We start from the raw sequence: 144,179 nt of genomic DNA on the forward strand, positions 1-144,179 counted from the left end.
CGGGGCCCTAACCGCAAAAAACCACCTTACCCCCTCTGCTCTCCCCCCCCCCAAAAAAAAAGAATATGAGGAAACAAAACAAAAATATACCAACCACGTTTCAAAACTCTAATTGATAACTGTTTAATACGCAGAAACATCTAATTAGTTAAACATTAATACTTGTTATTTTTCACTAAAAATGCTCGTCTGAACAATTTGTAAATGAGGCTTATCAATATATTGTTCTAATCTCTTCAATTCATTTGAAGTTGTTTCGAATGACATTCGGATAAGCCGAGCTCGCCAGTAATTTTTTTGGGCCCTTTTGCGAATTAAATTAGGAAGAAGAGCCTTTCGTTTGACAAGAAAGGACCGCAAGGGTGAAAGTACGCCTTAGCTCAGAACAGCGCGTATAGATGGCAGCACCACATTTCCGTAAGGTCACTTCCTCAATTTAGATTCATATCTGAAGGGGAAGGAAATTTTCTCTGGATCCGAAATTTTCTCTAGATCCCTGAAGCCATGATACTGCCTAGAGACTGACCATAAGACTTTAGATTCCAAAGATTTTTACAAGCGCGAATGTTCTCGGTGAGTTTTGGCCCAGACATCTACGCCTACGCCTTTGACGAAATTCGCGGGTAAAAAAAAAACAGACTGGATAGACAACTATGTCTATCATTCTAAATTGAATATCATTGTCGAGTTTCCAAAACGATAAAATATACATCTTAAAACCTATGTTCAGCAAATTACACTATCAAAAAGGCTATAAATTGTCAGTCTCAGTTGTCAAAAATATAATAGCCTTCTGAAAATAGCCTTTGTTACGTCACCCAATTCTTAAAAATGTCAAATGAGAGTGAAATAAAGAAAACAGAGATTCTGGGAAACTGAGAAGTAATATTCTTATTTAACTCGTCTGTTGAAATGTATTTTGTTTTCCTATTGAAACATTTTCTGTCAGCTGAATATTATAGCAATTTCGCAGGCGAGATTTCTAATAAATGCAGCATTACACAGAAATGAAAAAAAGAAGAAAAAAAAAGTTGACGAATTTCATTGCTTTCTCCAAATAGTTGATCAAGTTTATCCATGGTATTCGATAATTACAACTCGTCCTTTATGGTTTTTAAATGTTGAACTGAACTGAAATGTTGGAGCAACTTACAGAAAGTTATTTAAACTAAGGCCGTGGAGTTGGAGTCATAATACTTTTTTAGAGTCGGAAAAATTTGTTTAACTACGACTCCTGTTACATAAAAATTAGATCTTATAGGTTAAAAAAAAATGAATTCGTTTATCTAATGAAAATTATTTATTTCCAAATTGTGCTACATAGATGAGAAAACGGAGGCCTTTCATTTGAGTCATTGCCCTGTATTCAATGCTGGATCTCGTTGGTAGAAATATTAGGAGGCTAGATACAAATTCGACTCTACGGTCTATAACCGTAGACTGACTTTTTTTAGTTATTCATTGTTATTTTGTTATTGCTTTTTTCTGTTTTTCCTTTGTTTTGTATACAGTTATTTTGCAATCGGCTAGTGAAAATAAATAAATAAGAATTCGTATGTAAACAAAATATAACTTAAACGGACATTGTGACATTTATATAAATTATAACTTACATCAAATTTACTTAATCGCATTTGGACGTTTTTGAATCTAGATTATATAAAACTGAAAAAAATGAACATAAATTTTAAAAGCAAACTTATTTATCTCTGTTGAAAAAAATATTTAAAAAGAGGTTCAAGTCGAAGACGAGTGCTCAAAAATTTCGGAGTCGAAAATTTCAACTACCGATTCCGGACTATTAAATATTCCCGACAAATTACGGTATATAAAGTACAAGTGCATCATTCTTAAAATTCATTTAATTTTTAAATCCATTTTATACGGTAAAATATTTTGCCATAATTTTTGCACTAATATTTATTTAATTAGAGTGATTCAGTGATTTTACGGTTATTATTAATGTAAAAATTGTGGCATATCAGATTTTTTTTTGTTTCGTAATATATTTTTAAAAAAATGAATTTTACGTCGATAAGTACTAGCACCCTCTAAGCCGGTACTTTTTACTGTCGAATCCAATAATTGACTAATAAATGATTAACTTTGACACGTCACGCATTACTGGAATGTAGGTATCTAAATTTTTACTTGTGAAGTATAAGTGACAGAAACAAAAAAAAACTTAATACGCTTAGTTTTTCGATGTGATATTTCTATGTTTTCACGTGATTTCATTTACTGCTTCGTTTATTTTTATAGTTTCCATGTATTATGACGTTTTATTTTTCTGTGTTTCCACTTGTTACTTTCCTTATTTTCATATGTTTTCACGATGTTGAGGAATTTTTTTAAATTTAAAATTGCATATGGGAGAGTGGGGTCAATTGTAACATTTTTTACTTAACTATTTTTAACTAATAAAAAATCCAATATATTATTAGTATTAATTGACTGACGAGTAAAGTAGACTATCCTCTACTAGAAAAAAAATAATAAATACCTCATTTTAAATGTTATTATATTAGTTATTAACAATTTTTGACAATCGTGCACTTGTGAAAATTGTTCCCACTTACGGGGTCAATTGCAACAGTTCATAAATTCAACTAAAGCATAGTTAATTATACATATTATCATAGTTGTGATACATTTTTTTATTCATCAAAATAGTAGTGATATTTTAGGAGTAAAAATAATAATGAGCAGACACCTAAAGGGTTAAACTTTTAACTTTAAGGGGTTAAAAATTTGAATTTATGCTGAGAAAGATGATAAATAAAATAATGCACATGCAGCATAATAAAAGGATATAGGAAACTATTGGTGGTTCTTAAAGAGTTAAGTAATGGTTTGTAAACATAAGATTATTTATTTTTAGCTGTTACAATCGTCCCTTTACTTATTGTTACAATCGTCCCCAAGACGCCACTTCAGCTTCATTTGTTAAAAACAATGCTAGTTAATTAAAAAAACTAATCTTTTTCTTTTTGAAATGTTAATTAAGGTGTCCACTTACATATTCGGTTAATAATTNCTTATTTGTTATATACCATTTTAATAACAGAACTATATCTGATTCCTCAATTTAACTCTTTCAAAAGTACATAAAAATGGTTGCCAGCAGGGGTGTACATGTAGATTTATTAAATTGTGCGTCACCTAGGATTACACCTTTTGCGCCACCTAGAAACCAAATCTAGAGCCCGACACTCGAAATTTTTGCTCTGTTACAATCGTACCCTGTTACAATTGATCCCACTCTCCCCTACTGATCTTTAAATGAATATTTCAGTAAATTCATAGAACAAAATAAAAATAAATTTTTTACCTTAAGTAGGCAAATAGCTGAATTTAAAGTTTCATTTAACACTATAATGACGAATGAACTAGAAATTGTATATTCAACTGTTTCAAATGCAACGTAATATTTCGGATCAAATTACGTTGGATCATCCATAAAATCCATTTTACTATAAAATGTGCCGGTACTTTTTACCGTCATTTGATCCGAATTTTTTTACAGTGTACTATTGAGAACCTTTTCATTTTTTTCCACTTATATTTTTACAGTTTACATACAAATTTATTCCTTTTGGCTTTTGAAAAACATAGAAACTAATGAAAATGAAAACCGAATTATTTCCGTGTTAATTATGAAAATTTATTTAAAAAAATCTTCGACTAGCTCAACTTTAAGAGAACGAAGGAGGATGTAAAAAAGGATAAAGAATAATATTCTATGTTTACATAGAATATTCATGGCCTGATTTAAAATTTAAATCAGGGAAAAAATGAGTTCAGGTAATACCAAAGTACACAAAAAAGTTTCAAAAGCTGAAAAGATTTTTTTTCCTTCAAGATATTAAAATGTAAACGAATTATGGCAGGATTACTTCCCTATTGCGTAATCCTGACATAATTTGTGTGCATTCGGTTATTTTGAAACTTTGTTTACTATGAGATAACTTGAACTCCCTTTTTTTAACATTTTAAATTTTAAATCACTAATGTTTGTAGAATCCGTTCATTAACGTGTGTGTTATTCAAAATATGTATGAGTGTTCATCAAAATTTAAAATAATTGTAACGAAGATAATTTTTTTGTTATTACTAATGCCACTTGCCAATACTAGCAAGCTTTCTATGGGATTCCAAACAATTTTTAAGGCAAAGGGTGCGGTTTTTGTTTTTCAGTGGCGCCATCTATGAACAAGAATACGATTTCACCCACACACACGTCGCAGCCCACGTCACACACTTACAGGGAGGACCTATTCTTACATCTATTCATTCAAGTACAAATCGTAATTTTGACTTGAACCAAAGAACGATCAATCTCCAACTCAGAACTCCCGGAGGTTATTGATTTGTTATGGAAACTTGGAGGTCTTTGTGACCCCGNTGATACAATTGACCCCACTCTCCCCTACTGATCTTTAAATGAATATTTCAGTAAATTTATAGAACGAAATAAAAATAAATTTTTTACCTTAGGTAGGCAAATAGCTAAATATAAAGTTTCTCTTAACACTATAATGACGGATGTCACACTATAAAAAATATTCCGGATCAAATTACTTTGGATCATCCATAAAATCCATTTTACTATAAAATGTGGCGGTACTTTTTACCGTCATTTGATCCGGATTTTTTTACAGTGTACTATTTAGAACCTTTTCATTTCTTTTCGCTTATATTTTTACAGTTTACATTCAAATTGATTCCTTTTGGCTTTTGTAAAACATAGAAACTCATGAAAATGAAAACCGAATTATTTCCGTGTTAATTATGAAGATTTATTTAAAAAAAATCTTCGACTAGCTCAACTTTAAGAGAACGAAGGAGGATATAAAAAAGGATAAAGAATAATATTCTATGTATACATAGAATATTCATAGCCTGATTTAAAATTTGAATCAGGGAAAAAATGAGTTCAGGTAATACCAAAGTGAACAAAAAAGTTTCAAAAGCTGAAAAGAATATTTTTTTTCTTCAAGATATTAAAATGTAAACGAATTATGGCAGGATTACCTCCCTATTGCGTAATCCTGACATAATTTTGAAACTTTACATTTGAAACTTTGTTTACTATGAAAACTTGAACTCCCTTTTTTCTACATTTTAAATTTCAAATCACTAACGTTTGTAGAATTCGTTCATTAACGTGTGTGTTATTCAAAATATATATGTGTGTTCATCAAAATATAAAATAATATTAAGGAAGATAATTTTTTTGTTATTACTAATGCCACTTGCCAATACTAGCAAGCTTGCTATGGGATTCCAAACAATTTTTAAGGCATAGGGTGAGGTTTTTGTTTCTTAGTGGCGCCATCTATGGGCAAGAATACGATTTCAGCCACACACATGTCACAGTCCGTTTATACGGAGGACCCATTCATACATCCATTCATTCATCTACAGATCGTAATTTTGACCTGAACCAGAGAATGATCAATCTATAATTCAGTACCCCCAGAGGTATGGATTTGTTATGGGAACTTAGAGGACTTTGTAAGACCGAAAGATTTAACGTGCACCAGTACACGAAAGTTCTTTGGCTGGCGTGATCCGAGCTCACGAAAATGAGCTCAGCATCCTACCAACCAGGCTATTCCGGCTATTTCATTTATTTATTTATTTTCTAGCTTGCGTAAATGATTCTGAGCTATTTTTGAAAAATCTGATAAAGCATTTCATGAATGAGTCTGTATTTTTTTTTTTTTTTTTAAAGAAAAGAAACTTGAGATTACAATAATAGATATCAACAGAACTAATGCTTAGAAACATATGCTTATCAATCACATTGACACATGTAAACATGTTTATTTATGCCTTTTGTGCATTGATAAGAAATATATTCTGACTTCAACATGTCACCGTTAAAGGTGTTGCACGATTTTACCTGTTTCTACTTTTGAATGGACGTCACGCAAATACTTGATCTTATCTCCAATCTGTTTTACGTCAGAATTAAAAAATCAGTGTTCATCTATGTGATGCAGTTTCGGTGTTGTGTTCTATCGTGAAGGTATTGTTTGTTTAGGTGATAAGATGGTCACAATCAAGATAAAGGGATCACGATTTAGAAGTTTAGACAAGTTTCGAGACTTTTATACATTGATGTCTACAGCGCTTTGTTATGAAAAAATATACCTTTTAATCTAAATCAGTGTTACTTCAATTAGGCCGTCACAGTAATACTTAAAATAATTAAAAATTTGAGACTGATTAACAAATAATGTTATTAGAATTTTTTTTTTTTTGTATTTATCACTTATATAGTTTCGTGATTTAAAATTTTAATATCAAAGTATTGATGATTTTTCACTTGAAACTTTTTTAATAGTCAACCTACTCTCTCAACTCTCTCAGTGGCGCGACAGAGGGCCCATAGAGGGCCAAGGCCTACTGTGCCCATCACAGTTTAGTCAACCTACAGGGGTTGGAAAAAATAATTGAAACACTTCTAGACTAATATATTTTTTCCCATTTCTCCAAAAATAAAAATAAAATCATTTTATAACTTCAGAAGTTTTTAGATCATGTGATTTCTCATACACATCAATGAAGTTTAAAGCCTTTAGAGATTTGAGGAACCGAGAATAAATTACGAACGGAAAATAATATTTTTGAACACCCTGTACCAAAAAATCATCGCAAAAGATTTGCAACTTGTGACGGTTATTTTGGTTATTATTTCGTCACAACATTTCGTCAGCTTAGCTTAAATATTTATGAAAATATAGACATTTTTATAAAGAAAACTCATTTGTTTTGTCTTACGTTTTTCTTGCTTTAACTTTAAAAATATTCATAAAATTAAACAAAATGTTTGGTGCAATTTAAAAATAATTACAAAATTATTGTTTTAAAATTTGAAAAAATGTCTTGTGAAACTGCGCAAGATATGAGTAATGAGTTGAAATAATTCATCTAAACTGCGCATGCGCAGAAAAATTTATATATATTTTTTTTCTTCATAATTTTGCAGCGAATTCTATTGGGCAACTAATAAAAAGAGACCGATTTGAACATCTTAAAAATTTAAAAAGTTTCACGCAATTTTCTTTCTAAGTTTTCGATTTATTAAAAATGACGCAAGCACAATTGGGAATCATCCCCCATAAAAGTATATTTTCTTTCGTCTGTTTTCTTTCCTCATTACATCTCATATTAGTGCATGAGCCTTTATTGTAAGGTCTTATCATTTGTTATTATATTCTGTCATATTATGCAAAATAATGTTTGTGGAAAACCCCTTATCAGTTTGAGCTTACTTTTAAAAAATTCTAAAATAGAAAATTGCTTGAAAATTTTTAAATTTTTAAGATATTCTAGTCGGAATTTTTATTAGTTACAAATTACTGTTCACTACAAAATTATGAAAAAAAGTTAAATTTTTTCCGCGCATACGCATTATAAAAGAACTACGTTAAAAACTTATATATTACACACTTTTAAACGAAATTTTTTTCAAATTTTAAAGCAAAAATTTTGTAATTAATTTTAAATTGCTCCAAAAATTTGGTTTAATTTTATTGAATATTTTTAAAGTTATAGCAACAACAAAAAAAACGTAAGACAAAAAAAATTTGTTTTTTATAAAAATGTCCGTATTTATATAAATATTTAATTTAGGTTTACGAAATTTAGTGTAATTATTGCAACCAAATTAGTTGTCTCAAGTTACAAATTTAGTGATACATATTTTTGGCATGGGGTTTTCAAAACATTATTTTCCATTTGTTATTTATTGTCTGTCGCTCAAACCTCTAAAAGCTTTAAACTTCATTGATATCTATGAGAAATTGCATGATCTTTGTATAGAAGTGTTTCCATTATTTAGTCTATAGTATATCAGTTTGTATCCGAAGTAGAAAATGTTTTTATTTTGCTGTTATTTAGAAGAGAATTTTTAACATTTCCTTAATTTAGAACAGAATTTTTAGTATTACCTTTATTTAGAACAGGATTTTTAATATTACCCTAATTAAGAACAGAATTTTTAATTTTATCTTTATTACAGAATTTTCAATATTTTCTTCTTACATAACTTAAAACATAACTTTATTTATTGCATACATTTTGAACAGAATTTCCTATTTTGCGTTTATTTGGAATAGAAAATTTATAATTACTTTTCTTTAAAACGTTCTTTTATCTATTGCATTAATTTCAGAAAAAAAAAATTATTATTGCTCTGATTTTGAAAAAAAAATATTGTCGTGTTTATTTAGAATGGAATTAAAACAGGAATAAAGACTTTTTAAAATTAAAAGAAGTCAGAAATGACGTCTTATGTAACTCATTTCAGCGTCTTTTTTAATCAAATAATTATCTTATTCTTCTAATAAATATTTTTTTAAATGGCGCCTTATTGTTTTCGTCGTCACAAAATATATCCCCCCCCCCCCCTCCTNTTTATTTGGAATAGAAAATTTATAATTACTTTTCTTTAAAATGTACTTTTATTTATTGCATTAATTTCAGAAAAAAATTAATTATTGCTCTGATTTTAAAAAAAAAATTTTGTCGTGTTTATTTAGAACGGAACTTAAATTATTATTTTAATTAAACATGAATAATGCTTTTTTAAAATTAAAAGAAGCCAGAAATGGCGCCTTTTATAAACTTATTTCAACGTCTCTTTTAATCAAATAATTATCTTATTCTTTAAATAAATATTTTTTTTCCTTATTGTTTTCGTCGTCACAAAATAGATTTTCCCGCATTCTCGTACTTTAGCATATTCAATATACGAAGAAGAACGGTAGGTAAATCATCTTCTTTCAGTTAGATCCGATTTTATTACTTCCAGTTTCATTTAACAAGCCATTGTCATAACATTTTATCATAAACAAAATGAAAACATTTTCTTGCTTGAGTTCTTCATTGTTTCAGTCAGGGAAAAAAACACGTATTCCTGAACATTTTGAAAAAAGAAAATCTTTTCCAGATAACCTCAGTTCTTTTTTCTTTTTTCTTTTTTGAATTGGTTGTATTTGAAAGAATATAATGAACTTGAAGAACAACGTTATCTGGAGATAAAGTTTTTTTTTCAGAAATATTGTATTACTCCATTTGTTTGATTCCTTGAAATATCTTCAAACTAATTTAACGATAATGAAATTTTTCTTATAAATGCATTTGTACCAGCTGCTTTTACGGAACTTATCCTTAAATTCAACGATTTAAAGCCGTTTTCATGACAAAATGGTTTTTGACAGTTTTTTATCCTAATCACAAACAGATTAAAATTCTAGTTTTTGCCATGCAGTTTTGCGTTTCATAATATCACTTCACCTTTTTCTCCAATCCTTTTAGGATTCCAATACTTTTTCTCCAATCCTATTTTCTATACCTGCTTTTATTTTTTAGCAATTGCAGTTATGGTTTTGAACATTGTATTAATAAAACCGCGATTCGGCTTTATTGACAAAATGATACAATATTGAAGCGAAATTCTCTCTATCACTATCTCCTCATAATAAAAAGATTGAGACCCTGTGACTCAGGGGACGCAGTGTGGGCCTCCCATAAAGTAAACCAGGTTTGAATCCTAGTACAATATTCTAGTGAAATATTCTCATCTGGGGCACGTACAGATTTACTTCGTAACAATTAAAGAGAAAACTTGTTCCTTACGGTAAAGTCAAAACAACTAGAATATGGGAAATTTTACCATGTCTTTGGCTCCATGGGAGCACTAAAAACTCGGTATTATCTACCGAAGTGCTGTGGCAAAGAAATTGGCGAAATTAACAATAATATATGGCTTTACAATAGGTGATAAAATTTGGTAAATGTGGTATAATTTTAATTTTATTATGATACCATAGAGCAGCAGTTCCTAATTTTCTTCGGCTATGGAACCCATAGCAAATATTCTTTCTTTATTAGAACTCCGATTACGTCTGTTAGCATTTGTGTATATATTACCCAAATGTGCTGTTAATTATTTTGAGTGGACTATTTTAAAGTTATTTTTAAATTATTTAATATAATTTTTTCATTGTTTCATTAATAATTTTAAAATTATACTTTACGTCAGACAATACAATTTAATTTACAAGGCTGCAGCAACATATAGTCTAGTAATAGTTTTGAATTATTTTTTTGATTTTGCATGACCTAAAATGAGTAAAACAAGGTGACTTATTGCTTTTGTTAGAAGGAAAGCGTAAAAGAACTGTTATAAACATTGAGAATGCTTATTAGGAAAACAAGCTCCTTTATTGCTGAATTTAATTATTTTACTTTGAATTTAGAAGTTCGATGAAAAATGCAATGCAATTTTATACAATTGGGTATCTTCTTCATAATTTCTATGTATTGCTTATAAAATAACTATATATATAGATTTAAATATTGCTATTTTTTAAAATAGCATTTAACTTTTTTTTTTCAATAAAAATACCCGAAATATCAATTTAGAAGTCTTGGGCTCCAGGAAACCTCCATTGGAAATCTCTGTCTTAGAGCATGGCATAAAAATCATTTATTCTGTTAAATTCACCTTTCAGTTTTATTTTTAACTAGATGTTTGGCAATAATAACTATAATATCGTTCTCACAATTTCCTATAAATTGTTACCATGCCAACAGAAAAGCTACCAAATGAATGATTTAAATGCCGTATATTTTAATTTTATTAAATCAAAAATATGTTGTTGATTCTTTAAAGAAAAAAAAATTAGAATTGTACTTAACGTACAGTACTATAATTTTACCAGAGTTTTTTTCAGCGACTAGAGTTTTCGTTAGGAAAATTTATGGATATTACTTTATACAAAACTTGAATGGGGTCTGCGGTGTATTTTTCTTTCGAATGCAGACCAGAGAAATTAAAACTTTGGATGCATCTGACTTAGAAAATTTAGAGTTTAATTATTATAAAGAAAGCTTTTAATAAAACTGAATTATTAAATTATATTATAAGTTATTTAATCTTAATCTCTAGTCTAATATTATATAAGTTATTTAATCTTAGTTATTTAGCCTTAAATTATATTATAAGTTATTAAGTTACTGAATTATAAGTTACTTCACTGTTAATTAATACTGAATTATAATTTTAATCACTTAAATATTGACGATGAGAGACATCATCAAAGAAAAGAAACGAACTTAGTTAATCGAAAATTGACATGCATACGGCGGTATACTTTTGTCATTAAATATGGCTTAGAAAGGATAAAAAGATTGATTGATCATGAAAATTATCTGGAACTTCAATTTACTTGCACAAAAGTAAATAAATTTGGAACAGAAAATTGCTTTTAAGATTATTTACAGCTAAGTAACTGTATCCGGTACTCTTTTTTTTTTTTTATTTACTTATAATAATAGTGGAGGAAGGGCCCTATCTTGGACCTCGGAAATGAATCAGAGAAGAGAGTTGTAAGGGTCATTCATTGAGAAAGTGTGTTCACATCCGTTAATTTCCATCAACTTAATTCGTTTCACTTCTAAATTGGTTTAAAAACGGAACTAAACAACGCTGTATGTTATAGTCTTTAAAGTATTTGTCAGGAAATTACAAATAAGGATTTGTGATAAGAATTTTCATTGAACACATCCGATTGTATATGGAAACCAAGGAAGTGAAAGTTAATTCCATGTTTGGCGAGTTTAATAGTATTAAATCTAATCAGCTGACGAAATATTTAAAGTTCAATGTTGAATAAAGTAGAAGCTACTTCACACGATTTGTTATTTAACGATTTGTATAACACGATTTGTTTAACACGATTTGTTGTTTTGCTACTCAAATTATTTATTTAATTTGAGTAGCAAAATAAATAAATAAATGTGAATTATTTTCTTGATTTTATCTTACTAATTTTATTATGATCGAATAAATTAAAGTCTTAAATTATTTTTAATGATAGTATTTGAATATGATTTAGTAAATAAATTATTGTTTTGGGGATATTTAAGTATTTTAGCTAATCTTTTCCAAAACGATTAAATAAACTCCTTAAGGAAACAGCTAAAATTTAAGTTCATTACTTTTAGAACTTTATTACACAGACTAATTAATAACATTCTGAAACAAAACTAAACTAATTACATTTTAAACTTTTAAATTAAGTTAATGTTTTTTGAACAAATATTAATGATATATTTATGATATCGCCTACTTACAGCTACTCTAATATTTTTTTAACCCAGTCCTCCAAATGTGAAAATAAACAATTTCTGAGCTATGTCTTACAACATGTGACTCTCATCTAAACCGAGTCTCATCTAAATCATTAAGTATTTATCTTTAGTATTTTCTTAAAAACAATTCAGTTAAAAGCTAGTTTCAGAAGTTTAACTATAATATACAAGATTTTCTTTGAGAAACAGTTTTGTAATTAGTTCTCATAGTTTATCCATAACGCTCAAAAGACGGAAACATCTGTAACAAATGCAAATCATTTATTTTCCTAAGATCTTAAATCATCTGTCTGCAGTTATGTATGAAAACAAAGCTGGCGCGTTGATGCCAACTCGTTAAATACTGAAAGTTTTGATAAAAGAACTATTTATTTTTTTGTAACCAGATACCGCGATGTTGTCATTTCTACTTATAAAAACATGGAATAAAATAAATAGAAATTTTCGTAGAATCTTTCCAGCAATATGAAAATGAAAAGGAAGAAAAAAAGATAAATAACGTTGCAAATAGCACAGCTTAAAATGATGAAGGATTTAAGGCATGAAGATGTAAGTGAAAACAAATGAATTGAAAAAAGTTCCGCTTCAAGTACAACTAGTTGATTTATTTAATACGATGTTTGACTATGATATGTATCCGTTTCCCTTAAGATATATTTTTATTTTGTTGAATCTTTATTCAACAGATGGTTTTCACATTTTAGTGTGTTCCAGACGTTTCAGTCGCGTAGACTTAGCAAGTGGTTATCCTGATGGTAGAGTACTATTACGCATCGGAAAGCCGTTAGAAAACTATTAGCGCTGCATTGTAAAAAAAATTTGTTAATTTCACAGGAAAAAACTGCCAGCTGGTGTGCTGGTTTAAATCCGTTTATTTCACAGAAAAATGCTGTTAATTGAAAACATTTTCCTGTTTTTTAAGCAGATAAGTACTGTTATTTTAATAGACAACTATGGGCCGCGATGGCTTAGGGGATAAAGCGTTCTTCTTCCAATGAGGCGAACCGGGTTCGAATCCCAGCCGATACGAATTCCGCATCCGGCTTGCACCGACCACAGAGCTGACGTATAATATCCTCAGTGGTAGACGGATCATGGGTTAGAGTCCCTTTGCCGTAAGGTTAACCGTGGGAGGTTCTCGTGGTCTTCCTCTCCATGTAAAGCAAATGCGGGTAGTTCCATCAAAAAATCCTCAACGAAGGCAAATTTCTCCCAATACTTGATCCAGGAATTGCCTTGTCTTCTGGATTGGGTTCAAAATTACAAGGCTAAGTTAGTAGTCGTAAACCCAAAAATTGTGTCGGCTCTTCAACGACAGTTCTGAAATATAAAATATAAAATAAGATTTTATTACTTGATAATGTTTTGAATTTTTTCCCTCTTAGTTATTAATGTATGATCCTCCATGTGAGTACTTTCTTTGGCTTTATTTTGAGGTGTAGTTTAGCAAAACACTGTTTATATCAATTCAAAAATTGATTATGAAGCATCATTTTGATGTCGAGCTTAATTTCCTTCGATTAAAACGGCTATAAGATATATTATATTTTTTAAAGGAAATAGATCTGTAATATTGAGTTAAAATTTTTTCGAGAAAGAAAAGCAGTGACGATACTTAAAACTGAAGTTTATCTTAAAATTTAAGATGGCGCTCTGGGGAAACAATTAAGAGCTATGATTGGTTCATTTACATTCCATTTTGTAAGCCGTTTTGTCTGTAGAATCACTTAAGAGCCCTAATTGAACTCTCATTTCCTTCAATTATTGTTCAAGTAGTCTGTCACTTAGCTCATTATTTCTTCTTACTTTTTTATTGCATTTTGGGTTAATTAATTCAGAGAATAAACTTTGTTGTGTTTGAATATCTTTTGTATTTGGAAGCATGCGGATATGAAATACAAATTTCTAATTCTTCACAACATGAAGAAACTTAGTACATCTGTGTTATAAGGGAAAAAAAAATTTTTTTGATAGTGAAATACAATTTATTATTAAATTAGAGTTTACAATTTTTTTTACAATAATTTAATTTTATATTTTAAAATATAATATAATAAAAAAATGAAAAAAGAATAATGAAAGATAAGTAATGAAACAGTCTAAAAAGATCTTGGTTAAAAAATTTAACGATTTCGTTGCAATGTTACAAAACCAAAATGACGACAATTATTTACTTGAAATATGTGGAGATTTGCATGTAAAGGTTCGAAACATGTAAAGATTAAGAAAGAATTATTTATACTTTTTAGTTAGGAATCAATAAATCTACCTAAAAAAATTAATGTTGTTTTTCTAAGTAAAAAAAAAATAGCTCAACCAAGTTTTTGAACGAATTAAAATCATATCAAGTGCTTATTTTNTAATTTAAATCATGATTTAAATCGTGATTTAAATCAAGCTGATTTAAATCAACGAACCCTGGTTAAAAACATTTAGAATAAGGTTATAATAACTATTTGCTTCATTTATTTTGCAGTCATTTATTTAAAATTTGATATTTAGGTTTCTTTTTTAATAATAACAATTGTATTTTCTTCAATTTCTCCTAATTTAACGTTTCAATTATCTGCAATGATTTTAAAATATTAATATACAAATAAATTTCATGAAAACATAAAATCCACTTTCAAAGTGAAGTAAATTTGAACCTTGGTCACCAGGCCAATCTTCGTTTGCCAAGATTTGGACAAATAGTAGCCAAATCTGGTAAACAATATCTTCCCATATATTACATGAAAACTGACCATTTATCCCAACTCCGGAAACTGTTGATGGAACGGAAGAGGCTCTTCTTGCAAGAACTTCATTACGGTATCTTTGTAACAGTAGAACTGTTCTGAAATCAGAGAGAGGAAGATAAGATATCCTGAATATTCTAAAAGCGAGAAAAAGTATGTTTTTAAGGATACATTTTCGAAAGTGGTTGATAAGATAAGTACCCCGTCTGGAATATATGGCTTTGTAATTGTCACTTTGAAACTGTCCTTATAAATCTTCATATAGCTAGAGTTTATGTAGATATATTCTACCCCCACGATATCAAACGATATCACAATTTTCGATAACCTTTCCTTCTCCCCCTTATAAATCCTGTTTTCAAGGCCGCACTTGGGGGAGGGGTGGAGACAAGGACAATTATTCCAATGCCAAATTGATATTCTCTCATTAATAAAAACATAGTAATTATTTTTAACTAATTTATTAAAAGAAATAACAGTTGATTATTTTATGTATAAAATAAATAATTTTATAAATGTGTAAAATACGTTTAGTTTTCTGTAGAAATAAGCAGGCCATCTGTGAATCAACCAAGAGGAAGCTCAGACGGTCTAATTTTGTAGATAAGTACTTCTTCGTATTTTATTTTATTATTTTTTTTAATATTATTTATTATTATTTTTATTTATAGCCGACGTTGAACAGCCGACCCAATTCAAAGTGAACGGCTACCAGTAAGGATCACTATTAAAAAAGCATTTGAAAAAAGAGCACCAGGAAAAAAGCATTGGAAAAAAGAGCACCAGGAAAAAAGCATTGGAAAGAGGAGTACCAGAAAAAAAGCATTGGAAAAAGAGCACCAGGAAAAAAGCATTGGAAAAAAATAGCATCAGAAAAAAAGTATCAGAGAAAAAAGCACCAGAAAAAAAGTATCTGAGAAAAAAGCACCAGAAGAAGCATTGAAAAAAGGGCATTCGAAAAATGGCATTGAAAAAAAAGAGCACCATATTAGTAATTATATTATGTGAATCCAACAAACGATTCAATACGGGCCGTCGAGTCGAAATTTAATGTAAGTAAATATTTACTCGAGTGAAATTATATTTAAAAAAAATATTAACAAATTAGGATTAATTTCAATTTTATAGAATAGATCTTTCCTCACTTCAAACCACTTAACAAAGTTATTAAGCAATTCTAAAACTTAACAAAAGGAAGGATAATACATAACTTAATTTGAAGCTAGCTAGAGGGCAAGGGTACTCTAACTCATAATCGGTCTACCACGGAGGACATTTTATGTTTGCTCTGTGGTCGGTGCGAGCCGAGTGCGGAATTCGTATCGACCAGCCGTCACTGAGATTCAAACCCGGGTCACCTCATAGAGAGGCAAGTCCTCTATCTCCTGAGTCACCACTGCTCGTCAGTGAGAGTTAGTTATTGTTATGCATAATTATTTTAGAAATTATAAATAAAGGCAAATTTTTTAGTATACCACATTAACAGAAAATATTTACAACGCATAGCAGTATGTAGTACATACAATTAACTTTCCTCCAACAAAATATAAATCATATTCGTTTTTATTTTGGCATAATGGATGACATTAATAGACTATATAAACTTTTAGTCTTTTGTGCCTCACTAAAAGTACTTGTGCGCAATTTCACATCAATTTTTTTGATTTAGATGACGTTCTTTGTTAGATAAAAAAGAAGAAAAACATTGCAATGCTTGGAAACAAAACAATGTGTAATAAGTTTTTCCTAAGTCAAATGAGAACTTGTTCCCTTAGAAACACTCTTAAATAATTCTTACGTAAGCAATTTATGTATTTTGTCTCAGAATAGTATGATATATACAATTCAGAGCAAATAAAGGTTAGATAAATGTATAATTTATTTGATGCAATGTATATATTACCACTAAGCACAAATCAGTTATTCTACAGATTATTTAGGTAATGTGCAATTACACTGTTAGAATTTTCATTCTGAAATTACTATAGATTACTGAGATACGAAATCTTGAACTTACGAAAACCTTTAATGTGCACAATACCTAGGTAAAATGGAGAAAACACTTGATTTCGCTCTTAGAACGATCATCTTAGTTAATTTTCAGACTAGCTTAGTATTGCGCTCATAAATGGCTTTTCAGCTTCATCGGTTAAAAAAAAAAGAAAGAAAAAAAAGCTGAATTTTTAGCATCGGCAAAACGTTTATAAAACAGACTTGTTTGTAAAAAAGTTTAAAAACAGTCTGTTATAAAACAGTTAACGTTTATAACACAATTAAATATTGTAACTTTAATTAAAAAATAACATTATTTAATGTCTTTTACAATTTTTATAGATTTGTTTCTAATTTTACGCTCTAAAAATTTTCAAATAATTCATAATAAAGGCAATAATTGAAGGGAAAACCTTAAAACATGTGGAAACTTTTTTAACAGAGCTGATTTTGTGATAATAACAAACAGTTATGACTCAGTCTATTTTTTCTTCTGACTTAATCTTTGTATTTGTTCTTCATAATATTGATTTTTTTCGTCTTTCCGAAACCTAAATTTGAAACATAAAAAACCAACATCTAAATTTTTCATGGAAATGGAATTTATTCGTAATTTTATTCCGAAAAAAATGCTTCATTTTATGTTTCTACGTATGTACTAGACATTATGTTTTTTTTTTTCTGGAAAAGGAGCACATTTTAGAGCACTGATAAATAATGGAGAGTTAATTATTTACAATCACTTTTTCCTGAGGTGTGCATATTAAAACAACTATTTTTAAAAAAAATTATTTCCTTCAAAAAAATGGCGAATGTTTTTGGTTTCTGATTTCAGTTTTTGTTAAGTAGTTGTTAAAAAAATGACTCTTTCATAAAATTTCATACTTTAAAAGCAGTTTAATTTACATAAATTTACGCAAATAATTAATTTTTACGAAACGGGCAAACGTTTTCTTTTGCAATTTAGAAATTTTTGACTGATATTACATTGAATATTGAAAAATAATGAAAATAAATATTGAATATTGAAAAATAATGAAAATAATGACTCTTGAACGAAAATAAATTACTCTTTCAAAAGGTGGATCAAAATAAGAAACCCTAAAATTTCGAGAGTTTTTTTTTTTTTTTTTTTTTTTTTTTTTTTTTTTTTTTTTTTTTTTTTNAGTAACGTTTTCAAACTGGTAATAAGTTTCTATAAACAAATAATCGATTATTTACTTAATAATTAGTTTTTTTAAAAGAAAAATTATTTACTGAAATGCTATAAAAAGAAATGACAAATCTTAAAAACTATGTTTCTTTTTCCAGTAATAATGTAGTGAATGAATTACTAAAAGAATATGTATTTAAAAATTTTTACAATAGTATTTCTCATCGAATTTTAAAAAATTCAAAATAAAAGAAGCTAATTTAAGAATAAAAAATTATTTTTCTCCAGTAGCTTTTCTCACAGTTCATAAGAGATCTTTTTCAAAAACCAAAATTCAACTTAATTTAAACTTGATTTATGCATGCACCAAAACTACTAGATAAAAAGCCGCTTCAGACTTTCGAACTCAACTGCCGAACATGAAACCTAATTTTAAGACAGTCATTGAAGGAACAATGAAAAAAATATTATCTTCCCATTAAATATTTCCAAATAAATATTTTTTTTTTTTTGGAGGTCATATTTACACCTGCTAATGAATTTTATTTAATAGTCAGGATTTCACCAAAAGAAGTTCGATCGCTTAGAGTTCAGTAACAGAAAAAAATTGAGAATCATTGCTTTTAGAACAATAAAGAAAGAAGAAAAAGACTGGGATTGCATTTATGCATCGAATAGAATAATTTAAACGCCTCTTGCTGAAGAATGAATTTAACGTCAATCCAAGAAAAACTGATGTTAAAATTTGAAGATATTAGGAAACAAGTTTTAAAAATGTATAAATGTATCGAATCATTTTTTAAAATAAATTGAAATACGTAATTTTGTGTTTATAGCAGTGGTTCGAATAAAGCGATTTTCCATTCATTAAAAAATAAATAAATAATGATAAAGAATTATTTAAGTCTTTTGCAGTTCATGGACGTTTTTTTAACTAATTTCGTAGCAATAAAAAAAATTAATGGTCTTCGCGTGAAACCACAGAATGTTACCCTCCCCCAGTATATAAATAATCATTATCAGAAAATAATTTAATTGAAATAAATTAAATGATAATTTAATCATAAAGAAGTATCAAATTTTAGAATATTTTTAGTGACATTGATAACTCGAATTCTTTTGAATTTTAAGAATTAAATAAAGATTCGAAGTATACAAATCACGAAATTTACATAAAGACATTTTCTTAGACCTCTATTTGAAGAAATCACTGGAGGAAAAAAACAACAGCTTTTTAACGTTTTACTACCAATTTAATGCAATTAAATATTTATTCCAATGTAATTAAAAAATTAATAACGTGCAAGGTTTAATTGGAAGTTAACAGAAAAAAATTATTAAAATAGCGCCATTTTCAGGTTTTTCTTTACCCATGGTCTTTTTTATTCGTTTATCCTTTTTTAATAAAGGAATGATTCCAATTTTCCATGATTCATAAATCATCAAATAAGCCAATGAAGATCTAATGACGTCTGTCATCAAGTTGTCTGTTTAATAATTCTATCCTGCTACTTGCCACTCCTTGTGACACAGTTGACAGTCCATCGAACAACATAAGAACATTTGAGTTTTTGATCAAACACAGTCCTTGAAAAAATATGCTCTTTGGCATCCTCCGCCATTTATCTTTTTCACTTTACGTCCTTTTCTCTTTTTTTTTCTTTTTAAACTCCATCCCCTATTCAGAGGGGCTGCAAAAAATAAAAAGATGCCCGGAAGTTGACCCGGGGAATGTTTTTGAAGGAGGAGGGCATATGGTGAGCATCTTGTCACGTGGCTGCAACCCCTTTGAACATCCGTATGGGGATCGGGTGTAGGAGTAAAAAATAGTTTTCACTGAACTCAGGATGAGGGAAGATTTCCTTTCTAGCTTTTCACCCTTGAATTATTATTTCACTTTTTTTTTCGCTGGTGCACCTTTTTTTATGACACCTCCACGCTGTCGCAGAATTATGAAAATATGATGAATTAGGTGTCGAAGGTATCTGTATTTTAAACCATATGTTTTGAATTCGAATAGGAATGTTTTTTGAAATTGGATCATCCAACCTTATTTTAAAAGCATTTTGTATAGACAAAAAACGAATGTAAATGTAGAAGTGAATTAGATATTTATAATAAAATAGACTTTAAAAAGGCTTTCTTTGATAAATGCTTACTAAAAAGGAGAAAATAATTTTTTGATTCTTGAGGTTAAGACAGAACGCGTAAAACAGGAAGGTGTTGAAATAAATCTGGCATGGACGATTTCTTTCAACTGTTCTATGATTAATACTTTTACATCTAACAATTTTTATTGAAGATTATTTTTTCCTTTTTTGTACACTTATAATAAAAACTGCACAGTATTTCTATTTATTTAGTTTATTTGCTACTTTTTAAATATTTCATATTTTCAATACTTAAATATACATAACATAAATATACAGAATATACATAAAGGCTAAAGTGTTGCAAGCTATTACAGATTTAAACTTGGTTTTAGACTGCGTTATATAAAATAAAAACCTACAAAATATAATAAAATAAAAAAAGAAGAAGAAAAGTAATAGGAAAAATCGCCGAAAAAAAATCCTTTAAGACTGCATTGCCAAATTAAAGACAGAAAGTGGTGATGCGATGTTCGTTTTAATAATGTAGGAATTTGATAACAAATTTTATTTGTACTCCTCAGCCTGAATTGAATGTAATTGCATATTTATTCGAAAGTAATCAGACGATTTTCAAAAATTAATTAATAAACATGATATAATTTGAAATTTAGTGGCTTTCGACTTTTTGAAAAGAAATTAAGTACGTCTTCGTTTTTTTTTCTTTTTCCTTTCTTACTTTTTCTTTAGTGTTTTTAATAATTTTTCCACTTATGCATTCTATCCATGACATTACCAAACAATTTTACTTGAAATATACTTATACAAAACTTATATCAGGAATAAACAAAACTTTTGCAGTTATTTCGAAATTTCATCATTCACTATTAACTCGCTTAATCATCGACTATATAAATTTGTAGTCGCATGTTTGAATAGTCCAATTTCAAGTAAAATTCTATAGAAATACTAAATTTAAAAAAGAATTTTTTTGATGTCTTGTAATGTGTAAACAATGAACAAGAAAGAAAACAATAACATTTTTAAAGAGATATTTCTAGTATTGCTAAAACATCGATAATCGCTTAAATTCATCCCTTAGAAACTGCCTGAAAGTTCAAGGTCGTTCAAACTTTTTAAAAATCATCAAAACTAATGTCCGCCATGGTATTTAAAGATTTTGTATAATTTTATTGTTCTTTTTTACAATCTTGATAATTTGATCTCATAAAATACATTACAACAACCTTAGAGCTAAATTTACCTCTTTCACTTAAACAATGCAGAATAAGATTACAAAAGGAGGGGGGGGGGAGATAATTCGAAAAGGAAGAAAAAAAACATAGTCAATCTCGCAGCTGTTTTTACAGATTTCGAGAATTCAAACAAACTTGGGAGAAAAATTGAATTTTCCAACATTATACAACATACAGAATGAATCATTATTTTTCATGTTATTAAATAGTCCTTTATAATAAATACCATCTGCTATGTTCATATAAGGATTATAGATCGCAAACGGTTTTACTAAAAATTTCAGTTAAAACAAAATACACTCTATAACAAAAACATCGACGTACCAAGAAAGAGTTGTCCGATTGAAACGAAAATTGGTGGATAGGAAAACAATGTACAGAATAGTAAATGATTAAAATTTCAGAACAATTGAATAATTTATTGCAGAGTTACAGTAACAAGTTCAATAATGTGTTGACCCGCCTCTAGCCTGGATACAAGCTGCCACACGGCGTGGCATAGACCGATAAAGCTCCCGAATGGTCTCTTGCGGCATTTCTTGCCAAATTCGATCCAATTGTCGAAGGAGGTCATCAACATTCCGTGCCAGATGCAGTCGCCTTCCCATCATATCCCATACATAGGAGAGAGATCTGGTGATCGGGCAGGCCAACGAAAAGTTTGACAAGCTTGCAGACAGTTCATAGCAACACGTGCCGTATGTGGTCTGGCATTGTCCTGCTGAAAAACCAGCCCAGGGCGCTGCAAAAGGAACGGTAGCAAAACAGGTCTTAGGATGTCGTCGACGTACCGCTGTGCAGTAAGTGTACCTCTAATGACGACCAAAGGGGTCCGGCTGTCAAAGGAAATGGCACCCCAGACCATAATGCCTTGTTGAGTGCCGGTGTGGCGTGCATTAGTGAAGGCAGGATCCCCCCTCTGCCCTGTGCGTCTCCAAACACGTCTTCGATGATCGTCAGGACACAGTTGGAAGCGGGATTCGTCTCTAAAGACTATACGTCCAGAGTCGGCATCATTCCAGCCATATCTGTTCAAAACATTCATGCATACGAAATTTCAAAGCAATCAGATGATTGCTTCTTGGTGCGTCGATTTTTTTGTTACACAGTGTATATTTTATAGAAAGATTTAGAAACGATTTCAAGTAATTAAACGAATCTTCGACTTTTAAAATTATTATTTTATTCATTAAATTGCTGGTGTACACTTATGACAAATTTTTACATTCAAGTTAAGAATGTAGCTAAAAATGTTGGATGAAGTACTGGAAAAAGAGCAACTCGTTAGTAATTATACAAATTTAACAACCAATTCAATTTGGATCATTGACCAAAATTTAATGTGGTTAAATATGGAATTAAATATTTTTTGGATTAATTAATTTATGAGGATTAATTTAGACTTTATGGAATATACTATTTAATAAAATGATTAGGACTCTTTACGCAGTTCTAAAATTGTTTTAAATTGTAATAATTACACTTATTGTAATACCATGCAATACTACTTTTTCAACTAGTTATTTTTTTTAAAAAAGAATTATTGTATTGAAATACTTAATTTTTTGGTAATATATTTAACTTATTAAGAGATTAACCTCCTGAGAAATTATTGTTAAATTATGTATTACTTGTTATTACAATGTTATTATATATTGCATTAAAAATGAAAAATATTTAAATATTAAAAGCTCCTTTCAGTCAACGTCAAATTAAACTTTGTATCTTAATTTATTTATTTTTTTGAAAAAAATTGCTATGGAATAAATATTTATTTATATTAAATTGCGGCTCAATAATTTGAATTGAAACGGTTGTTAAATTCATATCATTATTAGGGAGGAGCTTCTTGTTATGGTGATTTTTTTTCCATCTACAGTTTCAGACAAATGATTTTACAAATATTGCTTGTTGTAAATCAGGGGTCTGTCCAGACATTTTGTGAAAGGTCCGTTTTTGTAAAATTGGGAAAAAAGTACTCGTAATATTGTGAGTATAAAATAAACGTTAAGTCACATTCTTTCAACCAGGGTTCGGCTTTTGTGAATTTGTGCAAATAGGGTCCTGTTATTGCAAAAAACTTTTTCAAGGAGTTTTTAAATTGCAGAGACATACAAGATTATGCTCAACACTGTAAAGTTAAAATTAAAAAAATTAAACTTTGAAAAATAAACAGCTATTCCTGCTACTAAATTAGAGATGCAACATACAAATATTTGGTATTTAGCCTATACTGCTGAACGCAGAATAGTATTCATATCGGACGAATAAAGGAAGAAACGTCTACCGAAAGCAAAACTTAGTTCGTTTGCATTTGTCTTCCCCTCCCTTCTTGGGAAGGGTTTATACGATAAACAAAACAATAATGAAGATAAACAAATTTGTGAAGGGTTCGATTAAAAGATAAATTATTTTGTGAAGTGTCCGTTTTTAAGTTAAAATATTTTGTGAAGGGTCCGTTAACAGACCCAAATTTCTTCTAAACAGACCCCTGTAAATGGTTTTCTAATTTATTAATTTATTATTTTAAATTAATTTATTAATTAAATTATTTCAAAAGGACCCTTTTTTCAGCTATAAAATGTTTATCACCGTAAGAATTTTTATGCTAAAAATGGGACTAACTTTTATTCTAATAATGGGATTTCCATTCCATTATTTAAAATGTTTTCATAATTCAAAGGGTCTGATAAAATTCCGATTAATTAGTGCAATATACAAATTAAATGAAAATCTAATCAGTCACGAAAATCTATTTTCTAAAGACATATTCATCAAGAGAGAGCAGGATGATGAAAGCCCCTATAAGTCACGTGGCGTTTTCCCCCTGTTCAAACTTCCTCTCTTTCCAAGCGGATGTTTTCATTTTGGCTTCGTTCCGGCTTAGGTCCCAAATTTTATAGGACTACACTGAGGGTTTGGAAATTCTTCTAGATAAAGAATGATCTTAAATCCAGCCGGATTTATGACTGTAAATATGTAATAATAAAATGAAGAGTTTGCCTCTATGTCTCTCATATAACTCCGCTTGTGTCCTGAAATTTGGACAGTGGTTGAAAAGGGTAATTTTAGCACCCAAGCCTAAAAATTTATCAAAAGATTTCAGTTATATCGTCCGAGAGAGACTTTTGAAAAATGGAATTTTTTTCATTGGTACGGTACCCGCCATTGATAAAAATTAAATTCCAGACGATTTTTTTTATTTTCATATTTTTTAATATTAAGATTTCATCAGTTATGTTTACTAGCAAAGGACACTCATTAAAACAGGAGTTTGTTGCACGTTCTTTAATATTAAATTATTTTTCATTCGTTATGTCAGATATAGTCAACGATTAACAGGCGGATTACGTCACCGAATTAGCATTTCTAAAGTTATCTGAAACCAAGTGTTCGTTATGCTTCAAAAAATCTTTATATAAAAATAATAATTTAAAATCAACTGTATTTAAAATAAAAATAATAAGTTATACAATAAAAACAAAATTAATAGAGAAATGGTACCAAATTATTTAGGAGAAGCGTGAAAATTAACCATACTATTATTGACTCCTATTATGCTTAATTAATTTCGAAATCAGGTTCTAATTGAGATAAAAAATTATATATGTACTGAAAAGTAAAGTTAATAAGGAAGGACACTTATTCGTTTAGGGGTACCTCAAAAAATTGAGGTACTAATTTTAACACGGATGATGCTTAATTAATTTTGGTAATAGTTATTATTCCAAATATAAAATACATACTTTGTGTAAAAAGCAAAATTAAAAAAGAAATAGTATTACCCTTTTCTTAGAAAGTTCAGGCTATCCTATTACTTGACCGGATTTATAAAGCTTTATATCTGCCACTGATTAAAATAAATATATAAATAAAATAAATTAGATAAATAAAATTAAAAAACATTCGTTAAGAAACAATAATAAAAAAGGTTTAAATTTGAATATGAATTTCAGAGATAACTTTACTTTTTTTCTTCCATAAGCACCCCTTAGTTGTGACGCATGATGCAGTTTGATGAATTAAAAGCCCTTAAAAAACAAAGAAAAAGAAAGTAAATAAAAAGATATAAGCATAAATATAAAAAGATTCCGCTTTTTACGAGTCATCAAAATTTACAAAATAAAAATTAAATAACTATAGAGTGATTTCCCGTTCTTAAAGCATTTATTTTTTTCCTTATTAAAATTTTTATAAAACGATAAAGATTTCATTCGCCTTTCTTATGATTTTAGATATTTCTATTTTTATAGTCATCTTCTTTTTATCTTTGTTTCGAATTACTTGTCTCCATCACGTCGCGAATTTTATGATGGTTAAGAGAGTGTTTTATGAATATAGGTGAATGATTTCGTTTGAAATCGTGCCTTGAGTCACTTTTCCGTTTAAATGGTTTCAACCGTTTAAATGATCATTCGCCCATTGAATCACATTTCATGAAATGTACACAATGCATGTAATAAAATTACCTGAAATATGAAATTGCCGGTTTGAGCATTGGAATCCCCAGGATATAATATTTTATTGCAGGGCATATTTTTTATTTAAGAGTAAATTTTTTAATACCGTGTAAATAAAAATTAAGAATATTTAAATACGTTCGAATAAATGTGCATGATGTTTCTAGAAACAAACCCCATTTCAGAATTCTTGTCATAAAATTGAGATAGTATATTGGAAAATAACAAAATTAAAAACTTGTACAAACATTTAACAACGTGTAGATTAAATTATGCTTTTATAATGACTGTTAAAATAGTAAATAGACATCAGAACTCCATTTTTTAAAAAAAAATATAATGAATATTTACAACAAAATTGTAATTGAAAAATACTAATATAAAAAGGAGAAAACACTTTTTTGAATCAACATATTTTATCAGGCGGAACATATGATACTTTGAGTTCAAAATTTCACTGTTGAACCCGTGTTTTTTTTTTTTTTTTTTTTTTTTTTTTTTTTTTTTTTTTTTTTTTTTNTTTTTTTTTTTTTTTTTTTTTTTTTTTTTTTTTTTTTTGTTTTGTTTTTTTTTCTGTCAATAAAATATTTTCACACTTAATATTTACTTTTTCACAGATGTCTCGAAATTGAAAAAATAAATTATGATCGTAAAAATTTTAATCTTAGGGAAACAATTGAATAAAAAAACAAGATCATTTAAACCAGGATTATATGTCAGGAAACCTGGAGAAACATTGTCATTTAAATAAATAAACTTTAATGGAAAAATAAAGTAATTAAAAAAAAAACGGAAAAGAAAGCACTTTTTTGAATCAATAATTTATTTGGCAAAATATTATTTCCACGTTCTACCAATAAAATATTATTTGTCAAAATAAATAATATTTATTTTTATATAGGTGTTTGAAAAATCAAAAACTAGATTTACAAATCTTTATTAAACGATTTTTGTTTTGTCCCTTAATTATTTTATAACAATTTTAATATTTATAACAATTTAATTTTTAAAGAAGAGATTTTAGTTAAATTTCGTAAATAAATGTAAATAAATATATTACAGTGCAAATTGTAAATTCATAAATAAGTCGTTATGTTTTTATGTCAAAGAGAGAGTAGAAAAATAATTCTTTATTATTGAAAAAATTAACATTAATTACACGATACTGATTATTTCATATTGTTATAATTAATTCGCTGTTTTATATTCTTAAAAAATGAAATTTTTGCGATTTAGCATTTCGCAGTAAAATAATTTAAAAAAATTTTTCCGCGTGAGTTTGTTAAGATCTAAGAAGAAAATATATATAAACATTAGTGATGCTGTTCTCAGAAACTTTGATCAAAATCTTTAAGATGTCGCTCATTCCTTCCATCCTCAAATGAAATGAAAGCTTCGTGGTTTGGCGACCCATCCCTTTTTTTGCGCTTTCTATTTTTGATTGCAGGAACGTGCTTGCCATAGCGAACTTACCAATTCGTAAAAACTTGTTATTAATTACTTGTTATTAATACTAATTATTAATTTAATGCTTTTGTGTTTTTATAATATAACTTTTATTTTTAAGTTAGTTTAGCGTTCTTATAACTGGAACGTTACAGTTCGAAAAATAAGTTTCTGTCGATTATTTTTACTTCATTAAAAATATTTTGTTGCTGATATGTACAGAATAAACCTGTGTAAAAAAAATCAATCATTAAGTAAATAAATAACTTCGATTACATTCAGTCTTATTACAATCATACATAAACTTGGTATTAGGTTAATATTTGCTTTCCCTATTTACATTATTAGAAGTTAAAAAATATTTCTGGTAGCACCTCAATGTCCTGACATTCATAAGCCAGGAAAATGACAACCAGGATAATGACTAATTCACCATTTTATAGCATATAACTTTACTTTAATTTAATATTTTAGCCAAAGACGTTTATATTCTGCAGAAAACAACATGATTTCTTAAAATAGCTCAGATAAATCTATGTAGTTTATGATATTAATGATTTCAAAAAGCCAGGAAAATGACAACTGGAAAACCTACTCCCCTTGAAAAAATTTTTGAAATAGATTTTGAACCAGAAAATTGGTTCTTTATTCATGTAACAAGACATGTTCAGATAGGAGGGTATCTAATCAATCTATAAACATAANGAAGGGTTCGATTAAAAGATAAATTATTTTGTGAAGTGTCCGTTTTTAAGTTAAAATATTTTGTGAAGGGTCCGTTAACAGACCCAAATTTCTTCTAAACAGACCCCTGTAAATGGTTTTCTAATTTATTAATTTATTATTTTAAATTAATTTATTAATTAAATTATTTCAAAAGGACCCTTTTTTCAGCTATAAAATGTTTATCACCGTAAGAATTTTTATGCTAAAAATGGGACTAACTTTTATTCTAATAATGGGATTTCCATTCCATTATTTAAAATGTTTTCATAATTCAAAGGGTCTGATAAAATTCCGATTAATTAGTGCAATATACAAATTAAATGAAAATCTAATCAGTCACGAAAATCTATTTTCTAAAGACATATTCATCAAGAGAGAGCAGGATGATGAAAGCCCCTATAAGTCACGTGGCGTTTTCCCCCTGTTCAAACTTCCTCTCTTTCCAAGCGGATGTTTTCATTTTGGCTTCGTTCCGGCTTAGGTCCCAAATTTTATAGGACTACACTGAGGGTTTGGAAATTCTTCTAGATAAAGAATGATCTTAAATCCAGCCGGATTTATGACTGTAAATATGTAATAATAAAATGAAGAGTTTGCCTCTATGTCTCTCATATAACTCCGCTTGTGTCCTGAAATTTGGACAGTGGTTGAAAAGGGTAATTTTAGCACCCAAGCCTAAAAATTTATCAAAAGATTTCAGTTATATCGTCCGAGAGAGACTTTTGAAAAATGGAATTTTTTTCATTGGTACGGTACCCGCCATTGATAAAAATTAAATTCCAGACGATTTTTTTTATTTTCATATTTTTTAATATTAAGATTTCATCAGTTATGTTTACTAGCAAAGGACACTCATTAAAACAGGAGTTTGTTGCACGTTCTTTAATATTAAATTATTTTTCATTCGTTATGTCAGATATAGTCAACGATTAACAGGCGGATTACGTCACCGAATTAGCATTTCTAAAGTTATCTGAAACCAAGTGTTCGTTATGCTTCAAAAAATCTTTATATAAAAATAATAATTTAAAATCAACTGTATTTAAAATAAAAATAATAAGTTATACAATAAAAACAAAATTAATAGAGAAATGGTACCAAATTATTTAGGAGAAGCGTGAAAATTAACCATACTATTATTGACTCCTATTATGCTTAATTAATTTCGAAATCAGGTTCTAATTGAGATAAAAAATTATATATGTACTGAAAAGTAAAGTTAATAAGGAAGGACACTTATTCGTTTAGGGGTACCTCAAAAAATTGAGGTACTAATTTTAACACGGATGATGCTTAATTAATTTTGGTAATAGTTATTATTCCAAATATAAAATACATACTTTGTGTAAAAAGCAAAATTAAAAAAGAAATAGTATTACCCTTTTCTTAGAAAGTTCAGGCTATCCTATTACTTGACCGGATTTATAAAGCTTTATATCTGCCACTGATTAAAATAAATATATAAATAAAATAAATTAGATAAATAAAATTAAAAAACATTCGTTAAGAAACAATAATAAAAAAGGTTTAAATTTGAATATGAATTTCAGAGATAACTTTACTTTTTTTCTTCCATAAGCACCCCTTAGTTGTGACGCATGATGCAGTTTGATGAATTAAAAGCCCTTAAAAAACAAAGAAAAAGAAAGTAAATAAAAAGATATAAGCATAAATATAAAAAGATTCCGCTTTTTACGAGTCATCAAAATTTACAAAATAAAAATTAAATAACTATAGAGTGATTTCCCGTTCTTAAAGCATTTATTTTTTTCCTTATTAAAATTTTTATAAAACGATAAAGATTTCATTCGCCTTTCTTATGATTTTAGATATTTCTATTTTTATAGTCATCTTCTTTTTATCTTTGTTTCGAATTACTTGTCTCCATCACGTCGCGAATTTTATGATGGTTAAGAGAGTGTTTTATGAATATAGGTGAATGATTTCGTTTGAAATCGTGCCTTGAGTCACTTTTCCGTTTAAATGGTTTCAACCGTTTAAATGATCATTCGCCCATTGAATCACATTTCATGAAATGTACACAATGCATGTAATAAAATTACCTGAAATATGAAATTGCCGGTTTGAGCATTGGAATCCCCAGGATATAATATTTTATTGCAGGGCATATTTTTTATTTAAAAGTAAATTTTTTAATACCGTGTAAATAAATATCAAGACTCAAGACTATTTAAATACGTTTGAACAAATGTGCATGATGTTCTAGAAAAAAAAACCCGTTTTTGAATTCTTGTCATAAAATAGAGATTTTACATTGGAAAATGACAAAATTAAAAGCTTGTACAAGCATTAAACAACGTGTAGATTGAATTATGCTTTTATAATGATTGTTAAAATGGTAAATAGGCATCAGAACTCCATTTTTTTTTAAAAAAAAAATTCATGAATATTTACAAAAAAATTTTAATTAAAAAATACTAAAATAAAAAGGGGAAATCAGTTTCTTGAATTTACATATTTTATCGCGCCGAACACGATACAAAATTTCACTGTTGAACCCGCGTTCTTTTTTCTTTTTCCTATCAGTAAAATATTTTTACACTTAATATTAATTTTTGCACAGGTGTCTCAAAATTTAAAAAGAAAATTATAATCTTAAAAATGATAATCTTGGGGAAACATTTGAATAAATAATCATTAAAAACCAGGATTATATGTCAGGAAACCTGGCGAAACATTGTCATTTAGATAAATAAACTTTCATGAAAAAATAATTTCAAAAAAAAAAAAAAAAAAAAAAAAAAAAAAAAAAAAAAAAAAAAANAAAAAAATGTGAAGGAAAGCACTTTTTTGAATCAATAATTTATCTGGCAAAACATTATTTCCATGTTCTACCAATAAAATATTATTTATCACAATTAATAATATTTACTTTATATAGGTGGTGGAAAATCAAAAACCAGCTTTTCAATTCTTTATCAAACGATTTATTTTTTGTCCCTTAATTATTTTATGACACTCTTTTTAATTTTTAAAGAAGAGATTTTAGTTAAATTTCGTAAATAAATGTAAATAAATATATTACAGTGCAAATTGTAAATTCATAAATAAGTCGTTATGTTTTTATGTCAAAGAGAGAGTAGAAAAATAATTCTTTATTATTGAAAAAATTAACATTAATTACACGATACTGATTATTTCATATTGTTATAATTAATTCGCTGTTTTATATTCTTAAAAAATGAAATTTTTGCGATTTAGCATTTCGCAGTAAAATAATTTAAAAAAATTTTTCCGCGTGAGTTTGTTAAGATCTAAGAAGAAAATATATATAAACATTAGTGATGCTGTTCTCAGAAACTTTGATCAAAATCTTTAAGATGTCGCTCATTCCTTCCATCCTCAAATGAAATGAAAGCTTCGTGGTTTGGCGACCCATCCCTTTTTTTGCGCTTTCTATTTTTGATTGCAGGAACGTGCTTGCCATAGCGAACTTACCAATTCGTAAAAACTTGTTATTAATTACTTGTTATTAATACTAATTATTAATTTAATGCTTTTGTGTTTTTATAATATAACTTTTATTTTTAAGTTAGTTTAGCGTTCTTATAACTGGAACGTTACAGTTCGAAAAATAAGTTTCTGTCGATTATTTTTACTTCATTAAAAATATTTTGTTGCTGATATGTACAGAATAAACCTGTGTAAAAAAAATCAATCATTAAGTAAATAAATAACTTCGATTACATTCAGTCTTATTACAATCATACATAAACTTGGTATTAGGTTAATATTTGCTTTCCCTATTTACATTATTAGAAGTTAAAAAATATTTCTGGTAGCACCTCAATGTCCTGACATTCATAAGCCAGGAAAATGACAACCAGGATAATGACTAATTCACCATTTTATAGCATATAACTTTACTTTAATTTAATATTTTAGCCAAAGACGTTTATATTCTGCAGAAAACAACATGATTTCTTAAAATAGCTCAGATAAATCTATGTAGTTTATGATATTAATGATTTCAAAAAGCCAGGAAAATGACAACTGGAAAACCTACTCCCCTTGAAAAAATTTTTGAAATAGATTTTGAACCAGAAAATTGGTTCTTTATTCATGTAACAAGACATGTTCAGATAGGAGGGTATCTAATCAATCTATAAACATAAGATATTGATTGCTGGCTCTATCTATTTTGGTTATAAACCACTAAATAAAAGTAGCCAGGAAAATGACAGATTTTCTTGGGACAAACAAATTATTGACAGAAAAAATTATTTTAAAGGAAGTTTTTGTAAATAATACCATCTGTGTATATTCTATAAATGCTTACACCGGTTGAGATAAAAAAAAATTAGATATTGAAAAATTTATGGGAAGTTTTAAAGCTAATTATTATTGGGAACATTGTTTGGGACATGCCAGAAACATGATATTTTGAAGTTCAATTAAATTTTTTAACTATACAAAACAGTCGATGCTAGGCTATTTTAAAATGTTAACAGCAATGCTATTTATTAAATTTTTTCTAAAAAAAAGGTCTTTTAGTAGTTTAGTATTAGATCTTGGTGCAAGTGACTGTAAATTGTCATATTGCGTGAGAATCACCCATATACATTCAGAAATTAAGAGCTTGATTAGTGCATTTAGAGTAAAACAATCAAATCGCATTCAGTAGGAATGTTCCCTACGTTTGTAAAAATCCTTCTTTAATCTTCCAACTTTTTTAGTTAATTTTCTGAAAGAAATGTTCAAAATTTTGATTCATATGAAAATTATAAATTAAATCAATTGAAAAATCAACCGTTAAACAATTAACAATCGTTAACCGTCAAAAAATAAACTTCTCAAAAATTGAAGAAATTTGGAGCGATCCAAAACCTTCGTGTCTTGGAACAGACTTGGTCCATTGTTTTAACACATTGTATGGGTCTCTGGAAGATAATTTCACATTTTTTACTTATTTTACCCTAGCTAATTAATCAAATCTAATGAAGCGAATTATTTTACACACGATTAAAAAATTCTAAGATAATTTTACCCAATAAATTATTTTTTATAATTATTTAGTATTTTTTTATTATTTATTATTTCACTTACTATTGGATTATTGTTATATACGAATAAAATATTGAATTGTAAGGCATAAAAAGATTTTAACCATATTAATCTACGATAAAACTGAAACATGAAATTCAAAATATGAAGGGAATGGATCGAATATATCTTGAGAAATAAAAATTCTAAAATACGACTTCCTGGCGATGAGGAAACATGCAAAATATACTGCAACATAAAACTTTAACATTAAGATGTTCAAACTTTACTGCACTTTAAATAATTGTTTTTTTCTTTATTATTATTATTCTTTTTTTTATTGGGACCATGTTTTCCACATTTTAAAAGTCAAAAATCTAAATCTGTTAAAATAAAATGTATCTTTATTCGGAGAAAAAAAATTGAATAACTGAATTGTCTGCTTTTAAGTTCATCTTCCATTCTTATTCCGTAGAAAAAATTGGACTATTTTAAGATGAATAGAATATTGAGTGTGGTTTTTCTTACTTTAAACCGCAGTTTTTTTAATGAATAAAAAACCCCTCAAGAAAATATATAAATTTGTCCACATGTTTTGATTAATTACATTCCAGAGGTACAAGAAAATGAATGACTCAAAATTGTGAGATATTGCTATTTTTTGATCTAAATCCCTTCAAGGCTTCACGACTTCAGGAAGTTCCGAAAAATGATATTTAAATTAGAACTTTGACCTCAATAGCCACATTTCTTCTCCGCTTCTTTTTAGTTTTTACTGCTTGAAGAATGAAATTCTTTTTGGTCTTCTCGTATCATACTACTTCTCATATTTCCTCAAATTAATGAAATCATAAGTCGAGATCTGAGAAAAAAAGGAAGCTGCTGACTTTGATATTTGTGCCTTCGTTAATCATTAGCTGTCTTTCCTGTCCGACTGATGCGACGGAAAGATCTTCCATTTTAAAAATAAGTATTTCTTTGTAGACTTTTTGAAAAGTACATTCACTGCTTCATCCTGAACTGTGAAGTCCGAATATTTGGCAGGAGTCGGAGTTGAAAATTCTTAAAATGAAAAAAATTACTTGACTCCGACGCAGAGTAGTTAAAAGTTTGCACCTGTAGCTTTAAAAAAAATAATAAATAAATAAAAATTTGTCTCAAAATTTCTTAGTCAAATATATGTAATAAAGTAAACAAAAATATTATAACAAGTGCTTAACGCTGTTTTTCGAAGCTCTGTCGCCAAGGAAAATAAAAAAGCCGGAGTTTAAGTGCCTTAATCTTGAAGCAAAGGGAGGATTTTAAACTGTGTATATAATCTTGACGTGAAGAACTATCCAGGCTTTAGAACAAACAAATAAATGGAATATTTTAAAATTTATTAAAATTTTTTAAAAATCGCTAATCTGGGGACATTTTTCTACGTAGATGAAAATTATCAAAATCCCTGCCTTATTCTCAATTTTTTGCAAATTTTTATGAGCCCAGGTAATGCAGCATTGGAGTAAGTTTTTAAATATAAAAAAATTAGACCACAAGTGCTTTTTATTTTCACAAACTGTAGTTTTTCTCCATATTGAAGTTTTTCACCATTTTCAATATGAGCGTGGAAAGCGATGGCTTAAGATAGAATAGTCGTGAGTAACAGTTGCAAACTCACAGCAGTTATAAAAATAACATATTATTTGCAAAAAAGCATCATTTCGTATTACGACGGAGTCTTCGAAAAACAGCCTTAATCTATTACATATAACTCTCTTCAAATAATCACACCATCTGCAGATTATTTTCCACGTCAGATTGTTTTTTCTTTAAAAAAAAGGGAAAAAATAGCTGGAAGGAAAGACAGACAACAAGTAAAATTTAAAAACAAAACGGAAAAAAATATATACATGTATATGTTTTTCTATCTGTATGCATGAAAAGTAAAGAATGGTTTTCCTTTTATTTCGAATTTCATACGAAACGGAATACTTTAAGTGTTTCCGATTACTATTTTACTTTTCTGCAAAGTACCTGTGATGGTATGGCAATGAATTTCATTTGACTCTTTAAATTCTGCTACCAAGCATATGGCAAACTTAATCACATTCGAGTATTTTTGAGCTCATGTATGATTGAACTATTGAATAAGAAAAATAATTATTGGAACTACTGAAAAATCGGCATTATTAAATGAATTATTAATAAGTATTCTTTAAATTGAACCAGATTGCTGAATTACGATGCTAAATTAAAATGCGAATGAATATAATGTATCATTTTCAATAGCTTTCTAGTTCCTGAATATTTATTTAACAAATTTTTTGTCATAAGAAGTTTATATATGTGTAAGTGTGCATAGGTACATATAAACGATAGATAACTAATATGTACTTTCTTTCGTATTACACGTTACAAAGTTTCAATATTTTGTACATACGTGTTATTTTTAGTTTATTTATTCAACTATTATTATTATATCATAATATGCAGTGCAATTTTAACTAAAAATACCCTTAACTTTAATCATGCATAAAAAATGGAAATATATATTATAAAAATAGAAATGTATCACGATTATTTAATAATTAAATTAAAATTTTCACGAAAACTTTGGAAGGTTATAATAGTATTTCCAGTAAATAAATATTAGTTTCAAATTATGCACTTCCTGTGAATAAATATTATTGTAAAGATTACTTCATAATATTTTACGGTTAAAATGGATTTTACCGTAAAATGGATTTATGGATGACACAGACAATGAGCTGTTACTTAATTTGAACTTAATTATACCAAAATTATGCTTAATTATACCGCAATTTGATGCGGAATTTTGTACAGTATAGAACAATTTTGATCTACCAATGTTTTCAGAGTTCGTTTTTATAAAAACAAACTAGTTGTTCGAGTGAAATAAATCAATAATACATAAATTATTTAAAAGAGTACTTTAAACATTAATTATATGTAGAAGAGAACAAGCGTAATAATATACCCTCCTTGAAACCATTAAATTCACCTAATTCTCCCCTGATTGGGAACCATAGGTCTATAGACATTTATAATAGGGAGACAAAAAACACCCTGATGAATGTCACGTGGCTTCTAAAATCTCCCCTTCCCTGAAATTTCAGACAAGACAATACCTTTCAGATCGTCTGTCACTTTATTTATTGCTCTTTCTATGCTGTATCAAGTTTAGAAAAGTAGAGTAGAATAGCCCCCTGCACAGAGAAGAGGAGCCATATCTATTCACCTAAATTCACAAACAATTCCTAGAAATTTTGCCACCCATTTTCTTTCATTATCAAGTAATTTTGTCTTTTCCAATACCCCATGCCGGGCTCAAATTCTTCATGGGGTGCCCCAATAAAGGGGCGCCCCATGGAGTAGGGAAAACTTTTTTCCCCATTCTCTATCAGTTTTCTAGTGGGAGCAAATGGTCCCAATTTCATTTCTCGTTTTATCCAGATCATCAAGCTGAGAAACACAGGAAAAAAAGGATCTTACAGCTAACTATTGTAAATATCATTAACTGAATTTTACTATCAAAAATAATAGATGAATAAACGATTTTCCGTTGTTTTTGTTATTTTAATTTAAGAAATGCTAGGAAATTATAAAATATTTGTAATGCTACTAAACGTTTATAGCTTCTTTTTTTTTTTTCGTGTTTCACCATATTTCAAGAATTTTTTAAGCGAATGTAAGAAATTTTCCACACAACTATAAATTTTGCTTTTCCAAAGGTAATTCCATGCAAAATATTACATTTAGTAAATATTTATTATTTTTTATCATTTTACTTAATTATAAAAAATAAATATTACTAAGTCTATATAAATATTATTTATATTTTGCATAAATAAACGAATTTTATAGTTGGTGTGCAAAAATGTTGCTATTTGCTTTAAAAGTTCTCGAGTTCAAACTGTGGAGACCATATTTCCCAGATTGCGTCTACCCCCTATGTTTTGGGGGTATATTTATTCAGAGAGAGTACGATTGTGTCTGATTTTGGAACTTGAAATGTAGTTTGCACCAATTAAATAGCCTATTTGAGGTCACCCCCACGAACCAATAAAATTGATGTCTAGAACGTGAAGATCCGATCAAAAGTTATTCAGTGCGGTCCGTTTTGTATTTTTCGTACAGTACAATAGGTGCTTTTGAAGGTGTAACAGAAGTGATAAATAAGACATTATTCGTAATGGCTAGTTTAAATGCTAGTCATAATATATAATGGCTAGATTAAAGAAAACAAAATTGCTGCTATTGAGCATCAGACGTAATTTCTATTATCGCTCGGCCACAGGGGCATTCTCATTGTGCCAGATCTGCGAAGACCAATCTGATTCGTAATATTAATTGCGCTTAACCCCCCCCCCCTATTTTTTTTTTTACTGAATTAACTTTAAAAGTAATTTCTAGGAATCGCCACAAACTTCAGTAATTTTAGTATAGCGTACAATGCACTACTTCTTTAAAAAAAAGTGCACTACATTACAAACTACGAAAAATACTACAGTAGTTTCGCGACTTGTAGTGCTTAGCTATTATTAATAAATATCAAATATGATTGTATTTAAATAATCTCAGCAGAATGTTTTCTCAAACTAACATAGATTTATAATCACCAAATTAAAAATAAGTCCATTTCCTACTTTCGCTTTAAAGGGATTTTGACGAATTAGTCATGAGTTTTTGCAATTAAAAATATATTTAAAATTTTTTTTCGCCCATTCACCAATATGCTCATTTACCGGTTCGCCAGTTTCGTAACTAATTCCCCCCATTTACTGATTCATCTCATTTTTACTGATAAATTATTGTTTTGCTTCTATTTACTTCTTATTCTTTTCTTTCTTTATTCCCTCACAAAATCAATAATTATTCACTGTAACGGTTGTCATAAAAAGTACTTTTTTAAACATAAATTATGACCTTATTAAATTAGCAAGTTCTTTCACTATTTAATGACTTTCGAGGAAATTGTCACTAATTTTTGTAAACATTAAATAAAAATAATAATGTATAATAATGTAAATAAAAATAATAAGTATAATAATGCAATTGTAAAATAATGTAATTGCAATACCGTAATTGTACTGTAATGTAAAAATTAAAATATTTATTTTTAAGCTGGACTTATTTTATTTATCAAATTAACTGTAATAAAAGTGTCTTAAATGAATCAAAAAAAAAAGAAAAAAGACCGCAGCATCGATCTAAATTAAATAAATGCAGAAGCTAGAAATAAAATAAATCCCAGTGGAAATAAAAACAAAGTAAATATCTATTTTATTCTACAAAACCATTAATTTTAATATTCGCTTAAAATAATCATAAAATGTACAGATAGATCTCATTTAAAAAAGCAAGTATGTATAATCATTTGTTTTTAGAGTTCGTTAGTTTAAGAAAATACTAACTAAATAACAAACATTTGTTTTCAATTAGCACCTAAACATGTTGGCGACATATCTTGGCGACTGTTTGAGCCGGTAACCCACGCTGCTTTTGATGGATTCTCCCTCACTACGGAACGGATGGACAAGTTGAGGAAAAAGTTTTATTTTCAAGCAGATGTTGCGGAGTGCAAATCTAAAAGAGAAAGTTTTCGTCTATTTTACTTTTGCCGGTGCGCGATAAAAAGAAATTCGTACAGGTGTTTTCGATGTAGTTATCAAAAAGACCATTGGCGTTGAGGAAATACGTGATTTGTTTTCAATTAGTTTATTACTTTTCTATTTTTGGACTTGCGGCTATTAGACAAAAATGAAAGTAGAACATGGTTTAGTGTGATATTCTTTGATCATTTATCACCTGCTTGCTAAATCTTGAGTGGAATTGTGTAAGTAAATTTTGATTTTAAAAGTTTTATTTATATTGTTTGATTTGTTGTAAACAAAATTGTATTAAATGTAGTATTCTGAAGTACATCCTTTTTTTTATATCTAAATGAATTAAACATAATAAATTAAAATATATTAAAATAATAAAAATATTTTTTTCTGAGATAATCGTCTGATATTTATTTTACAAAACAAATTAATATTTATTTTTTCAAACTATAATCTAATTTTTGTTTGATTTAGAAAACATTTGTTAGAAAAATTTTGTTAGATTCGTTAAAATATTTTTTTAAAGGGGAAATGTCTAACTTTTGTTTACTTTAGATTTCGAGTTTTTCGTTTTAATACTTATTAAAAGTAGGAATTTTTACCAGATTGGATGATAATAATTTAAATTTCCTATATTATTTTATACTCATTTTCTTAAAATAAAATTTTATTTATTATTATTTTGGTGAAAACAGAAATCAGGTATGATACAAATGTTTCATTTTATTTAAAATTTCCGCTTTTAGAATTTTATTCTATTGTTTTGAATTTCGTATTTGAAAATAAATGTGTTAGTAATGCAGTAGAAACATATCAATAAGAAAGTTATATTAATAGAAGAAAAAAAATGCTATATATTTGGTTTTTTTTTGCTTTATTTTCGAAATAAATTTTGCTACTATTTTTACCTTTGGTTAGATTTATTTACAAGTTAAATTAAAATTTTCTCCATAATTAGAAGTATGAAATATAAATTTAATAACTTTTTTTATTTATTACGTAATGATTTTTTTGAATGGCTTGTTTTTGAAATTTAAATTCTTTCAAGATGCTTAATCATTCTCTAATAAGGAGTTTAATATCCATATTTACTGTTTATCTGTTTTAGGTAACAGCCTATTTAATATTATTCATTTCTAATAAAATTTATATTTCTTTAAAAATGCTAGGTTTTATTGATTTCATATGTTTATTGCATTTGATGCCAACGTATTTCTTTTTTATAAGGTTAATTAGAAGGCCTATTTTAATTTTTTTTAAAAACTAAAAGTAGATAAGGCAATTTTAATGTAATAACAAATATTACTCTTGTTACTACTCATTTGTAGACGTATGATTAATGTGAGACCTATTTTGAAACCACTATTGGTTAACAATATAAAATTTGCATATCCTTTTCTTTTGACGTAAAAAGATTTTTCTCATTGTTTTCGTAAGTCACATTGATAGTTAATTTAAATTGTTAATAGTAAACATCTTTGAATGTGTTTATTTCAACATTTGCAAAATAAAACACTTTATTAAATTCAAAATAAAATCTATTACCATTCGTGATAGCACCAGATTTAAAAAAATATGAATTTCAAATATATTTACGGATATACATATATTTTAAAATTTAAATAGTTCAACATTTACTGCTTGTAAGTTTCGAAAGTTTGTTATTAAATTTTTGCATATTTATTTTTTAATAAATAATGTTACATAGCAGCAATAATGTAAAGAACTTAAAGTATTTCTTCTTGACTTCGTCAAATTGTTATTTAAAAGAAGAGAAAAAACGTCTGTTTTATTTTTTGACAAATAAAATTGTGCTGTTTAATATATCAGTAAGCTTATCTTAACGAGTTCGATATGATAAATATAAATTTAATTGTTGACACTGAAAATGTTATTTTTTGTTTCATTTTGTTTTGTAGCTCAACTAAATTATGAATAATTAACTTAGATTATTAGTGTATAAATATTATTTAAGTATTCCAAAACTTGTATACTATTCTCTATGAAATATTTATTCCATTCTCCATTACAGGGTTTGTTTGTACTCTTACTTTTTTTTAAGTCTTGTTTTTGTGAATTCCTGAAAAAGTTATTAATAATTTTTTGAATCTAAAATTAGTTTCTTTCAATCAGCTTCCTAATTCTGCGAATAGGTTGGAAAGGTTCCTGATTTTGTCATTGTATTCATCGTACGGAAATTAAAATTTTAAGTTAAAAAATAACAATAAACAAATTGAGTAATTAGTAATAAATAATATTTAATGGAAAAAAATTCATGAAGTCATTCAAACTGAAGTCATAATTCATTTAACAATATTCTTCAATCGTATAATTGCAACAGTTCTGATCGTACCGGAATAAAACGCTTCAGGTAAAAACAAACGAAATTAATAAATATAAATAAATTTTTTTAATATTTCTGTGGTCGTTTGGGTGTATCATTGTGATAGTAGTAAATAAAAATTTATGTTTTAAATATAGAGTAAATTAATTTATAGGAGATGTTTTTTTTTTCTTCTTCTTTTAAATGAGTATTAAGTTTTTTTTACGTTGTTTTCCTACCAGTCATTCTTCTCTCACGTCTGCCAAATAATGACGTAGGTGATTCCATTTTTCAAAATTATTGTGAAGGGTCCGTTTTTTAAGATAAAATATTTTATGAAAAGACCCGTTTGCATGATTAAATATTATCTCGAAGGTCCGTTTTCGCGCTAAAATATCTCGTGAATGATTTGTTTTCATAATAAAATATTTCGTGAATGGTTTGTTTTAAACAATAATTATTAAATTTAATTAATTTTACTTAAGTGAAATTTTAAGGAAATATAAATTTATAATATACACCACTCGTTTATTAGTAGTTAACGAGAGCTAAGAATGTTTTTCTTCTGACAGAATTAGTGTGGAGATTTTAGAGGCGCCAATTTTTTTTCTATTATTATGGATAATATACAGGAGCCAATTTTTTTCTTTTTTTATGGATAATATAGAGGCGCCATAATTGAAGGTCACCGTGACCTTTCAAAAATGTTGACTTGTCGGGAAGTTTTAACTGACTTTCGGCAAATTAGAAAATTGTGGAATACTTTGCAGTTGAAACCAGAGTCTTTTTTTTTTCAGCAAATAAACTGATTTTTATCAGAAGCAGTTTATTTGCTTATGATAAATCTTCCATTGCTCCTTAATACAATTTTACAAATTTAAAATTGACAAAAAAAATCTTAATAAAAGTGTCTGGTTCAGGATATGCAAGACTCAGGAGTTTTATATTAATTTCGTATAAAAAATATAATTGTTCTGTATTATCGGTAAATTAAGCTTCCCTTTCCAAATTAGCACTCTTGATAGCCTTTAGCAGATACATTTGTGAACTGTAGTAGAAGTACAATTTCCAGAACGAGATACCGGTTGATACGAATTCTGCTCCGAGCTCATACCGAGCACCATGCACGTAAAATATTCTCAATGGCAAATCAATGAAGACCTCAATGGATTATATTCCCCTTGCCGTCGTGCTAACCGTGGAAGGTTTTCGTTGATTTCCTCCCCATATAACGCCAATATGGGTTAGTGCCATCAAAAACAAAACAAAAAAAAACCTTTCCTATTTTTTAAGTTTGTCCCAGGAGTTCTCTTGTCTTCTGGATTGAGTTCAAAATAAGAAGGCCATGGAGTTGAACAATGATAGTCGTAACCCAGAATTAGATTGGCTGTCCAACGCCCGTTATAAAATAAAATAAAATATTTCCGAACGATCTAAGTTTCTAAGTGAATTACATTGTTTACAATTTGTGAATTACAATTTGCTCGAATGTGATTCCGTTTGATTAAATTTAGATCTTATAAAGTCAAACGAAGAAAGGAAATAGTTTCTTTTCTGAAAACTATTTAGACAATTTTTTTTAAATTAGTAAATAAACAAAAAATATTACTCAAATGAATATTGTGACGATTACTTAAACTATAAATAGTCATAAATTTAATTTATCACATATAGATAATTTTGAGTTTATATTTGATTGAATTATTGAAAAAATGCATAAATTTCGAAATTAAATTTATTTTGCTTATTTAAAAATCTAATTAAAAAGATATGCAAATGAATTATCTACATCATTTGTGGTAGTTTCGTTTTTCCAGTTAGACTAAAGTATATTTTTGTTATAGGATATTTATAAATTTGTGTGTGTGCGTGTTAGATGTTGATATCTAACTCTTTTCTTATACTGATTTTGCACAGTATTAATGTCTAGTACAATTGCACTTTGTAAAGTTTATTTTTTCAACTGTTATAGTTACACAGAAAAAAATTCTGGTAAATATACCGTACTGTATTGTAATGACATTTTTGGTGTAAAAAACCTAAATTATTCATTTGATAATTTTTCCGTTCATATGGTCCAGCTCGGAAATTTTGATTTTCAAAATTACAGATCTTATTACCACACATATAGTGAATGAAGAATACAAAAATGAACTGTAAATTTAACCGAATAAATGGTTTTTATGATACACTTTAAAGTATCATGATAAAATCACCGAATTTTATCACATTTGCCAAATTTTATCACAAATTATAAAATTATATCATAATTACCAGAATCATTACCAAAGCAACATGATAAAAATGACCGAGCTTTAGGTGCTTCCATAGAGCCCAAAAAACGGTAAATTTTACCATATTCTGGTAATCGTGATCATACTCTTTTTCTCAGTGCGCATCATGAGATGTAATTTTAAAGAAAATACCTTTTACTCTAATTGTACATATTTAAATTGAAATTATTATTTACTTAAAATATTATTGATAATTTCCGAGGATTTGGTGAAAGTGTCAATATGCTTCAAGTTGGTGTAGTAGTCGAAGTTAAACATTTTAACCAACTCCACATGGTTTCAATTGTAAATTTAAATTCTAGTTCCCTATTTCGGAAATGCACGTTTTCCTCCTTGCAGTTGGCCGTAAAAAAACATCCCAGTAAATTCCGTCCTCTTGACTTAGTTACGAAGAAGTAGTGAAAGTAACAACAATAATTGGAATCTTCGAGGCGAAGGCGGAATCCACTAACAAGTCACAAGGCGGAAACGAAGTCATGTCCTTGAGGCCATCTTCTTAAATAAAAACCTCATAAATGTTAAATTAGGGCTTGCCCGCAAAGGTCAACGAAATTGCCTCACTTTCCATCGCCATTGCTGCTATGGTTGCAAACTGTCATAGTTTGCTTCAACTATATTTAACGACGTAATACTTATATATAGCCTATGTTTCTATATTTGTTTCGAATTGACGCTAGACAGGGTGCGTAGCGTTTTTAAAAAGTGCTGAAGGGTGCTTATTTTCGATTTTCGCTTTTTAAAAACGTGCTTTTTTTATTGGGTGTTTTTAAAAAGTGCTTAATTTTCCTTTTTTTGAAAATGAGATTTTTTATGCTGCATGTTGATTACTATGTTGATTTTCGCCACGTATTAAGCAAAAGCGTTGTTTTCACATTGTTCTATTCAACGTTTTCAATTGCAATGCATTTCGGCGTACCATCGTTCCTTAGCGTATGAAAGTGCCAATCATTTTACATGTTTGATGAAATGCTTGCTGGTCCGCAAGTGCATATACTGAGCTGGATTCAGTGGGAAGTATTCTTGCACTTTTGTGTGCAACTTGGCTGCATTTTGAAAGAGATTCTCAATTTCCGGCTTCATTTTCCACTCCCTGTAATCGAACCGAAAAATATCTCTCTTTTTATGGTGGCTAATGTAATCAAGAAAATGAGTTCTTTGTCAGAAACTAGTTATTTTATCATGATCACGTAAAGTCAATTATTTTACATTTTGTTAATGTATATACTGCTAGTGCTTAAAGGTACTTAAAAGGTCCTTATTTTTTGTTGAAGGATTTGGCTTCGCACCGAGGCTAGATTTTAGTTTCTCTGGTGGCTAAATTCTGTTATAACAATTTCTGTGTTTAATGCATCAAATTTAGATTAAGTTTGAACTTTAGAAATAATATTATTTTAAAAAATTTCAAAAATGAAGGATTTATCTCTAAATAAAGAATTTATGAGAACGGTCCAAAGTTTGGACCTTTTAATGTTAATTTTACTCTTTGCGTATCACCATGTTTCGATAATTTTTCAGCGAATTAAAATTTTTTTGCTTCGATTCGACTATAATTAGTTCATTCAATTATAGTCGAAAAAAATTTTGAATTGTAGCGCATACAATTTATACATCATTCTAAACTTAACTCAGTGGCGCGACTGACCATAGAAAGTCAAGGCCTACTGTGCCCATTTCAGTTTTCTTTATCTTGGGCTCTGGGGTGCAGGGGCCGAGGTTCCGGTTGGGTGGTCAGCAGAACGCGTAACCCCCAGCGTTTAGTCCCCAAGCATGCTTGGTGCTCATTTTATCGACCGACTGAAGGCTTAGTTAACCATACCCGGTTCGAGAATCGAACACAGGACGTGGCACGAGAGCGCTACCACTCAGTCACCGGGCGTCATACAGCATTCTAAAAGATGTAATTTTTCATGGCAAAATGCAAAATTTGAGCGAAATCGGTCTATTGGTTCCTGAGAAATCGAATTTTAAATGCACGACTTTTTTAAAAATCATCCCCTTTAAGTAATGAGCATATTTGAGGTCAACTTCTTGAATCATTTAAATTGGGTGAACTATTAAGAACGTAAAGATGCGACCATTAGATATAAAAGGTCAGGGGCGTCAAAAGTTACTAAGTTTTTATTTTATTTACCGCATTGTACATATGCATGTAGTACCTTTTCCGCGCGATTTTCAGTGTCGACTTAATTTGTTTCAATAAAGTCAGCGTATAAAAAAAGTCAGTACTCATCTCATCTGAGTCACCTACTTGAGTTGCGTCATTTCTAAGCTGCTCACCGGTTAAATTATACTTGATTTTATAGTTTTTTTAATGGGTGTTTATGGTTGAATAATTTATCGGCATTGTCAGACTGTGGGTTTAGTGAACATGTTGGTTGTGGTTTTTATGACGCCGTCTCTTTTTACCGCTCCGGGAGGCATTTCAAAACGAAGGATAATTGAGCTTTCTCCCCTGTTGCCATTTATATTATTCATAATATTCCAAATTTATCTTTCCCTGTTTGCCTCAAGTGTGATGTGACACTTCTCTCGCATTATATAACAGTGCGGAAAAAATGATTTTTTTTTCCTGTTGAAATGTTTTTAAACAACTTCTGTAGTGGTGAATAAAGATATGTAATTATCTTGTTATTTTTTAATGGATTTTTTTAAGATGTATTTTAAGCAAAATCTTCGTGGGGAGTACATGTTTGATTGTAAACAATTTTTTCTTTTTGGTGTCACCGATGACAAAAATGTTGATGAAAGTTTAACGGTCTCATGAATATTTCGTTGTTTAATTTTCTTTAAATCAAATTTGCGTTTTAAATTTTTGATTATCATTAGTCTAGTCATTAGATTATTTCTATTTGTTTACTTTCATACTTTTACTGATACATAAAAATATTGTTTACTTTTTTTAATATTATTATATTTCATTAGTAAAAATTAACGTTTAGTCCAGGCATGGCCAACTAAAAGGCACCTCTCTAGTTGGCCATGGTCTGGTCCAGGTAAGATCGAGTTAAATAATCGTACTAGTAAAGAGTACGAGCTAAGTTCTTTTTCGTTTTATAAAAATCAATCTTTATGTTATCAATGACTATCATTATAATTATGGCCATTTTTAATTAATTGCTTTCTTCCATTTAGTACCAAGTCTACCATATAAAATCCATGATAATAATAATAAGTAATAATACTATCTGACAATAGTGTTGCATTTTGAAAGTAAAAGATAATTTATAATGGGCCGTCTAAGCATTTTTTATTGTTTGAGATACAGAATGTAAAATTGTCATTTTTATGCATTAAAGATTCTCTTAAGTATTCTAGATTTAGTGTTCTAATATTCTTAAATATTCTACTTAAATATTCTAGATTTAGTTCAAGATTCTGTTAAATATTCTAGATTTAGTGTTTACGAGCATTTCTTTTTCCTTTCTGATTGAATTGCTACCTTAAAATAAAAATTTTTCTTATTGAATATTGTCATTGAATGGTTACGTTGTTACGTTAAATCAATTCCTTTTTTTTATTATTATTTTTTTTAAAAAAGAAAAACATTTCTTAAAACGTTTTGTAGTTATTTATTATTACAGCAATAATATACTGAAGCGCTAAAATTGTGATTCAGTGTGTAATTTTGTAAAATGTCTGGAGTTTTTTCATTTTTTTCCAGCCATTTTTGTAATCTAGATTAGGCTTAGCATTAAACCAATTCTAATTTCTCGCCGGTTCATTCAAAGTACTGGGCGTTTTGGAGTTAATTCTTATTGTAAGCAAAAATGCAATGAGAATTATTTTAATAAGATGTAAAAATTTGCTGAGTTTGTGGATTTCTTTCCCATATCCATTTTTAGCTTTGAATATATATTTTCAAGCTAACAAATGCATGTCATAGTGGGGGAAGAATCCTCTTTGTTTTAAATGAAATTTAAAGATAAATACTTGTAATAAAAAACGCAGCTCTCTAATGACTCAGCAATTTAGAAGGATAACATTATTTGTTTGTTGTATCATGACTTACCATTTGTTTTTAAATGCCACAAGCATTATTATTTGTTGAATTTATTACTCAACGCAAAATCGTTTTATGCTTTTGTTTTCTTTAGCTTTGAAAATAGTTGGATTAGGTAATATTAATTATTCTAGCTAAAAATAGTATAACTAAAGAAACAAAGTTTCAAAACTAAATGCATTAAGTTATTTTCTCTAAGATACTATTCTGGAAAATATGAGTTGGGCAAATTTGCAACGTAATCACTGTAAATGTATTTAAGTTATGACTCAAGCAGTCAATGTATTTATGTTATNAAAATCAATTCCTTTTTTTCTTCTTTTTTTTTTAGAAAAAAAAGAAAAGCATTTTTTAAAACGTTTATATATTTTTTTATTATTACAGCAATAATATACTTTTGAAGCGCTAAAATTTTGATTCAGTGTATAATTTTGCAAAATGTTTGGAATTTTTTCATTTTTTTAGCCATTTTTAAAATCTTAATTAGGCTAGCATTAAACCAATTTTAATTTCTCGGGGGTTCATTCAAAGTACTGGGCGTTTTGCAGTTAATTCTTATTGTAAGCAAAAATGCAATGAGAATTATTTTAATAAGATGTACAAAATTGCTGAGTTAGTGGATTTCTTTCCCATATCTATTTTTAGCTTTGATTATATTTTTAAGTTAACAAATGCATATCATAATGGGGGAAGTTTGTTTGTATCGTTTGGAAGTCTCTTTGTTTTAAATAAAATTTTAAGATAAATACTAATAATAAAAAACGCAGCTCTCTAATGACTCAGCAATTTAGAAGGATAATATTATTTGTTTGTTGTATCATGACTTACCATTTGTTTTTAAATGCCACAAGCATTATTATTTGTTGATTTTATTACTCAACGCAAAATCGTTTTATGCTTTTGTTTTCTTTAGCTTTGAAAATAGTTGGATTAGGTAATATTAATTATTCTAGCTAAAAATAGTATAACTAAAGAAACAAAGTTTCAAAACTAAATGCATTAAGTTATTTTCTCTAAGATACTATTCTGGAAAATATGAGTTGGGCAAATTTGCAACGTAATCACTGTAAATGTATTTAAGTTATGACTCAAGCAGTCAATGTATTTATGTTATATTTTTACGTAATTTTACAATCGCTACATTTTTATGTGTTCTTTAATCTTCCGAAACGCAACATTAATTCTTCAGCAATCTTTGATGAATTCTTTATAGATTTTGATTTGGATTCTTAGCTCAATTGAGACTTTTAAGTTCCATAATCAGTTCAATACCCCTTTATTTTGTCTTTTCTAAATGAGCTTCAAATTCTATTACCATTTTAAATCGTGTTTCCCCTCCTCTTTGAAAATAACTTCTATATGCCATATCTCAAATGTTCTGATTTTGTCCTGTATCCCTATTCTCTATCGTCAAATCTATATGGTTATTTACCAAAAATCATCTGTTTTAGTTATTGCATCATTCTAGTCAGTCAGTGACTTATCATTTTTTTTGGAGATGATGGCTAGAAAAACTGGCAACAATAATGGGATAAATTTTTTTTATCATGTTAAATTCTAACGTTCCTATTACAGAACGTTTATTACGTACTGTTAAATTTGTTTAGTTATTGAGTGCGTTACATCATTATATTCAGTCAGTGACTTCTTCTGGTGATGATGGCGCGAAAAAATTGGCAACAATAATGGCAGGATTTTTATCATGTTATGTTCTAACATTCCTATTACAGCAATATTTATTACGTACTGTTTGAAATTACATTTTTTTTGTTACTGCAGATCATTAAAATGAATTATTAAAAAAGATATTCGTAAAATTGTATTATACAAACCATAAAATCAGCTTTAATTAAATAGTAGCACAATTTGTCGGGAAAACCTCTATATATGCTACTAATATTTTTTATTGCTTAAGCACGATCACTTGTTATTTCCGTTTGTATTCCTATGTTAATATTTGCACGGTAGAGTCGTGGTGGCTCAGGGGATAGAACTGGGTTCGAAACCCAGCGATGGCTAGTTGATTCAAATTCCGCACCCGGCTCACACCGACCATTGTGCTGACCTAAAATATTCTCAGTGGTAGACGGATCATGGGTAAGAGGTCCCCTTGCGGTTAGGCTAACCGTTGGTGATTTTCGAGGTTTTCCTCTCCATGTAAAGCAAATGCGAGTTGGTTCCATCAAAAAGTCTTCCACGCAGACAAATTTCTTCCAATACTTGATCCAGGAGTTTCCTTGTCTTCTGGATTGGATTCAAAATTACAAGACTACGGAGTTAAACATAGTCGTAAAACCAAAAATTTGCGTCAACTGTTCAACGACGATTTTAAAATAAAAATATGTGCACGGCGGGTTAGCTGCAATATTCTATTTAAAATACACTAACATGAAAAATTGGATAAAAAATCAAAAATTAATTTTAATTAGTTTTTGCTAGAGAAATTTACACACGAAAAATTTAGTGGCAAGCTTTTAAATGAATTTGAAGATAATGCATTAAGCACGGATAAAAAATTAATACAGAAAATAATTTTCGAACCACACGCATTCATCCCAGAGACGAAAAAAAAAAAAAAAAAGAACTTTTGCGAGGCGAATGAAGCTATTCTACATATTTTAAAAAAATATTAATGCTATTTCAGTATTAAGTCACAGTTGTTTTGATTAATAACATAACTAGGAAGCTTTATTGCACTTTACGAACGATGATTATAAAAATTATTAAGACGCCATATCTCTTCTTCTGCAGGAAATAACCAATTGAGTCATAAACCGAACTATTAGTTTAAAAAAATATCTTGGAAGGAACTGGTGGAAGAATAAATTGATAAACTAGGGTTGGGTATTGTTCACATAATTGAGTCACCTTCCTCTTACAAAACACAAACTTTTTTGTCATTACTAGCTTATCTGAATTTTTCATTGTAAAAATGTTACAAGGTCAGTTTTCTTGGCGCTCTTAAAAGGAAAACTTGGCGCGAATGCAAATCGGCTGTATATTTTTTATTACGAAAAACACTGTGCATCGTGTGCGTCTATTTTATTCTTTTTCTGTATGCCTTAAATATACTTTCTAAAAATTTTCAATTTCAATGCGTTGATAAACTGTTAATTAATAAATAATAAACTGTAAATAAATTAATAAACTGTAAATAAATTTATAAACTGTTAATAAATTAATAAACTGTAAATTAATAGTTATTATTTTTCTTTTGAAAACTTACTCATGTTTTAAGCTTAAATAATCCTAAGGGTGTTTGTTTTTTCTTGAAAACACGGAACCCTACGTTGCCTGCATCAGTTTCGTTGCATCAGTTTTTTTTTGTTGTCAAATTTAGTTATTAACCCAGTTAGACCAGCTTTACCAAATTATGTAATACCGTTTACTCTGTATAGTCGATTCTGATTGTTATGCCATTAAATTCTAGTAAACTTTACTCCTATTTTATAGTCAGACGTAGTTTATAATACCGTTTGATTGGCCCAACAGACGTATGCAATAGTTATTTGCATTTTGAACAGTTAAATCGATTCCATCTCGGCTCTTATAACAATGAAGAACCGGACTTTAAAACCCGCCTAAACTTTAATAGTAAAGTTGTACTAAGTAAAGTTGTTATATTTAAATGAAGAAAATTTTTACCATACGTTTAAAAATGAAGAAAATTTTTTTCATCGAAATCTTATAAAAGATGAAATGTCATTATGTAATCATTAGGTAATAAGGTGTGTAATCAAGTAGGATACCTTTTTTTTTTACAAAATCGAATATTTTGTACTAAATTAACGAAATTATTTATATTTAGTTATTCTTTTTTAAAAATTTGGAAACAAATAAAATTATATAAAGATTTTAAGGGTCCGTCAGTTCTATATTATCTTTATTATTCGGCAGATTCTCTAATGTTTAATATATTCTTCAGTACATATATGTAAAATAATGAAATATAACTATTACTAATAGTTTGAATATACTGAATAATGAAATATAACTATAACTGATGTAAATTTGAATATTCTAAATACTGAAATATAACTATTGCTGGAATAAATTTGAAGCTTATTTTGCATAATGAAATATAACTCTTACTGATATAAGCTTGAATATACTGAATAATGAAATACAACTATTACTGATATAAAATTTTTGATTCTATTCTCCAAAATTCTAAAAATACAATTAATTTTTTTTTTAATTTTAGGTATAGCTAAAAATATTTTCAATATGATTTTGAAAGATTTATATTTTAACATCAAAGTAATATACTATAATTATTTCATTGAACCACAGTGTTAATGAGTAAACTTAAAAGTTTTGACAGAATATTTCTCCGACTTGAGGAAACATCAATTTGTGATCGCAATTTTTAGCACGCCAGACGTCTTTTTTCCCGTTTGTTATTATTCATAGCTGGAGAATCAGCCAAACTGTTATGTCTTATTCTCCCCCTCCTTCGACTCCGTTTCCTTCTGTTTTCCTTGGCCGTAAATCCCTGAACTTGTGTTTTTCTGAAGAAGTTCTTATTTTCATTGCATCCCTCATATTTCTTACAAATGCAGGTGTTCTGCGTATTAACTTACCCCTTCGCCGCCATTTTGAGTGAACGTGGTAAACCGCTTAGAAAAAATTCGAAAATGTTGTGGTTGGTGGTAAGGAAAATAGCTAAGGATTTTGTGGAAACTGCAATTAACAGTGGGTATTTTTCTCCTTAAATTTATAGATATCATGGTAAAAAAAATTTCGACATGAATCATTAATAGTTGGCGAATATTTGCAGCTCTTACTCTTTTTTAAAGGAGAAAAAGAAGGGGAAAGGCGTAAGCTTCTTGTGGGAAAATTTTTTTTAAAATAAGAATTAGATTTTTTAGAATTATTTACGGATTTGTTTTGAGAGCTTGGCGGAAGAAGATACCAGGTGACATTTTTGAAAAGAGCGAAATTTTGCGTAAAAAATTGTTATGGTCAGCTGGGTGCAGTGAATTTAATTTTTTTTAATTATGAAACCTGTTTCGTAGACAGTTGCAAAAATATATAAGGCTGTTTTCTAAACTAAATTCTTAAAGCTTTCTTCAAATTTAACAGGATGCTTAGCGTTTTTAATAAGTGCTTAAAGGTGCTTATTTTCGATTTTCGTTTTTTAAAAGCCCTTAAGGTGCTTTTTTATTGGGTGTTTTTTAAAAGTTGCTTAATTTTCCCTTTTCCAAATTGAGATTTTTCCTTAACCATATTGATTTTCGCTACGAATTATGCAGAAAGACACTGTTCACATTGTTCTATTCAACGTTTTCACAATTAATTCAACCCCAATCTATTTCGGCGTATCATCAGACCGTAGCTTATGAAAACGCCATTTGATTTACATGATTCAAAAATTTTGACAATTGTCAAAAACAATACCAAAAGAGTTTTTTTGACATGACTGTTAAAACCAGATAAAACCGTCAATTGTCAAAAACTTTCCAACCCTGCCTAATTATGATATTCTTTTAAAGTGCTTCAAAATATTAGAGTGCTTGAAAAGTGCTTAAAAGGTGCTTATTTTTTGTTGAATAATTTGGCTACGCACCCTGTTTAAGCAAATGTTCTTGAAAACCCTTTTTCCCATGAAGCTTTTTGTCTTTCTTGCAATAATTTTGGTTTTATTTAGTAGCATTTCATCCTCTTAATTGCTTTCATTCTATTTTCTGACTAAATGACTGTTGTGGTTATGATAAAATCATTTTAGATGGGATTAAGAATAAATTGTATCTGTATTCATATAGCGTGACCATTTTGACGAAATTATTTCCTGATGAATTTGTTATTCAGTTTTCTGATATAAAAAATTAAGAACAAATTTAAAAAAAATATTTAAATAAAAACCTATTATTAACTCTAAAAATATCTAAATGAAAACCTATTATTAACTCATAAAATCATTATTACTTTGAATAGAATGAAATAAATGAAATATCACATGAACATGAACAGCGTTCATCTTTCTTATTATGCTTTTACATTTTTACGCAGTATTGCACATTAGAGTTTTACACCTTAACTCAGTGTTTTCATCATAGAAAAAAAAATGGGTGAGAATTTCTCACCCTTTCTCAAAAACAGGGTGAGATTTCAGAAAGTTAAGTGAGATTTCTAAAAACCAAAAAAATCACAAATAGACTTGAAAAAAAAAATCATTTCTTTTATTATGATACATTTTTAACGTCTTCTATTTTTAAAGCATTGAATATTCTTGCTGCATCATCATAGAAGATTTTGCCTTTACTAGGTATTTCTCCATCTTACATTAGTGCATAAAAAATTTGAAAGTCTTACATGAAAAAACCTTACCTACGGTAAACACGTGGTTGCAGAGAAATGTGTTCTGAAAGGGGTTCCGTGGTTCGGTTGTGTTCTGTTGTTCGAAAAGGTTCTGAACAATACTGGTAAATAGGGAAGCTAGATAACGGAGCAAATGTTGAAAATAATGAAAGATCCAGGAAGAAAAGTGAAACGGATTTTATTCTAAATAGCGCAATTCGAAGCTTCTTCCAAAATGCGAGAAATTCGCGAATTTTGAAATTGATTTATAGAATGCGCGAATTTCTCGCAGTAATCATTTTTTAATGCGAGAAAAGAAAAAAAAAATATGCGAGATTTTCGCGTTCTCGCGCTGTAGTGAAAACACTGCAACATTAAAGTGTAAAAAGAATTAACATTCTGATTTTGTATAAAAATTACATATAACTAGCTCTGAAGTTTAGCGCAGAATATTAGTGCAGTATTTTTAGCTCAAAAATTTTTTTGTTCAGTCGTCATTTTGTTCTCCAAGATTATTGAAAATCGTCTGCTGTAAAAATTATGTTCTTTTTCCCACTTTTAAGTTTAATTTTTAAGCGAAAAAAGGTAGACTAAATAAAACATAAAACGTGAATTTTCATGAAACTTGAAAGTTGTTAAGTATACTATGGAAAATATAAATTCTAAGTTTCCTTATACTTTAATATTAGGTGGCAACAGCCCAAGAAACTTCCTTTAGATGTCGTAAAGTAATTGGCAACTCAACGTATGGCCTATTATCTAATTTTATGCTTTGTTATTTTTCGCGCCCTTTTCCACGAGGAGCCTTTTTTTTTTCCAAGAAAGCAATTAACAAAAATTTCTTAAAGCACGATGGTTTTACTTGCCATTAGTGTCTCCGGCGTTTTATGGCCTCGTATTTCTGCCAAACCGTATGTTATCGCCCCATCATCGGGCCTCCGTCTCTTGTTTGAAAGGCTTGTTATAAAACATCCGTTGAAGATCCATAAAACACTATACAAGCCATTGTAAAGCATATGCCCGACATGCGGCACTGTCATTTTATTTGAAAGGGCCTAAATATGGGGGAGGTAGTGGGAGGAAGGAAACAGGCCTCAAATGGAACGCTTCGAACACGCGCCCAAATATTAGAAATTTTATTTCTCAAAAACGCCCTCAAACCTTCTTTCATACAGCAGCTGCTTTTTAAAGCAGTTTATCTCCTATCTTCTATTCTGTATTTTTTCGGCTTCCTGTCATGCCGCATCCGGTGCCAGCCCCTGTTTTTCGCCCGTTTTATTATTGCCTTTCGGGCGCGGGATGGAAACAGTTTTATTAAAACTGGTGTTTGGATTCGTTGGTGGGATATATATTTTCTTTTAATGAAACCTTTTTTGAGGTGAAAGAGTTTTTTCTTTTCTTCGTTTCTCCTAGTACCTTATTTAATTTAAACGCATTTGAAGGAAACTCACGTAATTGCGGAGGAAATATATGTGTGTTACTGGTTTCTGTTTTGGAATTTTTTTATTCTCCTAAGCTTTGCCACTAGAAACGTATGGCTAGCTTATGTGATCCGTCTGTTTGAATAGCATTAGATTTTTTTTTATTGTCATTAAGAATATGTCGCGTAAATAAAAATGGATAAAATTTAAATGGTAAAAAAAATATATATAAAAAAATGTAATTAGCACATGCGTCTAATAAAAATTGAATCAAATAGAGTAAAAAAAAAAAAAAAAAATCTNAAAATGGAATCAAATAGAGTAAAAAAAAAATCTGTATGCTCTAGTCTAGAGACTCCCAATTTTTTTTCAGCTATGGAACCCTAAATGATAAAGATAAATTTAAATGGAACCCCGACGTTATACATTATAACATATTTAAAAACAATGTGAAATAAAGTATGAAAAATAGTGTATAATAACGTACATAAAATAAAGTATATAAAAAACAATTGTGAGTGTATAGACAAATAAAATGTTACTTAAGATAGGAATAAAATGTTTCTTTTTCGAAGTAAGATATTATTGTTAGAAAAAAACTTTTTTTTTTTATTTAAATTTAGCTATTTTTTTTTTAAATTGGTATTTTATTTTAAATAATTTCATAAAACAGCCAAGGTATTAAAAAAAATAATAAATTTTTATTAGGTCTAAATATAAATAAAATTTCAAATAAATGAGATTTTGAGGTAAAAAAGATGTCCCAACTCTCGGTACCCTTTTTACACTTACACGATACACTAGGGTTCCGTGAAACACCATTTAGGGACGACTGCTCTAGTCATTAAGAAATTCATTTAATAATTATTTTATTATGAAGAAAATCATTTAATTGTTAAGAAAATAAGATAATTTAGCTCGTGGAAGTAAGTGAGAAATCAAATTTTTTCCAATGATGACATATTTACTGTATTCTTCTGTTCCTTAATATTGTTTCCAGACAAATACTTAACTAGTGTGAAGTTTCCTACCGATAACAGCTCAATACACAGAAACATCTTATAGCTTACATGATTTTGCCCCAAAACTCTCCTTTCTCATAAACAATTTGAAAATGTGGCTTATCATTATATTACTTAAACCCCCACAATTACATTTGCGTAGGTTGGAAACAATCTTATCAGAACTAGCTTCTTTTAAAGCTTTTTAGGTAAAAGAGTTGCCAATAACCAACTTTATTTAATTTAGAAGAATTCAAAAGAAATTCACGTAATTGCGAGGAAAATATGTGTGTTAACAGTTAATGTTTAACTGTTTTCTTCCCTACTTTTGCATCAACTGGTGACGTATGGCCATCTTTATGTGGTTTATCTGCGTGAAAAGCATAAGAATTTTTTTAGAGCATTGAAGAATCTTTCACGTATTCATTATCAAGAATTTTCCTCCCACTGTTTTAGGGATGCAATGCAGTTTTTCTTTATAACAGTTCTGAAATAATCAAATAAAAATTAAAAATTCTCCACGTAATACGGCTGAATTTGGCTTTCGAAATAAATTTAATATAATCGTGCACATACATGTGTTAATTCACGAGGCATTGCGTACCCCTGCTAAATAAAAAATTAATAAATAAAATTAAAGTAATGAAAGTTAATTTAAAAGTAAATAAAATAAATTATAAATATGTATGTAAAAAAAAGTCGAACTTAAAAATTTTAACTCAGGGACTCAACCTGATCTTCGCACTAATCCTTGAACTACATTTAATTTGAACTCAATTTTCATGAAAAAAAAGATTTAAAAAAAAAAAAAGAAAAATTCAAAGCCTGAAAGTTTAAAATGTTGACTCCTATGCTAGATTTTTTCAACTTTTATGTTGTAATATTGTTCATTATTTAATGTTAAAGATATTTTTTGAAGTGTTCTTAAATTATTTTTTAAATTTCCTTGGCGTAGTTAAAAAAAAAAAAAAAACTTTTGTTTTGTATGTTCGGTTATTAATTATTTTTCAAGTTGAAGATGGTGACAGTACATTGACCATTTGTGGCATGTTTCTAGTTCTTCCACACATACCACCCCCCTTCTGGAATAAATTGGATAAACATTATGTTAAATATGAATTTTTTTTTACAAGGGAAATTCGATTTAATTCAAAATAGGCTCCATTTATTTAAAACTAATCAGTATTTTTAATTGTTCTTATTATATTTAAAAGTTAAAATAATATGTATTGGGAAAGTTTGTAATTCGACGTAGTTAATGTAAACAAACGTGTAACAGATGTAGAAAAATAAATGATGGGCATTTTTATTTCTTTGTCAAGAATTTTATTACTAGTCCACCTTTGTTTGGAACTTCATCGTAATTGCACGTGATGGTAGAATGTTACTAAAGTAGAATATCATTCTTTTCGTAGCTGCAAATGTTAAATGTCAAATTCGTGGTAATTGAGTCATCTGCGACTAAATTATTTTATGGAACTGAAAGGTTATTTATTTATGTCGATTTTGAAAGTGTTTTAATTTGAGTTTTACTATCTTTGAGTTTTAATATTTGTTGACAAAAGAGCTCTTATGCCAAGGAAAAAAAATCCCCTGTTGAAGAGTCGATGTTAAATTTTAATTTTTTAAATTATACACTTTTTTGACCCCCTCCCCAAAATTTTTGTACTGTATATTAAACTGGACTATAGGCTGCAATATTAAAAAAATTTTTTTTTTTTTTTTTTTTTTTTTTTTTTTTTTTTTTAAATGCTAATTTGGCGAGAATTTCCACCAAGAGTAAAATTATGTTCTTGCCGAGGAAAAATAAAAATGCCTTAAATTCGCAACAAGACTTTTATTTTAAACTGTACATACTATCTAGAAAAGAATTATCCACGTTTTAAGAAATCCCTATTTATAGTACAGGCACCCATTTTCCAACAAAATTGTACCACCAAACATGTGGATTTTGTTGATGATTGCAGTTTTTTATGTGTGGAAAAATCAGCTATATGGTGTGGGGGTTCATGTGTTGCAGTGAAGCTCCTATTGAATGTAACGAGGAAAAAGGGAGGGGGACTATAAAGGAACATTGCCATTAAATTTTATGCCTTAATTTTTACAGTAATATTAATTTAATTAGAGTGATTCTGTGATTTTACGGTAAGAAAAATTACGATATATTAGATTTTTTGGTTCCTTAGCTTGTTCCCAGTAAAAATGTTACGGCATCCTGAATTCCGGTACTTTTTGCTGTAATTTTTTACAGTGTAGACTTTTGAAACGAATAAATAGCTTGAATACTTAAAAAATCATTTAACTTTTGAGAAATCGCCAATTCGGTGAGATCTGCTGAATAGATGAAAATGATTTCAATCAATAAATATTTCTCAATTGTTGCATATTTTTTATAATTGCAATTTTGTTATAAAAACGCTTTTCATTTTCACGAAAAGCTTCTCAAATTCATAATAGATTATAAACGATATTCATTTTTACAAAATTAGATCATGAGTGCTTCTCATTTCCATAAAATTCGATCATAACCGCTTTTTATTTTCACGGAATTAGACAAATAAATGCTTTTTTTTAAAATAAAAACCAAGAATTTTCTTATTTTCATAGTTCGCATAGAAAGCGCTGGTAGATGGACCAAACTTAATCTATTAAACTCAATCAAAGTTATGAAAATAGCTTTATTATGCGCTCTTAAAACGTTATTTCATATGTCGGCAGCCTTAAACGAACTGTTTTCTAAGTATTTTCGAACGCGACAGGAATTAAAGCACTAAAACTGTGAAATCATATTACTCATATTATATCTTTTAATCATTTTCACTTTACGACTTGCTACTATTGAGTGATGTATTTCTTTCTCAAGGACTTGAAGCAATTTGTTAATTCAGTTGAAGTTCGTATTATTTTCCTTTGGACATGGGCCAAAGTAACGATAATAAACCCTTTGCTAAATGAGCTATTGCGTTGACAACTGGCAACATCTCTTTGTTCCGCATGTTTTTAAAGGTGACAGAGTTAAAATGTTTTTGCCATTTGCACCTTATTGGAGATTCTTTTTCGTAATGAATCCAGTGGGGGTCAACGGCAAAACACCATTGTTTTCAGAAGCTGATTACATAAATTTATCTAAGGTCATTTCTTTTTTAAAATTAATCAGCTCGGTTTTTTTTATTAATGATGTGAATAAATTATGTTCTGAGCTTTGTTTCTAATAAAGTTCTTTGACATTCATTAAATAACTTAAAATTTTAATGAAGTGATTTATGTTTAGTAAAACTAAATGACCTTTTTGACTTTGAAGATGTTGATGATTCATTGCAGGAATTATTGCTGTGACTATGAATCATAAATGTGTTTTGACGTCTAAACGCAGCTATTAACGTAAATGATGAATATACATTTAGTGAATTTAGTTGTATCAGTAAATATATTAGGAAATCATTTATAATATGGATGTTATACTTTGCAATCCTTTTATTAAAATGAAAACTGTGTATGTTTTTCTAAGTGTGTTGCACTCTCCTTAAACAGTGTAACATAATTTAATATATTTTTACATTTTAATACTCAATAATCAGGTGGAAAAACTATGTAAAAATTTCAATCCGTTATGAAAATATTTTCAGAAATTAATAGTTAAATTTTATAAAATTAATCACCTGTATTGCAGTACAAGTCATTATGTTGATGAAAATTATAATTTATTTCTAAAAACATGGATTTATAAATTTTTTTTCTCCATTTGGGAACTATATTTTTCCGGAAATTTTTTATTCATTAAATGTTATTGTTGTAAATTGTTAATATAGATTAGGATTATAAGTTAAGTGATATTTTCACCGATGAAAATCACTGTTTTTACTGATTTCTATGAATTTTTAGCGAAATTTTATCGTTTCCATTTTCTTCTTTAAATGTTTTTCAAGTCAATGATACCGTAGCAAATCTAGGGGGATTTCAGTTCATCATTGGTAAGTCATGTAAAATCTTCTGTTTTTCTCTCTCTCACACACAGCAAACGTCGATAGCTCATATTTCAACCACAAGGGCACAACAATATAAAATTTCTTAATTTTTCTTTATAACATGGTAGGTACCAGAGACCGCAGATCTCTGTTGCTTTTACACGACAGCTAGATCGTAGCTACATTGACATTACTCATTCTTTCTCTATACTCTGGTTACAAAAAATATACCTAGATGGCGTTGGCATTTGCTTAGAACTTCTTTGTTGTGTGAATTCTAATTATAGAGTTATCGTAGGCTAATTAAAAAAAAACTGGCTCTTTTGATTTTAACCGTCACGTCACTGTCATTTTGCAGTGTGCCAGGCTAATTGGAATAGTCCTTATATTTTCCAATCATTAGGCTTATTACCATGAGGCCAGATACTTTTAGGCTAATATAGAAATTTATCATTCATCTCAATTAGACTGATTATTTAGTTTAAGAAAATATTCCTTTTTTTTTTTTTTTTTTTTTTTTTTTTTTTTTTTTTTTTNTTTTTTTTTTTTTTTTAAAGCCTGGCATTCTGTAAAATGAGAGTTGCAAAGAGCTAGATTTTTCCTTAGATCTCAGACATAGGCTTGGCAAAAGTTTTCATTGAGAAGGAAATGTTATTTTGAGTTTAAATATTCTAGAAAAATACATTATTATGTATTATTATTTGATTTAAAAGCTATTCTGGGAATAGAAAAAACTAATTTTTAATGTCACAATCGTTTAATTGGTGATATCTTAAATTTATTAACACGATTCTAATACTAGCTTTAAAGTAAGATAAAATGTTATAAGATAAAATAAAGTAATAAGAAAAGCATTTTTAGATTAAAGTCATCTTAACTTTATAAACAGAATTATAATAATCGTTTTGAAGTTAAATAAAATTTAAAAGTAATTTATCTAATTGTTTTATTAACAGTATTCTGATACTTGTTTTAATATAATATAAAAGTTATATAATAAAAGAAGTTCTTAGAAAATTAAAATAAAAATAATAAGCTAAAAGTCAAGAATTATTTATTTAAACTTATTTAATAGGATTCTAATACTTGTTTTAAAGTAAGATAAAAAGTTATAGGATTAAATAAAGTAATAAGAAAAGTATTTTTAGATTAAAGTCATCTTAACTTTATAAACAGAATTATAATAATCGTTTTGAAGTTAAATAAAATTTAAAAGTAATTTATCTAATTGTTATATTAACAGTATTCTGATACTTGTTTTAATATAATATAAAAGTTATATAATAAAAAAAGTTATTAGAAAATTAAAATAAAAATAATAAGCTAAAAGTCAAGAATTATTTATTTAAACTTATTTAATAGGATTCTAATACTTGTTTTAAAGTAAGATGAAAAGTTATAAGATAAAATAAAGTAATGAGAAAAATGTTATTAATTAAAAGTCATTGTAACAGGACATCTTCATAGACAGGATTCTAATAATTCGTTTTAATGTAAGATAAGAAGTAATTTGTCTAATCTTTATTAACAGTATTTTAATACTTGTTTTAATTTAGGATGTAGGTTGTATGATAAAAAAAGTTACATAGAAAAGAAAAATAAAAGTAATAAGCTAAAAGGCAAAAACTATTTATTTGAACTTTATTAACAGGATTCTGATACTTGTTTTAATATTAGATAAAAATTATTTGACTATTTAAACAAAGCAAAAAATAAATAAATAAAATAAAACACAGATCTTTTCCCATGCTATTGTCAATTGAACTTGCAGTAACAATCATTGTTACTCAATAATAATAATTATACTATTACAATACAATAACTTAATAATAGCTCTTTAGATTTAGAGTAATTTAAGTAGTAAATTTTTAAAAATTTAATGCGTATGTTCTTCACACGCAAAATCCAAGTTGCCCATTTAATAAAATTTGTTTTTAAATATTGTTGAGTCATCTAAGTGGTTTGCATATTTTTTTCCCCAACTTAATTAAATGAACAAAATAAATAAATAAAAGGCACATTTGAAACATAAATGCAAATAAAAAATCACGTTCAACGAACCGAGTGGTACAAAAGGTAGATCCTTGATTTTGTTTGATTGTTTATTGCAGCTGCGTCATCGCGTGCAATGTTTGCAGGAAAACAGGTGCTTTTGCACTTCCTCATCGCTCATGCCGTTTAATTCCCCCCCCCCTTCCTTAAGATTCCATTCTGTATTATGGGTAGTTCGTGATATTTTTTTCTTAGTAATATTTCTCGAAAATTGTAGGAAACAATTGCGCTTGCTTTTTAAAAATATAATTTGAAAATAAGGCAAAATAGATATTTTGCATTTAAATTTTAGGGACATTTCACCGTTATTGATTTAAACTCGCAATTTCTTTAGGATAAATTTCTAGTTTTTGAGTACTAATATTGTTGGTTGCCTAATACTAAAGATTTTAATTTCGACTACGGAATTTCTAACTTTAGGAAAACTACGAAAAAAGGCAATTTTCAGATTTTTTACATCTTTTTTAATTACTTGATTAGAAAACTCAATTGACTTTAAAAATATGCAGATGGAAATTAGAGTTGACATGTTTCAAGCGCTCCAAAATAGGCGTTCATTCCCAAGACTTACTAGACGTGAATGACTAGAAACAAAGGTGATTTGAAATGTAAAACGTAAAGTTTCCAACGAAAAACGGCTAATAAAATTGTGAAACATTTCTATTTAAAGCTGCCAACGAAAAATACAAATTAAGGTGAGAAACTTTTTTATTTTTCGTTGTCAACTTTACTTTTTATATTTCAAATCACATACGATTCACTTATTCACGTCTGGCAAGTCTTGATAAAGGGAGCCTATTTTTGAACGCTTGAATCATATCGAATTTTATTACCATCTGCATATTTTATAAATCAATGAAATTTTTTAATCAAGCAATATCTTAGCATAAATATCATACTGCTTTACTTTTTTGGGATTATTTATGTAATCCTTTTGAATTATTTTCGCATGTTTTTCAACATTTGAACGACTCCATACATTTTGAAACATTTTCTTTTTTTTCCAGTTTTAAGACAAACCCTTATTTATTTACGCTAGTACAAATTTAGTTTTTCGATAATGAAATTTAAAACAAGCTTTTCGCTTTCATATTACAAATTGTGATTACAATAGTTCAATAACAACGCAATAAAAAGAAAATTATAATAGCTGCATGTAATATAAATTATAATAAATGTATGTAATATAAATTATAACAAATTTACCAAAATAACTGAAAATTATAATAACTGTTTAATAACTATTAATGAAAAAGTCCAGGAACAATTTTGAAATTCGTTGTTCATTTTCAACAATTGGAAAAATATTTAATTTTTTCCTACGTAACTCTACTTTAAAATTCATAAAGTATCTTTATTACATCGAGCTTTAAGATGATATCAGTGTTAGTTCTGATAATTAACTGATAACTATATAGGTACACTGATTACATACTATTCACATGAAATTGCCTATTTTTTTTATTTAAGTACTTTTACCTTCCCCATAAATGGTAAGTTCGTTCGTAAATAAATAAAATAAACTCTTAACTTTCATTTATATGATAGTAAATATAAGTGAGATAAAAAAATTAATTTCATGACATAATATCCCATTCCAAGTACAAATTAACTTTAAATATCTTAACTTTTCGATTTAGAATGATTATGTATTTCATCCTCCTTTTCAACTGTATGTTCCGAGAATATATTTTGCTTGTCAAAAACCTATTGTCCACACAAGGAAATTATGGTTTTAATGACGTATTTTTTAACGATTTAAATGACAATGGAATTCAATACTCAAGGTTGCAGACAGCTTTGTTTTTATTTTTTATCTACCTTTATTTCATGGAAGTTATTGTAAAATGTTATGAACCATAGAGGTTATAAAAATGATATTGGCCTAAGTGCTGTGTTATTGTAGAAGGTAAAACTAGAACGTTATATTTAGGCCATATTTTTTTCCCCGTCTACTTTGTTTGGTCAGTTGTTTTTCGCGGAAGATGTTACAGATCGATTGAGCAAGCCTTCAATTAGCTTTACTGCGTGATTTGTTGCGATCATTTAGAAGTTTATAAAAGAAAATTAGGCTTATCAAAAAGACATACAGTTCCCACAAATAACAACAAAATTTCCTTCGTGGTTCTTGCGTTTCACCAGATAAAATATAGCATTACTAAATTATTCAATAATTTAAAATATGCTTAAATAAAAATATGTCTTTTATTGGGTAACAAAGTACACTGCAATTTACAAACTTAAATCAGTAGTACCATTTTAAAGCTTCGAATATGTACGTAATATTTAATTATTACAACACTTTTCGTCACATTAATTAAAAATGGAATTTTTTTAAAATTATTTTATGAGATAGAGATAGCTCGTAAAATAGAGCGCTTGATTTTGATACTGATCAAGATTCGAATCACTGCGCTGATTAGCTTATTCGTTATATCATGTCATATTGGTTCTGATATTCTTAATCTAGTTGAATTATTGGTGTATTCGTTATATCATGTATGTCAGTTTGTTCTGATATTTTTAATCTAGTTGAATTATATGTTTATTCTTTATGTCATATTGGTTCTTATTCATAATCTTGTTGAGTCATTGGTTTACTCGTTATATCATGTCATATTTGTTCTGATATTCTTAATCTAGTTGAATCATTGGTTTATTCGTTATATCCTGTCATATTGGTTCTGAGTTCTTAATCTAGTTGAATCATTGGTTTATTCGTTATGTCATATTAGTTCTGATATTCTTAATCTAGTTGAATCATTGGTTTACTCGTTATATCATGTCATATTGGTTCTGATATTCGTAATCTAGTTGAATCATTGGTTTATTCGTGATATCCTGTCATATTGGTTCTGATATTCTTAATCTAGTTGAATCAATGATTTATTCGTTAAATCATGTCATATTGGTTCTGATATTCTTAATCTAGTTGAATCAATGATTTATTTGTTAAATCATGTCATATTGGTTCTGATATTCTTAATCTAGTAGAATCATAGGCATCGTTGCTATCAGGCAAAACAGTAGACTTTAATTTATTACCACGNTGCTGTGCTAAGAGCAGATAGTTTTACTGAAAAAGACATTCAAGGAATTAAGTTCGTTCTGATAGAAATTCTTTTTACTTTTGCCTTCTATTTAAAGTCATATGGTTTCGCAGATTCATATTCACCAACAATGAAAAAAATTATGATATAAAAATTGCTCAGTGTTCTAGTGAAGATGTTGTGAGGCTCCGCAGACGACTATTAATGTATTATTGATGAACGACTATTTTGACTGATATTAAATGAGTGAAGATAGGATAATAAATTTTGTAGTGTTTTACAAAATTACTATATGTTTCACTTAGACAATTTTTTCTCATCACTTTCATTCATTTAAGCGAGCATAAACATAACATTGCTTGGAACAAATTTTACAACGGTATCTCTTGCCATTGTTCGAAATTGCCTGCTTTATTGTTTGCAACCTGTTTCCGTCTTGTAATCTTAGTTGAAATTTTAATATTTTCTCTTTCCTTTTTATAATAATATTACTTCATTATAATTTCTGGAATAGTTCATTATTTATTTGATACGATCTGTTTGTTTATAATAGTAAATCATCCCATCTATGTATAATTGTTTGATTGGTTTTTCTGATTATATATTTATAATTACATCTGATTTTTTTTAATGGTTGAATAATAATTCTGAATAGTTCATGTTTCTGGAAATTTCTACTGTATGTTTGTTTATTGTATATAATGAATCATCTCGCCCAATGAGAATTGTTTGACTCGTTCTGTTGTTGACAATTCATAAAAAAAAATGCATCTGGGGTACAAAACACGCCTTTCATGTTTAACAACATTTAATTTTGTTTATTGAAACTAATGCGTTTATGTAAGCACACTTAAAATTTTATTAATTTTTACTTATACCGTTTTTATAAACATAAGTGTATTTTATTGATGATGGTTGCGTTTTGTTATTTATTATTCGTAATGGCTATGCCTTGACCAAAGAATACCTACCGTGTTCTTTGTTCGCCAAGGGCTATGCATAGTCACTTAGAGAATATAATGACTTTCATCTACTTATCTTCATTAAATACGAGAAACTTGTGAAGATTTTTCGATTGTGTTTTAAAACTATATTCACAGAAATGTTATTTCTCTACAATTATGACCCACGAAGACATATTTTATTGGAACTAACTTTTAATTTCATATAAAAATATCTCATTTAGGCCTAAAAGGATAATAACGTATTTTATTTAATCTTAAAATTTTTTTCTTCAAATAGTCTTCACTTTGTTGTGACATTAGCAGCTTGTGTCGCAATTTATGTTTATTAATTAATTTATATTTATTTATATTTTTTTAAAGCAAGGAAGATATCTTTAATATGTATGGCGGGCGTAGGACAACATTAGCGGATGTTATTGAATCTTATGTGAAAATAAAAATTAGTGATTAAAATATGCTTTAATTCAAAACATCAAAAAGAAGAAAAAAAGCAACGATTAAATGTTTTGCTAAAAAAAATTTAATTATCATAGTTATATTGAACTAAGGGTTTGAACTAATGAGCACAATCTGGCATAGAGGTTGTTACAAACCTTTTGTGAAAGATTTGTTTTTGTGAAATTGTGAATAGAACGGATCTTTCACAAAATATCTTTTCATAAAAACTGACCCTTCACAAAATATTTTAACTTAAAAACGGACCCTTCACAAAATAATTTATCTTTTAATCGGACCCTTCACAAATTTGTTTATCTTCAGTATTGCTTTGTTAATTGAATAAACCCTTCCCAGGGCAGAAAACAAGAAAGATGGATGTAAACGAATTAGGTTTTGTCTTCCGCAGACGATTCTTCCATTATTCGTCCGAAATTAATATTCTGCATTCAGCAGTATAGGCTAAATACCAAATAATTGTATGTTGCGTCTCTAATTTAGAAGCAACAATTGCTGTTTATTTTTGAAAATTTAATTTTTTAAATTATAATTTTACAGTGCTGAGCATAATTTTTGTACCTATTAGCAATTTAAAAACTCCTTGAAAAAGTTTTTTGCAATAACCGGACCCTATTTGCACAAATTCATAACACAGGACCCTGGTTGAAAGAAAGTGAGTAATTTTTTTCACAATTTGACAAAAAACGGACCTTTCACAAACAGGTCTGGACAGACCCCTGGTAACTAAGATACAGAAATAGGGTCATAGCATACTGATCTTTTGAAAAATCACAAAATCCAGTAATTTATTCAAGCTTTTTGTAATAGTTCTTTTTCTCCCCTTTTCTTCATTTAAAAAAAAGTTGTGGAGAGCTGATCATAATTAAGATAGAACATCTAAGCTCTGTTTTTACGATAAAATATTTTGGAAAGGTCCATTTTTTCTCTAAAAATGCTGTAGAGGGTTTGTTTACGAACCTAAATCCCTCCCAAAGTGACCCCATACCGTTAAAAGAAAATGACCTCTGTAACCGTTAAGAGAAAATTTATTTATATGTTACAATATAATTTTCAATATTTTGTTCCAAGTGGTATCTATTTATTTACTATATTGTTTGTTAAGTGGAAGGTGTGTTGATAATTACATTTCATCTTAGATCTAGTCCAGAAATCATTTTAAGTAATCGATTTCCGGCTTAGTCTGTCTTATCTCTGTTGTCTTTCTTATCACCAACTCATTCTTCAACAAGATAAGTCGGTGCACAACTTATTATAAATTTCCCAGCCTCTGCAGGATTTGAGTAGATGTTCTATTAAAAATGCCATTATGAGAAAATCATAGTATCAAGATCCACAGGACAAAAAAACGACAAAAACACTTATCATGTGACTCAATATTTATTTTCATCTCTTAATGCTTTATAACATTGTTTCAAAACAGACGAAATGTTTTTCGCATCCTTCGACGTATTATTCACCAAGGATCATTAATCTTATAAAATAATATTTTGAATTTGATTGTTTACCTTTAGATTATTCCTGTTGTTATTTTATTTTTAAATAACATAGAAATTTGTCCTCTCATTATTTTTTATTACCCTACCTGTTTTTTAAAAAATTCAACAAATTTCGAAAATAATTTTGATTAAATATAACTTATTTACTGACCTAGTTTGCCTATGCTAGGACTTGAGTATCGACGTAGTAGTGCAATTGTTTAATTTATGTAGTTCTTTTTAGTTCAGCGTTCAATAAGATTTCTAGTTCAATAAATCATAAGTGAAATTTTTTTATAGTTATTTTTAAGTTTTGTTATGCATATTTCTAAGTAAAGGTTCATTTACTGCTGTGCTATGCTTTGTAGTTTGTAAATATTCGTTGAATTTCTGTTTTCCTGTAAGGTAAGCATATATTCAATAATCCTCAGTTTGATAATTTTTTTTTATAATTGTTTTTCCTTTTTATATATTATTTGATGATGGTTGAATTTATAGTGCATTTTATTGCAAACAATTTTTCTGCTTTTTCCTGGAATAATACTTCAATTACTTGGCATGACAATCATTATTTATCAATGACTTATGCAGGGTTAGAAAAATTTAGGGTTTTGTATGAGTCTTTAATATAAATATGATAAGATGCGACGAACTGCTCTGTCCGGAAATTTGGCATCAACACCATGTTTGTCTGAAGAAACTTGAGGTAACTAGTTTTTATTTGTTGAAGAGTTTAAAATTGTTTGCCTGAAATGGCTTTATTAGGTTTAAAAATTTCAAAAAAATTTTCCTCGTTCTTACTCATTATTATTATGATTAATAAATTTTTATTTATGGATTTCATCTTAAAAAGTTTTGCACGTTTACTTTTAAGTTTTTTTTTAAAATTTCTTAACTCAGAATAGTTTTGCTAATTTTAATAACTATGTTATCTTAAAAGTGTACTTTTGTATATTTCTTAAATGGTCAAATGAAAAATTATCTAATAATTTTTTTTCTTCTATATGTATACAATAAATTACAATAATAAAATTATTCCCTCCTCTCTAGGAAGTTAAAAATATACTGTAATTTAAATTTAACTTCAGATATTTTTTTCTTATTCAGTAATTACCTATTTTTTTGTATTTGTTTAATTGATAGGGTACTAATTACGCTAAGGAAAACAGTTAAATTGTTATCGATAGATATAAAAAACTCATAATTCATAGCAGTTTCGGATGACTATCTTTTTTTTCCTGCTTTCTTTTTCCGAAAATGCGACCCTAAATCTGTGAGATATGTTAAAATTAGCTTTTTAATTTATCAAGTTACACATCATTGCTATGGAATTATTAATTACCAATTACCTAAGAAGTGTTTTGACGTGTCTTACATTGCTTCACAATATAAGTGTGAAATTTGAAATTTGCAAACGATTGCGAAAAAGCGCCATTTATGTAATGATTTGATCACAAAATTAAGAGCTTTTTTTATCTTACTGTAAGATATTTTATGAGATATTTCAAATTTTATAAAATATTTTACAGTTAAAAAATTTGTTTTCAATTAAATTTCTTTAATGACTAATAATTTATATTTTAGTAATTTCAAAATGGATTTGATAGTAAAAATTAGAAAACGATTGTGAAAAAGCTTTATTTATAAAATCGTTTGCTTACAAAAATATTGTTCCCTTTGCAACTATAAAATATTTTCGAGTTACAAAATAAATCATATCGTGTTCGTAATAATGTACCATCAAAGATAAAAAAAATTATGGAGCAGCAAAGGGTTCCTAAATTTTGCATAAATGAGAATATGGAAACTTAAGACATACATCATAGCACTCATCAAGTTTCAGTTGATTATGTTGCAAGGGCATTTTATAGTTGTCGAAGAAAATTGTTGTCGCATTTTATAGTTGTATAGTCAGGAAGAAAATGCATCGTTTATTTATTTATTAGTTGGCTTGCATTTAAAAGGTAATTTTTAAAATTGCATGAATACTTAGTTTTAAAAATGTCTAATAATTTAAAATTTTTGCGTTTTAAGTATCGTTCCTTAAATTTCAGAAAAGTTATTTTAATCGAAGTAAGTAAACTTCATCAAAGATTTTAAATTTTCCAGTCGAGTTTTCGACCTACATTATTATTAGCACGTAGAATAATTCTTAGAATGTAACGTGGGTACTTGTGGGTAAAAGAAAATGGGATTAAAGGCGTATTAATGAATAAAAGTAATTTAACAGAATAGAATGTTTGCCAAAGTCAGCTTTGTATAATAAATGGCATTGGATTACGCCAACCAAGTCGTCATGTCGCCCGCATTTCCATATCTATATGAAGATATCGAAGTCATTTGGCATTTCTATATCAATAACATCAGTACCGGATGTTTTTCTAAATGATTGCAGTATGATTTAGATCTCTAGAACATTAGCGGAAATGACTTTTTAATATTAACTCTGGATAAAAAGAATTTCAAATAGCATGTAAGTAATTTTTTAGCATTGTCTATATTACTACTCATACCGTACCAATCGTTAGAAATCAAAAGAAAAGTTTTCCTAACTGGACGATTTTGTTGCGAATTAGATGTAAGATAAATATTTAATATTTTTTAATCGTTTTAATTGTGGACCATGTTAGGCCCGCGTTGTGTGTTAAATTGTTTCTTTTCTGATAGTTATTAATTATTTTCGATGCAATACTAGTAATTATTGCCTTTTCTCATCTAATGATTAAAAAAAAATCGTCGAATGATTATGATAAATAGTTAATATAAAGCTATAAATGGTGTAATCTTTTTAATGTGAGTAGTACAAAAAATATTTACCTACCGATTTACCGATTTTTGTTGTTTGGTTGTGATTATCAAATCATGTATCGTTTGTTTTCTTAAAAACGTTAAAATTGTATGGATTTACGTGAAACCTTTTTTTCCTATATTTTTCAAAGCATTCAGCATGTAATTAACGTAAGTGAAATGCGTAAAAACATATTTGTTCAAAATTAGTTAAATGAAAATCATCATTAAACCATTTATATTGCTGCATTGTAATCTGATAGAAAATCTATTTCGATATTCGGGATATGCGTATATCTCTACCATTTGATGCCCTGGTTAATGAATAAACAATTAATATGTGCTTCTATATTTATTAACAAACATAACAATGAAAAAAATAATATTTAGACTGAAAACAAAATATGAGAAATAGGAGCTTTCAAGACGTGCTCCTTCGGGCATGAGTGTATCGAGAACAACTGAAATAAAATATTATTTGATTGGCGACGAATTGACGCCACCAAAAAGAATTAATTCCTAACATAATCCTTATTATATTTTACAAAATCAATATTTTGCTTAAATAATCGATCTCATTTTCCCAAAGTGCAGTTTTTAAGTTGTATACGGTGCTGTATAAGTAGTTATACTTATAAAATATTTTGGTAAAATAGTTTTATATGCTGGATAAATTAATTTTTTTTGCCGCAGGGAAATGTTTTAATTTTGCTCCTCGGACTTACCTCTTTCCGTCATTCAAATTTTTTTTTTAAAATTAATTTTAATAGCATCTTCTGTAATCAAACCCGGCTGCTTTTTAGTTTTTCCCATCGCTTCCAAAAATAAATTAATAAAATAAAATAAATAAAGTAAACACAGAAAGAGGGAAAGAGAAAAAACGTAAATAGAAACCACGTTTACTTCATATGATATTTGAAGAAAAGAATAGAAATGCCCACATTTTAAAAAGATGTGAACTACCCAGTTAATATGACCTACTTCCGGAGGACAGGTTCGGAGTGTTGTTTTATTTCCTATTGTTTTAAATCGTAATTTCATCCTTAGTCTGAAGTACTTAGTTATTTTTTAGTTTATTTTTTATGTAGTCTATAAGAATCAATTCTTTAAATTTAACACTTCTTGATTTTTTCCCCAAGTTTTTCTGACTAGAATATTATTGCAGAAAAGAAACTTTATTTTCGAAACACTAATATTTATTTAGTTAGAGTGATTCAGTGATTTTACGGTAATTATTACTGTAAAAATACAATTTATCAGATTGTTTTGCTCCGTAACCTGTAACTCCTGTTTTGCTCCGTAACCTGTAACTCCGGGCTCCGTACCGGTGCCTGGAGTTGCGGTACTTTTTCCGTAATTTTTTTCAGTGTACTAAGAAGAAATTTCCTCTTATTTTCAATCTTTAAAAGTTTATATTTGTGTATATTTTTGCTGTGATGTGTTTTAAAAATATTGTATTTCCTTATTAAAGTCATTTCAAAAGAATGAAGTTTTTTTTTCTTTCCTTTCTAGGATATATTTCGCTATATTTAATAATCATTTCTTTAATCTCGAGAAATTAACAATTAAGCTTAGGACTTAGTTTCTAAAAAAAATATTAAATAAATAGAAGAAAAATAAACATTTAAAAAAAAAAAAAAATCTTTTCACTAACTTCAAGAGGTGTGATTTTCCTATGATGTGACCTTTTTAATCGGTTAGTGACTTTTATTCCGTTATTATCTCTATTTTTTAAGGAAGTTATTCGATTGCAAATAAATGAAATATTTTAAAAGAAAGAAAAAAAAAAAGACTAATATTATTTGATCCTTAGGATCACCTGTAGTTATCCTGAATAAACATAATAGTCTTCAGCTGCATCAATCAAATGGGATTTTCCGAGAACTTATAACTTCCTATATTGCCATTTCCAACAGCTTGGAATTTCACTTTCTCTAACTTACCTTACGTTGTCGTGCTGCAGTTGACTTATGTCAAACCATTTATTTTGTGATACAGATTTGGACCATAGACTTTTTCTAATATGTTTGGTTTAATAGCTTTTCAGTGAAACATTTTCGGTAAATTTTATCTGCATTTCTAGTAAGTTCGATTTAGTGATATTGTATGTTGTAAACATTACTTAGTTGTTAGTTTTATTGGTGCTTTTATTTTATCACGTACTTCTGGAATTATCTGACTTTCTTTAATATCTTCATTTTTTTAGGAAATCAATCAATTAAAGAATTTATTATTTGTTTCCAAGTTTAAATGTAATTTTGATCGTAAATATTTTTTAATAACTTAATATTAATGGCTTTATATCTTTCTACATGGCTTTTATAACAACTGTTGGTTTTACTTTGTGTAATTCTTCTAGAAATCGATTCTACGTTTTCTTCTTGCAGTTGTTTTGACAAATCTTTGTCTAAGTGATATAGATTTAGTTCATTAAAAGATAGTTTAAGGAAGAAAAAAAAGATAGTTAAAAGAGAAAATTTTTTTTTAGTTTAATAGATTTTTAGTTAAATGTTCTTCTTAAATTTTATCCATATTCGCCATCATTCCTAGTAAGTTCGATTTAGAGACATTGTATGTAAATACTGTTTATTAATTGATTGTTGTTTGCTTTATTATTGGTGCTTTTATTTTATTACATACTTCTGGAATTATTTGATTTCCTTTAATATCTTCATTCCTTTAGGAAATTAATAAGTTTAAAAAAATATAATTTCAAAAGCCATTCCTTAGTCAATTCTAATTTAATAATAAAGCTCAAAAATGTTTTTAATAATTGAAGTTTAATTGCTTTACATTTTTCTATATCGCCATACGGATAGTTGTCTTGTCAAATCATTTATTGGTTGATTTAATTTCTGCAATGTGTGGTTTAATAGCTTTTCAGTGAGATATTCTTGGTAAATTTTATCCATATTCGCCACCATTCCTATTAAGTTCGATTTAAAAACATTGTATGTAAATTCTGCTTATTAATTGAATGTTGTTTGCTTTATTATTGGTACTTTATTTTATTACTTACTTTTGGAATTATTTAAGTTCCGTTTAAAGCAGTTCGATTTATTGACATTGTATGTAAATAATTTATTAATTTAATTGGTGCTTTATTTTATTCTTTGCTTTGCTTTGCTTTATTTCATCTGGAATCATATGTTTATTTATTATTTTAATATGATATGCTAATATAATTTAATGATGGTACAGACTGAAAATGGATAATTAGGGTAACTTCAGCGTTATAGGGGTATCCAAATAGATGACTTCCTTACAAAGTGCTATTAGGTCAGAGATAGGTAAAACTTTTTCGATTAGTGTGTCAGTTAAATTACGGTTTATTATTTTCAGATGTCCAGTGTACCACTTGTTACAGTTCTTTTTAAGAAATAATCTTTAAGCCACTGCTTTGCTTTCAAACCAATAAAATTACATTTGTGTAACTAATTTATATTAGCTAATTTATATAATTATTAATAACTAACTCCTCATCTTGGATTTTAAGTTAAAATCGTGATTTTCGTTTTCTTGATTTTGTTTTGAACCTTTCATGATTTAGTATTATTTCGCAGCACAATATCTTTCAAAAGAGGTAAAAAATAAAGGGGTCGCTTTATTAGATTACGAGAAATAGTGCTAAATAATTTTTAGAATTCTATGAAATTTTCCTCAAAATTTTAAAGCAATTAACATCTACGATTTGTGGCTCTGAACCAGTAATTTGAAAATATTGCGCGAAACTGAAATGCATTTCACATGTCACTCTGCCATGTATTGGTAAGCATGTCATAGGTTCGCCATATCTGCTGTAGGCTGTTTCATTAAGAAATATTTTTATCATAATGTATTTTGACACATGTTAGGAGTCGTGGTGGCTCAGTGGATAGAGCGTTCGTGTCCCAATGAGGTGCCCTAGGTTCGAATCTCAGCTGTAGCAGGTCAAATATTCTGCTTCCTGCTGGCACCAACTTCAGTGCTGACATAAAATATCCTCATTGGTTGACAAGTCATGGGTTAGAATCCCTTTTGTAGTCGAGTTAACAATGGGAGGCTTTCGTCGTTTTCCCCGCCATGTAACGCAAATGTTGGTTAGTTGCACCAAAAAGGCCTCTACGACTGCTAGTTTGTTCCCGATGCTTGATCCAGAAGTTTCTTTGTCTTCTGAGTTAGATTCAAAATTACAAGGCCGCAGAATTGACCATTGATAGTCGTAAACATAAACTCAGAATTGGGTCGGTTTTAAAATATTGTTATGTAAATGTTATTGTTTATTAATTACAAATTACATAACTGTTTCTGTAACTATTGAATTCTGATTTCAGTTTTTGTTTTGTTTATTAAAGTAATATATTTTTACAAGTTTATATAACTATTTAATAATTATTATAACGTAAATAAAAAAATTACATTTATTAATATTTTTTAAACTCATGAAATCCATTAGTAAATCAGTAAATTGTGACTCACATTTTTGGAAATGTCTTCTCAATATTTAGCATAGTTTTCGAAGTCCAGTAAGGCCTAAATTATTAGAGTTAGGTGCAATAATTTAAACTTTGACTCTAGGGTGCTATCAGAAATTTTGGGTGCTACTCCGAAAAATCTTTCAAAACTTGTGCATAAATAATTTTTTGCAATTCTGGAAAATATATTGACATGTATGCATTACAAATTTTCACAAATAATCAGTAATTTGTTTATAGCTACCAAACCAAAATTTTTTGGTATACAATTTTAGTTTTTAAATTTAAAAGTTTTTAAATATTGTGCAAAAATTATGCAGTTTAAAATAAAAATGATATAAACAAACAAACAAAAAAAAAAACCCTGAGATTTCCAATGTTTTTTTAAAATTTGTTTTTAATTTTCTATTAAAATAATTTTTATTTTATTTTTAGGAATAGGGTGCACAAAGCAAACATATATTAGTTCAAGTCCACTTAAAATTTAAAATTATAGATGTCACTCTCAGTTTTATGGCTATGTATGAATTTATTAGGCACATCATTATCACGAAATGCAAAATTCTTGTTGTTTGAAATAAGATGTACTTTTTTAGGTTTTCAGAGGGGAGCGAGTGCTCCTTTTAAATCCCCTTACAGACTATTTTTTATGTGTTTGCAACATCTTAACCCCCAGTAATTAAAGAATTTTTTTCCTTCCAGAATTCGAATTAGGAAATGGCTCCTGTAGACGTTACTTTCATCTTTGCCGAGGACGTCGTCGAATGGGACTCCTACCTGTCTCGTCAATTCGAAGGAAGTGGGGCTGTCATACAGCATGAACAGGTCGAGAAGATGACCTTTCCCCTGGGATGCACCAAGACGCCCGTCTTCAGCGACGCCCGTGTTGTCCTGGTCATCTTGTCTCCAGCCCTGGTTGAATTCCTTGACAAGCATGCTGCCGACTGCTTTCAATTTACTCGATTATTGAAACCTAGCAAAACAATTGCCATGATTTGTGGTGCTACCCCATCTGGCATTGCTGGTATTAAAGTGAGTGATAAAAATTTCAAAAATCTCTAGAATTTTATTTAAAAAAGGATTTAAAGGATTTATTTAAAAAAGGAAAAGAAAGGGATTTAAAAGGCTGCAATTTAGTAGTTCTGAATCCGATGTAGATGATCCTGTTTATTCAAACAGTACAGATGATGAAATTAATATGGATTATGATCCTGTCCTTGACAGTTTAGAGAAAGACATTAATATCGGAGACTACCTGCTAACAAGAGTAGCTGGTAAAAAAGCTATTCACTTTTATATTTCTGAAGTATTAAATGTTAGTTCTAAGGACGAATTTGAAGTAAAATTTTTAAAACGAGTAGGAGCAAACAAATTTGTTCACGGAAATGAAATTTCAGATATTTTGTTGTCGGATGTCGAATGCAAACTTCCCCAACCTATCTCCACTGGTGGATCAGAAAGACAAATAACTCAACTAAGTTTTCAAGTTGATTTTAATTCATACAATGTTAAATAAATTTTTATTTCTTTTCTATTTGAACTTTTCTATTACTGATGTTTTGTATTTGTAATATTTTTACTTGTAATACTTTTATTTGTTAATATTTTGCATTTGTAATATTTTTATTTGTAAATCCTTTGTATTGTTAAGTTAACAATTACTACTTATCATCTGAATCAAAGTCAAATAAAGTATTTCTTCATTTCATAAACTTGTCCCATTCATCCCCCTTACTGTCCCGTTCATCCCCATCATTGGGATGAATGGGACAAAAAACATACTTTTTAAGAAGCAATATTTTTGCAAGTTAAAACTACAGCTGATTGATTGAGTGCATCTTTATGGATAGCTAATGATTCAAATTATTGTATGGATAAAGTGAAAAAATTGAAAAGTGTTAATTTTCAATAATATTGATCATAAAATGAAATTTGTCCCATTCATCCCCACTCTCCCCTACTAAATAAATAAATGAATTTTTTTATTACAACCCTTTTTGATGCTTTGTCTCATTTTTTTAAAAAAAATTCTTGTTAGTTTTTATTTAGTTAGTTGTTGCAAATATTATTTCTTGATTATTCCCTCTATAACTGTTTCTACTGCAGCAACGTTTGTACTATTCCGAGTCCTATTTTGCAATTTTCGAAAGCTTATTGTATGTAAAATCATGTGTTAAACCAGTTTATGGCCCAGTGTAGAAATTTTATATAAGTGGCATTATTTTCATTGAAAAAAAAAGAATTTTTAAAAATATATTTGTAGAATCATTTAAAAATTGAAATGAATTATTGAATAGTTTTAAAAAATGGCAATATTCTATTTGTTAAAGTAACAGTAGACTGAAGTTTGACGGCTATGACAATATACATTGTGTAAAAAAAAAAAAAATGAATCTAAAATAGCGCTTTTTGTTTGCAATAAGAACATTATTTTCACAATTTATTTACTGATTTCTGTTAAAGGACGATTTTTATCATTTAATTAATTCTTGGAATGGTGAAGTATTCTTCTAAGATGATGACGCCCTGTAGGTGTGAAAATCCATGCATATTCGAATTTTTTTGTTTTGTTCGACGGCCAAACACATAAAGAGAAATAATAAAAAATATATCTCAGATTTAGTCATTCGTAAAATTATTTGATGAATCATCATTGTGAAGGACGCCGTAAAAAAGATAAGTTACATCATCTTGTTTTATTTTCGAATTCATATCAGACAGTATGACGCCACAAAATAATGAAATGTTACAGTCATTAGAAAAAGTTTCCTTAAATTGTGCATTTTCGTAAGCGCGAAATATATACAATTAATTTGAAAGTATTTACGTTAAGCGAATCACTTCTTTTTGTAGAAAAACAAAGCTAGAGATTTATCTATTAATAAATTAAGAATAATTCATTAATAAAGAATCATCAATAGAATTTTACTTTCATTTATAGAATTGCATTCTCTTTATATTTTATTTACGTTTAATTAAACTAATGAAAATATTTGGTGTCAGAATAAATAGACATCTATTATTATCACTCGTACCTTAAAAATAAAAGAAAAAGGAAAAGAAAGAAACTGGTAAAAAAAGAAAAAGAAACTGGTAAAAATTTCTGCACGGTTGTTGATTATTTTCCAGTTTTATTTTTGTTATGTTACTCGATTTTATTTTCAGATGTTACATTATTTTTCAAATTTTATTATGCTTACAAATGTAATAAGGGAATGGGGAGGCTGAATTTTTTTTTTTTTACGTAAGTGGAAATTCACAAAAGGAAACCTAAGTGTCTCGCAGGCGGTTTCAGATTTACAATCATAATTTGCATTGGTAAATTTCACTAAATTTAAAAATACATTTTTAAAATGCTCTAAAGAAGAAAAAAGATATTTAACCCCATTCTTTCAGTGTTGTACTTAAAATTTTATTTTGGAGGGGTTTTTAATGTTAGAAAAATTTTGAGTTTTAATCAGGCTTCACATTATTTAATCTTTATTGTTTTGTTATTGAAAAGTGTCTATTTTTTAAAATTGAATTAAAGTATATATATTATAGTTTTATATAATAACTAAGTATTTTATTAGTTTTATTAAATTAGTTTCTTTTTTAATTTCTTGATTCGAGGGGTTGTACTACCTCAATGATTATATTAGGGGATAGGGACAAAAAGTATACACTGATTTTAAACACTATGCATGTAGAAATTCAAGATTATTTTATTTTAAAAGTTTATATGTCTGGATGGAGTTCTTTATGAATAATCACAGTATTCTATTCCTGAAAAAAATAGCAAAATCTGTCCAAAATTTATTTATTGTAAATTATTGATAAATAAAAATAATTATTGTTATATATATAACTAATACTTAACAATCAACAATATAATTTTTATTTTTTCTAATAGTAAATATTTTTATCAATAATAAGTTTTGTTTCCATGATTAAATAATAGGTCCAGTGTTTTGTAAACAAATTTCTCCTTGTTTTTGTTTTCAGAACGTGCTGGTGTCATATGATGAGTGGCGCCACCTAGAAGCTAAAGATAAAGATATAAACATGGTGCGAAATGTTGTTGAGATGATGCATGAAACTTTGGCAAGATCTAAAGAGTGCGAGCGAATCAATAAGCCAAAATATAAACTTATACCAAGAAAAATACAAGAGGTAATCTTAACAACCCCTCCTCCTATTTTCACTTGTCATGTGATGTGATTTATTATCTTAAAAAAAAGTTATTTAAATGATTATGATCTTAGTCAAAGTCGTACCCAATAATGCATTCTTAAATAAAGCTTTTTTTATTAGTTTTTTAATTTATTTAGTTTTAAAAAATTATTATTTTTCACTTTAATTAATTTTGAAAAAGTCAGCAATTAATTTACTATGCATCGTTATTTTACCCATATTTTTATTATTTGTTTTTTAAACAAATGTAAACAAACATATTCTCAAGCATTATATTAATATTTACTACACAGCAAGTTTATATAGTACATAAAAATAAACATGTTTAATTTAATTAAAAACTAAATTATTCTAAATATTTAATCAGAATTTTAAAATAAATATAGATATTATGCAATGTAACAAATGTTTGGTTAATTATAAATAAGTTTGCATTGTAAATATTAAAAAAAAATTGATTTAGGTGATTATTTAAAATTGTGCCTCTATGTATTTTTTTAGAAATATTTTTAAGAGTGAAATTATTATTTTTTTAAAAAAAAAAGCAATTTTAAGATTTTCCATTTGTTATTTTAAATTGCATATCAAGTATTGTTATTATTTTTTATTTTTTGATCAATTTTAAATAATTTTTGTAGAGTTATTAAATTAATGAATTTCAAATTTTGTTAATAGGGTAATGGGAAAGTGTATATATTGCTAACCAAGCCTTTGGATAATACTGCAAGAATAAGAGTTGCCTTAGAAGCTAATGGTGCCCGAGAAATTCCAGTAAAACGAAGAAATCCATACACTTTAACCTTTGTCATTCCAGGTGAATTTTTTTTCTCTTTAATGCAATTGAATTTAAATTTATTTTTACTATTCATGGTTAATTTTTCTCAAGAAATTCCAGTAAAACAAAGAAATCCATGCACTTTAACTTTATCATTCTAGGTGATCTGTTAATGTAATCTTTAATGTAATTGAATTTAAATTTATTATTCATGGTTAAATTTTCCCCTTTAATTTCAAAGAATTACAAATCAAATAAAATAATAATGAAGAACCTTGTTGTTATTTTTGGTTTTGAGTGTACATTTCATATTAAGAATGTTGTAATGCTCAGTAAGTATATATCCATTAAATGTTATTTATTATTGAAATTATCTTTTTAACTGATTTTATCTTAAGTCTCAATCAGAGAGGTATATTTATCAAATAAATAGCTTGCTCAGTTTATATCTTTCTTTAGATCGTTATTTATTAATTTTTCTTGGTGGTTGCATTAAATATTAAATGTATCATTAACAACATATTGAATTTTTAATGCAGTTTACTCATTTTTTTACATTATTTTCAAATTATTTCATCAATTTTACATTATTTTCAATTTACATAATAAGGTTAAACTTTGTAGTTTTCAATTTGGCACCACAAAATAGTTTCATCTAACACAAGCTCTCTGTTAAAGTTTTAAGGTGTAATATTTTATAACAATATTAAACATTCTTTTGCAAATAATTTTATGCATTATGAAATCATTTTTCATTTATAATGTTGCATTCTTTTATTAAATAAAAATAAATGTGATTAGTTTTGTAAATTTACAAGCTTTTTCTTAAGTGTTTTCTTAACTTCATGTATTATCAAAATCATATATTTTTTTTCTTGCAGATGATTTGATACACATTCAAAATATGGTAAATGTACATGTTTGGAATGGAGAAGATTTTATGGGAGTAAGTTCTGTGAAATGTGTTTCAAAAATGGGAGAACTCTATGGATTACTTAGTTCAGTTACATCTCCTTATGAATTTCTTCGAAGCACTCTTGGAGTTTCCGCTTTGTCAGAAGTGGACAATCAGCTCACGGCTGCTTTCAGAAAGAATCTACCATTAGAAGGATTTAGTCTATTGAGACCTGAAAACAAACTTGATAAATATAGCAGTAAGTGTATCTCTACATTTTATTTCATCTAAGCATATTTTCTACTAAATAATAACCTTTCAAAGCCAATTATTACTTTATATTCTTCCAGTTAAGTAGCGTTTTTGAGTTTTCCTGGCCAATAACTTTTATTTTATTTTAATGTCACACTTAGTTTATGACACCATTTATTTTCCTTACATTGTTATTTTAAGTTAGGCGCAATTTAACCTACTCTCATGCCATTAATCTCTACATTCAATCTTCCAGAAATATTTGATGTATATCGAAAAAAAAAATATTTTTAGAGTTTTATGTACAGTATTTGTAAGTCATTAATTTTTCATTTTTGTCAATTTGCTGCATATTAATGCATTAAATTTTTAATGTTAATTTTTTTATATTGTAATAATACCATTTTTTATTGTCAATAAAGGTGTAATTAGTTCAAAATAAAATTAAGATAACAATTAGAAAATTTACTTATATTTATTTCTTAAAAATGTATGGAATTCATATTTATTTTTAACATTTTGTTAAAAATTTATATCTTTTGTAAACTTTAATTGTTAAACAGTTTCTTACATTAAAAGAAAAAGAATATATATATATATATATGTTTGTAATTTATAAATTTAGGAAAGTTACTCAGGTTTTATTTATTCTTTATTTGAAAGTTGATGAATAACATTAATAAATAATGACTTCATAGGAAGAAAAAAAATTCATGTAACATAAAACACTTCTTTTATCTGTTATATAGAATTAATTCGACTATTTGAAATGGGATTTTTTTATTTATTCACAATTTTAATTCTCAAGAACCCCATTCAAAAGTTCACAGTAACTGTGATTCTGTTCTTTGTCAGTTGTATGTGAATGTAGTATGTACAATGTTTTTTCCTAGTCTGAAGTGCATTTTTTTTAAAACCAAAAATGTATTTTAAAATTTACTAAAATGCTTACTTTTGGAACTAAAATTATGTATTTTTGAATTTACATGGCTTCCAAGCTTAATGCTTTTCAACCAGACTAAAATGAAAAACAGCGTGGATAAAGCACAAATGAAGTAGTTTTTCAATTTAGTCTATGTAGCACAAAAATATACCACATCCTTTTGGTTTTTCAATCAATTTGAAAATCAAGACATAAACTAACCTTCTACGACTTTTTGCACACTGATACTAAAGCAGTACCATCAACTGTTTTAATTACTTTTTGTAATATAATGTATTTTTTTAAAGAAAAGTAAAAAGAAACTTTATCCTACATTTAGTAAATTTTTTTTGTGACTTTTTATTTAAAATTTAAGTAGATTAGCATTATTTTGCAATTTGCTTTAATATTGATTCTCTTTCTTTTTTTTTTTTTTTTTTAGCAAAAGAAGAATTTCCTTCATTGCTTCATTTTGCTGCTAGATATGGGCTTTATTCATTGACTCATGAGCTGTTTAAATGTCCTGGTTCTCACACTGCAGCCAATATGAAAAACTCAAAAGGCTTGACTCCTGCTCAATTAGCAAATAATGAAGGGCACATCAAAGTTGCTGCAGCAATTGATGATTTTTTGGTTAGTTTTGTTTTAAATTGTAATATAATGTTTAAAGAAGAAGGGTTACACTTTAGATGGAATGAGTAATGTAGAAAACATGAATTAAAAAGTAATTTTTGTTAGTGACAGGTTAATCTATCTAGATATTTATATATAGCTTGATATTTATATATAATTTGAACTTTTACCGGAATAACATTGTAATAATGTCTTAAATTTTTTTTTTAAACATTTCTTTTACATTTTGTGCTACGCTAATTTTTTTTTTCTGTCTAATGCCTTGTTTAAATACAAATATTTGTATTTTAATGTACTTCTAATAAAAGCCCTTCAAATGAATATTACTGCACTCTATATCTCATTGCTGTTTGATAATTGCATTTTTACTGTTAGACATTTTTTAAATGTTTATGTTTTTGTTTTGCAGCATTATTTTTAAAAAGCAGTGAAATTAAAGTTTTGAACATATTTTTTTTTATAAAAATATCGAAATGAAAAAAAATCTGAAAGGCTATTATATTTTACGCTTATCAAAATTATCAATTATTCTTTTCAAAATCAAAATTATGCAATCAATTATACCTACTACATAATTTGAATCCAGTAAATAGCATTTTTAAGCTTTACAAAGAGTTTGGATATTATAGGTTTTCATTTTAAATAAGTTTTGTTTATATATATATATTCTTTTTTTATACTCTGAAAAATCATTTAATTTCAAAAAGTGCTATGCACAAGTGTTAATTGTTTTTAACAAGAAAACCACATAAGCTAAAATTCGGTATGTTGTAGTTGAAATCCTTCCGATCAAATAATCTTATTTGCCTAATGTTAAAACACAGATTGTGACGTAGAGAGTTTCGAAAAACTGGTCGAGTTGCTTTGAGTGACTAATTTAAAATTACTCTTAAAAAAACCTGTGTGACATGTAAGTTTAACAGTCTGTATTTCGAACTCCTTTCATCTTTTAATACAATGTGTCAAAATTTCATACGAATTGGCTGGGATCCTATTGCCATGTAAAATGGGAGGAACCTTTGTACTCTAAACAAATTCATGATTAAAGTAACTTATATGTGGTTTTATGTGCTATTAAATTTTATTTCCTTTAAAACTCTTTCCTCCTTTTTTGTGATATTTTTTTAAAATCAAAGGTAGTGTCAATAACTCGCTCTTAAAAATGTTTTGAATAGTTTTTTATTCAACATTTTTAAATATTAGATATTCTCTATAATATGCTTAAAACTGAAGAAGGGTATTACTTTTTAACACATTTGATAAAAATTTAAAAAATAAAACTATTTTTATTTTTTAAATTTTAAGACAATAAATAATGTGTTTTTATTATTAAATATGGTTCTTATATTACTAGATAATAAATAATGTATTTAGAGATTTAATAAATGATGAATAATAGATTATTATTTATCTCGTGTTTTTTTGTGTGTTTTCATTGTTGAAAATTTTTTTCCTTGAATATTCATAGTTTACAAAGATTTAATAAAACAGAATAGTTATCTATCTGTTAAACTAACAATTTTGTTTCTTCCATAGAAAATGAATTATTTGCAAGAGAAAGAAAACATTGCAACTCCTACAACATGTTTAACATGTGGTGAGTAATAGTTGAATCTGTTATATTATTTTAAATGCTAATTGGAGTATCTGTGATCGAACATATGATAATGTTAGAGATAGTTTCCAAAAACATATATCTTAATAATTATTATTTATCTTTCACCTTTGAGCAATATGAAAATGTAAAACGTTAATATGACTTAAAGGTACAATGTTGATATGTATTACAAGAAAATGCACAATGTTGATACTGATATGTATTTCAAGAAAATTTAATTTAAGATTAGTGATTATGATTTCAAGATTAAACTATTTCAAGATGGGATGTGGGGATAGGGTAAACATCTAAGACAGAGAATAACCTGGGTCAGCAAGAGAAGAATTAAAAACACCCTTCTTTTGAATTTGCTTTTTTGTTTCTATAGAATCAATCAGCCCTAAACTAAGTTTAATGTAGCAGTATTCCCTGTGGCATAATTTTTTTGGGCTTTCTGCGACAAACTTCCCTAGCATTTCAAATATTTTTTTGAGATACTTTTAATTATAACAATTACTAATTTAAAATAACAGAAACGTTCTATTTACAGAAGAAAGTATAGAATAAAAACGTGTTAAAATTTTAATTGTAAAAGTAATATTTTTTAAAATTCCAATATTATAGGCACTTTCTTGCGTTTTGTAGGTGGAAAAATGCCCTAATTATTTCCCCTTTTTAATTTTGTAAATCATTACAAAATTTGAAATTCATAAATAAATTAAACGATAATAAATTAAAATTTGTAAATAAATTAAAAATTGTAAAATCCATGTAGTAATTCCAAAATAAAGATTGATGACAAAATCACGCGAATAGGACTTTGTGCAAAAACTCTGTAACGTTCTGTGGCAATGTCGCCATGTCACCGCAATTCTGCCATGAGGGCAGTATTGTAATTAGATATGGAAGATTGAAGTATTTTTTTTAAAATTTAAATATGAATACTGTATCATGAACAAAGCCTATTAAAATTTTACACGATTCTCTATTTTTTGTGTTTTGATACTTATGTTTAATTGTCATTTGAAATTTAACTAATTTAATTTTATAATGAAGTTCCAGATACTGCTTTTAAAAAAGGCAATCCTTTGGATGATTATGATATCCCAGCTCAACCTGTTCCAGTATTGCACCTCCCCACAAATCGAATGGTAGGACGAACAACGAATGATCGAGAATGCGATTACATGCAAATGAAAGCCTCTATGAAAGGTATGCGATCACAATGTCCAAATTGTTTACATTTATTTCATTATTATTTTATGGGGGCTAAAATAATTGTTTTTCTTCCTATTATTTAAATTAATTTAATTGTTTTAAATCACTATGTTTCTCACTGACAAAAACTTCATGGTGTAATAAGTTATATTTGTAGTAGCAATCATTGTTCTTATGAATTGTTCTAAAAAAATATTGCATAAATTTTAAAATTTGTAGTGTAAATCAAAGTATTCATTATCAGATTTGTCTTAAATTTGGCATCCTTCCTGACTAATATCCCTTCAATTTTTTTCATGTTCACTAACAAGAAATACATAAGTTCATTAGCACTAAATTTTCTTTTATGTTCATTTATGGTAGCATGAGTAATAATAATTACAAGTTGTGTTTATGTTTATTTAATTTCAGCTGCATACAAGTAAATAAACTGAATTTTTTAAAGAAAGGAACTGAAATACTGCTACAGATCATTTATGTGTATATTTACTATGATAAAATTAAGTAATTAGACATTTTGGTTGACATAAGATGATAAACAATAATAATGCCAAACCTTGATTAGTGACCACCTCTAAGTCTAAACAATAGAAACCTCCAAAGATCTACCACTTGTTTATAGAACCTAACATCTTATATAGGATTCACTTAAGGGGGAACCTCTGAACAGCAATTTTCAAATAAGAGCATGATTTTTGTGTCGGTGTTTCTTTGCCAACTTTTTTTTCATCTCTAACTTACAATAATTTTAACTAATTAATAAGCATATTTCCCTCTAAGGTCACAACATTCAAGTCAAAACATTCATACAAAAGTCAATCATAGATATGTTGCGATGGTTCATTTCCTCTTACTACAGATGATCTGCATCTTTCATTGATGGTCCTTCATGAATCACATAATCTTGTTCCAACAATTACAATAGATAATACATCATTGGAATATTTTATTTTATGCAATTTGGAGAAAATATTCATGCATGTGCTAAAGACTGACCAATGTTTGTTGATTGTTTTCAGTTTTTCTATCTTAAAGTTCTGGACATTAGTAAAGGTATCTGAATGAGAACTTCAGGAAATAATAATACAAATATACGCATGCCTGCCACCTATTACGTTTTTTGAAGAGTATTTTATTGAGTGGTAGGTAATTAGGAGCAAACCTTTCCGATTTTTTATTTTTGCCAACCAAGTTTCGTTTGATATAAACTTTTAAATCATTTACATGTGGTGTGAAAAATAACTTCAAATTAATTATACACACGCAGAATTATGCATAACATTATACATCACATTAAAGAATTATACATATAAGCATAACTTAGCTGTTACTGCAAGAAATTTTCCCTAAAGGCATAGAGAATTGGTCGTCTTCGATGAGTGTAGTATAAATTTCCTTACTTTATATCATGAAATCAAAGGCATTAAGAATAGTATAAAAGAAATAGGCAGGTGAAAATTAGAAACACTGTGGATTAAGGTACATCTATGACATTTTAAGTAACAAGTAAACTTTATTTGATAACTATTTCAGGGCTTTAAATCTTTTGTTTGTAGTTTTTTTGGATCAGTATTTTGGAGGATTAAATATATTGTTTGTATTTATTTATTTTGAATTTGTTGATAAATCCAAACAATGGCTAATTCTTAACATCGGCCATATAGGCACAGTTCCATAAGGGGCTGTTGTTTGAGGTTTCACTGTATAATGATTTAAAATCATTACATGCACTATATACTAATTTTATGGAAAAAATAGACGGATCTTCCATATACTATTTATTTACTATTTTTATTTGGTTTATCTGTTATTTAAAATTAATTTTCACAATTGGGAGAGTATAATTGTTTTACACTTTAATTCTTCATTTCAGAAAATATTGAGCCCTTACAAAATATTGGGTTAGGCCTAAATGAAAAGCGAGACAATGTGATAACCAATACAGCTTGTAATGCTGGTAAGAAAAATAATTGCATTTTTTTTTATAAATATTTTTAAAATTTATTTGCCTTTTTAAATCTGAGAAGGAATTATTTTTAGTTTATATTTTTAATGAAAATGTAAAGTAGATTATTATAACTAAATTGGTGAACAGAAATGCTTATAGAAGTATTGTTTTTCAACTGAAATAATTTTCTATCAGGAATTTTACGAATGTATAATTTAGTTAGCATTTAATGATTTATCATGATTGCTTATAACCTTTACTGTAGTTTAATTCATAACTTTTTAATGGTCTACTACAAACAACATTATTTGTAATTATTTCATTTGTTACATTGGATTCATAATAATGGAAGATTTGAATAATATCATGTATATTTCATAAATTTTGTTTATGGAAATGTTTAAGGATTTTGAATATCTTTGTTGTCTAAGAGTCATTTATTATCTTTAAATATAAATAATAGTCATTTATCATATAATTGCTGGAATTTTAAAAGCATGAATCTGCTATTTTTTTAAATTATTTATCATGATTGTTAATTGTTTTTAAGTTATTTATCATTAAATTTATGGTTAGTAATATGGCAGTTTTCATTACTCTTTAAAATGTTGACTCTTATGCACAGTAGTATATTAATAATATTATTTCAATTATATTTTGGTTAAATAAAGTCAATTGAAAAGTTTCAAAAAGTGCTTTTTGTTATTATAAAACAAATAGCAGATGTAATAATTTATCATTTTTATAACATGAACTTTTTAAGTGCAAGTTATATTACAGGTCAATAGTTTAATAATTTAAATCTCTAAGTTATTTTTTAAATTGTTTTAAGTTTCAAATCATATATTATTATTTTTTGTTTTTAATGTTTATTTTTAGTTTTGATGGAGATTTTAATTAATTTTCTATTTTAATGGGTTCTTTTATTTATATGATTTTTTTTAAAAATGTAACATTGTTTGATTTATTAAATTTTTTTTTTTATGATAGAGAGAGCTAAACTAAGTCTCCTTGAAAGTCAAGCGAAATTAATTGAAATAATGGAAGCTTACAAAAAAGGAGCATCATTAACTGATGTGGAAAAAATGCACAATGAATGGAAAACACGGTATCAAGTGTCAGATATGGAAGCAAAGGTTTATAATATGTTTCATTTATTTTTTAATGCTAAATTTAAAATTATGTAAAATTCAACATCTAATCTCTATGTTTCAACAATGTAGCTTATTTAAGAGCTATAGTTTAGCATAGTTGCTTGTATATCACAATTTTGATAATTGTAATATCACTTTTATGTGAAACTAGAAAAAGGCAATAATTGTCAAAGAAAAGGTGTGTTTTTCTGAAAATTAAATGACATTATTTATGTATTTATATATAAATTAAATATTTGTATTTATACATTTTTCCATAGGCTTTGAACAAATTTAAAATATAAGAAATTATTTTGTGAAAAAATTCCCTTATTTTGTATAACGTTAAATTTTGTTTTTGATTACCTAAAATATGGATTATGTCTGGTAAATCTATCAATATATATATATGTGTGTGTGTATGTATATATTAACTGACGAATTTTTAAATTAAGATTAAAAATCCTATGCGTTTTTGACTCTATTCCTGCTTTGAGTTTTTGCTGTTAAAAATAATAAGAATTACCATTTAATTATAACTTTATAAATAAAAAAAAAATTGCTTAAAATTGCTCTTTTAATGCCATAGTGATGTTTTTAAAAAAGTTTTTTCTTTCTTTTAGAGCACATTAGATGGCTTAAGAAGTCTATATGCCAAAGCACAGAAAGCTAAAATGCTCAAGAAACATTCTACAAGTTTCTCTGAACTTCGACAGTTTTTAAATTCTAAATGGAGAAGGAAAGATAGCGATTCTAAAGTAAGCTTTTTTTTGTTATATGTAATCACGAATCATTGATTTTTTTAAAATGTGATAATTTGTAATTGTGATTACAATTAATAATAACAAACAATTAAAAAAGAATTATGATTTTTAACAATACCTTAATATATAATTCTATGTAATCATAGATTATATATTAACTTGAGATCATATATATGATTTAATGTAATCATGATTCCTTGTTATTGTAAACTATCATTATCTTGTTATCACGATTGCAAGCGATTGATTACTTGTTACATTTTTGTTCAACTCTGTTTTGCTACTTTTTTACCATGATTCTATCGCAGCTTTTTAAAACCTGAATCTTTTGGAATTTAAACATTTTTAGCATTATATTAATATTTTAAATTACATTGTCTTAGCATAAATAAATCATATTTGTTGTTATTAATTAAATTATTTTGGATATTGCAGAGTATGAGCAGAAGAAATTCTAAAGATTCAAATTCTTCTGAAAAAGTATCTCCTGAGTCTGAAACTGTTAGACCAGTAAGCACATTGAGTGTACTGTCGAACACAAGCAGTTCAAGTAATTTTTTCTTGCTAATTATTTTAAAAAACCAGTTTTTTTTCTTTCTTTTTTTATTTTATAGTAATTGTTTTTAATATATTTTAGGTGGTTCTTCATTTGATCGATTAAGTACTGCAAGTGCTGGATCAGACAGTGGTCATCATTCTGATTTTGGTGATGATCGTAACAATAGGTTTAGGGTAAGTTGCTTTTTTTTTTAAGATTAATATTACAAAATTTTAGTTTTTTTTAGTATTAATTATTAGTTTTTAATAATCTATTTATAAGTTGAGCATTAACAGTTTAACTTTTGTATATTTATTTTCTTGAGGATTTTGTTGAAATTTTTTAAAATTATTGACCTATCAATATTCTGGGGTGAATATTTTTTCTATGTGTATTTATGTTATTGAAAAAAAGATTTTTTTTGATAGAAATAAAAATAAAAACAAAATTTGTGATAGTTAAATTTTTTTCATTTATGGTAAATATAAATTATTCTCTTAAAACAACTGTCAATTTTGAAATATCTATGAATTATATTTATAAATTCTGTATTACATTAATATTTGTCTTTAGTTCTTTTTATAATCCATGTATTTATTTTTTACAAATCACCAAAAATATGAGAACTCTTGAAATACTTATGCTATTTATCTTTTGAACTTTTAATTTCATAATGTCTTAACATTCAACTTGTCAAAAATTATGCCTGAGATATTTGAGTTCCGAAGTTTGTTTCACTATGTGTTTTTATATGTGTAATTAAATTATGTATGTAATTAAATAATATAGTAATTTTCTTAAGTTGAGCTCATTAAATAAATATCAAGAATTTCAAAAACAGCACTGAAAACAATGCTGGAAAGTATCACCAGTGCCATGACACAGAATTTATTCACTTTATGAATAGAATTTAATATATTTATTCAGATTTTGTATTTTTCTGTTTATTTAAGAAATTTCGTATTCTGTTATTAGAATTATATCATGTGTAAAAATACTAAATTTATTTATTTTGCAATTTTTTTATATTTTTTAAAGAATTTATTTTTATTTTCTGGGATTACTATGTATTATTTTATAGAAATATTGTGTAGTTATTTAATATTATTGGATACAATAGTTTCAAATTTATTATATTTATTTTCTTATTAATTATGAAATTTATTATACTTCATGTTTTAAGAAATTTTTCTGTTAATATTTCTAGATTTTATTATTCATGTTCTGAGATTTTTTCAATATTATTTATGGAATTTGTTGTATTTTCATATTTTCTGTTTTTTTATGGAAATAATTCTAACTATTAATATTTATGGCTTCTTCATTTTATTATCAAATTTTTTTAATATATTAATATTTTGCCATTGATTTATATTTTAAAAGTTATTTTAGTTAATGTTCTGTGATTTCTTTATATTTATAGAAATCATAATATCTTTATATTACTTATTAAATTTAATAAGTTACTTTATATTTTGGGTTTTTCATTTTTAATTTATATTTTGGGTTTTTCATTTTTAATTTATATTTTGTGTTTTGCATAATTTTCTTTACTTAGCAGAAAAAAAAGTCACTTTTTTATACATGAGTATTAATTCTTTTCTCAGGAGCGATGTGAATCACGCTATCAACATCAGCAGCGAAAAGCTTCTACTGATTTAGCGAATTCCCTAAACAATCACAAGACTCTAACACTCAATACAAAGCCCCCAGCTCCTCCCCCTAGACCTGTAAAAACAACACATTATGGGAGCTTAGAAAACTGTAAGCAGTCTGAAATTCCACACTATTCCACCACCAAGAAATTAATTGCTCCATCATTTGAAGAAGCTTTAAAAATGTTAGATTTTGTACCTCCTTCATCTAAAAGTTCCTCTCTCAAAAGTGACTTCAGATCAGGAAGAAAAACATCACTTTCTAGTATTGGTAAGTTATGTTTTTTAACATTAATATAGAATGTTTTCTTATTCAATTTTAAGTATTATTAAATATATATATATATATTAATGTGGGTGACTGTTGTTAGTTATAAAAATGATAGTCTGTTTTTTACTGTTTAGAAAAATGTTAAATTTTTTATAGAAATTTAACTTGTTTTGAAGTAGTTTGCAAGAAGTTTTTGTATTATTTTTTAAATAAATACATAGTTCAAAGTCTATAAATACATAGTCAACTTATTTTTACTATAATTATGAAAAATGTACATTTTAATTAGTATATCTTTTATTTTGAAATTTTGGTGTCTCCATCTTTTAAATTGGTATAATTTTGAGTTATAGAAGTATAATTTTGTTGTTACCAAGTTGGTATAATTTTGAATTATAGAAATTAAAAAAATGAAAACTAAATTCAGAGATAACGCATTGACTGCTGCGTCACCCATATTTGGTTACAGTTTTAATTCCAGTTTTGTTGTGAGTTAGCTACCTGTGAAATTGCTTGTTAATTTCTGTGGTATTTTATTAGTTTCCTAATTTTATTTTGCTTTTTTAGATTTCAGCAGTTTTGAAGATCCTTGTGAAAACTATGATCGACCACCACCACCTAGACCGAGCTGCAGCACTGCTGTCTCCCCAACAAATGATATTTCCCTCAAACTCTCATTTCCCATTGGTCCAAAAACAGATTACGACATAGTTCCACCTCCACTTCCAATTTCTCCTCCTCCAATCAAACAAGATAATAATTGTGATGCTGATCAGTCTTATGACATTCCGCCACCTTTTTTGCAAAGATCCAACAGCATTTCTTCCGATTATGACTTTCCAAAAGCTTCTATTTTCAATAATACAGACAATCAACCAGCCTGTACCTGTCACATGGCTGCCAGAATCAATAATTTAAGTTCTGTCAAAAGTTGTTGCGTTGGGAACAAGTTGTCTTCTCTGAAGCAAGTTGGAACTTTGCCAAGTGTTCCCAGCTTTGATGTAATTGATAGGGAAAAGACTAATAACAACATTAATAAATCCCGACCAGTTCAACGCCATCAGTATTCAAATGTAGTGTGCCTGAAACCCCCAAAAGATTCCATTAGTGATCGAGATAGCATACCAGAAGAAATGGCACCACCTCCACCTGTTATTTTCGATGAAGGACCGGAAGAACATTATAAGATAGTTGGTGCACCAACCCCTGTCCCCAGTATGTTCAAAGTATCATAATTCTTTTATTTTCTCTAATGTGAATTTGTTGAAACATTTTTGCCAGAGCTTAAATTTCCAAATAGCATTTATTTTGTGAAATGTGTACTGTTATTATATATTTATTGCTTATGGAGTCGTAAGAAAATTGAGTTTGATGAGCAAAATCATTTTTTTAAAAATATATATTATTTTGTGAACTGTATTATTTCATGTTTTGTTAATGTTATATGAAATTTGAGTTTGAATGATTAATTATCCTGCCTAAAAACTACTAAAATTAATCCTAATTTTTAAATATATATATATATAATTGGTGACAATTGCTAAAATAGTCATTTGTGAGCAGTTAGTATCAAAAACTATTCAGCAAAATTTCAAGAAAATTGTTGAATGGAATAGAGAAATTATGAGAATAAGAATTTTTATTGATAAAATTTAAGTTTCAAAAACAACCACAAAGCAGTTTATATTTAGCCTTATAAGATCATATATAAATAACAATCAATAATATACAAAATTTAACAATCGCCTGTCTACAAAACATGGTCAATATGATGGACAGCTAGTACCTGTAACTGTCAAATAACATGCTCAATAGTCTTTAAGTGGTGTCTACTTGGGTAATTGGTATGCTGTTATATCTTTAAGTTTTGAGACACGTCATTGAAGTGTCACCACAGTAATAATTCATAAGGTATCAAGTCTAGGGTATCTGGAAGTCTAATCTTAGGGTAATGTGAACCAGTAATTGTTATGGTAGCTTTTGTGTCTGAAATTAATTATCATCAATCTACAATTTTCTCAAAACTGCTATATTGCTTTTGAAATAGCCTGCTCACTAATGTCAAATTATGGGAATCCTTTATTTTATAGACTGTTTGGTTAGATTTATTAATTAAGCTCTAAGAAAATTAAGTTTGATAACATAGTATAGTGTGGCTTGGAGGAGAACTCCTTCAGACTAAATGTCTGGGGCTGTCTACTGCTATGGTAACAAGCAAGATCACATTTCTAATGGGGGTGCAAACGAGGAATGAAGGTGTTGATTGGTTTACTCACGCTGAACTATGCCAAGATAAAGACAAAACTATTCACCCCGCACCATTATTCAAATTTACTTTTTCTCATAACCATGGTACCCGCCACGATGTGAGACTGATGTCTAGAGGAGTTCTCTTGAAAGCTTTACTATAGCTACCACTTTTGATTTTATCAACATATTTGATGGTTGATTTCTCTATTACTGAGTCAAATTTTGTGATTTCTGGGGAATTTAAAATGATGAGCTTCTCTACTGACCTTTATTTTAGTATTATTTACTTATGTTTGCAAATAGGATGTCAAACTGTTTTTAGTTACCTATCATTATTCAGGATTTGCATTATAAAAAGCTATTATGTATTACTTTCTTCAGAATATCTTCCTCTAATGCTTCTGTTTAGTAAATTTTTATGATTTGCTTTTTATCATAGTTTCAAACACTTAGTGTTAACTGTTGTTTGTATAATTTTTTGAATTCCAGGCAAAAAGAAAAAAATTAAAAAGATGCACTTTGAAAGCTGCAAAAGAATGATATAAAAAGAAAGAAAAACGAAGATTAAATTAGCTGTACAGGTTCTTTTTCTTAAAATCTTACATCATTTTAGAATTTGAAGTCTTTTTTTTCTTCTCATTTGCATTAGAACACAAAATTTAATATTTGGTTAAATATTTGCTTCTATTTAAAAATTAATTTAAAAAATCTGAATTTTTACTATTAAAATTAGTTTGTTGTCCTCATTTTATAGAGGATTTTGAATTAATTTTTAGAAGCAAAGATAATAAAATTTTTCAGGAAGAGTTTTTTTAATTGCAACAAATTTCCAAGGGAAAATTTGTTGCTTTCGAAGTTTTACTTAAAGAAAGTATTAGTGGATCGTGTGTATATAATCAAATTTTCCAAGCAAACATTGGCAGAATGAAAAAAAAGCGAACAGTATTTATTGGATACATAATTTTTTTTTATTATTTCACTATATTTGTTATAAGAATGATATGCAATATTTATGTGTAATGTGCAATATTGTAATCAAATCCAGATAAATAGTGTCACAGAAAGTTATGTGTTGAAAATTAGTATCTTGTCCAAATTTTATTTAGTTTTGTACAATGTGTGGCTCTTGCAATAAACATATTTGAAGAAATAACTATGTATTGTAATAATTAATTCTGTTTTGAATTTTCTTTTTGCACAAAATTTTTTTACAATTCTGAGCAACTAATTAATCAATAAAAAAATTGATCAGATATTAAAAACAAGCACTGTATAAAATATAAATAAATTGGAACTTTTTGTCAGATAAAATAAAATTAGTTTGCAACACACACATTACCGAGTGAATATTGAGACATATTTGAAAAAGAGCTTTAAAGAATGGAAGCAGATGAAAATTATAATATTATAAAATTATTTAGTCTAATTCACAGGTATGTATGAACAGATATATAATTATCTTTAATACACAACTAAAAATATACATACTTTTATTACAATAGAAGAAAGAAGTGAGCTTTTGTAGATAGAGTAAAAACATTAAAACCATTGCATGTTTGGTAATCTAAACTTAACATCTGACAATTTCTACAATTGTCAAAAAGGTAATTTTCGAAAGGTGTGAATGAACAGAAGCTTGGTTTGAGTGTTCTCTGTTCCTGGTGCTTACAGAGATGATTGTGTTCCGGAAAAAATCCGAATTTTTCGTTAATTACGATCCGGAAGTTTCAAGAAATCATGGATCACATTTATGTTTAAAAATACTTGTATATTTTATTTTAAAATATTAGAACTAGAATTTATACTTGGCATTTCTTTCATTTGTAAATATTTTTTTCTGATAGAATAATAAATGTGATTCGAGATTAAAATAAACTTAGGTATACATAAATATTCATTTAAATTATGCTGCATATAATTTATTTAGAATTTCATGATTTGAAAATATCAATGATTTTAATTTATGAAGACATAAATTTTTTGGAATGTGTCATTAATGATTTTACTCTAGAAATTTTTGAGTTGGGCTCACTGTGTTTAGTACTAGACTTAAAATGTATATGAAAGTTTTATTTGATGTTAATTTGAAATTAAGTGATCATTCACACAGTATTTGGGGTTGTTCAACACCTAACTCCGAGGGGTATTGCACCAAAGTTTGCTCAGTGTGAGAGACAGTAAAGTTATTTTTGGATATAATATTAACCCTTTGACGCGGATGTGACACTGACATCCCTTATTTATATATATTTTTTGACGCTCTTATTACGAGTAAAAATATATTTAGTAATTTTTTATTCTGAAGTAAAAATATATTTTAGTAATTTTTTATTCTAAAAAACAATCTAATGGTTACTAAAAAAAATCTAGATTAACGGAATTATATTTGTACTAAAATATAAAATCCAACATAAAGTAGTTTGTAAAAATTTATTTTTCATACATATTCAAAAATTTATAAATAATTAATTTTGTAATTCAAGAAATTTCAATGGAGAATAATTACTTCTCTTGGATCTAAATAATTGCAAGTTAGAAATATTATTGTTTGAAACTGAGCCATGTTTTGATTCTACCTTTAAAACACAAAAAGACACCGATGTCTAATGCTGTATTTTATAATCGTAAATTATTAAATTGCTACATATAATATTTTTCACTTATTTTGATCTAAATTTATTACAAATGGTTAAACAGTTGGAATAAAATGTTTTAAAAATTCTGTTCCAAAGTTAAGTAAGAATCATTAATTGAGTATGTGTATGTACACAAATTTTTAAAATAAAATTAATTCATTATCAAACACAGTAGAGAATACTAAGAGGAATTCGAATAGGGTTTTGAACATAAGTGGATAATAATTAAATATAAATTATTTATACAATTAACAAGTATTTAAAAACCATGATACGCTTTTCCTTATTACAAAAAAGAAGGAATAAACAAGATTTTGAAATGGTAAAATAGGGTTTCTGTAAACGTTTACACAGGGACGGTCTCAACCGATTAATAAGTAAAAATATTTTTACCGATCTTCTCCTTTAAAAATAATAATATTTACTGAGTAAAATAAATTATTCATAATTTTGAAAATAAATCAAAATCCACAGTTTTGTAATTTTTTTTAAAATAAAAATGCAGTGTTGCAGATTTATACCTTAAATTCTATCAGGTTCAGATTAGAGACGAGTTTGGGTTCACTTTTGGAGGTCCAAGGAATTTTAATCCGAGCCTGACCTACATTGGATTACTTTGAATCTGAGTTCGCCTGAGGTACACGTCGGATAGTTTCTTCTGTCTTGAGTATGAGGATAACTAATCTTTAAAAATATACATTAACAAATGAAAATTACATAATAGGTAGTTCTTTTTTTAGGTAGTTCATTTACGTCGCACTAGAGCTGCACAATGGGCTATTGGCGATGGTCTGGGAAACATCCCAGAGGATGATCCGAAGACAAGCAATTACAATTTTGATCCTCTGCAGAGGGGATGGCACCCCCGCTTCGGTAGCCCAACGACCTGCACGCGAAGTCGAGCACTTTACGGTAGAACAGTTTAACGAGGACCAATACTTCACACCCTCGGTCCCCACGCAGACTGATCCAAGTGGTCACCCACCCACACACTGACAACAGCCAGTGATGCTTGACTTCGGTGATCTGCTGGGAACCGTGTCTTAACGATCAGTTCACTGCAGGACATTACATAGTAGATTAAAGATATGCAAAATGCATTCGATATTAAATAAAGAAGCGAAAGAAATATCTTACGTTTCTGTTCACTGTTTCTGATGCAACGTACTTTTACAAACAAGACAAGAACTACGACATACTTGGAGACAATACACCTCTGCTCGCTAACGCTTGCCATCCCCCAAAGGATGCTCGCTTCGCATCGTTCAGGATACATTGGATATTCCTCTTTACTATCAAATTAAATATAATCCTCTCCCTGTGTCATTTGAAGGCCGTTAAGTTCTCCACACTTACTAAAACTGCATTTCGCTCCCGTCTTTCGTCAAAGAATGGCGTCCACCACCTGTTATGGTATCAATGGAAATTCCAAAATGACTAAAACAATAATTTAAAAAAAAGGAAAATCTAAAGCTAAATATCTTAATCCCCAGAAAACTGAAGCACAGAACAGAAGTTCTGATCTTCTATCATTATTTACTGCTTATGCAATAATTCCAACTGAAATTATTACAATTGAAGACTGTAATCCTAACCCAGTAAGCATTTAAATTTCTAAGAAATTGATAACAACTGTGTTAAATCAAATCTACGTGTACTTCAATATACTTGTTTGATGGCTTTTCTTTTTAACTAAACGTTCACAAACCTTTAATAACCGTGGAGGAAGTAATTTGACACTTATTTCTAGAAATATGAATTCAAAAATTTTTTTACACGTAACTGTTCAGCAAATTGTCTAGGCGTTAGAAATTAAAGTATTTAATAAACGTTAACTCATTAACGTTTAATTTGCAAAGTTACGGTTTTTTGGTTGACTGTATCAGTCGTATTTTTTTCATTTATAACATTTGTATGAATTTATAAACTTGTGTACGTTGCTCGACTTTTTACACCGCATTAACGTTCATATCGATCGTCCTAAAAGTGACCGACGATTAGAAAAAATCTATTGAAGAAAAAGCGAAGGTAAAATACACGGCTTGCTAAATTCTACTCAAAACATCAGAAATTTATCACCAACAAGATTCAAAATTAGTTGCAAAGTTTGTCAACAGATGGACGAAGGACTAAGGAAGCTACAATGTAAAAAATTCCGGATCAAATGACGATATAAAGTACTGACACTTTAGGTTTGCATCATCCGTAAAATCCATTTTCCGGTCAAGTCTATTTTTACCGTAAAATATACCGTATTTTTACAGCAATATTTATTTATTTAAAGTGATTTAGTGACTTTACAGTAATTATCACTGTAAAAAGTACGATAGATAAGATTTTTTTGCTTCGTAATATGCTCCGATAAAAATTGTTTTTACGGTAAAAAGTTCCCTCACCCTGAGTGCCGGTGCTATAAACGCGTCAGTGTATAAAAGCGTAATTTGATCTGAAAATTTTTCACTGTGTAAAGAAGCAAATTTTCTTTTCTTTTTTAAATCACAGTTTACGGCAATAATGTTGTTCAGTTTGAGAACAAAACCAATAGACGTCCTTGCAAATATTTCAGTTCAAATGATCTGATTTGCACTAAAAAAAAGCTAAACGACAAAAAAAAAAAAAAAAAAACGATATAAAAACTGCAGGGCAACAGAAAAATCAACATTAACGACAAAAAAAAAAATTCAAATTTGGGATTTATATGTATTTGGCATTTTTGTACGATTAGCTACTAATCGAATTTTTTTAAATTTTTTATAAATTAACAGTATTCATTTTGGCGTTGGCACTAAAAAGGGAAAACGGAAATAGATGTCTTTTTTTCAATGCCTATCGTGAAGTACTTATGGTGTTTTTCTCAATTTCATTTCAGAACAGGCATACTATAAGCCTTAATTCTAGATAAAACTTCCTCAGTGTCGCAACGCAGAATGATAATTTTTTTTCAATGTTTTCTGCGTGATCCTATAAAAGATCCTTCCTTTTAGAGTCGAGACTCTGCACTCTTCAGAAAATGGAATGTTTTTCTTATAATAAAAAATAAGGACCTGAAATTCTATGGTTTCAAATACTTTTTTTCAAGCGATCAAAAATGAAAACTGCAAGCTTTTAAACTTATTATTTAAACTCATAATAAAATTATTAATTTTTTTTCGGTGTGCCGTTTTTCATAAAACTAGGATGATTTTCTCTTCGTCAGTTCATAATCTATAGTTTTAATAAAATGAAATATAGCACTAAAATATATATAGGTGTGGTACAGAAGACTATTGTCACACAATACAACTGATGTGCTTGGTATAGTAGTTCAAATATTTTTAAGCATTTTTGGATGCGTTGTATTTACATTTGATAAGCTGCAGTGTGGGCCATAAGACCTTGATCATTGGCCAAATGTCAAAAATTAAATTTTCAACTAAAATATGTGTAGGCAGTTTTAATTTAGCCCAAATTAAGTATTCATAATCATTCCAAACATTATAATTTACTTTTCGGACCGACAAGAGTACAATGTAATGAAAAATATGTTAAAAATTTTTTTTTTAAATGTAACTTTTAAATTTTTATTTCAGAAATATATATAGGAATTTCACCTTACTGTTACATTTTTATCAGAGTAATTAAAGTATAAAAGTAAAAAAGATTTTGAAAGATTAATTAGTCTAAAATTATAGCACAATTTTTCAATTTGTTGGGTTAGTTAATTCTCTTGACAAACTTACAGTTTATATCTTATCATTTGACATTTTACAATGTTTGAATGACTTTCGAAACTTAGTTCCAAAAAGTTCCACGAGGTAATTAGCTAATTTTTTTTTTTTTTTTTTTTTTTTTTTTTTTTTTTTTTTTTTTTTTTTTTTTTTNCTTCTTTCGAAAAAACCTGCCCCATTTTGCCCGTATTGCAAAGGTAGACTAAATATACCGAAAAACAGAAATTACGTTTTTTTTCTTCATGTTTTCGCGTTATTTTGTAATTAATTCGCATTATTTTCCAATATTACTTCGGAAATATAATTTGCTTTTCATTTTTAGCATAAAATTACGAAAATTATTATATTTTCATTGCTATATTTAATTATTTAAACATATTATATTATTTTTTCTTCTCTCTCCATATTTCAGCCGCCATTTTTTTTCGTGGGTATTTTTAGTGTATTTCAAAATTTCAACTATGAATTCAATTTACCTGCACATAAAAACCCCTAAATAAAAACCCCCCAGATTTTGAAACAAATTTTAGAGCGAAATACTAATTTTGGCCACGAAACCTTGGATGCTGGCCCACTGTGAGCTGTTATGAAAATTTTAGTGTACCTTAACACCAAAGTTGATGGCAACTACACAAGTCTTGCGAAACATCAGAGATAATTTTTCGTGTAATCAAGCATAAAGGACAGTTCTCGAAGTCTTGAAATATATAGTAATGTTCCTTTGTACTACTTTAATGTAAAGTAATTGCTACCATTTGAGATGTTACTTACACTAAGGCTTATAACAGCAATAAGATATAATACGCATATGAGTCAGCGAAGTTATCTATCTTTGTAGTGCCATTAAAAGGAAGAACAATTAAATTAGGTTGTTCACACACTATAATTTTTAAAATAAAATTAGTTTGCAAATCAAACATAGCAATAAAAAATTATTAAAACACGAATTTTAATTAGGCTTAACATAACAGTAGCGGAGAGAAATTAAATATTCTATCCGTCTTTGGTGATCTGCTTGGTGACCTTTCAAAATTATCTTGCTTCACTTAGGAACAATGATATAAATATTGCACTTTCATAAATATTTAGGATTATCATTAATTACATTAACTTATAAATTGGAAAAGGCATGTAATCGTCATAGCTATAATTTTAAATATCCGCTAAAATTTACTTCAATATAACATATTAAATAATTTCAAAAGGACTTAAAATTACACAAGTTTATAAGTTAAAAGAATATTAAGTAAAAGCGAATTAAATATTTCGATATATATATGGGATATTGCAACATCACAATAAAACCGCTTCCCTCATTCCAGTTATATCTTGTGTTTCATTTCCCACATTTGTGTATATTAAGCAAATATTAAATAATCTTAAACTTTTTCTCCTTAAAAAAATAATTTCTTTGTTTCATGCAATAAATTTTAATAAGAAAATTATTATTTTATAATTAAGATAAAAAACATCTTAATTATAAATGAATAATTCATCAAAGTTAGAAATTATAAATTCAAAATAGTAATTCTAACTCTTACTTTAGCCTAATTCTTAGATAATGTCCCACAAAGATTGTCGGTCAACTAATGAAATTTTAGAAATGACGGAATTTATCTCAGATTCTAAAAGCTTTGAAACAGGAGAAAGCACTGCCCTCTGCATTTATTAAAATTCGAAAAATAATCCCTCAACTCCCCAAGCCCGCCAAATAAGGACAAATGCGAGTAATTCGGTTTCTATTCAAAATGTTGCCATTCTCTAAAAGTAATGAACTGATTAATGAAATTGTTTATAATCTTAGCGCCAAAATGTATTAAGGTTTGAAGGGATTATAATTAAGCTTGGCGACATAAGCTCGTATGTGATGGAACACCACTTGTCCAGTGCAGCTAATCCGTAGCTATCGATATTATTAACGCCGATCGATTGTGGAATGCCAAAATAGAACGTCTTCCCCCTTTAATGTAGTTAGGGTCGGGTTATGGTTATCAAATGAAATTATGAGGGAAAGTTTAATAAGTGCAATAGAGTATTTCAAGGTGTATTGCGGAAGTTTTAAACTTGCGTTGCACTTTACCTTTGGAGTTTCTCGAAATCCAGTTGATTTGCATGAAAATAATATCTGGGTAAAGGATATTTTAAGTTGAACTGTAAGGTTGCCAAAAGAATGAATTCCATAGCTAGAATACTTATCTGGAATAAATAGGTGTCTGATAAAATATCATCTATAAGTGACTGGCATAACATTAAAGCTAGTCTGAAAATGTCAAAAAAGTTAAAACAATAAAGAAAGAGTTGAATTTCTCTTTTAGAAGGATTTGTTATGGGGTGTCTTTCTTACAGTGCAATCCAAAGACTATTTGTGAAAATAGCGGGATATTAAATATAGTCTATGAAAAGTCTTTTAAACAAGCTGAAAATATCAAAAAGGACAAAATAATAAAGAAAGAATTGCATTTTTCATTTTAAAAGGATTTAAAATGGGGTGCCTTTCTTACAGTGCCTTTCAAAGACATTTTTTTAAAAAAAAATAACGGTATTTAAAATAGAGAGCATGAAATGTTCTTTAAACAAACATTCAATTTTTGAAAAAGTCATTCAGTTGCAGTTTGTATTAATTTTTCGTTACTATTTTTCTTTTAAAAAAAGAAATATTTATTAATTTCAGGTAATTAACGAAGGAAGGGTGGCGTTAACTCGTTTATAATACGAAAAAATATTCTCTGTTTTCAATAACACAGGTTTTCAAAATTATGCTTTTACCTCAACTTATTGAAAATACGATTCTATCTTAACAACAGTAAAAAATGATTTAAAATAATTCATAAATATTCCCGCATCAGCCGATTGCGGTTAAGGGAATTATGGAGTTTTAGGCTTCGAAATATCCAATATCCGCCGGATCACAATGTCCAAGTGTGCAATGGTATGACTGTAGCAATGTGATCAGCATTGCTCACAAGCCTCTTTACTTCTCAGGCAAGCTGGTACCCATTGATCTGAAACTAAGTGGACTTCAAACCACCTCTGAGAATAGATCTCCAGTTTTTCACAATGACGACTTAGAGAAAATAATTCGAAATGAGATGTTAAAAGTTGACTTAAGCTAAGTGAAAAATAAGTTGGTATAAAAAACACATAGTGAAGTTTTAAAAACTCCAAAATAGTAAATAACAAAAATTGCTAACGAAATCAACTTAAAATAATAAATCTTTCCTTAATTTGCTATCATCTACCCTTAATTTATAATTATTGTCATCAGTAATTGAATACAACAATGAAAACAATAAAAAATAAACTGAGTGTCGAAACAGCCCATGGAGGGCCAAGGATCACTGTGCCCATCCCAGTTTTATTGACCTTGGAGTTTGAGGTGGGGGAGGAGATGTTTCGGTTGTGTGGTCAGCCAAAAGCGAAAATCCCTAGTGTTTATTTCTCAAACATGCCTGGTGTTAATTTTAACGATCTACTCAAAGAGTGAAAGGCTGAGTCAACCTTGTCCTGTGTAAAGTCAGAGCCCCGGACCTACTTGTGGCATGAGAGTCCAAATTACTACCACGGAGCCACTGGACTCCGATCACAACAATATGTACTGACGACAACATGTTCATATGTAAGAGTAAATGTCGTAAATCTTATTGTATTAACGTATTCAATAGTAAATACACCAGCTACAGTAGTTAGTACAGTAGTCCGTACAGTAATACAGTGAGCAAGAGAAATAGAAAAAAAGAGAGAAAAAAAAGAAGGAAAAAAAAACGGAAATGGATTCAATCTTAATGGCTCGATGGAGTGCACTCAATTATGCTTATTAATTTGTGCAGACGACATTAAGTGACGAAATTAAACAGAAATATGCACTTTTTCTGAATAAGCATACTTTTTTTTCAACGGATTAGGATTTCTGACTCTCAGAATATAGAGGGTAGCCGCAATCTGGGAAATATGGTCCCCATAGTTTAATCAGGAGAACGCTCCAATGATATTTCGATCCAAAAAATAAATTTTAGTAAATATTTTATTTTTTAAATTTAATAATAGTCGAACAAATTTCGCATTGAAAAGTATAAAATCTTTTAAAATCCTTTTAAAGTATTTCAAAGTATGTAACTTTACATGGCATAATACAAAATTTGAGTAATATCGGCCCCAAAATCGAATTTTAAAAAAGTCGTATTTTTAAAATTTAATATATCAGGAACTATTTAACCGATTTCGCTTAAGTTTCGTGTTTTGCCATGCAAAATTGCATAGCTTAAAATGAAGTAAAAATTGGATACCTTACTATTCAAAAATTTTTTAGACTAATATGAAATAAAATAGTAAGAAATATTTACTAAAAGTTACTTTTAACGTGGAAATATCTTTGGATAAACGAATTTTATAATTGAGAGCAAAAATGTTTCATTTCGCTTGAAAAATTCTCAAGATATGGCGAAATACGCAAAATGTAAAATTATCATTATGGGGTCCAAACTTTGGATTGCTCTCCTGGCTATACATACTATGGGGATCATGTGGCTACCCCATATATTTTGGTGGTCAGAAATTCAAATCCGTTGAAAAAAGGTATGTTTATTCAGAGAAAGTACGTTTTTGTAACTTAAAATACCGTCTGCACTAATTAGCATATTTGAGGTCATACCTTCGAACCATTAAGATTTGATCCTAGAACGTAAAGATCTGATCATTAGACCAAAGGTTAATCAGGGTGGTCCGTTTTTTTAGCGCATTGTACATACATTCACTATTTATTTATAATTATATTTATTCATACCTATAACTAAAAAAATACATGAAAAGTTCATTAGATAACAATTTCAAGTATCTAATTTCAAGTATTACATTTGAAATGTATTGAGATTATTCTTATGGCATACTCCAAAAATGTTTAATGCTCAAACCACTTTAAAACCTAAAAAAAATTAGATACGTTAGCTGATAAAATATTTGATGAAAATACAGGCTATTCCGTTATGGTTACCCTTAATCTATATTTATATAATACTTGTAAAAATGTAATAAACTTTTATGAAAATAAAGAAGCTCAAGTTAATATATGAGTGAGAAAAAACAGTTCTTAATTTTGACCAATCGGGAGTAGTGAAGTTTGAATTAAATTCATCCAAACCCAGTTGTATTTTTATATGAACTTGAGTACGTTTTCCTTTTACTCGGAATTGCCTTTAAACTTCTTCTTCAAATAAAATAATTTGGAATGATTTTAATTCCCCTTTACTCTTTTTGACTTAGTAATCGGACAAATTTTGAAAACGATTTTGCTCTTTCTCAATTTAATATAAATTTAAGACTATAATGTGCATTTGTTATTAATTTTTCATCAAGATTTTAAAAGTATGCATAATAGCGAGTGTATTTAAGCGAGCAAATAATTTTAAAAACTAGAGTTAATAGGGAATATTTGATTATATTTAATATGCCATATTATCCATTTCACGATCAAATTCACCGGATTTGGTATTTCTACCAAACTTTTACAGTTTTCGGCAATTTTCCATACAAGAATCAAGAAAAAGATAAGGCTATTTTTTTTCTTCTGTAGTCTAAATTGTGAGTTCCGTTATAAAATCAAACTGAAAAAGGTACTACTTTCTTTAAAAAAATTACTTTTTCTTTGGTTGCTTAGTTTTTAATTAAGAAAGTACTGAAAATTTTAAACTATTAAAATAAATAAGCATGCTATGTTAAAAAGTTACAGTAAAATAGACGTTGTTCGTTAAATTTTAAACATGTTTATAATTTAAGTAGAATGGTTGAGATTAAAGTTTTCTTAAGCCGATGGAATATTATAACAGTTTAAAGTCAAATCTTTTTCAAAAATCTGCATATTTGTATAAAGACTTATACTTATGAACTCTATGAATTTTTTTTATCATTATTTTCTTGTACTGTGAAACCTGTTTAAACTGACTACTTATGAAAAAACATTGATATACATGTAATCTATTGACTATTTTGCTAACTTGGCACTTGATCATTGATGCTAGTTTATGTAGGTGAACAGTATACTGATCAACATACTGATCATACTGTGGTCAACTTAATAGGTTTTACTCTACTAGCCTCTGATCATCATATTATATAATAACTTCCAACATAGTGATCATACTGGGGTCAACTTAACAGGTTTTACTCCACTAGCTACTGTTCATCATACTATATCTTTGATTCAATCAATGAGCTAGCAACTATAAATAAATGTTTTTAAAACTCTTTGAAACGTTTTTATAGAAGAAAAAATTTTTAAGGCATATTTCTGTGAAACAAATGGGATTTTTTGTACTCTGTGCAATTTAACAAGTAATTGCATTCTATAACTTACCTGTTTATAATCCAGTCTAACTTAATTATTTTACATATCTCTGCAGCACTGAGTCTTGCATATCTCTGCAGAGCTGAGTCTTACATATCATTGCTGAACTGAGTCTTACAAATGGACAATGTGAAAAAAGTAGGGTCAAAACTATCAGAATATGGTTAAATTTGCCATGTTTCTGGCTCTGTGGGAACACTTAAAAACTCGGTAATTTTTACCTTATTATTTTGCTAATGATAAATTAACCATAAAATATAGAATTATATTATGTGATAAAATTTAGTAAATGTAGCAAAACTTGGTAATTTTATGATAATTTTTTATCATGGTTAAATTAATTTTTCAGTTTATTTTTTTTATTAAATGTGTGGTAATAAGAAGTATAAATTTTGAAAACCTGAATTTTCCGGTAAACCGTTGCCATAGGAACGGAAACATTACTACATGAATGATTTACAAATACCATACATTTTAGTTTTAATACCAGAATTATGTTTTCTTAATAGATCATACTATATCATTTCCATACAGTACGGTAGTTTTACCAGATTTTTTCTCTCTGTGTATTGATATGGTACCTGACAAAATATGAACAAAGTTAAAAAAAAAAATAAACTTAGTTTATATTAACCACAAATTTGCGTAAAAAATGCGCAGAATCAAACTATGAATAGTTAAAATATTATCAAGGTCAAAAAGTATTTCGCAGTAATAAACATACAGTAAAACAAAATTATATATTGAGCAATTTTAACTCGCTTAAACTTTTCAAATTACATAATAAAATTATTTTGATAAAATTTAATACTGAATTTGTCGAATTAAAGTAAACTAGTATAAATTTTGCATCTGTGCAAACACAATTCAAAATTTATGTAGCAAAAATGGATTGAAAATTTCTATGATGGTGAAATTTTGATAGTTGTAGTTAGCACGGAAAAAAATAAAAAACAAGTTTTAAAAATTAAGAGTTTCTTCTTAAAAATGATCCATAAAGTTATATTTGGCAAAAAAGTAAGTTTGCAAATAGTCCCTACTTATTAAATCTATTTTCAAAGTACCCTATTTGCCGCTTTTCTCTCATTAGCATTAATAAAAACAAATGTCTTCTTTAAGCAAAATGTGATTCAAAATTTCGAATATCTAAAAATTATGTAATAGACAAAAAATTCTGTAATTCTGTAATAACAAGACAAAAATTTGAAAACAAGCTTTAAATAAATTATAGAAACTGTTGTTTGTAAAATAAACTAAATTCGATGAAATAATGTTAAAATAAACTAAATGAATTTTTAAAATTAAATATCTTAATTATTCTTCTTGAATTATTAATTTTTAATTCTTCTAATTGAAATTCTAATTCGAATTCTTCTTCGAAAATGCTCGTGGATAAAAAAGTAAATTTTAGACGGGCCTTAATATAATTCAAGGTTTTCTGTACCAAATTTATTGTTTTCTTCTAATTAAATTGAATTGCGGTTAACTTTTTCAAAGAGCTAAACTTTGCTCCAAATTTCCATAAAATGAGACTAAAGTTTAAAAACTGTCCTTAAATAATTTTTAAAAACAATCCTTTAAAATTATTATAGTTTCTTCGGCAAAATATTCGTTTACGTTGATAGTGGAAAAAAATAAACTTTTTATCGGCTCTTAACTATTGAATTATAGTTTTTAATACTTGATTTCTCGCTTTTTTCTAATTAAATTTTAAAAATCTCTAAATAGCAAAATTTGATAATAAATGTAAATGAAAGTAGTTTACAAGACAAAAATTTAAAGAAAGACTATCTTTAAATAACTTATAAAAATGCTCCCTTAAAACAAAGATAGTTTCCAGATAAAATATGCGTTCAAATAGCTGGCAACAAAAAAGTAAACTTTTAAGCGGTCCCTAATTATTAAAACCATTTTCAAAGTTTTTAATGCCTAATTTGTCTCTTTTCTTTAATTAAATTTAATTAGGATAAATTTCTCTTAAGTGCAAATCTTGATTCGAAATTTCCATAATGGCAGAGCAATTAAGCTTCTTTATAATCCCATAAAGTGAGATAATTTATCTAATTTACCTCAAAATTGTTTAGAAACATCATCTTTCACTATCAAACTGGAGTTTCCATTAAATGCAGTTTGACTTCTGACTTGCGAAGATCTGTAGGTGGAATTAAAATAGACAACGCCTTCTATCATCATCCAATCAGAATAGCTCTAAATCATGACGTAACGGAAAATGACGGGTAGGACCTCCTTCGGAAAAACAGGATAAGTTGGATGGTGGAATACTATTCCACAATTGAAAGTTGTTTCTCCGGCGCAGCTTTAAAGAATTTTCCTGTTTTTTCCTAGAACGTGATTTGTTTTGGAATGTTTTTTATTTTTCCTTTTTTAAAAAATCCTAGAATTGTTCTTTAAATAGACAAAACTTTTCTGGAAAGCTTAGTTGAAGTAAGACAGTGAAGCCTTTGTTATTACTTGTTTTCAAGAATATGAAGTCTGTTCCCGAATAAGTATTTTTTTAAAAATTGCAGTTGCTATTTTATAAAATCAGAACTTGTTTCAAACTTTAGAAGAAATATTCAAATAGTTGCAATGATGCAGAATTTAAGGAAATAAGGTAACATTTCATTAATTTTTATTTGTGTTTTTTTAAACGTATTGTTAATCTTTACATTTTTGATTTTTAATATTTTGTAACTTTAAAATAATGAAAACACATTATTATGTAACTAAAAATCTAGAAATAAATTTTTTTTATTAATTAAGCATTTATAAATTTTGATTTTGTGTTAGGTTTATAAATTTTTAAAAAATTATTATTTATTTTATAACTATTGCTAATATTATTTTGAGATATTAAATTAAAGATGTACCGTTTGAAACTATAAGTCAACTTTTATAATTCCACAGTTAAAACATTTTTAAAATAAATATTGATTTTGCAAGATACTTACCATGAATTAATGTTTCACTTCTAAGGTTTTACAAATCGAAATTAAATTTATTTTAACCAGCATTTCTTAAATTATTAAAATAACTCAAGTCTGAAAATTTCGTAATCTCCATGTAAAAAATTTACTTCAATTCTAGGAAATAAATTCTCAAAAATTTCAAAATTATCCAATAATAAACTTTTAAAGAACTAATAATTTTCAAACGTAAAAACAAACTAATCTTAAGTTAATGCATTTGTAAGCTGTTTTTTTTTTTTACTATAATTCGTTTATTAATACAAAAAGTTCAGCAAGTTATTGTGCAATGTTTATAACATCATAGTAAGTCGTAAACATTTGGAACAATAATATATCTAAATATGAACCTAAAAATAACTATGCATTATAAGAAATTACTACAGTGCTATTGTTATAATAATTAAATATTTTTAAGATGAAAAAGTATTCGTAAATAAAAAACGATTCATACTGATATGAAATCTCACATTACTTAAATTCAAAGTGAGATATTTAATCAGAAATGATAATGAAGAAATAAAAGGATTTAATGTTTGTGAAAAGTAAAATTTTTTCTGATCCTGATTTGTTTGTAAATTGATAGAAAAAGATTAAAAATTCACAAACGAGAAACCAAACCTTTCTGTAAAAGTTGCTTTGCGGCATAGCCACTATCTATGAGGGGAAGTTCTCAAGTATAGCGAGTAAGTATAAAGAGCTGAAAGTGAGGGGCCGTTTTTTTTTTACGCGTATTGCCTTTTCATGTTAATTCTTGTAAATCGATATTGGTAAATTTATTTCAATCGATATTGGTAAATTTATTTATTTATTAAATTTATTTCATGTGTATCGATATTGTCTATGTTATTTTTATAAATATTGTTATTTTTTTTAGTGGGTGTTCAATATAGTTTTTTGATCCATCTTCTTTTAAAAATAATTTACTGTTTTGAATCATCGTGAATTTACAAGTAACAAAAATAATTTTGTCTTTGTCTTTGTCGAATAGCTTTATTATTAATAGGAACCAAAGTCTTATAATTATGTTTAATAAAATTAAACTTTATTTTATTTTTTAATGAAAAGCTCATTATTTAAAAAGAAAAAATTCTGAAAATATTCCGCTTTTGAGATAAAATTTTTTGAGATATTATATGTTTTTAACATTATAAATATTTAATTATATTAATAATAATTATAAATATTTAATATTAATATATAATTATAAATATTTAACATAATTAACAAATATTTAACAGTTATAATAGTAAATGTAAAAGTTCTCAAAAGCTTTATTTGCATGCGGGTTTTGTTTATATGGTAATAATGAAATGTCTTAGTTTAAAAATATTAATTTGTAAACAGGATACTTACAATATTAAATTATTAGAAATGCTTATGACAGTTTCTTAAATAAATAAAAAAAAATGAGAAAAAGAGAAAGAAGAAAAAAAAAGAAAGAAAAAGAAGAGAAAAGAAAAAGGAAAAGAAATAAAATTATCTGTATAAGTTGTTCTCCCGCAAAGCCTTACCTTATCAGGAGAACTTACAAAACGCAAATAAAAAAAGAACTCAAACTGTAAAAGTCTTAAGATGTGATTTTTATTCCTGTATTCTGTTTAAGTTTTATCTTCAAATATCTCTAACAAAAATAACCTTTAAGTGAGGACACTAAATTTTAATTACGATTGTTTAAATACTGCTTAAATTCTAATTTTTTGACATACGTTCTTAAAATTTAGCGAATAACGATAACCACACTTAGTGATTAGTTGATTTACTTTTTTAAATTCTAAAAAACCTAAGATTTCAATTATTTAAGTATTTTAACAAAATTTTGATAGAATTTAAACCATTTCATAAGTGTCACTAATATCATATTAGAAGCAAAAAGAATTAAACTGCAAGGCGTTAACTAAAAGAACTTGACAGAGCAAGAGTTGAATAGAAGTAAATTAGTACAACCACAACTAATTAACTATTTTATTGTTAAATATTTGTATTTTTAATTAAAATCCTTTTGCACGAGTATCTGTTAATAACGTTTTATGCACTTGAAAATATTTACGCTAGAGGTTGTGTTTTAACGTGATGAAGAAACATGATTTAAATTAATTCATAAACTCCTTAGTTTTTAAAGAATAAACTGACAAAGTTTCCATTTCAGATGTAAGATGTAAAATTTTTACATTGAGCATAAAATTCTTTTCGAGAAGGAATTCAGAATTTAATGGACTTTTTGCACAGTTAAATAATAACTTGTGTAAATAAAAATTGAAACTTTTCTGTAAAAATTGGTTTCAGAATTCCTCTAGAAAAGTTTTGTAAGTCGTAGAATAAAAATAAATAAAATCTGTGAACAAAGTGGAATGTAAATTTTCTTCAAACATATATGTTTGTAAATGTTGAAAGTGATAAAAGTTAATTTATTTAGTTTAAGAAATAAGGAATTAAAATGATTAATTACTTTAACTTTCGATTATGATTTTTGGCCACATAAATTTTGGTAAGCCCACTTTTTCGAGATTTCCTTTACCCGACATTCTTAAATTATGTTTTATTATGACACCGAAGAATCTATTATTGATATAAACTTATCTATTATTGATATAAATTTAAGAAATTTAAATTAAAAAATATAAATGATTTATCTGACTTTTTAAGACACGATTGGTAAATAATATTAAGTTCACGATTTATTATGATCTCTTAACATAGGAAAAACACGTTTACTTCTTCTAGTTTTAAAAAACCCGGAAGGAAAAGGATTTTTAAGTCATTCTTAGCTTTGCTTTCGTTCCTAAAGAAACGTCATCTTTCTCGAAAGTTTCATTATTGAAAATACTAAGAAAAACAGGAATTAATATTTATGACTTTCTTTATTCCGTAAGAAAAATGGCAACTAGCAAGTAAATTAATAAAAAAGAAACTTCTTTCTAAAAGAATTTTTCTACATAGTCCCAATAAGTAAGGATATGTCAAAGGAGTCGTTAAACTAAGTGGAATAAAACTTGCGCAAGTTTTTAAATGCGTTTGCTCTTAATGTTTTGTTTGTATTGAGTTTAAAAATTTAAAATAGATTGAGTTGTTGCACTTAGAGAAAAAAAACATAACTTCTAAGTAAAAGTTGTAAAATTATTTTTTGAATGGTCATAATCTATTAGAACTTACAAGAGAAAAAAAACTAAAACATCTACTTCAAAGTACATAAAAGCTATGATCAAAATTAAGAACCATTAAATTATTTTCTGTCACCCTTCATTATAAATCCTTCATTATTGCTCCTCAGTTATTGACCTATTTAAGGAACTTTTTAACATTTTGAAAAATTTTATTAATTTAATCAATAACCTTTCTAGTATTTCATTATTTCAAAAGTTTTATAAATCTATTTTTATTTAATTCATATACCTTGAAATACATAGGACACGCATCCTACTCTTGCGATATTTGTCTATTATATTATTTCCTTTATCTGATTATTTTGTTCCTTGCTGAAAAACTCTTTATTTTCATTGTTATAAATTGTTTGTAGCAATTTTCGGCATCTCTGTGCTTTCCTCTTTTATTCTGCTTTTAAATACTGTATCACGTTCTTCATAATTGAACCTAAACCGTTACATGTCTGTTTATGTGGCTTTATGTGTGCTCGTTTAACGCGATTTTTTAGTTTTGTTTATGCATGGCACAAACTTAACCTTTTTTTCATTTTGATAACATAAACATGCCTGCAAGAAATATTTCTCACCTTTTTATTTAAAAATTTTAAAATACAAAAAAGAAATTTTTTACAAGTATAAATATTTCTGAGAACTGTAAAAATTAACAGTAAATAATAACGAATTAAAGAATCGGAATTTTATCTAAAATAAACTGCAAATTAATATTATATAAGTTAATAGTTTGTAGTTTGTTTTAGTAATGTTTAGAACGAAAATACGAAGAAATATTTCTTAGAATACATTTATTTTTAAGAGAGTTTTTTCATATTAAATTCAAATAATAAAAAGCAATATTTTTCAATGAAAACCATATTAAAACAACAATAAACTTTCCCAAAACATTAAGCAACAATTACTAATAGATTTTAAAGTTTACATAAAAGATATTTTTTGGGGCCTGCAACTTTTCCTTAAATAAAGTGATAAGAAATGCTGGGAAAATAAAATTCTTTTCCATAATACTTTAGGGGGCCATTATTGGGACAACCATTATTTTTGTCACCAAGTCAAAAGATCAGAGTGGATGAATAACAAGAGAGACATCATTCTCATCCTGATCCTCCCTCCGAATCCCTTTGTCATAACATTCATGAACCTCCCACCTCCCTCCAAAAAAAGAACCCACTCTACAAAGAAGAGGGTAATTACAAATCACTTTCAAATTGAGAGTAAAATCAGTTTGGGCAAGAGGTTGGGGGGTCTGGTTGAGTTGTTCATGATTGCGTGAGGATGTAGAGAGTCACGTGATCGGGGGAGGCAAGATGTCACGTATGTTGGGAGTGTAATGAAGTAGTTGCATAAACCCCCGTTTAACGCTCCTGAAAGGAAGGAGTGGCGTTAAGTGGAAAGATGTAGCGTGTATTGAAATTATTACCGCCTCATCCGATTTTCGATTTGTTTCTATTTTGTTCTACTTAATACATTTGGCTTTCTACACTTTGATGAGAAACTGGTTTAAATTTTTCAAAGCTTTATGTTATCGTAATTTTTTTAAAATTAAAATTCCCAAGGATTGTTATAGTTTTTAATTTATATATATTTATTGACTAATTTCAAATAATTTAATTATTTATATTTAATTTATCTATATTTATTGACTAAAGTAAAATTTAAAAATGTAGGTAATTTTGAAATTTTTTTTGAATGTTTTAACAGGTATGTTGAAAATTGCGAAAGCTAGATTTAAATATTTTAATTTTGATTAAACAAAAGCATTTTCATACAGTTTTCTTTCAAAATTTGAATTTAGTGTAAATATAATACATTAATTAAAATTTAAATTAAATTCAACCAAAATTAATTTTTTAAATTAATTTTAATTAATTCTTTAAAGACTGTATATAATGTAAAAATATAGGTAATTTTTAATCTTTTTTTGGATGTTTCAACAGCTATGTTGAAAATTGCGAGACCTAGATTTAACTATTTTTAATTTTGATTAAGCGAAAGCATTTTCATCTAGTATTTTTTTCAAACTTGAATTTAGTGTAAATAGAATACATTAATTAAACTATAAATTAAATTCAACCAAAAACTGCTCAAAATATTTCATTTCGAAATTTTTAATATTATGCAAAAGCTAAAAAAGGGAATATAGAAGCTTTTTCTTGTTTCGACTTTATTTTAAGGCTTCATGTAAAACCTTTTAAGTTATACTCATTTGCTAAAATATTTTTTAAGTTCGACTATGATTTTTTAAAAAATGATATTTTTTTAAAAAAAAACGTTCACATATATAGACCTTAAGGTTTTTCTTTTAGAATAGTCACCAAAAAGTGCATTTGAAAATAATTTATCTTGCACAGTAAGTTTAATACTTTTCTCTACGGTCTGTTTTAATTAGATGACTCTGAATTATATTTGTATTTAAACATAGAAATAATATTTTTAACTAAGTCTATAACTTCACGTTTACCATTAAAATATTAGTTGTTTAACTGACTAAAAGTGATATTTTTTCACTCACTCATGAATAAAAATCAACGGCAAACCAATTCCTTAAAACTTTCTCCAGGCATGGTAAATAAAAGTGGATAAAGGTAAACTAAACTTGTATTTATAGTGATAACAAATACTGATCACAAGAAATATTTTTTGTAATAAAATATTCTAATTTTCCAAGTAGATTTGAGTTAACTACTTTACTAATAATGATAACACCAGCTTAAAGTTCTGTACTTCATCTTTTCGGACCATACCAGTTAAGAGAACAGACGAAATAAATATGATTTATTTAAAATTGTAAATGAAACTTATTTAGAAAGAAAAGAGTATGTTACAATATCAAAATTTACATTGTACAGAATGATCAGAAGTAAATTAGCACTATTAAATGCCTTACAAGTACGCACAAAATGACGATGGGTGCAAAATTAAAAGACGCATTTTTTAAGACTGAAAAGAAAAATTGATAAAACTGAGCTACATGTTAAGTTAAAACTATATTTGACTCAAAATTTAATCTTTTAAAAATATTATTTTCAAAACTATATTTAATTAAACACATGTTGTAAAGGACTATTTCTTAAATGAAGTGCAAGCGTATTAAGGAGATGTGACCAATAAATTACAAAAAAAAAAGAAAAAGAAACCACCAATGTAAAATGAATAGTTTTTAAATATATAAATGCATCTTCTGGATTTAATTTTAAAAATTTATATGTAAAACATAATAAGAAACTTATATTCATTGATTTTAAAGATATAATAAAACATCTTTATTAAATAGAATTTTCTAATAGGCTTTAACTTTTACTGATTTATAAAAGTAAATCTTTGTGATAATGTCTTTTTTTGGTCATAGAAAAACAATTAAATTTGTAATATTACTCTAATAACTTTAAAAATGATAAATTGTATTACTTTTTTTCTTATATTTATTTGTATAAACAAATCAACGAATTTTTAAACTGAGTTTGAAATAATAGGAAGAAAGCCCTAATATGATACGTTAATTATTAATTAATGTTTTTACTTAACATTAATTGAAATTAAATATTATTAATATTAGTTAATGTTTTTTTAAAGTTTATAAAATTTTATATTTTTATTGTACAATGCTTGTTTCCATCATATTTTACAATGATAAACACGAACTATTCAAAAATATGGAAAAATAACACATATTTCCCTTTTCATTCTTAACAACAAAAGACCCTGTATCTATTGACACTATACACATCAACACTAGATATGAAATAAATTTTGAATTTTTATCACACAGCAAGGCTTATGATGACAGACTAAAAATTCGCAATATTGTAAGAGTTTCAAGTGTTTTTGTGATTATAAAGAATAACAAAAACTGAATAATGCTTGCAAGATTTGAGAAATATGATTCACATTGCGGCAGATTGAAGGTTTACTATTTTAAAATGCATATTTTTTTTTTTAAATCTCGCTATACCAATGACAACAGACAAAGGTTTCACGAAATTGTAATATGGCCTTCAATATTTTGCCATTATGAACGGAAACGTAAGGAAAAAATGTGCTTGAACTTTTTTAAGATCAATGGACTAGTTTGAATCTATTGGGTCTATGTATATAGATGATGATTAAAAAATAACAACATTGCAGATGATCGAAAAATATGATTCTGCTTTTAGCGGGTAGAAAAGATTTTATTTCCAATGCATTACTGTCTTTAATTTTTTTTTATATAGATGATGATTAAAAAATAACAACATTGCAGATGATCGAAAAATATGATTCTGCTTTTAGCAGGTTGAAAACTTTTTATTTCCAATGCATTACTGTCTTTAATTTTTTTTCATTCAAGTCTAAGGAGAGTCTGAAGAATTTTGATGCCATCATACACAGAAATCAAAAGGGAAAATGTGCCTAAATTCTTTGGTTTAGCTTGAATCAGTATCTAGTTGAATACGTATATATCAAGCGTCACAGATGATGGATCATAGATTATATATGATGATTCATAGATAGATAATAACAAAATTGTAAGGAGTGTAAATTGTAATTCCAGTGGGTTGAAGATTTTTTACTTCAAAATTGATTTTTCATATTTCGACAAGTTTTCAAAACTGTCTAAGAAACAGTGCCCGATTTTAACCTTATTGTTATCTTAATCTTATTTTATCCACTCGTGAAAGTATTTATTAAACTAAATCTTAAGAAATAGCTTTCAGAAACAGTGATTAGATATCTGAATTAGTTGGAACCGTTATTGGGAATTTCTCAGAAGGTTGATGCAATGAGGTCTACGTAATTCTGAATTCTATTTATATATTCATGTTACATGTACTATATACTTTTCTATTTAATAAAATAAAATTCATAATGACTTTTTAAATCAAATGTTAGAGCATCAGATTATCGTGATGTATGGGAAAAACTATCGACGTTACGTACGTAATATTTTTAAATTAGTCTTGCATTTCACGTAAAGGAAACCGCATTTTATTATAAAATATTTTATTAAAAAACTAGAAAATGCTTCAATGCTTAAAAAATTATTAGAAGAATTTAGGATTTTTTATATAAAGCTGAATTTGAAAAATTCTTTTAAGATTGGAAAAATAAGTAAATATAAATCTATCTACTTTAATCTGTTTTTGTTAAAATAACAGCACAGTTTCGTACGTCAACATTTTGGAAACTGATTAATGCACTGAATTACTTTTATGAAAAATATTCTACAAAGCAATATAACTAATGTATTGATGCAATTTGTTAAGGATATTAATTAAGTACCTGTCTTATTGAAATTTATATTAATATTTTTATATTCCTGCCACGACAGAATTATAAATTTACTCTTTACTTTGTGTTAAACATAAGTTTAATTTCTTCAGACCTTAAAATTTTTCAAACCTAATGAGAACTGTCTCAGTTGGATAGTGCATTGAATTCTATGAATACTTCTGAAAGTATTTTTATTTATTAGCACATTAAAAAGTTATTTAATTTGTTATTTATATCGAAATAAGAAACAGGATTGAGATATCTAAATTAATCGCTCCACTTTTCTGCAACGTTATCTTTAAATTTTTTTTTTAATGCATCGTCTACTTTTTTACTTGAGTAAAAGGAATTTAAAGATAAAAATTAACAATTTATTGGAGAATTTCTTCCTTTAATCGCATATTGAAATATTCTTATTTAAATGAAAAGAAAAACGTTCTAAAATAGAGATTTGATATCAAAATTCCTCTTCATACCTACAATAATTGAATAAATTTAACATCTGAGATATATTACTTGTATACAGAAGACTCTTCTGTAAAAAAATAAAATCATATTCGAAAATATGATCCAAATTTAAAAGTTTCTCAGTCAACCTCCTCACAAATTATTAAAATTTGAGTAAATAAAAATGCGTCAATTACTTACACACTTCAGAAAAATAGAGGTAAAAGAATAACTGAAACTATTTTGAAGCAAAGATTTTTATCTTTCAAATAAAGGGGGAAACTTTTTTATGCATAATTAAAGTAATTCATTTTGAAATAATTTTTAAATTTTTGCCTTTTTTTTAAACTAACATTTAGCTAACAACTTAGTTTTTTTTCCAGTTTTTTTAACGATAATTTCTTTTTCAGTTGTAAAGTATTCACTGGGTTTTGAATAAAATTAAAATCTAAATTACATGTGAAGTACTTTCCTTTTTAACTTTTCAATTTTAACTTATTAATTTATGCTTTTATGAGAATCATTCAACGAGAAATTGAAAATTTTTAATGAAAAAAGATCCTCAGCTTCATCATTTCATCAATTCAACAAACAAAAGATAAAGAATTTTAAATCTAAAATTAATAGACTTTTCCTTTAATCCATGTTGAAAGATATAATTAAATTAAAATCCCATACGGAAATAGGAGTCAAATATCTAAATTTTTCTGCCCACCATTCAAAAAGCATTTGAATCTTTAGTATCTAACAATACCTCCAGTAAAGAATTCCGAATCTGGCATCAATAGTCTCTTTCACCGATCGCGTGTTGAAAGATAATTTATAATTAAAAATTTCATTCAGAATTGGGAGTCTGATATCTTAATTAATTATTAAACCCACCATTCAACAAGGAATTCAAGTTTTACTTAAAAATAACCCTTTCACAACTGCTTACTTTCATTAGTTACGCAAACAATACGAAAAGAATTGCAAATAGGGGATCAATAGTCGTATATACCTTGATTGCGTGTTGAAAGTTTATTTATAATGAAATGAAAATTTCATTCAGAAATGGGAGTCAGATATATTAATTTTTTGTCCACCATTCAGCAGGAAATGCAAGTTTTACTTAAAAACAACACTTTCACAGCTGCTTTCTTTCATTAGTTACCCAAACGATACGTAAAGAATTGCCAATTTGGGATCAATAGTCGTTTACTTTAATTGCGTGTTGAAAGGTTATTTATACTTTAATTAAAATTTTGTTCAGAAAGGGAGTCGGATGCCTTAATTTTTTCCCCATTATTTGACAAGCAACGTAACTCATCCTGTTATTCAACAAACAATCCCTATTATTCAACAAGCAACATAAATTGTAGTTAAGAGCACACTTATTACTGCTTCTTTTTATCATTAAAAAAATACAATTCTAGTATCAGGGGAGAATTATTATTTTTATTTATAATCAAATAAAAATTCGTTCAGAAAGGGGAAACTGATATCTTAATTTCTCGGCCCACCATTCAACACTTATTTTAAATTTTAGTTGGAAAACATACTGCATATTTTCATCAATTAGACAAACAAAGTAAAAAATTACAAATCTGAGATCAATTGTCTTTTTTCTTTTAGGAGTTTAAAATGTTTTTCCAAACAAGATTTTTGATTTTTTGAAAAAAGATTTTATTCTGAGCAATTTGATGCCAAATATAATATATTACTCAAAGCTCCTGCAAAAATACTGAAATCTTCTCACTGAAAACAGAGAGTAACGCATCTATATTCTAATCTGTAATCGTGTGTTTTTTTAAATTTGTTTTTCTCATTTCACGTTTTTACACCTGACGCGCTAAGATTACTTGGTCTCTAATAAACCTATCGTACTGAAACTTGGTGGTTTGTTTGAATGAAGGATGTTGCTTAAATTCATATACTAGAACTTAAATATTGAAAAATATTAAATATTTTTTTGAATGAAAATCACATCAATTAATTTTTTGTTTAATTTGAAAAATACTTTTTGCCTTTCAATTTCTTTGAGCTAGTATGATTTTAAAATAACATATTTGACTGCCTATTGAAAGCTATTTTAATGATTCTTACGATTTTTGGGATTTTTATCTTGAGCGCAAAGTGTACTAGTACTTTCTTCAAATTTTAGCTCCAAAGAAAATTAAATTATCAAAGTTCTTTGCATTGCTTCATAAAAGGTTTGCATTTAAGTAATGTCTGTGCTGTAACTTAAACTTAGAATTCTAAGTTAAATTTTATTGGATTGCTTGGAAAGTACTTTTATTTCTCACATACAGGTGAAATGCGTTTCAAAAATTAAAAATTTTTTTTTTTTAATATTTGAGAAGTAAGTAGCAGACTTTTTAAATGATCTTAAACTGTCGAATTCAATAGATTTAATTTCTCAGCAATCTCAAGAGCTGTTGCATCATTAAATGCTTTTATTGAATCTTTATCAATTCCGAATGAACTACCAAAACATAGTGCCTCTTCAACATCAAAACTGCAGGATCGAATTTTTGGAAAACTAGTTTCAGTCCTGCGTGTTGGCAATACATTTTCTCTATTCACATCAGATAAATTTTTTTTCTTGCTTGAACAGCATTTTTACCTGTTATATTCAAAAAGTAAAATATGCCGAAATTACTAATTTTCATTTTCCATATTTGATACTGCAAAAAAACCCAAACTACTGAATATTATTGTTACGGTGGTTTAAAGACATAAACTACTACTTATCATTTTAACCTGTGATAGTTCTTATTTATGCATATATTGTTGAATTCATTTATATACTTTAACTATTTAAAATACTTAAATTAATAATACTTTAATCAGTAACAAATTAAAATAAAAATTAAATTTTAAATACTTTGATTAACAACAAATAAACTAATTGGCATGGAGAGAACTTGCCCATACTGATGTTCATAATGAAAGTTGGTAAACCTCTAATGACTCGGTTCAACTCTTTTTCGTTTCTGTTGTCTTTTTTTTTTTTTTTTTTTTTTTTTTTTTTTTTTTTTTTTATTTTTNTTTTGATCTTATATACTATACTTTTTGTTTGATGAAACTATTGCTAAATTCTGGAAAGGTCACATAAGAGATCAAGCTTGGACTATAGACTTGTGATTAACCCTTTTTTCGCACGCATTTCTTAACTTTAATCAAGAATGTTTATTTATATTTGTTAAGGTTCTATGTACTAATGGAAGTTTCCGCAGTATTTTAAATCTAATAAATTATTCTAGAATTTTCGATACATCTATTTTAAATGTTTCATTGTGATTCTGAATTAAGTGACGATAAGAGTCATATTATGAAACGTACTGTTTCATAATCAAGTCTTGTTATATCAGCTGTTAAAATATATAATGATTATACGGCTTAGTTGTGAAGTCCTCAGTTGGGGAAAAACGAAATTACTCTCCGAACAAACGAACAGATAAGTTATAGAAAATCGAAAAAAAGTGGCAAATTTTTACTTTCCCGATTTAATCGAAACCACCCTGACTCCTTTATCGCATGTTTAAAAGTTATTTATAATCAAGTGAAAATACCACTTGGAAATATGAGTCGGATATCTTAACCCCACTGCCTACCATTCAACACGCAAGTTATAGCTGAAAACAACACATCTACTTCTGATTCATTTTATCAATTAAGCAAACAAAATTAAAAGAATTACAAATCTGGGATCCATATTTTCCTTTAATCGCATGTTGAAAGCTTATTTTATATTTAAATAAAAATCACATCCTGAAATAGAAGACTTATATCTGAACTTCCTTACCCACCATTCAACAAGCAATTTAATTTATAGTTGAAAACAACCAATCAACAGCTGCTTCATTTTATCAATTAAACAAACAAAAGGTAAGGAATTACAAACCTGGAATCAATAGCCTTTCCTTTAATCCCATGTTGAAATCTTATTTTATATTTAAATAAAAATCACATCCTGAAATGAAAGACTGATATCTGAATTCCCTTGTCCTTCATTCAACAAGCAATTTAAATTATAGTTGAAAACAACCTATCCACAACTGCTTCATTTCATCAATTAAGCAAACAAAAGGTAAGGAATTACAAATCTGGGATCAATAGTCTTTTCCTTTTAATCGCATGTTGAAAGGTTATTTATAATTAAATAAAAATCACATTCAGAAATGGGAGTCGGATATCTAAATTTCTCTGCCCACCATTCAACAAGCAATTTAAAGGGGCAGGACGGAAGGAAACTCAATGTAACAATAGAAGCCGAAGCCCTTCAAAAAATGACAGAAAATATCAAATTATGATTTTCCTTCGTCTACGTGCCTTGCACTCTATCGTGATTATTTTGTATTTTTCAGTTTCCATTTAATTGAGGTAATATGATTACTGCCTTGGTTTCAGTCACGTTACGTATCCGGAGTCCGGCAGTCCGGCCGGCTTAGTTAGCGTGTCAGGCACGTTGTAGACATTAGCGGGACACCTGCGACAGTTTTTGGTATTCGAAAGCTGGGCAGTTTTTTCTTGAAAGAAATCTGTAAACTCTAGTTGAAATGCAACAAAAGACAACCAGTACTTGATGCTTTAGAATAATTTTGGTTCGTATTTTAATAATTTGCGCATACTATTGCTTTTGTTTTCTTTTAGCCTTAATTTAAAACAGAATTAAATAAAATTAATGGTAATTTTATTTACCTATTCAAGTAAAGTTTTTACAATAAAATATTAGTAAGGTGATCTTTAAATGCCATCCTTGATGACTTATCGAGAAAGTAATTGCAATAAACTTTTTAGAGATTAATTAAAAGACGTGTGTGTATTATCAGAACTCGGAATCAATCTTTTAGTAGGCACTCGATTATTCAATTATTATCTATATAAATAAATAATTTAAATATTATATTTTTTTGCATTTTGGTTGAAAAAAAAATCTAAAACTGTTTTAAGATTTTGATTTATTCTAATCTAATCAAAATTAATTTGTCTAATTTTTAATTTAACATTTTTATAATTTCGCATTCAATATTTTAATTAATTATTAATTTTCCTATAACTAGCCACCCTCTGCTTGCTAATTCATAGAACAACTTTTACAGTGTTTTTTCATAAATTTTCAAATTAAATGAACATTAAACAGAGCCTATTGAATCTTTCAGAAAAGAATCCGAATTTGATGTTTCTATAAAAAATTGTTTACAAACATACCTATTAAATAATAAATTATATAAATGAAAATTTTTGTAAATAAATTATGTACATAATGAATTATATATAATAATAAAAAATAAATTATAAGTTTTATTTATGAATGATCACCTTATCAATTCTCATATTTTAAGAATTCATAAAAAACAAGCTGTAAAATAAAATTTGGTAAAATAAACTTAATCCCTTATATACTATGGTAAATTAAAATTGCAATGAAGAAAAATTGAAATTTTTGAACAATACTTTAAATTTGCATTCTAGCTATATCAAAAATGGCTGTTTTTTATGCTTTTTTCTTTTTGGGTTTCTATGAGCGTAAGAAATTTGTTCTGCATAAAAAGAATTAATTTATTAACTTATTAATTAACTTATTCTTTTTCTTAATTTTCTCCGCTATTCTCTCTTTTTTCCTTTATGACGCGTTGAAGTATAATGTGGTCCCCATTTGGTACAGCTTTAAGAAAGTGATAAAATGAACCGTGTTTCAGCTGAAGTTGAGGCCAAATATTGTGCAATCAAGTTTGAGAAGCACGGAATTATTGATCAACATTCACATTACAGTATAATGCATTCCAAAATTCCTAAAAGTGCATGATATATTTTTTTAAATCAAATTTAATACATTATGAAATTGAAATATTTTAAAAATATTACGAAGAAATATTCTTTTGCTTTAAATCATTTAATGATGAATCTTTTTAAAGTGTAGTTATTTTAAGTCACATAAGGAAGTTAATTTTTTTAAACTTGCTTTTTATAGATTCATAGAACAGGAGTAAAGATGTTCTGCTACTGTCCACTCACAGTCAATTCCTCAGCAGTTGCTTCTCGTCCTCAAAATCTGCCATTTTCTTTATATTCTGCTGCTTCGTCACAGTGTGAGTATTACTGATATATAATAAATGTTACATTGATTTTTACGCTGACAAAATGGATTTGAATAATAATAAGCAAAAATTATCAATTAAAAAAAATAGGTGAGGGAACCAAAACTGATGACCCTTCTCAGCAAAACCCTGATGTCAAATTGAGAAAAAAATATGGTTAAAGCTAACAGAATACTATAAAATTTATCGTGTTTTGGTTCTATGGTAACAGCAAAAAAGTCGGTAATTTTTTTCCAAAGCTCTTTGATAATGATTTTGGCAAAATTAACAATCAAATACAATTTCATGATGTGTGATTAAATTCGGTTAATCATGATAGCTTTCTCATGATACCTTAAAATAATTTATAAAAACTATTTATTTGGTTTAACTTACTTTTAAGCTTTGTGCTTTTTTCGAAATGTGTGGTAATAAGAACTATAATTTTGAAAACAATTTCCTGGTAAACCATTATCACATGAACAGAGAAATTACCAACTGAATGGTCTTTATGCCGAATATTTCGAATTTATATACTAGATTTATGTGGTTTTCTTTACCAAAAAACATCAATACCATACACTAAGGTAATTGTAATTTTTTTCTCCGCTCATAAATAAAGTTTGTTAGTCGTCAGGATATGAGAACACATAACCAAAAAAGACTATTAATTATGAAGAAGGAAATTTCTTAATTATTTTCGAGCAAATAGTATTAAATTAGGTTTTGTATCGGACAGTTTATTTCGCAAGACTGGATCGGCAAACTTGCGTAGAACTGAATTAGTGTTTGGTGTATGCAAGAGCTAAAAATATATAGAACGAACTGAATCGTGATTATGCTGTATTGAAAACAAAAAATAACTGTTATAGCCGTTAACTTCTTCACTACTGAAGTATGAAGGAATATAACAGAAAATATTTTACAGTTCCGAATTTCCATTTTACTGCCATAAGTAATAATAAGAAAATATGTACTATTAACTGTATATGTATTAAATATGTATTACAAAGAAAATATGTATTATACTGCCAGGGGGATAATAATTTTAGGTACACATACGTAAACCTCAGGTCTTAAGTAAGCGAATACAAATATATCAAATGTTAAATTGCACCTAAGGTAGCAACAAACATGCATATTATAGTTTATTTAAATACGATGACGAATAGATTTAATAATAATTTAGAAAAAGAATGCGAAGTTTGTTCTTAGTACATTGCAGTACTACGTTAAATATAAGTTTCAGGAATATTTCAACTATGCATACCAAGCAAAATAAATAATTATTGTAAAGAATCTAACATTAATTATAAAAATATATTTAATTCTTGGATTAAAATTTCAAAACTATGGAAAAAACACAAAAATTTGAAGTTATTAAATATATGCATGCACCTTAACATGAAACAATGAATTAAAATACATCTAAAAATATTACTCATAAAACAATTGATTAAAATACACATAAGAATTGCTAAATCGATATAATCTCTCTAAATAGATATATCGTTATATAGATTTCATAATGCTAAGACATTTCTCTTGACTGCTACGCTGTTATAAATTTTGCCATACGGTACCGGGGTACACATATGGGAATGGTTGGGTAGTGAATGGTTTCTACATACGGGAATACATGGAGGTTTTTTTCTTACAGTTAACAGTTTGAATATCATCTTATTTATGGTTATTTCACTATTTATTTTGAATAAGATAACATAGTAATTAAATAAATTGTTATTTATAATTGTTTAAAATTTTTTTTGAAAATTTCTAACAGTGTATTTTAATCTCAATTAGTTAGTTTTCGATTTATTTATCTCGGTTAGCTCTAATTTGACAAAGTGAAGTTTATATATTTTTTTTATCTTCAGCTAAGATTTCTATCCAACCTCTAATAACAATAGTTGCGCATTGAAAGTGTGTATTTAAAGTGTTTATTTAAGTGTTTTAAGTGTTTATTTAAGTGTTTTAAGTGTTTATTTAAATGTTTAATTAACTTACAAACTATAATTTTCATAAAGAACTTGGGGTTTTATCCCTTTAAGCTTTGTATTCACGGAATTTTAATATGCTTAGATATTAGATTTTAAGAATTTAAAGAGTTTGCATCATTTACCATTTTTTGCGTATACATTCATAAAATAATTTTATTATTACTTAAATTAAGATGTCGATTATGAATACATATTCCATTGTTTCAGATTTTCATTTTAAAACTTTCTTTCTAACATCTAAATTCTTTTCACTTTTATTTTTTTAATGTTTAACATTCGTTATAATGTTTTTGTTCCTTATATCATTCATTTTAAAACAAATTTAAGTAAAATATAAAAAGGGTTAAAATGATATAAATTCGCTTTTTCTATATGCATATTTGAATAAAAAAAGTTGTGAAATTGGGCATATATTTATTTCATCGCTGTGAAAATAACTAAAGTTTTAAAAAGAAAATATAGTTCCAACTGTTGAATATTCTTTCGAAAAATTGGGTTTTATAGAGTTTTTTCTTTTATTTAAAAAAACTTTATCGTAGTTATTACTTTTTCCATTTACTACGTTTTGAAGCGAAAAGAAACGATTCTAACCAAAATTTATCTTCAACCACTTTGTAAGCTTCTCATAAATATGCCACCAAACATGCGTTAAGGACGCCAAAAAACGTATTTTCGTTTGAAACGAGGTTTATAGTTTTATTTCTTTTCCGATTTTCAAAACAGGAGTGCCTATTTCTGAGAAACCCTATTTGCAAACGCTTCAAAATAGCTCTCCAGTTTTCTCGCTGCACCTTTTAAAAAGAGCAACCACAACTTTAAAGCATCGACACCCACTCCACGTTTTTCCAGTAAAAAACTGGATTTTAGTATTCAGATATCATTGTAAAAATGGGAAAGAGGTAAAACTGTTCATATTTTCCAGAAATGCAGATTCAAAAACGTATATAAAGACTAGAAATGTTGAAATCGGAACCACTAAGCCTGCTTTGCGCTCTCTTTTTCCAAGCGTGATTTGGTTCCGCATTTTTGTGGAAGTAAAGAGAATTTTCTTTGCCATTTGATTGTTTGTTTTCCTTTTTTTTGGGCCCTAGACTGTATTCTCCGGGATTTTTTTCCTTTATCTAGTCTCCTTTTTCTCGAAACGTTGTCCGTAATTGGACCAAATTGGATCAAATCCTAACTCCCATAAACGCATCAAACTCTTGGCTACCCTTGGGAAAACCCCAGGATGAAATAAAGAGCAATATAGATTTGGCTGAAGTCTTGGCTTCTCTTGGCGTGAACAATATTTTGACATTTGTATTTGGAGTTAATATTTTCATCAAAAACTCAAGGAATGGAGATATTAAAAAAGTTTTTAAAAGTTTTTACCAGACTCACTTTTTAATATCAAAAAATTACACTAATATATTTTTTATAATCAATTTTAGTTACAAATAATACATTTTTATAATCAAACTTAGTTGCAGATTAAATTTCATGTGCTTTGCACTTTGAAAAAAGTAGGCGTTAATACCTATTAATAACTTAGGAGGTTTTTGAACAGTTCATTTTACGATTTTTATTGAAGAAAAAATATTTTAACACTAGGGTAGTTTAACACATCATAATCTAAAGCTTTTCTTTTCGAAAGAGCTCAGCAGGATTATAAAAATATACTTAAATACATTAATAAAAGTTTGAGATGCGTTCATCCCTTTCTTTTTTTAAAAATTAAGTCATTAATTTAACATACATTCTTTTCAGAACTATTGCAAAATTTTTAATCTTGTGAAAGCTAATATAATTAAATCTAAAAAGTTGTTTAAGCTAATAAAATAACTAGTGGAAAGGTTATTCAACTATGATTTATCAAGGGAAAAAACGAAAGTACATGATATGAGAATTAATATTTTTATATTTATAGTTATATATTTATAGTTATATATATATAATAACTCACATTAGTTACTTATTCTTTTAATAATTGAATTTTGAATAAATTGAAGGATTACAGACTTTTTATAAATTTATCTATGTCATTTAAGTTTCATTACTTCTCATCGACTGGTATTTAATTTTTTTTATACAGATTAAATGTCTTATAAACTAAAATAATTTATTATTGCTTTAATGAGTAATTATTTAAATACTTAAAATAGACAGTTTTATGATAGATTTATTTGATTTTTTTAATGTATAATGGAGTTCGACTTTTTAAAATATAGTATTTTTTTTAACTTTATCTGCCAATGTCCCAAGTTTTTCTTAATATTATAATTTACTTAAATTTTTGCGGAACAACAAATATATTTTACTAATTTTAATCAGGCCATAGTGGCCTGATTAAAACTGTGCTCTCAGACAGTACAGCGTATTCTTATTGAAAAGTATTGTATTCGTATCACAGAGTATTCACACTTTATTTTTCTTTGTTGCTTGAATAGTGGTAACTAAAAATTGGTGAACATTTAGAAACAAACAGTTTTGAATTCCTAGTGGTTTGTAATATTTCTGAATTTAGTGTCTTTATAAAAATTCGGGACTGGCAACATCTGCATCGAAAAAGGTTATAAGTCTTTTAATTGGAAACACAATTTAAAAGTTATTTTTCAGAAGAAGAATCCTACTTAATAAAAAAAAATTGTTTTGTAAAGAATATATTTATGGTTCGCCAAACAGAACTTTACATAAAAGTATTCATGCTTGTATTGGCGACAGTATCAGTAACCCTATGCCGTACTCTTAACATTAATGGGTTTTAGAGAAGCGCAGGGGAAAAACAACTTTAAAGGCGGAAGAGAGTAAAAGATGGTAGCGGGGGTCGAGTTGGGGCAAAACGCTTTGACACCAATGCCCGTGCCCTGCAGTCTCAAAAAGTCTTGGCAGTAAAAGTATCACGCTCTATATTCTGGGAGAGCTATAGCTAATCTTATCCACGGCTATGCATTCAGAGCTCATAATCTTTTTAAATCAATTCGAATATTCGACTCTGAATTTTCGAACGGAATATGGCGTTTTTCTGTTTTCAAAATCTTATTATGCAAAGTGGAAAATGAGCTTTAGATTTCGGCTCCGCTCAGAGACGCTCTTTACCACCCCTTTTCTCCTCCCCATTTTTGCCTTGGAGTGATTTTTCTCGGAGAGTCGTTGAAAGTGTTATCGATATAGTTTATATGATATCGATATAAGGAAAAATTTGAAGTAAATATATCGGTTCTATAACGCGAAGCAAATGCTGTTAACAGAATTGTTTGGAGATATATTTATAAAAGCATTTTGGTATATATTTATTTTAAAACCAATTTTGTATGAAAAATTGAATAAGGAATATCATTTCACGCTAAGTATATGATATTATGAGTAACATCTAAAGTTGTTAAATGTAACATGAGTTAAAGAAGAGTCTTCATTGGATTTATTGAAAAAGGTGAGAAATGTATCAAATAAGAAATAACGTAAATCCAATTTCTTTTATTCTGTAGTGCCCTAATTTAATTTTGCAATTTATCTAAATAAATTGTAATAAAATATTTACAGAGATATAATTAAATTTAAAAAAATAATCCTGCATAAAAATAAGCATAAAACAAATAAAATGATTTGATTTTCATATTTAATTTGAAAGAAGTTTATCACTTTATACTTCAATTGAATTCATAGTCAGGTTTCAAACTCAATTTTTTTAAAAAAATATATATAGATAGTAAAAAAAAATTAAAATTTATCTAAAGAAAATAAATATATATTTAAAAGTATAATATTCAAAACAATTTATTTATTTATTGCTGATTTTTAAAAATATGAAAGTGTAGGTGAGGCATTTAAATGTTTTTTTTAGGAATATTTTCAGAAAAGTATAAAAAAAATTGTTATAATTATTCATGAGTCTTAAACTTTTATAACTGCTCTGACTATCCCAAATGTATTTTTAGTACAACTAAGATAAAATTATAAATTAGTTAATTATTATTATTATTATTATTATTTACCTTAAATCATTAATTATCGAAATTGCATGTTATTATTTGTAGGTAGTAAAATTGATATTTATTTAACTTCGTTATAGATTTGCCATTAAGATTTACTATGAATTAAGATTTACCATGATTTAGGTCGAAATGTCAATGAAGAAAATTCATTTAATAAATATAAGCTATTTTAAGTTTTATAGAATAAATTATATTAAAAAATAAGATGAATACCCGTTCTTGAATGAAGTGAAAAAAGTAAATGATCAATGAATCAGAATAAATCATCTCTATAAGAAAANCTGAATATTGTAGATGCTAGTTATAGATGTACTTCAATAAATGCTGGTTTTTTGGTTATGTTTAGGTCGAAATGTCAATGAAGAAAATTCATTTAATAAATGTAAGCTATTTTAAGTTTTATAGAATAAATTATATTAAAAAATAAGATGAATACCCGTTCTTGAATGAAGTGAAAAAAGTAAATGATCAATGAATCAGAATAAATCATCTCTATAAGAAAAGTTTCATTAAAAAATAAGATGAATACCCGTTCTTGAATGCAGTGAAAAAAAGTAAACGATCAATGAATCAGTATAAATCAGCTCTATCGAATAAATTTTATTAAAAAATAAGATGAATACCCGTTCTTGAATGCAGTGAAAAAAGTAAATGATCAATGAATCAGTATAAATCAGCTCTATAGAATAAATTTTATTAAGAAATAAGATGAATTCCCGTTCTTGAATGTAGTGAAAAAAGTAAATGATCAATGAATCAGTATAAATCAGCTCTATAGAAAAAGTTTTATTAAAAAATAAGATGAATACCCGTTCTTGAATGTAGTGAAAAAAGTAAATGACCAATGAATCAGTGTAAATCAACACTACGAAATCACGCAGAAAACTGAAAGAATTATACCAGAAAAATTACCATAATCAACAATTTTCTCCTGTGAAAATCTCCTTCAGTGGGCCATAAGAGCCTTTTTACCAATATCAATATATTTAGTAATTTAAAATCACAATTCAATATAATAAAAGTAATACCCGATACTAAAATTAATTGAGCATTATTGGTGCCAATAATAATAATAATGATTAAATTCTTATTTAGCAATTAGATATTTAATCTTTAGATAAACATTAGATCTAGCAATTTAGATCTTTAGTTCAAAATTTTTTTTTTCTTTTCAATTTGTAATGATTACCAAAAGTTGTTAGGCATCGTTGGCGTAAATAACACGAAGGCAATATTTTACCGTTTATTTACACGAATGAGAATATTAATTGCATATTTCACCACATATTGATAACTTTGCATGCAAAATGTAAAGTTTTCGCTCACAATTTTAAAATTCGTTTGTCTAAATATAATTCCATGCAAAAAATGCCTTTTAATAAATATTTATAAGTTTTATTATTTTATTTACATTTATTTTTATTAAATTTTGAACAGTAATATATAAAATTTTTTGCATCATCTAAAAGAATGTAATTTCACATGGAAAGATACAAATTGTGAGCAAAATAGGTTGAATAGTGCCTGAGAAATTGAATTTTAAAGAAACCGTATTCCTAAAATTCGATTTCTCCGGAACTATTCGACCGATTTAGCTCAAATTTTGCATTTTGCTACAGAAAATTACATTCTTTAAATTGATGTAATATATTGTATGCCAAAATTTTTCAACCATTTTTAAGTAAAATAATAAACAATAATTGATATTTACTTAAAGTTATATTTTGCACGGAATTACTTTTCGATAAGCGAATTTTATAATTGTGTGCAAAATTATTTTAATTTCACTTTAACAGTTCTGAAGATATGGCGAAATAAACAAAAAATATAATTAATATTAACGGATCCAAACTTTGGACCGCTATCCTGACCAAACTAAGGAGACTATATTTCCCAAATTGCCATAACCCTCTATATTTTGGGTGACAGAAATCCGAATCCGTCGAAGAAAAGGTATGTTTATTCAGAGAAAGTCGTTTTTGTGTCTGATTTCATAACTTAAAGTACCGTCTGCACTTATTAATTAGCATATTTGAGGTCACCCCCTTAAGCCAATAAGATTGATTCCTAGAACGTGAAGATCCGAGAATATGTAGAAAAAGTTACGGAAATACGAATAAGTGTTGTTCTCAACGAGAGAAGCATTGTGAAATGAAACTACTTTTATTCCATTTCATTGGATGGAAAATTCGCTATAAATTGATAAAAATTAGTTTGAATTTTCTAAAAGAGTGGTACTCTGTTATCGTTATTTTACTTTTATTAGCACATTACCCAAATATGTCCAAGCACAATGGTAGTTCTTCAGGGATCTATTTTTAACGGCCATGGTAGGATTGCCACGTAATTTTGACTCCTTTCAGACGACACGGACAGTGCCTGAGTTGGCACACCTTTCCCCAAACTTCACCCCGTAACCAATCAGAGGACTTTCAGCCACGACTGATTTAACATGCATCTTGCTGTTTATAAACACCGCTGGATTGAATTCTAGACCCCCAGTTCGCTATTTGTGGATTGAACGGAGGCTTTATCTACTACACCACCTTAGTGCTTATTTTTATCAGCAAATTTGAGTCTTTTTATCTTTTGCATCATTTATGAAAAGCATATTCTGATAAGTACATTTTGTGTTATCACTTGCAAATAATTTCTAAATTTGCACCAGTGTTTTTCCTTTTGAATTTTTTATTTATACATCTTTTCAGTTTACTTTTTCCCTTGCTCAAATTACTTGTATATTTTAGCAGCAAATATGATTTCATGAACATAAAATTGTAGAAACTGTTGTTTATGCACTCCTACTACGGATATTTGCTTGTATTAAGAAAAACTCGCCGAATTTTTCAATTAGAATTTTGATTAAATGGTGGACTTTAAAAAAATTAGCTCCAGATTTAGTCACTCATTCTTTCTGTTTATTCATTCGCTATATAATAATTCACACGTAGTTCGGAAAATTAAATAAATAAAAAAAACAATAGTGACGAATAATTAAACGATTCTCAACTTACATTAAATGAATTTTTTTCCAGCACGTAATCTTTCTATTCGGACTTTCTGACTTAGTTACTGTAGAGCTCCTTATTCAATTGAAAATGTTTAATTTATACTATCGAAATATCCTAAAACACTCTTTTAAACTCTATACTCATTTTAATATCTCTGATATATCTTTATACATTTCTATGCTTACATTCATCATTTAATTTTGTAACATGATAAATATTACTATAAACAAAGAAAAAATATATATTGATAATTTATCGAAAAAAATTATCTGGTAAAAAAAAATTTCATTAGAAGCAAAAAAGTAAATAAAAAATTTTTTGCTTTTATTCTTCTATTAGTTAAGAAGGATAAATGCTGTATGTCAAGCCTTATTGTATTCCATATCGGAATAAATTTGGAAACAAGAAAAATAGTGGGAAGGTAAACTGATTGAGTCAAAAAGAAAATTATTTTAGGTTCTAAAAAACAATGTATTGGGTTTCCTTTCACGAAATTCTATGAGAAAAAATTTCTATACATTTTATAGAATTAAAGCAAGTAGATAACCGATTAAGAAAGTCACAAATTCATTTGACAATGATGAAAAAAAGAAACGACAAAATAGTTGTCTGCCTTGTAGCTAAGCTTTTTACCACATCAAGGCGCTGTATATATTTTGGCTAAAAACTTTAGCATTCACCCGCGACAATCATTAGAGAGAAAATTCTTCGACATTTTGCAGTGCATTTTTGCCTTTTTCACCGAAAGAGGAAAAAAACTTTTTGCAAGAAAGTATTAGCTATACTTGTTTTGTTGATATCTGATTGTTATCTGAATATTGTAGATGCTAGTTATGGATACCAAAGTGAACTTCACGATGAAAGCTTTATGCGCCGAAAACAACGAAGAAATCGAACAACATTCTCTGTTCAACAGGTTAGCTGATTTTATGTATTATATATCATAAAATTTTTGTATTATTATGCATACATTTTATACTTTATATATCATTAAGATTATCATTATTACTATTCATTATTATTATGCATTATCATTAATATCATTTTTAACTAAGATCTTTAATTATCTAAATTGCAGGTTGTAGAAAAGTTATTTGATATATATATTTAACTTCATTTATTTTAAATGTTTTCTATCATGATGTTTATAAATGTAGGTTTGATCGAATGCATGTTTTTAAGGAATCTATAAGTATTAGTGTTTGCAAGAAAATTTTTGGAGTTGTAAGTACATTGTAAAACATTCCCAAAGAAACTACTGCACAAAGTACAAGCACTTTGGATGCATCATTAATAAAATCCGCTTTTGCGTAAAATATTACACCGTAATTTTTATTGTAATATTTAATTAGAGTGATTCAGAGGTTTTACTGTAATTATTACTTTACTATTACGGTTTATTAGATTTTTCATTCTTTAACATGTTCTGGTAAAAATTGATTTTACGGTAAAAAGTACAGGGGCCCTGAATGCCGAGACATTTCACCGTAATTTGATCTAGAATATCTTACAATGTAAGCAAAGTTTTTTGTGATTTGAATTATTTTGATGTAAAATTTGCTTTTGGTATTGGGGCGCTTCTCAAATGGTGAGAATATTAGCGTTAACAGTAGCTGATTCTAAATCTTCTTGACATTTATATGCTAGTTGCGCTTAATATTCCCCACTTATGCAATATGCTTTCCTAGATAAATCAAATTAACCTATAACTTTCTTCATCGAATTTTAAGACATCAGATTATCTTAAGTAATAAATTTGTGAGAAAAATTATTGACTTTGTGTGCATTACATCTTTTGGACAATCCTGTTTTTCATGTACTTTGGCACTTTTTTACAGTAATAATTCATAAAAGCATAAAAATACTTGAATCTTTGAAAAATTATTTTAAAGTAACTTTTACAGCTATTACCATAAAATCATTGTATCACTGTAATTTAATAAATACTACTATAAAAATAACGGTATAATATTTTACGGTAAATTTGCTTTTACGGGTGGTGCACACAAAGCGTCGGTATTACTCAAAATACGTCGGTATTACTCAAATTTACTCAAATTTTTTTTATTGTTAATTGATTTTAAACTTAATTGTTAACAGAGCTTAAAGTTTAGTTCTGTGTTATGATCTTACGTTTTAAGAACTGTCCATTGCATTGCGTATCTTAGTTCACGTGGAACATATTTTATTTAGAATGGACAGATTTTATTTAAGATGAACATACTTTATTTAAATTAAGTTTTGTCTTAACTCCAGGTACGATTGAAAAAGACAAAGAAATTGTTTTAGATACATTTTATTTGAGTTTTTTGGAGATGTGTAATTTTACTCGTATGTTAATAATTTAATTATCTTTAAGCCACTTTTCGAAAAGTGATATTGAAGAAAATTGTTCGAGTTTTGCATCATGTCAACACGTTAGGGGATTTTGATTAGAGAAAAGCACGATTAAAACTTAAATGTCAGTGATTTTAATTTTAACGTGTTTACTTTATATAAACTAAAAAAAATAGAAATGTTTTTATACATGTTTTAATGGTTGATTTAAATATAGCGTTTATCTTTCAACGCAATACTGTTACAATAGATAAAAACATTACTGCATGCTCTGCTCTGTAAAATATTCCGAATGAAATTAATTTAAAAAGTACCATCACCCAGGGTGTCAGTACTTTTTAAAGTTTATTTTTACGAAACCTGTTACGAACACGAAATCTGACAAACCGTAATATTTACAATAATAATCACTGAATCACTTTAATTTGAAATATTACTGTAAAATTTATGGTACAATATTTTACGGTAGAAATAAATTCTATACTTTAAATTTGCTTTTACGGACGATGCACTCAAAGTGCCAGTACTCCATACTGTAATTTAATCTGGAATTTTTTACAGTGCACATGTATGCGACAGTACATTTTTATTTTCTAAAATATATACCAATATTATTTAGATTGCTATAATGGCTTAAATAAGTAGTTCTCAACTGCTGCCATGACACCCTTTATACCGAAAAAGTCGGAGATGTGGCCAGGGCTGTACTCCATGCCTTCGGTCCCATTTGACTTGTACTTTAACTTTTCTGCACTTGTCAAACGACAACAACAACAAATAAGTAGTTACAAAGAGATACATATTAAAATAGTTTGGGATATATGATATATGTACAGTAATACATGTATATAATATATGTATATTATATATGATATATGTATATTAGTTTTAAAAATGTCTAAATTGAAAACGACATAACTGCAATTCAATACATTTATTTTGCTATAATGTTTGTGAATAATAATTTAATATATTTAAATTAAGATATTTTTCAAAAAAATTTTATTACTATAGAGCATCTATTAATTTTCTTTTTAATTACTTCTAAAAATAATACTTTGCGAACTGTCAGAAAATTTTAACACTTCCATGTCATGCTCTGGGAAAAACTACATGATTTGAAAAAATTGATTACACTGGGGAGCATTTTTTGTTTTGTTTTCTGTCGCATGAAATTTTTTTAACAGATCTTAGATACGTTCGTATAGCAGCTTTCAAATCTGTAATCGGTTTCTGTCTTAGAACTACAGATTTTTTTGAAAATGACATTCTTAGTACAGTTTTTGTCAAATATACAAGTTTAAAAACGTTATTCACAACAAGGAAGGGAGTGTAAATGTTCAACACAAACTTCTTGGGGAGTTAAAGCACGTCATCTGGATTAAAATTGCATAAATATCATTATTGGATATTTATTTTTTTGTGTGCTTCTGAACATTTCGTAACAGGGGAGTGCTCCCAGCCGTGCACGACGACAATTATCGCTTAATTTCGATCTTGGTGATGCGTCCTAACTCTCTTAGAAGTTTACGGCAACATTTACGGGACTCCCTGTTAAATATGAGGTTTTTAAACCTGTAAATTTTGACAAAAAATAGAAGAATTAAAATTTCATTTTAAAAAATCTGTTATTTTAGAACTAACTTTATATTTGAAGTCCTCACACCTAAATTAGGCAAGATCAAGTATTTGTATAAATGAAAAGTATTTGTTTCTCAGTGTTAATTACTCATTTTATTTCACATAAATTTTTTTATTATTATTGAAAGTTATATTTATTATTTTTGTTTTAAAACGTTTTTAGTTGGAGGAGTTAGAAAAAGCATTTGCTCAAACTCACTACCCCGATGTCTTTACTCGAGAAGACTTGGCTATGAAAATTAACTTAACGGAAGCAAGAGTTCAGGTAATCTATATGCATCAATATATTTCTGATGTAAAAGTAATTTAAATTATTTGAAAGTGTTTCACGTTAGAAAGGCAGAACATTACTGTATATCTAGAAATTCTGAAGGAGCTAGTGCGGTCTTTTCCAGATTGTCTGTGTGTAAATTATTTAGACAATCCAAAATCTCAAAATAAAATCATAAATAATTTGATAACAATGTATTAACGACTTGATCATTAAAACTCTATGGTATTTGATTCGATTTGGATTAACGAAAATATTTGATTAACGGAACACTGAATTTTCAATTATATAGTGAAACCTCTCGGAAGAGACCACTTTCTGTCTCTCGGTAAAATGGTCTTTAAAGGAGGTTGGTCGTTTTTAGGGTTTACCTCCATTGACTGCAAAATGTTATCGAAGGCACATAAATTTTTTGCAAGCGATTTTATTTTTTCACAGCGTCATTCTCTTGGAGAGAAAAAGCCACTTGTATTGGCGTCGTGAAAACCGGATCCAAGAATAAAATTTAGCCTTAATAGAAATAATATTGATATAATTGCATGTAAAGACAAATTTTCCAATTATGAATGATAGAAATATTTTAAATAAATAAACAATTCTTTTTTTTTCATTTAATTTTAATTTTATATTATCAAAGTAAGTTTACTTTAAAAAATTGGAAGTTCGTTTGTTTGAGATGCGACTTTAAATTAACTTTTTCTAAATTTAACTTCTAACTCTAAAACTAAGTCACTGATAGCATTGTGATCTTCAGTGTGACTGTAACATCAAGTTGTCAATCTTTTTCAGCAATCGTCAAAAAGAGCTCTCTAAATAAGAGCCACTCAGAAATATTTTGAATACATTTGAATCTAATTTGTTTTGTCAATATCTTTTATTTTGATATTTTTTCGTGCTTCCCTGTTTGCCCGCTCGCTGGCAGAGATTTTGATGGTTTCTTCAACACAAAGCCTGTGGAAAAATTTACGTGGTCCCAAAAGTAGTCATAAGTAGAGGAAATCGCCACACAGAGATAATCTTTCCTGGAGATTTCTACATCAGTTTCTGAAATAATTTAGTTCCATTTTCACAGTAAATAATAATTATAGATAAGTTGAAATACTCATGTTTCTTTCAATAAAACTGGGGTATCTCATGCCTACCAAAGGGTATCTTATACCCAAATCTATCTAGAATTTGAGGATATCTACCAAAATATCTTAGGGGACACTCTGGCCCCTCCCGTTGCTCTAGATCAGGGGCTTCCAACTTACATGAGGACGGGGGCCACAATTAAAAACACCAGTCAAATGGCGAACTGCAACTTTATCAAAATTGTATAACGGACTCTTTTATGTTTGAAGGAACATTAAATACTACTGTCTGATTTTTATCAAGTTGTACAAAACAGAAGTATTGAATTACAAATTAAAATAAGTAGATTATTACCTAAGAAATTTTTTTTTGCACCGTTGGTATGTTACATTTCACAGAAACGAAGAAATTGTTTTTTTTTTTTAACGAAGAAATTGTTTTTTTAACGAAGAAAAGTGCTTTAAACCCAAATAGATTTTTTACAAAAATTGCCCGCAAAAAAAATGACAACTAATATATTTTAGTTCCCTGGCCACAAAAAGGGCTTCGAGGGCCGGATGTGGCCCGCCGGCAGCCGGTTGGCAACTACTGCTCTAGATATAAGATTCTATGAATACTTTTCTCTAAGGCTAACCCATGAATGATTAAATAAACACTTAAATTGGATCAAATTATGAAAAGTCAGAACTACTCGATACTTTCAGCAAATAATTTTTTGAATTACAAAGCAGCAGAAAGAGTGGTCAAAAGTCCCTACCTGTCTCTCCAGTGTTAAATTTAATTAATGCAACATTAAAAATATTAATATTCTAGTCATAAGAATGAGTGCAATTATGAAAAATGCAATCATGACGAACATAAAAGTCCTGTAAATGTTTATTATGAGAAAACTTTAAAATAAGCACCGGTGAAAAGAAAATGAAAAGCAGTTTTGCTTACTTATTGGCATCCATTAGTTCTGGACATTTTTTTGTAACACTTCTTCATAATTCTGCTTCGTTTTTTTTACAGTTTACATTTCGTTTTTTTTATCCATTAAAGAATTTAGCAAAAATATTTAATTAAGCATTAAAGAATTTAGCAAAAATATTTAATTAAGCTTTAAAGAATTTAGCAAAAATATTTAATTAAGCATTAAAGAATTTAGCAAAAATATTTATATATTTAAAAACTACAGAAAATTTCATCATATTTGGTACCTCACTCAAAATATTCGATAATTACTTTTATGAATTTAAATATTTTTTTTTTCTTTCACTAATTGTCTTATAGTAAAACATAAGTAAATAACAATTTTTATTCTTTCGATTCATGCATTGTAGTTGTTGTCGTGATATTTAAATGGGTAAACATTCCAGCGAGAATATTTTTTCTAATGGTTTAAGACTTCATCGCAAGTAATTTCTTCATTTTAATTATTTTTATAATACATGGTTAAGATACGGTTCTAGGTAATTCTTGCTTAGATACTAAAACTACTCATGAATACACCCTTCACTTATTTGGATATTTTACAAAAACTGCAGCTATTTAGTAATGCTTAAAGTTAGCTTTTGGCAATATTAGTAAAAAGTTTTGTAAAATTACCGTCCTGTATGGTCATGACATTTCTAGCAACAATAACAAAAAAATTGCTCTAGTTAATAAAACCAAAATATACGATATTTAAACCATACATTTGATAATTATTCCGTTCATATGTAAATAGTTAACCTGAAATTCTGATTTTCAAAATTATAGATCTGCTTTTCATACACTTAGCAAAAAATACAAAGGTGAGAAGTTAATTTAACCGAGTAAATGGTTTTTATGCCATTTTCTAATGCATCATGATAAACTTACCTCATTTGCTAAATTTTATCACATGATACCATATTAATTTTGCCAAAGTTATTTCCAAAGCGTTTCTGCAAAAATTACCCAGCTTTTTGGTGTTCCCATAGAGCCAGAAACACCATAAATGTTACCATATTCCGTTAGTTCTTCTGTTCCATACATTTTTTTCTCAGCGAAAACAAGTGAAGATAGCAACTTTCTCTATTTGACGAAATGCCTATTTGATGCATTTCCCAGGAAATAATTTCGTCAAAAACGAAGAAATTTTGACAATAATTTTTCTCTCATTGTTGATAGATCAAACGATCTATAATAACTAATTTCGGCACTTTAAATTGAAAGCAATGTAACCTATGAATTTGTAGTAAGGTAAAGCATTCCCCAGATAGCTTCTTGTGGACCAGGGGGTGATGGTTAAGGCTCCACAATTTCGTGACAATCGGAATGATTGGGGCAATGCGATCAGCATTGCGCACAGGCCACTTTCACTTCCCTGACAAGCTGTTATCCATTGGTCTAGGTAGGGTTCATTGGATCTGGGTAGGCTTCAAGTCTCCACTGGGGATAGAACCCCAGTTCCTTACAAAAATATTTAAGTCCTTTAAACCCCAGAACCATTGCGTCTCATACATTTGTAGACTAAGGGGAATTATTATTAATGGAAAGATAAAGTGGAATATGATTTTCGGATCTCTAAGCAAATAGAAGCGGATCAAATTTAGTAAAGTTGCAGTTTAATGCAACAATATAAGCACGGAATAGTTAAAAATTAGTTTAATGCGTCAAATTACTCACAACATAATAGTATACAAATCTCTATCAAAATAAAAATAAAAAGATAAAGACATAAATTTTCATTTCTACTATGTCAACTTTTTGAGTATATTGAATTACAGTGAATAAGGCTAGTAGTAGTAGTTGTAGTAGTTCAATTACGTCGCACTAGAGCTGCACAAGGGCCTATTGGCGACTGTCTGGGAAACATCTCTGAGGATGATCCGAAGGCATGCCATCACAATTTTGATGCTCTGCATAGGGGATGGCACCCCCGCTTTGGTAGTCCGACGACCTGCACGCGAAGCCAAACACTTTACGGTAGAACAGTTTAACGAGAGCCAATAGCGCATACCCTCGGAATCTACGCAGACTAATCCAAGTTGCCACCCACCAACACACTGTCCGCAGCCAGTGATGCTTGACTTCGGTGATCTGGTGGGAACCGTGTCTTAACGATCAGTCCACTGCGGGACTGAATAAGGCTAGAGAATAAAATGAACTAAAATTATTGTTGTGGTAGTTGTAATTGTTGTTGTAATTGTGGTTTGAATTGTTGTCGTAGTTGAGTTGATTGCAGTTGAAGATTTCGGAATAATCTCTCCAGTTTTTATGAAATTAAAAAAACAAATTAACTGACTTGTATTATTCAGTGCATATTCCCTGAACCGGAGAATAATTAAAAGTATAAAAGTGTATTAATAGCACTTGAAGCATAGTAAGTATTTGAATAATTTTACCTTTGAGAGTTCCGTTTGGTTTAAAAGTTACGCGTTTAATGAAATGATACTTCAACAATTTAAAACATTCGTAGTAATCCAAATTTATTTCAATTCACTAAAACATATTCTTAACATATTTGGTCTCTTAATTATTTTCAGAGACAAAATTTAAACCCCTTATCGGGAACAAAACTTTTGATGATCAAATTAATATGATGAAATCCGATACTATAATTTTTAATGCTCTTCAACTTACAAAGATTGACTCTGGGAACCTGGTAGTTTGTGGGATGTTTGCTTTGCTCTTCATTCATGAGGGGTCCTAGGGGAGGTCACGTGATGAATATGTCTGCTTTTCGGTCTTTCCGCACCACAGAGTACGGCGCATCTCAGGGGACCTGTAGCACGTCCACTCAAGCCACGCGTCAATTTCCATCCCCCTCATCCCCCATCTAATACCTTTATGTTGAGGGGGTGGAAAATCATAGTCATCATTAATGCCAAAGCGCAATTTGAAACTAGATTTCAATCAACACTCTTACTTTAGACTGAGGGTCCGTTCTTATAAAAGCAATTTTAATTTGTAGATCATATTTTATGCCAGTAATTTAAAATTTTATATATAGTTCCATTTTCACAGTAAANTCATATATATATATATATATATATATAAGTATGGTTAAAGCTACCGGAATATAGTAAAATTTACCGTGTTACTGGCTCCATGGTAACACCAAAAAAGCTCAGCAATTTTTATCGAATCACCTTGAAAATGATCTTGGTAAAATTAACAACAAAATACGATTTTATAATATGTTACAAAATTTGGTAAATGTGGTACAATTCGGTAATTTTATCATGATAATTCAGAACATGGCATAAAAACCATTTATTCAATAAATTTACTTTTCATTTTCTTATGAAATGTGTGCCAATAGGAGGTATAATTTGGAAAACTGGAATTTTCGGTAAACAGCCACCATATTCCGTTCCCCCAACATATATATTACTAAATAAATTATTTAAATACCGCACATTTTCGTTTTATTTACCAGAATTATGTTTTCCTTTTTTTTCTACCCGAAATGTAATTACTTTAGAGAGATAGAATTTTTTTTCTACGTGTATATGTTAAATATTGAGTAGTTTTTGAATTAAAATTTTAGAAAAAAAATTTAATATCTAAGATAGTTGGATTTAAAACGGAGTCATAATATCAATATTGGAAGTACTATTTACATTCTTGGCGCAAGCCTGACTTGATTTTATTATACTTGATTTGTACCTACATAATATATTATCTATTTATTTATTTTTGATGCAAAAATGCTCAATGCGCAAAAAAAGAACTCCTTGAATTATGTTTGGCTTTAAAGATCAAATTTTCACGTACTAGGAATCAGCAGTTCAATGGTCTAACCATAACCTCTTCACTACTGAAGTATAAAGGAATACAGTAAAAAGTATTTTACAGTTCCAAATTTTCATCTCACTGTCATAAGACATAACAAAATGAACGAAATATGATTTATACTGCCAAGGGAGCTAATAATTTTAGATACACATATGTGGACCTCAAAGTATTAACTAAACAAAAAATATAAATATTCCATAAGTTAAATTGCACCTAAAGTGCACAAACGTGCGCAATTATGTATTATGGTCTATTTAAGTACAATGCTGCATAGATTTAATAATTATTTAAAGAAATCATTTAAAAAGAGCTAGATTACTTTACAATAAGATTACTAAATGCAATTCCAATGA

At 27.7% G+C, this 144,179-nt stretch overlaps 2 protein-coding genes across 4 annotated transcripts in view; both read left to right on the plus strand.

Annotated features, from left to right (window-relative positions):
- Positions 1-38,555: 38,555 nt before the first annotated feature.
- LOC107451770 (DBB domain-containing protein stumps) lies at positions 38,556-95,365 on the plus strand. Of its 3 annotated transcripts, none has more exons than XM_016067978.3 (15): positions 38,556-38,875; positions 75,891-76,220; positions 79,173-79,340; positions 80,037-80,175; positions 81,018-81,290; positions 82,648-82,838; positions 84,375-84,435; positions 85,492-85,647; positions 87,527-87,610; positions 88,592-88,737; positions 89,358-89,492; positions 89,934-90,048; positions 90,136-90,230; positions 91,644-91,962; positions 92,530-95,365. In XM_016067978.3, exons 2-15 carry the CDS (start codon positions 75,906-75,908, stop codon positions 93,195-93,197), a joined length of 2,865 nt encoding a protein of 954 aa, XP_015923464.2. In that variant the 5' UTR covers positions 38,556-38,875; positions 75,891-75,905; the 3' UTR covers positions 93,198-95,365. The 3 variants fall into 3 exon arrangements, with proteins under 3 accessions (XP_015923464.2, XP_071034972.1, XP_071034971.1); XM_071178871.1 differs by lacking the exon at positions 38,556-38,875 and adding an exon at positions 67,894-68,352; XM_071178870.1 differs by lacking the exon at positions 38,556-38,875 and adding an exon at positions 72,684-72,816.
- A 13,832-nt stretch (positions 95,366-109,197) lies between these two features.
- The window catches only part of LOC107451767 (uncharacterized), a 52,067-nt gene continuing 17,085 nt past the window's right edge, over positions 109,198-144,179 (plus strand). Inside the window, exons 1-4 of the mRNA XM_071179239.1 lie at positions 109,198-109,506; positions 124,670-124,787; positions 134,582-134,673; positions 137,899-138,000. Of these exons, the coding sequence (XP_071035340.1) occupies positions 124,691-124,787; positions 134,582-134,673; positions 137,899-138,000 (291 nt within the window). The 5' untranslated portion in view covers positions 109,198-109,506; positions 124,670-124,690. The remainder of the gene's footprint in view (positions 109,507-124,669; positions 124,788-134,581; positions 134,674-137,898; positions 138,001-144,179) is intronic.

Source organism: Parasteatoda tepidariorum, chromosome 3 (assembly GCF_043381705.1).
Source record: "Parasteatoda tepidariorum isolate YZ-2023 chromosome 3, CAS_Ptep_4.0, whole genome shotgun sequence".
NCBI lineage: Eukaryota > Metazoa > Arthropoda > Arachnida > Araneae > Theridiidae > Parasteatoda > Parasteatoda tepidariorum.

Excerpts from the sequence above, each read along its gene's own strand:
- LOC107451770 (XM_016067978.3), top strand. The coding sequence starts at position 75,906 with ATGGCTCCTGTAGACGTTACTTTCATCTTTGCCGAGGACGTCGTCGAA. Across the intron at positions 81,291-82,647 it reads CAAACTTGATAAATATAGCA|CAAAAGAAGAATTTCCTTCA; the intron begins GTAAGTGTATCT and ends TTTTTTTTTTAG. Across the intron at positions 90,231-91,643 it reads ATCGTAACAATAGGTTTAGG|GAGCGATGTGAATCACGCTA; the intron begins GTAAGTTGCTTT and ends TTCTTTTCTCAG.